A 144,179-nucleotide genomic window follows, 5' to 3' on the forward strand; every position below is an offset into this window, starting at 1 on the left:
AAAACATTCTGTGTCTTCCCTCTAAATTCCAGCCACCTTACAAGGATGTAAGTGAAAATATCTTAAAGCATGAAGGACAGGGTGAGTGTTATTAAAAGATATGGGTGGGTTGCCCAACAAAGTAAAGCTTGTGATTCAATGGAATTGAATAATTAAACAATTATTAATCGAAAGAACAATGTATTTAATAAAACATGGTAAAAACTAGGGGTCTAACGGTACACGTATTCATACCGAACCGTTTCGGTAGGGCTTTCGGTTCGGTGCACGCGTGTTTCCGAATGCAATCTTAACAGTCAGCTTGTTTTAAGCGCGGAACACACTTCAATCCGAGTTCCCACACGAACATATTAAGTATTCAGTCCATTTTATAACTAAATTCGAACGATTTAATGTGGCGTGATCACTGATCACAGTTCAAGCGGCCAACGTGCGCACGTAAACGCGATCATCTGTGAGCGCGATCGATCATCTCTTCCTAAAGAATAAACATGAATGAACATCTGAAGGTATGTTGAGGAAACATTACTGTCACATATCATATGTGGTGTAATCGCTCAATCATTGTTTCAATGGCGGAAAGACCTCAATACAACTGCTTGTAAACTAAAAAATGTCGTAGCATCACATTTACCTCAGGCAGTCATTCAGTGTCCAAAGAATTTTATTCACTAGAGAAATCAACTCTTTCACTAAATATATGCACGATATTAGCATATTCATTATATTCTACTTAACCTTAGTGATTATTTAATGTACTAGCCTTTGTTTAAATAAACCTCCCTGTCATGAAAATGATTGACACTGTATTATATTTCAACAACGAATTGGGAGAAAAAAATATTTTATAATTAGATTTAGAAGTTATTGCAAAAACCGCCTTATGTGAAGTTTACATGTTTGCGTACTATGTTATTTGAGTGTTGATTATTATACCTAAAAATAAATAGCAACTGAATTTAGGCTAATAGTTTGGGCTCTGTTGTTAACCTTTAATATTAATGTGCAAGTAAGGGCTCCCTATATAGTTTACAGCAATATCTTCAATAAACTTTTAAAATTTAATTCATTTAAGGACAGACACTTTTTTTTCAGTAAACCACTGTTTAATAAAAACAAATAAAAAGCAATTTTGTAAAACTGCTGAACCCGTACCAAAACGTGACTTCAAAACCGAGGTACGTACTAAAACTGTCAGTTTTGTGTACCGTTACACCCCTAGTGAAAACAGTTGAATAATTTTGTACTCAGTATGCACTGTAAAAATAGTTGGTTAAAAAGCAAACATGGTGCATTGAGATTTTTGAATAATCTCAGAAATTGTGTAAAAAACATTTTCAACTAGGTTTGTTTTTTTGTTTTGATAGAACTGTTTAAAAAACAGCATATGTTTGTTAGGTATGTTTTGAAGCATGGAAGCTGGTTTGAGCTGGTCAAATGCTGGTCTTAAGAAACCGGTTGCATAAACCGTTAAGACTAGCCTTAAAAGTTAGACATACATTTTTTTCTTTAAGACTGTTCATAACTTTTTAAAATCAGTTACATAAAAACATAGACTGGTCTTATTTGATACGAAAAGTAAGACTGAATGCCACTTGCCTAACTGCTAGTGGCTCATACTAGATCTTAAGACACTGTCTTAACATAATGGCTTAGTTTATGCAACTGGCACCAGCTCAGGACCAGCTTAAACCAACTCATGACTAACTAAGGACTAGCTTAAACCAGCTCAAACCAGCTACCATGCTTCAAAACATACCTAACCAGCATATGTTGTTTTTTTTCAACAGGGATTGTAAACCTAGACAGAGGGAGAGAGACAAAACCTAGTAGCCTATCTAATATACAGATACTGTAAATAGATTTTTACTATGAAAGGAGTAATTAATAAATAAACTAGTAACTTTTTTGCGTTTTAAAGGAAAAAAAAAACTTTTATTTTAGCTTTAATAACAATTCTAACAGCATCTTTGCAGAGCTGCCAACTCTCATGCATTGGCCGTGAGACACGCATTTGCCACACCCCCGATTACCAGCTACACGTTATCGACTACGGTAGGCCTAGTTATGGTTTCAGTGAGGGGGTTCAAGATAAATGTGCAAATAAATACGGCGTAGTGCGACCAAAAGCTACATTCCGTTTTGGGTTCTGATGAGAACGAGTCTGTAATGAGCGAAGCGGTGCGGTGTGATGCTCAGCTCAGCTCAATCTGACGGCCCAAGCAAATGCTCCACTCATGGACTGCGCGCTCACCAGTAAAACAAGTTCCCTCAAATCCAGTTCTGACAGGAAATTTGCCTGTACTTATTGTAGCTAGTAAATGTAGCTATTTTGTTTAATATTTATGTTTAAAAATTATAGTGCTATTTTAAATTTCATAGGCTATTATGAAAAGTGCATAGAAGTCAAATAGCCTACGGTCAGAAATTCTTTAAAGTGACTTCTTTAAATCTTAATTTTAATCAGTGTTTCAATTGTCTGGATTTAATAAAGTAGGCTATAGCAATAATCGTGACATGGAGGCTGGAGCGATCACACTTTTCACATGAACTAGAGCGCGTCTCAAATAAACCCAAACTCAGCAGCTACTTGCCTCACAGACATGATAAATATGTATATAGAAAGCTTGAAATGTTCATTTTTAAACTAAACAATTTGTCAAGCAAAACCACGCGGTCATTCTCGAGATTGATATCCGAATAGCGGAGCAGAATGAGCTGATGCAGGGAAATTGCATGATACAATTTGTCCTAAACATGACACATGTTTTATTGGTGGCTTCAAAATAACTGGTAAGATATAGTTAACATCATGTATAGTTTAAAACAGCTTGCCCTTTCAGATGTTCTGAGAGATAGGCTGACAGATATATTTAGCTACAACAAATAGCTACTTGCTGTGTTTAAAGGTCCCATGGCATGGCATTTTTCTATTATTTTATAATGTTTCCTGAGGTGTACTTATATTGTTAGTATGACTTTTACATCATAAAATGTCATAATTTAGAAATAAAAGGCATTTTTTTCTATACTGTTGTTTGCCCTGTGGCTGAATGTCCTGTTTCAAGAGGCGTGTCTGCTGTGAGACTTCAGTAAAAACGCCCACTGTTGTGATTGGCTGACATCTTTGCATTTGATATGAGCGGAGGGGGCGTGGTTTAACGAGGTCTACGAGGCAGGAGCTGCTGCCAGAGAGACGGATGGACCTGAGTTCACTTCACATCGGTTCTGTCAGTCTCAGTTCAGTGAACTGTTTTAGTTACAGCATATACTTCAGGTTATTAGTCTATTTCTAGTCGGAGGGGCTGTCACTCATGTCAGAAAGTTAGTAACTTTAGTAAATTATGGATCAGCGCTGACTGGAGACGCGAACCGTTTAGAACGATTCAGTCCGATTTGGTGAACTGATTCGGTTCACTAAAAAGAACCAGTTCAAAAGAAATATCACTAATGTACCAGAGACTGAGCTCAGCGATTGCTAACAAAGTTATTTCTACCAGAAAGACTCGGGAGAATAAATACTGTGACAATTATCCATTTATTAACAACCCAGCAAGCAATAAAGTACTTTGGCATAGGCCCCGTCCATAGCTCGCAATCTGAGGGTCCGGACTCTGCATATCCTGCCTGAAGACGAAGGCAGAGGCGCAGCCGACCCCCCCTTGAGGTATGGAAGGGACCATCCTGGTGGTGGTGGGGTGGATGTAGGGAAGGATTTGACTTGGAGGTGGTGGGGAGGATGGCGGTGGATTGGAGCGTCAGCATCTGCGAACTCAGACATGAGTAATTACCGATCTTTTATACCCAAGTATTAGAATGTGATTGGACAGATAAAAAGTTTAAGTGATGTGACAATTAAGTCTTCCTGGCAGAACTTATGCTAAAGCTTTCATTTATAGTAACTACTGAGTTATGAGAGCGCTGTCAGTCAGCGCGAGTTTATTGTGTTTGTATTTGAGAGTTCTGAATAAATACGAGTCCCAGTCACGCAGAGTCCGTCTTCATCATTATTACCAACTTTGTAACACATGCAAAGTACCATTACAGCTGTCGAGATGAACGAGTTACGAGTAAGTGTTGATAATAGCATTATTTTTAGATATGTTCCAATCATATGGAAAGCGTCAGTGACGCGCATTGAGTACACAGCGCAAACAAAGACACAACAGCAGTAATCGAATGTAATCCAGTTTATTGTGGGAATAGCTGGCTAGCCTAGCCCAGATACCCTCACGCTTACCCCCCTTCTGCTTAATCTCGCGCCGCGTTTGGTGCCTCCGCTGTGGGCCAGATGCAGTACTGGGGGTCGGGGATGTTGAAGGCCGACCGGTCAGTGCAGCCCGAGCCTCGGCGTGTGTAAGGTTTATCTCTAAAGATGTGAGTCTGCTGATGTTGAGCCGAAAAGACTGTATGCACATTGTAGAACAGATAGATGCGACGAGGACGTACAAAAACACTGACTCACAAGATAGAAAACACGAAAACACCGCTCTGTCGGGAGAGAGAGAAGCCGCTGCGTGTGCACGGATAATAAATAATTAGCTACACATCAGAAATCACTGATCACAGATCAGAAGGAACTGAAAAAATACTTCTGTTTTCATTTGTACATCCAAACACTGAGAAACTGCCAGCGTTCACTCGTTCACAAGCAATGATCTCTCGAGCGCTTGCATGGGCGTGCCAGATTCTCTGGGTGGAGGAAAGGGAGGTAACCGTTCCTGCTTGGACGTCAAACCAGGAGACTTCAGGATTGGCTTGTCTGGCCTGTCATTTTCTCAAAGGCAGAGAAAGACAGCCAGAACTCGGGTTTACATCGATCAACATTTCTATCCACTTGGGGACAATATTCAGGCTAAGGGAACTCATATTAATGTTGAAAAACCTCTTAAAATGAAAATTTCATGCCATGGGACCTTTAATGCGTTTGAGATGTGGCGCTTTCCACAGTGCATAACGTACATTTCACAGGTATATTCTTCATCTGTAAATGTTAGAAAGTCATGCAAATATGTCCATTTTTGCGGTCTGGAGAGGACGAGCTTCTGCAAGTGAATCTCCGCTAAAATTCAGGCTTCCGTGATCGAGCGCCGCCGCGTGCAGCCATGCGCCAAAGCAAACAGAACACGATAGAATAGTAACGCAATAATTATGGCTAAAATATACATATTTCTAAAATATTTGTTGTTAGACAGTAAATGTGCCATATGTGGAATTTTAAACCTACAAGTAAGTATATTTTTTTGAAAGTGACCATTATGGGGTAATATTCTAATATGCTTTTGTTTCTATTTTAATTTTGAGTTTAGTGAACAAAAAAACAAAATAGCCTACATTACATTCACTGTATTCCAATTAGACATGTGCCGGTAAACGGTAATGCGATATACCGCAATAATGAACATGCACAATATTGTTATCGTGGGCACTTCAAAATACCGTGAATAATTATTTATTACGAATTATTCAGATTTTTTGAATGTATTTTAAGAATACTTTACCCATCAACCGTTTAAAATGAACAACGCCTCAAAGAGGAACGCACACTGATGTAAACAGACGTTCATGAGCCGAGCACATGGCGGAAGGCGAAGACACACTGAAGTGCACATTCACTTTCAGACAGCAGAGGGCGCCGATGGAACAGCAGAAATACAGCCGTTTCCCCAGTAACCACAATCCGTGCTCGTCATCACATAACCTAATACTTAAAGACTTAAAGTCATTTTCAAACTTAATTTTTTTTTTTAAGTTTTAAATTACATGCCCTAGATATTGTTTGAATATGTTCTGACTGTTGTTCAATCACACACTTTACAATATGGCTCCATTATTTAACATTAGTTCATTCATTAACAAACTGACAATGAAAAATACTTCTAAAGCATGTATTAATCTTAGTTAAATGTACATTTCAGCATTTAATAACACATTATTAAAATCAAAAGTTGTAACTGTATTATTTAATGGACCTGAGCTTACACTAACAGTTGCTTTTTTAAACTAACATTATCAAAGAAGAATAACTTCTGTAAAAATGTAGCTATTCGCTCTTTGTTAATGTTAATGCATTAACTGGCGAGACATTATTGTAAAGTGTTACCTATTGTTCTTTATAATTCTTTAGCACTTTAATCTGTTTCAAATATTTGTTTACTTTATACATTTTTGTGTATTGCTTTATTGTATTTAAATGTTTGGTTCTTTTGTTATAAGAAAGTTTTTAAACCTGTTATAGTATGACAACACTTTTTTTGCAACTTTTTTAAAAATATCGTGATAATACCGTATACCGTGATAAAAGCTTCAGCAATTAATCGCAACATGAAAATTTGATACCGGCACATGCCTAATTTCAATATCAACATTGCTTTTAGGACATCAGTGGGCAGGATGTGAAATAAAATTATTATTAAAATAAGTACAGATTAATTTTTTCGAAATAGAAAACCGGGATATATACCGTTTATCACCATTCAACCAAAAAAGTATTGGGTTTACAAAATCAAATGATTCTGACAGTTTTTGCCATTGAAATGACAGGGAAAAAAGTGTCCCAATAACCCTGAATTCACCCCATATTCTTTGAAATCATAATTACATTGCATTATGTTGCTTGAAACCCCAAATATTATAACATTCTTCATTAACAATTGTTCAGTTATTTGTAACAATGCCATTGTAAAAATGCTTTTTGATAGTTTTTTCAAAAGGGTAGCTTGAATGAAACTTAACTAGTTTAACTTACAAGTAGCTTGAAAGTTAAAGTAGTTCTATTTAGACAAAATCATGCCTCTACATAGTGCTTTAAAATTGTGTCTTATAGATGCATTTTGTCTTAATAGACAAAGAAATCAACAAGAATGTTTTATGTGGTGAACCACTGAAGTGTGTGTGTATATATATATATATATATATATATATATATATATATATATATATATATATATATATATATATATATATATATATATATATATATAGAGAGAGAGAGAGAGAGAGAGAGAGAGAGAGAGAGAGAGAGGAGAGAGAGAGAGAGAGAGAGAGAGAGAGAGAGAATGTTCTCTGTGGTGAACCACTGAAGTGTGTAATATATATATATATGCTGAATGAGGCAAAAAAAAAAATTGCAATGTACGGCAACAATTTTGGTTGGCCCCACCAAATCTCACTCCAAGATTTTTCGAAAAGTTGGCAGCTCTGTCTTTGTCATGTTGTTGATTACCACAGAAAAAAATACAGTATTTCAATTTAACCCCCAGGTTCTGAGTAAAGAAAATGTATGAATGACTCTTTTTTTATTAAGATTTCTTCTTGGTTTTTGGCAGTGAATTGGAAATCATTCAAGTACTTGATCAGCATCAAAATAAATTCTTCAAGGGAAATGGTACAGGATCGCTTGAGGACACTTCTTCAAGGATACTCATTTCCATATAGGAGCAGCCAAAATGTCATCATAACCAGTATGAATCTCAGTACAGGTAAGACTCTTTAGTAATATTGTTCTTCATAAATCAGAATGCTAAATTATTAGAAGACTAACTACAATTACTCTTAAAACGACAAAAAGTATACCGTATACAGTATACCAGAAGGAAACAAACAGACATTAAATGTGTGCATTCCATCAGGAAGCATTACATAATACTGGATATTAAAGTCTGATCTATATTTCACAGCTCAACCTTTAAAACTGTTCAAATACACAACTGACATAAAAATCAATGCTTCAAGAGAAGCAGTCATAGAACAATTGAGGGACCTGATGCGTGAACAGAAATTCCCAATGTGCGTCAAGAAAGGCATGAAAATCTCCAGTGTAAACATCACTACAGGTAAGAGAAGTAGAAGCGGAGTAATGCTGTCGTGTTCATTCATGTGCAAGTTTTTGACAGCTTGATCTTTTTTTGTCTTTCTTAATGTTTGCAGCTCCACTAAACACGTTCAAATACACCATTGACATAAAAATCAATGCTTCAAGAGACACTGTGATAAAGCGCTTGAGGGCGTTGATTCGTGGACAGAAATTCCCCATGTGCGTCAAGAAAGGCATGAAAATCTCCAGTGCAAACATCACTACAGGTAAGAGAAGTAGAAGCGGAGTAATGCTGTCGTGTTCATTCATCAGAAACATTATTGCTATGTGTTTCCTCCGAAATTGTAATTATTTGTTTTAATTTTCAGTGTGTCACTCAAATTCGAGCAAAACCGAATGCAAGTGTGAGAATCAATACGCTTGGCCCTCTGAACAATGCTCTGAACATGGCGTTTATGGCCACAGTCAAAATGGTACGTGTGGAAGCTTTGCTTCTCTTCCAACTGATGGGGTTTTCTGCCGGCCACCACCTGGTAAGGAGTCTCTCTTTATTTCAAATCCAAGTTGACAATAGGCATGATCGTGAAATCTGAAGCAGTTTTTGACAGCTTGATTTTTTTTGTCTTTCTTAATGTTTGCAGCTCCACTAAAGATGTTCAAATACACCATTGACATAAAAATCAATGCTTCAAGAGAAACTGTGATAAAGCGCTTGAGGGCGTTGATTCGTGGACAGAAATTCCCAATGTGTGTCAAGAAAGGCATGAAAATCTCCAGTGCAAACATCACTACAGGTAAGAGAAGTATAAGCTGAATAATACCGCTCTGACCACATTAATCTGATTCTGATCAATTATTTCTATTTGTGTTCCCTTTAAAAAAAAAAATGTTTGTTTAATTTTCAGTGTGTCGTTCAAATTCGAAGAAAACCGAATGCAAGTGTGAGAATCAATACGCTTGGCCCTCTGAACAATGCTCTGGACATGGCGTTTGTGGCCACAGTCAAAATGGTACGTGTGGATGCTTTGCTTTTCTTCCAACTGATGGGGTTTTCTGCCGGCCACCACCTGGTAAGGAGTCTCTCTTTATTTCAAATCCAATTTGACATTTGGGGTGATCGTGAAATCTGATGCAGGTTTTGACTGCTCGATTATTTTTGTTTTTACCTTATTTTTGCAGCTCCACTAAAGACGTTCAAATACACCATTGACATAAAAATCAATGCTTCAAGAGAAACTGTGATAAATCGCTTGAGGGCGTTGATTCATGGACAGAAATTCCCTATGTGTGTCAAGAAAGGCATGAAAATCTCCAGTGCAAATATCACTACAGGTAAGAGAAGTAGAAGCGGAGAAATGCTGTTCTGTCCACATTCACCAGAAAAAAAAATGTTTTATGTGTCCTCTAAAAATTGTATTATTACATTTTCAGTGTGTCGCTCAAATTTGAGCAAAACCGAATGCAAGTGTGAGAATCAATATGCTTGGCCCTCTGAACATGGCGTTTGTGGCCACAGTCAAAATGGTACGTGTGGAAGCTTTGCTTCTCTTCCAACTGATGGAGTGTTTTGCCGGCCACCACCTGGTAAGGAGTCTCTCTTTATTTCAAATTCAAGTTGACAATAGGCATAATCGTAAAGTCTGAAGCAGTTTTTGACAGCTTGATTTGTTTTTGTCTTTCTTAATGTTTGCAGCTCCACTAAAGATGTTCAAATACACCATTGACATAAAAATCAATGCTTCAAGAGAAACTGTGATAAAGCGCTTGAGGGCGTTGATTCGTGGACAGAAATTCCCAATGTGTGTCAAGAAAGGCATGAAAATCTCCAGTGCAAACATCACTACAGGTATGAGAAGTATAAGCTGAGTAATACTGCTCTGACCACATTAATCTGATTCTGATCAATTATTTCTATTTGTGTTCCCTTTAAAAAAATTATTATTTGTTTAATTTTCAGTGTGTCGTTCAAATTCGAAGAAAACCGAATGCAAGTGTGAGAATCAATACGCTTGGCCCTCTGAACAATGCTCTGGACATGGCGTTTGTGGCCACAGTCAAAATGGTACGTGTGGATGCTTTGCTTCTCTTCCAACTGATGGGGTTTTCTGCCGGCCACCACCTGGTAAGGAGTCTCTCTTTATTTCAAATCCAAGTTGACAATAGGCATAATCGTAAAGTCTGAAGCAGTTTTTGACAGCTTTATTTTTTTTTGTCTTTCTTAATGTTTGCAGCTCCACTAAAGATGTTCAAATACACCATTGACATAAAAATCAATGCTTCAAGAGAAACTGTGATAAAGCGCTTGAGGGCGTTGATTCGTGGACAGAAATTCCCCATGTGCGTCAAGAAAGGCATGAAAATCTCCAGTGCAAACATCACTACAGGTAAGAGAACTAGAAGCGGAGAAATGCTGTTCTGTCCACATTCACCAGAAAAAAAAAATGTTTTAAGTGTCCTCTAAAAATTGTATTATTACATTTTCAGTGTGTCGCTCAAATTTGAGCAAAACCGAATGCAAGTGTGAGAATCAATATGCTTGGCCCTCTGAACAATGCTCTGGACATGGCTTTTGTGGCCACAGTCAAAATGGTACGTGTGGATGCTTTGCTTCTCTTCCAACTGATGGAGTGTTTTGCCGGCCACCACCTGGTAAGGAGTCTCTCTTTATTTCAAATCCAAGCTGACATTTGGGGTGATCGTGAAATCTGATGCAGGTTTTGACTGCTCGATTATTTTTGTTTTTACCTCATTTTTGCAGCTCCGCTAAAGACGTTCAAATACACCATTGACATAAAAATCAATGCTTCAAGAGAAACTGTGATAAATCGTTTGAGGGCGTTGATTCATGGGCAGAAATTCCCAATGTGTGTCAAGAAAGGCATGAAAATCTCCAGTGCAAACATCACTACAGGTAAGAGAAGTATAAGCGGAATAATACTTGTTCTGTCCACATTCACCAGAAACCTTTTTTTGTATGTCCTCTAAAATTGTAATTATTTAATTTTCAGTGTGTCACTCAAATTCGAGCAAAACCGAATGCAAGTGTGAGAATCAATATGCTTGGCCCTCTGAACAATGCTCTGGACATGGCGTTTGTGGCCACAGTCAAAATGGTACGTGTGGATGCTTTGCTTCTCTTCCAACTGATGGGGTTTTCTGCCGGCCACCACCTGGTAAGGAGTCTCTCTTTATTTCAAATCCAAGTTGACAATAGGCATGATCGTGAAATCTGAAGCAGTTTTTGACAGCTTGATTTTTTTTGTCTTTCTTAATGTTTGCAGCTCCACTAAAGATGTTCAAATACACCATTGACATAAAAATCAATGCTTCAAGAGAAACTGTGATAAAGCGCTTGAGGGCGTTGATTCGTGGACAGAAATTCCCAATGTGTGTCAAGAAAGGCATGAAAATCTCCAGTGCAAACATCACTACAGGTAAGAGAAGTATAAGCTGAGTAATACCGCTCTGACCACATTAATCTGATTCTGATCAATTATTTCTATTTGTGTTCCCTTTAAAAAAAATATTATTTGTTTAATTTTCAGTGTGTCGTTCAAATTCGAAGAAAACCGAATGCAAGTGTGAGAATCAATACACTTGGCCCTCTGAACAATGCTCTAAACATGGCGTTTGTGGCCACAGTCAAAATGGTACATGTGGAAGCTTTGCTTCTCTTCCAACTGATGGGGTTTTCTGCCGGTCACCACCTGGTAAGGAGTCTCTCTTTATTTCAAATCCAAGTTGACAATAGGCATGATCGTGAAATCTGAAGCAGTTTTTGACAGCTTGATTTTTTTTGTCTTTCTTAATGTTTGCAGCTCCACTAAAGATGTTCAAATACACCATTGACATAAAAATCAATGCTTCAAGAGAAACTGTGATAAAGCGCTTGAGGGCGTTGATTCGTGGACAGAAATTCCCCATGTGTGTCAAGAAAGGCATGAAAATCTCCAGTGCAAACATCACTACAGGTAAGAGAAGTATAAGCTGAATAATACTGCTCTGACCACATTAATCTGATTCTGATAAATTATTTCTATTTGTGTTCCCTTTAAAAACATTTTTATTTGTTTAATTTTCAGTGTGTCGTTCAAATTCGAAGAAAACCGAATGCAAGTGTGAGAATCAATACGCTTGGCCCTCTGAACAATGCTCTGGACATGGCGTTTGTGGCCACAGTCAAAATGGTACGTGTGGATGCGATGGTTCTCTTCCAACTGATGGAGTGTTTTGCCGGTCACCACCTGGTAAGGAGTCTCTCTTTTTTTCAAATCCAAGTTGACAATAGGCATAATCGTAAAGTCTGAAGCAGTTTTTGACAGCTTGATTTTTTTTTGTCTTTCTTAATGTTTGCAGCTCCACTAAAGATGTTCAAATACACCATTGACATAAAAATCAATGCTTCAAGAGAGACTGTGATAAAGCGCTTGAGGGCGTTGATTCGTGGACAGAAATTCCCTATGTGTGTCAAGAAAGGCATGAAAATCTCCAGTGCAAACATCACTACAGGTAAGAGAAGTATAAGCTGAATACTGCTCTGACCACATTAATCTGATTGTGATCAATTATTTCTATTTGTGTTCCCTTTAAAAAAAAAATGTTTGTTTAATTTTCAGTGTGTCGTTCAAATTCGAAGAAAACCGAATGCAAGTGTGAGAATCAATACGCTTGGCCCTCTGAACAATGCTCTGGACATGGCGTTTGTGGCCACAGTCAAAATGGTACGTGTGGATGCGATGGTTCTCTTCCAACTGATGGAGTGTTTTGCCGGCCACCACCTGGTAAGGAGTCTCTCTTTATTTCAAATCCAAGTTGACAATAGGCATGATCGTAAAGTCTGAAGCAGTTTTTGACAGCTTGATTTTTTTTTGTCTTTCTTAATGTTTGCAGCTCCACTAAAGATGTTCAAATACACCATTGACATAAAAATCAATGCTTCAAGAGAAACTGTGATAAAGCGCTTGAGGGCGTTGATTCGTGGACAGAAATTCCCAATGTGTGTCAAGAAAGGCATGAAAATCTCCAGTGCAAACATCACTACAGGTAAGAGAAGTATAAGCTGAATAATACCGCTCTGACCACATTAATCTGATTCTGATCAATTATTTCTATTTGTGTTCCCTTTAAAAAAAAAATGTTTGTTTAATTTTCAGTATGTCGTTCAAATTCGAAGAAAACCGAATGCAAGTGTGAGAATCAATACGCTTGGCCCTCTGAACAATGCTCTGAACATGGCGTTTGTGGCCACAGTCAAAATGGTACGTGTGGATGCTTTGCTTCTCTTCCAACTGATGGGGTTTTCTGCCGGCCACCATCTGGTAAGGAGTCTCTCTTTATTTCAAATCCAAGCTGACATTTGGGGTGATCGTGAAATCTGATGCAGGTTTTGACTGCTCGATTATTTTTGTTTTTACCTCATTTTTGCAGCTCCGCTAAAGACGTTCAAATACACCATTGACATAAAAATCAATGCTTCAAGAGAAACTGTGATAAATCGCTTGAGGGCGTTGATTCATGGGCAGAAATTCCCAATGTGTGTCAAGAAAGGCATGCAAATCTCCAGTGCAAACATCACTACAGGTAAGAGAAGTATAAGCGGAATAATACTTGTTCTGTCCACATTCACCAGAAACCTTTTTTTGTATGTCCTCTAAAATTGTAATTATTTAATTTTCAGTGTGTCGCTCAAATTCGAGCAAAACCGAATGCAAGTGTGAGAATCAATATGCTTGGCCCTCTGAACAATGCTCTGGACATGGCGTTTGTGGCCACTGTCAAAATGGTACGTGTGGATGCGATGGTTCTCTTCCAACTGATGGAGTGTTTTGCCGGTCACCACCTGGTAAGGAGTCTCTCTTTTTTTCAAATCCAAGTTGACAATAGGCATAATCGTAAAGTCTGAAGCAGTTTTTGACAGCTTGATTTTTTTTTGTCTTTCTTAATGTTTGCAGCTCCACTAAAGATGTTCAAATACACCATTGACATAAAAATCAATGCTTCAAGAGAGACTGTGATAAAGCGCTTGAGGGCGTTGATTCGTGGACAGAAATTCCCAATGTGCGTCAAGAAAGGCATGAAAATCTCCAGTGCAAACATCACTACAGGTAAGAGAACTAGAAGCGGAGAAATGCTGTTCTGTCCACATTCACCAGAATTTTTTTTTTTTTATGTGTCCTCTAAAAATTGTATTATTACATTTTCAGTGTGTCGCTCAAATTTGAGCAAAACCGAATGCAAATGTGAGAATCAATACGCTTGGCCCTCTGAACAATGCTCTAAACATGGCGTTTGTGGCCACAGTCAAAATGGTACATGTGGAAGCTTTGCTTCTCTTCCAACTGATGGGGTTTTCTGCCGGTCACCACCTGGTAAGGAGTCTCTCTTTTTTTCAAATCCAAGTTGACAATAGGCATGATCGTGAAATCTGAAGCAGTTTTTGACAGCTTGATTTTTTTTGTCTTTCTTAATGTTTGCAGCTCCACTAAAGATGTTCAAATACACCATTGACATAAAAATCAATGCTTCAAGAGAAACTGTGATAAAGCGCTTGAGGGCGTTGATTCGTGGACAGAAATTCCCAATGTGTGTCAAGAAAGGCATGAAAATCTCTAGTGCAAACATCACTACAGGTAAGAGAAGTATAAGCTGAGTAATACCGCTCTGACCACATTAATCTGATTCTGATCAATTATTTCTATTTGTGTTCCCTTTAAAAAAAAATGTTTGTTTAATTTTCAGTGTGTCGTTCAAATTCGAAGAAAACCGAATGCAAGTGTGAGAATCAATACGCTTGGCCCTCTGAACAATGCTCTAAACATGGCGTTTGTGGCCACAGTCAAAATGGTACATGTGGAAGCTTTGCTTATCTTCCAACTGATGGGGTTTTCTGCCGGCCACCACCTGGTAAGGAGTCTCTCTTTATTTCAAATCCAAGTTGACAATAGGCATAATCGTAAAGTCTGAAGCAGTTTTTGACAGCTTGATTTTTTTTTGTCTTTCTTAATGTTTGCAGCTCCACTAAAGATGTTCAAATACACCATTGACATAAAAATCAATGCTTCAAGAGAAACTGTGATAAAGCGCTTGAGGGCGTTGATTCGTGGACAGAAATTCCCCATGTGCGTCAAGAAAGGCATGAAAATCTCCAGTGCAAACATCACTACAGGTAAGAGAAGTAGAAGCGGAGAAATGCTGTTCTGTCCACATTCACCAGAAAAAAAAAAGTTTTATGTGTCCTCTAAAAATTGTATTATTACATTTTCAGTGTGTCGCTCAAATTTGAGCAAAACCGAATGCAAGTGTGAGAATCAATACGCTTGGCCCTCTGAACAATGCTCTGGACATGGCGTTTGTGGCCACAGTCAAAATGGTACGTGTGGATGCTTTGCTTCTCTTCCAACTGATGGAGTGTTTTGCCGGCCACCATCTGGTAAGGAGTCTCTCTTTATTTCAAATCCAAGCTGACATTTGGGGTGATCGTGAAATCTGATGCAGGTTTTGACTGCTCGATTATTTTTGTTTTTACCTCATTTTTGCAGCTCCGCTAAAGACGTTCAAATACACCATTGACATAAAAATCAATGCTTCAAGAGAAACTGTGATAAATCGCTTGAGGGCATTGATTCATGGGCAGAAATTCCCAATGTGTGTCAAGAAAGGCATGAAAATCTCCAGTGCAAACATCACTACAGGTAAGAGAAGTATAAGCGGAATAATACTTGTTCTGTCCACATTCACCAGAAACCTTTTTTTGTATGTACTCTAAAATTGTAATTATTTAATTTTCAGTGTGTCACTCAAATTCGAGCAAAACCGAATGCAAGTGTGAGAATCAATACGCTTGGCCCTCTGAACAGTGCTCTGGACATGGCGTTTGTGGCCACAGTCAAAATGGTACGTGTGGATGCTTTGCTTCTCTTCCAACTGATGGGGTTTTCTGCCGGCCACCACCTGGTAAGGAGTCTCTCTTTATTTCAAATCCAAGTTGACAATAGGCATGATCGTGAAATCTGAAGCAGTTTTTGACAGCTTGATTTTTTTTGTCTTTCTTATTGTTTGCAGCTCCACTAAAGATGTTCAAATACACCATTGACATAAAAATCAATGCTTCAAGAGAAACTGTGATAAAGCGCTTGAGGGCGTTGATTCGTGGACAGAAATTCCCCATGTGTGTCAAGAAAGGCATGAAAATCTCCAGTGCAAACATCACTACAGGTAAGATAAGTAGAAGCTGAATAAAACTGCTCTGACCACATTAATCTGATTCTGATGAATTATTTCTATTTGTGTTCCCTTTAAAATATATATATTTTTTGTTTAATTTTCAGTGTGTCGTTCAAATTCGAAGAAAACCGAATGCAAGTGTGAGAATCAATACGCTTGGCCCTCTGAACAATGCTCTGGACATGGCGTTTGTGGCCACAGTCAAAATGGTACGTGTGGATGCGATGGTTCTCTTCCAACTGATGGAGTGTTTTGCCGGTCACCACCTGGTAAAGAGTCTCTCTTTATTTCAAATCCAAGTTGACAATAGGCATGATCGTGAAATCTGAAGCAGTTTTTGACAGCTTGATTTTTTTTGTCTTTCTTAATGTTTGCAGCTCCACTAAAGATGTTCAAATACACCATTGACATAAAAATCAATGCTTCAAGAGAAACTGTGATAAAGCGCTTGAGGGCGTTGATTCGTGGACAGAAATTCCCAATGTGCGTCAAGAAAGGCATGAAAATCTCCAGTGCAAACATCACTACAGGTAAGAGAACTAGAAGCGGAGAAATGCTGTTCTGTCCACATTCACCAGAAAAAAAAATGTTTTATGTGTCCTCTAAAAATTGTATTATTACATTTTCAGTGTGTCGCTCAAATTTGAGCAAAACTGAATGCAAGTGTGAGAATCAATACGCTTGGCCCTCTGAACAATGCTCTAAACATGGCGTTTGTGGCCACAGTCAAAATGGTACGTGTGGATGCTTTGCTTCTCTTCCAACTGATGGAGTGTTTTGCCGGCCACCACCTGGTAAGGAGTCTCTCTTTATTTCAAATCCAAGTTGACAATAGGCATAATCGTAAAGTCTGAAGCAGTTTTTGACAGCTTGATTTTTTTTTGTCTTTCTTAATGTTTGCAGCTCCACTAAAGATGTTCAAATACACCATTGACATAAAAATCAATGCTTCAAGAGAAACTGTGATAAAGCGCTTGAGGGCGTTGATTCGTGGACAGAAATTCCCAATGTGTGTCAAGAAAGGCATGAAAATCTCCAGTGCAAACATCACTACAGGTAAGAGAAGTATAAGCTGAGTAATACCGCTCTGACCACATTAATCTGATTCTGATCAATTATTTCTATTTGTGTTCCCTTTAAAAAAAAAATGTTTGTTTAATTTTCAGTGTGTCGTTCAAATTCGAAGAAAACCGAATGCAAGTGTGAGAATCAATACGCTTGGCCCTCTGAACAATGCTCTGGACATGGCGTTTGTGGCCACAGTCAAAATGGTACATGTGGAAGCTTTGCTTCTCTTCCAACTGATGGGGTTTTCTGCCGGCCACCACCTGGTAAGGAGTCTCTCTTTATTTCAAATCCAAGTTGACAATAGGCATAATCGTAAAGTCTGAAGCAGTTTTTGACAGCTTGATTTTTTTTTGTCTTTCTTAATGTTTGCAGCTCCACTAAAGATGTTCAAATACACCATTGACATAAAAATCAATGCTTCAAAAGAAACTGTGATAAAGCGCTTGAGGACGTTGATTCGTGGACAGAAATTCCCCATGTGCGTCAAGAAAGGCATGAAAATCTCCAGTGTAAACATCACTACAGGTAAGAGAACTAGAAGCGGAGAAATGCTGTTCTGTCCACATTCACCAGAAAAAAAAAAGTTTTATGTGTCCTCTAAAAATTGTATTATTACATTTTCAGTGTGTCGCTCAAATTTGAGCAAAACCGAATGCAAGTGTGAGAATCAATACGCTTGGCCCTCTGAACAATGCTCTGGACATGGCGTTTGTGGCCACAGTCAAAATGGTACGTGTGGATGCTTTGCTTCTCTTCCAACTGATGGAGTGTTTTGCCGGCCACCACCTGGTAAGGAGTCTCTCTTTTTTTCAAATCCAAGCTGACATTTGGGGTGATCGTGAAATCTGATGCAGGTTTTGACTGCTCGATTATTTTTTTTTTACCTCATTTTTGCAGCTCCGCTAAAGACGTTCAAATACACCATTGACATAAAAATCAATGCTTCAAGAGAAACTGTGATAAATCGCTTGAGGGCATTGATTCATGGGCAGAAATTCCCAATGTGTGTCAAGAAAGGCATGAAAATCTCCAGTGCAAACATCACTACAGGTAAGAGAAGTATAAGCGGAATAATACTTGTTCTGTCCACATTCACCAGAAACCTTTTTTTGTATGTCCTCTAAAATTGTAATTATTTAATTTTCAGTGTGTCACTCAAATTCGAGCAAAACCGAATGCAAGTGTGAGAATCAATATGCTTGGCCCTCTGAACAGTGCTCTGGACATGGCGTTTGTGGCCACAGTCAAAATGGTACGTGTGGATGCGATGCTTCTCTTCCAACTGATGGGGTTTTCTGCCGGCCACCACCTGGTAAGGAGTCTCTCTTTATTTCAAATCCAAGTTGACAATAGGCATGATCGTGAAATCTGAAGCAGTTTTTGACAGCTTGATTTTTTTTGTCTTTCTTATTGTTTGCAGCTCCACTAAAGATGTTCAAATACACCATTGACATAAAAATCAATGCTTCAAGAGAAACTGTGATAAAGCGCTTGAGGGCGTTGATTCGTGGACAGAAATTCCCAATGTGTGTCAAGAAAGGCATGAAAATCTCCAGTGCAAACATCACTACAGGTAAGAGAAGTATAAGCTGAATAATACCGCTCTGACCACATTAATCTGATTCTGATCAATTATTTCTATTTGTGTTCCCTTTAAAAAAAAAATGTTTGTTTAATTTTCAGTATGTCGTTCAAATTCGAAGAAAACCGAATGCAAGTGTGAGAATCAATACGCTTGGCCCTCTGAACAATGCTCTAAACATGGCGTTTGTGGCCACAGTCAAAATGGTACATGTGGAAGCTTTGCTTCTCTTCCAACTGATGGGGTTTTCTGCCGGTCACCACCTGGTAAGGAGTCTCTCTTTATTTCAAATCCAAGTTGACAATAGGCATGATCGTGAAATCTGAAGCCGTTTTTGACAGCTTGATTTTTTTTGTCTTTCTTAATGTTTGCAGCTCCACTAAAGATGTTCAAATACACCATTGACATAAAAATCAATGCTTCAAGAGAAACTGTGATAAAGCGCTTGAGGGCGTTGATTCATGGACAGAAATTCCCAATGTGTGTCAAGAAAGGCATGAAAATCTCCAGTGCAAACATCACTACAGGTAAGAGAACTAGAAGCGGAGAAATGCTGTTCTGTCCACATTCACCAGAAAAAAAAATGTTTTATGTGTCCTCTAAAAATTGTATTATTACATTTTCAGTGTGTCGCTCAAATTTGAGCAAAACCGAATGCAAGTGTGAGAATCAATACGCTTGGCCCTCTGAACAATGCTCTAAACATGGCGTTTGTGGCCACAGTCAAAATGGTACGTGTGGATGCTTTGCTTCTCTTCCAACTGATGGAGTGTTTTGCCGGCCACCACCTGGTAAGGAGTCTCTCTTTATTTCAAATCCAAGTTGACAATAGGCATAATCGTAAAGTCTGAAGCAGTTTTTGACAGCTTGATTTTTTTTTGTCTTTCTTAATGTTTGCAGCTCCACTAAAGATGTTCAAATACACCATTGACATAAAAATCAATGCTTCAAGAGAAACTGTGATAAAGCGCTTGAGGGCGTTGATTCGTGGACAGAAATTCCCAATGTGTGTCAAGAAAGGCATGAAAATCTCCAGTGCAAACATCACTACAGGTAAGAGAAGTATAAGCTGAGTAATACCGCTCTGACCACATTAATCTGATTATGATCAATTATTTCTATTTGTGTTCCCTTTAAAAAAAAAATGTTTGTTTAATTTTCAGTGTGTCGTTCAAATTCGAAGAAAACCGAATGCAAGTGTGAGAATCAATACGCTTGGCCCTCTGAACAATGCTCTGGACATGGCGTTTGTGGCCACAGTCAAAATGGTACATGTGGAAGCTTTGCTTCTCTTCCAACTGATGGGGTTTTCTGCCGGCCACCACCTGGTAAGGAGTCTCTCTTTATTTCAAATCCAAGTTGACAATAGGCATAATCGTAAAGTCTGAAGCAGTTTTTGACAGCTTGATTTTTTTTTGTCTTTCTTAATGTTTGCAGCTCCACTAAAGATGTTCAAATACACCATTGACATAAAAATCAATGCTTCAAAAGAAACTGTGATAAAGCGCTTGAGGGCGTTGATTCGTGGACAGAAATTCCCCATGTGCGTCAAGAAAGGCATGAAAATCTCCAGTGCAAACATCACTACAGGTAAGAGAACTAGAAGCGGAGAAATGCTGTTCTGTCCACATTCACCAGAAAAAAAAAAGTTTTATGTGTCCTCTAAAAATTGTATTATTACATTTTCAGTGTGTCGCTCAAATTTGAGCAAAACCGAATGCAAGTGTGAGAATCAATACGCTTGGCCCTCTGAACAATGCTCTGGACATGGCGTTTGTGGCCACAGTCAAAATGGTACGTGTGGATGCTTTGCTTCTCTTCCAACTGATGGAGTGTTTTGCCGGCCACCACCTGGTAAGGAGTCTCTCTTTTTTTCAAATCCAAGCTGACATTTGGGGTGATCGTGAAATCTGATGCAGGTTTTGACTGCTCGATTATTTTTTTTTTACCTCATTTTTGCAGCTCCGCTAAAGACGTTCAAATACACCATTGACATAAAAATCAATGCTTCAAGAGAAACTGTGATAAATCGCTTGAGGGCATTGATTCATGGGCAGAAATTCCCAATGTGTGTCAAGAAAGGCATGAAAATCTCCAGTGCAAACATCACTACAGGTAAGAGAAGTATAAGCGGAATAATACTTGTTCTGTCCACATTCACCAGAAACCTTTTTTTGTATGTCCTCTAAAATTGTAATTATTTAATTTTCAGTGTGTCACTCAAATTCGAGCAAAACCGAATGCAAGTGTGAGAATCAATATGCTTGGCCCTCTGAACAATGCTCTGGACATGGCGTTTGTGGCCACAGTCAAAATGGTACGTGTGGATGCGATGCTTCTCTTCCAACTGATGGGGTTTTCTGCCGGCCACCACCTGGTAAGGAGTCTCTCTTTATTTCAAATCCAAGTTGACAATAGGCATGATCGTGAAATCTGAAGCAGTTTTTGACAGCTTGATTTTTTTTGTCTTTCTTATTGTTTGCAGCTCCACTAAAGATGTTCAAATACACCATTGACATAAAAATCAATGCTTCAAGAGAAACTGTGATAAAGCGCTTGAGGGCGTTGATTCGTGGACAGAAATTCCCAATGTGTGTCAAGAAAGGCATGAAAATCTCCAGTGCAAACATCACTACAGGTAAGAGAAGTATAAGCTGAATAATACCGCTCTGACCACATTAATCTGATTCTGATCAATTATTTCTATTTGTGTTCCCTTTAAAAAAAAAATGTTTGTTTAATTTTCAGTATGTCGTTCAAATTCGAAGAAAACCGAATGCAAGTGTGAGAATCAATACGCTTGGCCCTCTGAACAATGCTCTAAACATGGCGTTTGTGGCCACAGTCAAAATGGTACATGTGGAAGCTTTGCTTCTCTTCCAACTGATGGGGTTTTCTGCCGGTCACCACCTGGTAAGGAGTCTCTCTTTATTTCAAATCCAAGTTGACAATAGGCATGATCGTGAAATCTGAAGCCGTTTTTGACAGCTTGATTTTTTTTGTCTTTCTTAATGTTTGCAGCTCCACTAAAGATGTTCAAATACACCATTGACATAAAAATCAATGCTTCAAGAGAAACTGTGATAAAGCGCTTGAGGGCGTTGATTCGTGGACAGAAATTCCCCATGTGTGTCAAGAAAGGCATGAAAATCTCCAGTGCAAACATCACTACAGGTAAGAGAAGTATAAGCTGAATAATACCGCTCTGACCACATTAATCTGATTCTGATAAATTATTTCTATTTGTGTTCCCTTTAAAAACATTTTTATTTGTTTAATTTTCAGTGTGTCGTTCAAATTCGAAGAAAACCGAATGCAAGTGTGAGAATCAATACGCTTGGCCCTCTGAACAGTGCTCTGGACATGGCGTTTGTGGCCACAGTCAAAATGGTACGTGTGGATGCGATGGTTCTCTTCCAGCTGATGGAGTGTTTTGCCGGCCACCACCTGGTAAGGAGTCTCTCTTTTTTTCAAATCCAAGTTGACAATAGGCATAATCGTAAAGTCTGAAGCAGTTTTTGACAGCTTGATTTTTTTTTGTCTTTCTTAATGTTTGCAGCTCCACTAAAGATGTTCAAATACACCATTGACATAAAAATCAATGCTTCAAGAGAGACTGTGATAAAGCGCTTGAGGGCGTTGATTCGTGGACAGAAATTCCCAATGTGCGTCAAGAAAGGCATGAAAATCTCCAGTGCAAACATCACTACAGGTAAGAGAACTAGAAGCGGAGAAATGCTGTTCTGTCCACATTCACCAGAAAAAAAAATGTTTTATGTGTCCTCTAAAAATTGTATTATTAAATTTTCAGTGTGTCGCTCAAATTTGAGCAAAACCGAATGCAAGTGTGAGAATCAATACGCTTGGCCCTCTGAACAATGCTCTAAACATGGCGTTTGTGGCCACAGTCAAAATGGTACGTGTGGATGCTTTGCTTCTCTTCCAACTGATGGGGTTTTCTGCCGGTCACCACCTGGTAAGGAGTCTCTCTTTTTTTCAAATCCAAGTTGACAATAGGCATGATCGTGAAATCTGAAGCAGTTTTTGACAGCTTGATTTTTTTTGTCTTTCTTAATGTTTGCAGCTCCACTAAAGATGTTCAAATACACCATTGACATAAAAATCAATGCTTCAAGAGAGACGGTGATAAAGCGCTTGAGGGCGTTGATTCGTGGACAGAAATTCCCCATGTGTGTCAAGAAAGGCATGAAAATCTCCAGTGCAAACATCACTACAGGTAAGAGAAGTATAAGCTGAATAATACTGCTCTGACCACATTAATCTGATTCTGATCAATTATTTCTATTTGTGTTCCCTTTAAAAAAAAATTTTGTTTAATTTTCAGTGTGTCGTTCAAATTCGAAGAAAACCGAATGCAAGTGTGAGAATCAATATGCTTGGCCCTCTGAACAATGCTCTGGACATGGCGTTTGTGGCCACAGTCAAAATGGTACGTGTGGATGCGATGGTTCTCTTCCAACTGATGGAGTGTTTTGCCGGTCACCACCTGGTAAGGAGTCTCTCTTTTTTTCAAATCCAAGTTGACAATAGGCATAATCGTAAAGTCTGAAGCAGTTTTTGACAGCTTGATTTTTTTTTGTCTTTCTTAATGTTTGCAGCTCCACTAAAGATGTTCAAATACACCATTGACATAAAAATCAATGCTTCAAGAGAGACTGTGATAAAGCGCTTGAGGGCGTTGATTCGTGGACAGAAATTCCCAATGTGCGTCAAGAAAGGCATGAAAATCTCCAGTGCAAACATCACTACAGGTAAGAGAACTAGAAGCGGAGAAATGCTGTTCTGTCCACATTCACCAGAAAATTTTTTTTTTTATGTGTCCTCTAAAAATTGTATTATTACATTTTCAGTGTGTCGCTCAAATTTGAGCAAAACCGAATGCAAGTGTGAGAATCAATACGCTTGGCCCTCTGAACAATGCTCTAAACATGGCGTTTGTGGCCACAGTCAAAATGGTACATGTGGAAGCTTTGCTTCTCTTCCAACTGATGGGGTTTTCTGCCGGTCACCACCTGGTAAGGAGTCTCTCTTTTTTTCAAATCCAAGTTGACAATAGGCATGATCGTGAAATCTGAAGCAGTTTTTGACAGCTTGATTTTTTTTGTCTTTCTTAATGTTTGCAGCTCCACTAAAGATGTTCAAATACACCATTGACATAAAAATCAATGCTTCAAGAGAAACTGTGATAAAGCGCTTGAGGGCGTTGATTCGTGGACAGAAATTCCCCATGTGTGTCAAGAAAGGCATGAAAATCTCTAGTGCAAACATCACTACAGGTAAGAGAAGTATAAGCTGAGTAATACCGCTCTGACCACATTAATCTGATTCTGATCAATTATTTCTATTTGTGTTCCCTTTAAAAAAAAATTGTATTATTACATTTTCAGTGTGTCGCTCAAATTTGAGCAAAACCGAATGCAAGTGTGAGAATCAATATGCTTGGCCCTCTGAACAATGCTCTGGACATGGCGTTTGTGGCCACAGTCAAAATGGTACGTGTGGATGCTTTGCTTCTCTTCCAACTGATGGAGTGTTTTGCCGGCCACCATCTGGTAAGGAGTCTCTCTTTATTTCAAATCCAAGCTGACATTTGGGGTGATCGTGAAATCTGATGCAGGTTTTGACTGCTCGATTATTTTTGTTTTTACCTCATTTTTGCAGCTCCGCTAAAGACGTTCAAATACACCATTGACATAAAAATCAATGCTTCAAGAGAAACTGTGATAAATCGCTTGAGGGCATTGATTCATGGGCAGAAATTCCCAATGTGTGTCAAGAAAGGCATGAAAATCTCCAGTGCAAACATCACTACAGGTAAGAGAAGTATAAGCGGAATAATACTGCTCTGACCACATTAATCTGATTCTGATGAATTATTTCTATTTGTGTTCCCTTTAAAATATATATATTTTTTGTTTAATTTTCAGTGTGTCGTTCAAATTCGAAGAAAACCGAATGCAAGTGTGAGAATCAATACGCTTGGCCCTCTGAACAATGCTCTGGACATGGCGTTTGTGGCCACAGTCAAAATGGTACGTGTGGATGCTTTGCTTCTCTTCCAACTGATGGAGTGTTTTGCCGGCCACCACCTGGTAAAGAGTCTCTCTTTATTTCAAATCCAAGTTGACAATAGGCATGATCGTGAAATCTGAAGCAGTTTTTGACAGCTTGATTTTTTTTGTCTTTCTTAATGTTTGCAGCTCCACTAAAGATGTTCAAATACACCATTGACATAAAAATCAATGCTTCAAGAGAGACTGTGATAAAGCGCTTGAGGGCGTTGATTCGTGGACAGAAATTCCCAATGTGCGTCAAGAAAGGCATGAAAATCTCCAGTGCAAACATCACTACAGGTAAGAGAACTAGAAGCGGAGAAATGCTGTTCTGTCCACATTCACCAGAAAAAAAAATGTTTTATGTGTCCTCTAAAAATTGTATTATTACATTTTCAGTGTGTCGCTCAAATTTGAGCAAAACCGAATGCAAGTGTGAGAATCAATACGCTTGGCCCTCTGAACAATGCTCTAAACATGGCGTTTGTGGCCACAGTCAAAATGGTACGTGTGGATGCTTTGCTTCTCTTCCAACTGATGGAGTGTTTTGCCGGCCACCACCTGGTAAGGAGTCTCTCTTTATTTCAAATCCAAGTTGACAATAGGCATAATCGTAAAGTCTGAAGCAGTTTTTGACAGCTTGATTTTTTTTTGTCTTTCTTAATGTTTGCAGCTCCACTAAAGATGTTCAAATACACCATTGACATAAAAATCAATGCTTCAAGAGAAACTGTGATAAAGCGCTTGAGGGCGTTGATTCGTGGACAGAAATTCCCCATGTGCGTCAAGAAAGGCATGAAAATCTCCAGTGCAAACATCACTACAGGTAAGAGAAGTATAAGCTGAGTAATACCGCTCTGACCACATTAATCTGATTCTGATCAATTATTTCTATTTGTGTTCCCTTTAAAAAAAAAATGTTTGTTTAATTTTCAGTGTGTCGTTCAAATTCGAAGAAAACCGAATGCAAGTGTGAGAATCAATACGCTTGGCCCTCTGAACAATGCTCTAAACATGGCGTTTGTGGCCACAGTCAAGATGGTACATGTGGAAGCTTTGCTTCTCTTCCAACTGATGGGGTTTTCTGCCGGCCACCACCTGGTAAGGAGTCTCTCTTTATTTCAAATCCAAGTTGACAATAGGCATAATCGTAAAGTCTGAAGCAGTTTTTGACAGCTTGATTTTTTTTTGTCTTTCTTAATGTTTGCAGCTCCACTAAAGATGTTCAAATACACCATTGACATAAAAATCAATGCTTCAAAAGAAACTGTGATAAAGCGCTTGAGGGCGTTGATTCGTGGACAGAAATTCCCCATGTGCGTCAAGAAAGGCATGAAAATCTCCAGTGCAAACATCACTACAGGTAAGAGAACTAGAAGCGGAGAAATGCTGTTCTGTCCACATTCACCAGAAAAAAAAATGTTTTATGTGTCCTCTAAAAATTGTATTATTACATTTTCAGTGTGTCGCTCAAATTTGAGCAAAACCGAATGCAAGTGTGAGAATCAATATGCTTGGCCCTCTGAACAATGCTCTGGACATGGCGTTTGTGGCCACAGTCAAAATGGTACGTGTGGATGCTTTGCTTCTCTTCCAACTGATGGAGTGTTTTGCCGGCCACCACCTGGTAAGGAGTCTCTCTTTTTTTCAAATCCAAGCTGACATTTGGGGTGATCGTGAAATCTGATGCAGGTTTTGACTGCTCGATTATTTTTGTTTTTACCTCATTTTTGCAGCTCCGCTAAAGACGTTCAAATACACCATTGACATAAAAATCAATGCTTCAAGAGAAACTGTGATAAATCGCTTGAGGGCATTGATTCATGGGCAGAAATTCCCAATGTGTGTCAAGAAAGGCATGAAAATCTCCAGTGCAAACATCACTACAGGTAAGAGAAGTATAAGCGGAATAATACTTGTTCTGTCCACATTCACCAGAAACCTTTTTTTGTATGTCCTCTAAAATTGTAATTATTTAATTTTCAGTGTGTCACTCAAATTCGAGCAAAACCGAATGCAAGTGTGAGAATCAATATGCTTGGCCCTCTGAACAATGCTCTGGACATGGCGTTTGTGGCCACAGTCAAAATGGTACGTGTGGATGCTTTGCTTCTCTTCCAACTGATGGGGTTTTCTGCCGGCCACCACCTGGTAAGGAGTCTCTCTTTATTTCAAATCCAAGTTGACAATAGGCATGATCCTGAAATCTGAAGCAGTTTTTGACAGCTTGATTTTTTTTGTCTTTCTTATTGTTTGCAGCTCCACTAAAGATGTTCAAATACACCATTGACATAAAAATCAATGCTTCAAGAGAAACTGTGATAAAGCGCTTGAGGGCGTTGATTCGTGGACAGAAATTCCCAATGTGTGTCAAGAAAGGCATGAAAATCTCCAGTGCAAACATCACTACAGGTAAGAGAAGTAGAAGCTGAATAAAACTGCTCTGACCACATTAATCTGATTCTGATGAATTATTTCTATTTGTGTTCCCTTTAAAATATATATATTATTTGTTTAATTTTCAGTGTGTCGTTCAAATTCGAAGAAAACCGAATGCAAGTGTGAGAATCAATACGCTTGGCCCTCTGAACAATGCTCTGGACATGGCGTTTGTGGCCACAGTCAAAATGGTACGTGTGGATGCTTTGCTTCTCTTCCAACTGATGGAGTGTTTTGCCGGCCACCACCTGGTAAGGAGTCTCTCTTTATTTCAAATCCAATTTGACATTTTGGGTGATCGTGAAATCTGATGCAGGTTTTGACTGCTCGATTATTTTTGTTTTTACCTTATTTTTGCAGCTCCACTAAAGACGTTCAAATACACCATTGACATAAAAATCAATGCTTCAAGAGAAACTGTGATAAAGCGCTTGAGGGCGTTGATTCATGGACAGAAATTCCCTTTGTGTGTCAAGAAAGGCATGAAAATCTCCAGTGCAAACATCACTACAGGTAAGAGAAGTATAAGCGGCGTATTGCTGTTGTGTTCATTCATCAGAAACATTATTGCCATGTGTTTCCTCCGAAATTGTAATTATTTGTGTAATTTTCAGTGTGTAGCTCAAATTCGAGCAAAACCGAATGCAAGTGTGAGAATCAATACGCTTGGCCCTCTGAACAATGCTCTGGACATGGCGTTTGTGGCCACAGTCAAAATGGTACGTGTGGATGCTTTGCTTCTCTTCCAACTGATGGGGTTTTCTGCCGGCCACCACCTGGTAAGGAGTCTCTCTTTATTTCAAATCCAAGTTGACAATAGGCATAATCGTAAAGTCTGAAGCAGTTTTTGACAGCTTGATTTTTTTTTGTCTTTCTTAATGTTTGCAGCTCCACTAAAGATGTTCAAATACACCATTGACATAAAAATCAATGCTTCAGGAGAAACTGTGATAAAGCGCTTGAGGGCGTTGATTCGTGGACAGAAATTCCCAATGTGCGTCAAGAAAGGCATGAAAATCTCCAGTGCAAACATCACTACAGGTAAGAGAACTAGAAGCGGAGTAATGCTGTTCTGTCCACATTCACCAGAAAAAAAAATGTTTTATGTGTGTCCTCTAAAAATTGTATTATTACATTTTCAGTGTGTCGCTCAAATTTGAGCAAAACCGAATGCAAGTGTGAGAATCAATATGCTTGGCCCTCTGAACAATGCTCTGGACATGGCGTTTGTGGCCACAGTCAAAATGGTACGTGTGGATGCTTTGCTTCTCTTCCAACTGATGGGGTTTTCTGCCGGCCACCACCTGGTAAGGAGTCTCTCTTTATTTCAAATCCAAGTTGACAATAGGCATGATCGTAAAGTCTGAAGCAGTTTTTGACAGCTTGATTTTTTTTCCGTCTTTCGTAATGTTTGCAGCTCCACTAAAGATGTTCAAATACACCATTGACATAAAAATCATTGCTTCAGGAGAAGCGGTGATAGAGCGCTTGAGGGCGTTGATTCGTGGGCAGAAATTCCCAATGTGTGTCAAGAAAGGCATGAAAATATCCAGTGCAAACATCACTACAGGTAAAAGAAGTATAAACAAAATAAAGCTTTTCCACATAAGTGAGTTATTTCTACATTTGTGCTCCAAAATCTTAATTATTTGTTTAATTTTCAGTGTCTCTAAAATTCAAGCAAAACTAAAGAAAGGCTTGTAACACTTTAGTTTGGGTTCAAATTCTCACTTTTAAATAGTTGCTTATTAGTATGCATATCACTAGGATATTGTCTGTTTATTATTATTTATTAAGCACATATTTATGCCTTATTCTGAATGACCATATTCTATATTCCTTAATCCTGCACAATTCCTACATAATACCTACATTTAAAAACTACCTTACTAACTGTTGATAAGCAGTAATTATGAGTTTATTGAGGCAAAAGTCATAGTTAATAGTTCAGAGTGAGAAATGGATCCTAATCTAAAGCGTGACTGAAAGTCTGTTAAAAAAAATCCATACTGACAATTAGTGTGAACGTAGAGGCACATGCAGTTTTTGACCAGTCGATTATTTTTGTCACACCCTTAAGCCTCTCCATATTACAAGTCGAAACTGACAATTAATGTGACATTTTTTTTTTTAGTTTCAATTACATGAAAGCCATCTGGTATTTTTTCACCTGGTTCCCATCAGAAGGCGTGTCTTTCTTTTCTTGGTTATATTTTTCTCTGTTGAGTGGAACACTAAATCAGCCTTTATTATTAATAATTACTTGTATTTATTTTGATAGAAAGCAGTGTGTACATTTCTCGTGAATAAAGGTAATGTAATCAGATTAATGTATGTCTTTACTTATCATAGGCTGTCCCATAACTTCAACCACAATCCCAAACACAAGTGTATCTACATCTACACCATCAGTGACAACAGCAACAAATACAGGTATTACTTTTTGTAGTGAGCTTAGCAGCAAATGTGTCAATTCTCACAATGGTTACTTTATTTCCTAGTTGTCACATTCATTTTCAAATTGTGTTTCTCAGACAACTGATATTTCTAAAGAATTGAAAATGGTCTGCTAGTACATGAAATATAAAAACTTCACATTATATTTAAATGTAAAGTTCTCATCAGAACTTAAACACTCTATTATCAACTTTTTCTATTACAACTTTAGATATCGTTCTTAGACATTGGTGTATTTAATAAATAAATTACAGTTAAAATAAACTGAATCTGATTAATCAGTCCAAATGTTACCACCCTTACAACGCCGATCCCAAACAAAACTCATGAAGTAACAAAAATGACAAGTCCTCCATCATCCACTCCAGTAGCAGAAACGACAAGTGATTATCCGATTCTATTTACATGATATATTCACCAACAACTAAAACCTTTAGAGATGTTAGCACTTTAGCACTTGCCATGTTAACGCTGTCAGGGTTGGCTGCAGTGTAAGAATCACAGGAATGAAGGAGTCATAAATAACAGAATTTAATTTAAAAAAAGCTCAGGAGAATCAGGAACAACCACCAACACAAACGAGAATGAACAGAGAAAGAGGGAGAACACAGGGTAAAAATACACATGGACTAACGAATTAACTAATGAGATGACAAGTGAAGTAAATTACTAATCAGACACACTGGGAAAATGGATCACAGGGAAACAGGGGGAAAAACACAATGAAACATAACTTTGACATATGTATTGTTTAGTAGTTTCCAGACAATATGAATAACTTCTTATTCCGGTTGGAATTTGATTTCTGATTTTGTAGATGTTACAAGCCTTTCAACCCTGATCCCAAACACAAATGACAGTTCAACAATAACAAGTGCTCCAGCATCTACTCCAACAGTAGAAACAACAAGTAAGTGATCATATCATTTTATTTAAATAGCATTATCACCAACAACCACAGCCCTTAAGAGATGTTTAGCACATACCATGTTTACGTATTGTTCAGCCAGATAATATGAATTACTTCCAATGTCTGTTTGAATTTGATTTTATAGATCTTAAAACATACAAGCTATTCATTACCTCTTTTTGATTTTGTAGATATTACAAGCCTTTCAACCCTGATCCCAAACACAGCTGACAGTACAACAATAACAAGTGCTCCAGTATCTACTCCAAAAGAACAAACACCAAGTAAGTGATCATATCATTTTATTTACATGGCATCATCACCAACAACTAAAACCTTCAGAGATGCATTTATCACTTACCATGCGTACTTATTGTTCAGTAGAAATTGCCAGAAGATATTCATTACCTCTTTTTGATTTTGTAGATGTTACAAACCATTCAACCCTGATCCCAAACACAAATGACAGTTCAACAATAACAAGTGCTCCAGTATCTACTCCAACAGTAGAAACAACAAGTAAGTGATCATATAGTTTTATTTACATGGCATCATCACCAACAACTAAAATCTTCAGAGATGTGTTTAGCACATACCATGTTTAATGTTTGTTCAATAGTTGCCAGAAGATATTCATTACCTCTTTTGATTTAGTAGATGTTACAAGCCGTTCAACCCTGATCCCAAACACTGCTGACCGTACAACAATAACAAGTGCTCCAGTATCTACTCCAACAGTAGAAACAAAAAGTAAGTGATAATATAATTTTATTTACATGGCATCATCACCAACAACTAAAACCTTCAGAGATGCATTTATCACTTACCATGCGTACTTATTGTTCAGTAGAAATTGCCAGGAGAAATTCATTGCCTCTTTTTGTTTTTGTAGATGTTACAAGCCATTCAACCCTGATCCCAAACACAAATGACAGTTCAACAATAACAAGTGCTCCAGCATCTACTCCAACAGTAGAAACAAAAAGTAAGTGGTCATATAATTTGAATTACATGGTAAGTCACCAACAAACTAAAATCTTCAGAGATGTGTTTAGCACATACCATGTTTAATGTTTGTTCAATAGTTGCCAGAAGATATTCATTACCCCTTTTGATTTAGTAGATGTTACAAACCGTTCAACCCTGATCCCAAACACTGCTGACCGTACAACAATAACAAGTGCTCCAGCATCTACTCCAACAGTAGAAACAACAAGTAAGTGATCATATAATTTTATTTAAATAGCATCATCCCCAACAATCACAGCCCTTTAGAGATGTTTAGCACATACCATGTTCACTAATTGTTCAGCCAGATAATATGAATTACTTCCAATTTCTGTTTGAATTTGATTTTATAGATCTTAAAACATACAAGATATTCATTACCTCTTTTTGATTTTGTAGATGTTACAAGCCATTCAACCCTGATCCCAAACACAGCCAACAGTACAGCAATACCAAGTGCTCCAGCATCTACTCCAAAAGAACAAACACCAAGTAAGTGATAATATAATTTTTATTTACATGGCATCATCACCAACAACTAAAACCTTCAGAGATGCATTTATCACTTACCATGCGTACTTATTGTTCAGTAGAAATTGCCAGGAGAAATTCATTACCTCTTTTTGGTTTTGTAGATGTTACAAGCCATTCAACCCTGATCCCAAACACAAATGACAGTTCAACAATAACAATTGCTCCAGTATCTACTCCAACAGTAGAAACAAAAAGTAAGTGGTCATATAATTTTAATTACATGGTACGTGACCAACAACTAAAATCTTCAGAGATGTGTTTAGCACATACCATGTTTACTTATTGTACAGTAGTTGCCAGAAGATATTCATTACCCCTTTTTGATTTTGTAGATGTTACAAGGCTTTCAACCCTGATCCCAAACACAGCCAACAGTACAACAATAACAAGTAATCCAGTATCTACTCCAACAGTAGAAACAAAAAGTAAGTGGTCATATAATTTGAATTACATGGTAAGTCACCAACAAACTAAAATCTTCAGAGATGTGTTTAGCACATACCATGTTTAATGTTTGTTCAGTAGTTGCCAGAAGATATTCGTTACCTCTTTTTGATTTTGTAGATGTTACAAGCCGTTCAACCCTGATCCCAAACACAGCCAACAGTACAACAATAACAAGTGCTCCAGTATCTACTCCAACAGTAGAAACAACAAGTAAGTGATCATATAATTGTATTTAAATAGCATAATCACCAACAATCACAGCCCTTTAGAGATGTTTAGCACATACCATGTTCACTTATTGTTCAGCCAGATAATATTAATTACTTCCAATGTCTGTTTGAATTTGATTTTATAGATCTTAAAACATACAAGATATTCATTACCTCTTTTTGATTTTGTAGATGTTACAAACAGTTCAACCCTGATCCCAAACACAGCCAACAGTACAGCAATACCAAGTGCTCCAGCATCTACTCCAAAAGAACAAACACCAAGTAAGTGATAATATAATTTTATTTACATGGCATCATCACCAACAACTAAAACCTTCAGAGATGCATTTATCACTTACCATGCGTACTTATTGTTCAGTAGAAATTGCCAGGAGAAATTCTTTACCTCTTTTTGGTTTTGTAGATGTTACAAGCCATTCAACCCTGATCCCAAGCACAGCTGACCGTACAACAATAACAAAAGCTCCAGTATCTACTCCAACAGTAGAAACAAAAAGTAAGTGGTCATATAATTTTAATTACATGGTAAGTCACCAACAAACTAAAATCTTCAGAGATGTCTTTAGCACATACCATGTTTAATGTTTGTTCAATAGTTGCCAGAAGATATTCATTACCTCTTTTTGATTTTGTAGATGTTACAAGCCTTTCAACCCTGATCCCAAACACAAATGACAGTTCAACAATAACAAGTGCTCCAGTATCTACTCCAACCGTAGAAACAACAAGTAAGTGATCATATAATTGTATTTAAATAGCATCATCACCAACAATCACAGCCCTTTAGAGATGTTTAGCACATACCATGTTCACTTATTGTTCAGCCAGATAATATTAATTACTTCCAATGTCTGTTTGAATTTGATTTTATAGATCTTAAAACATACAAGATGTTCATTACCTCTTTTTGATTTTGTAGATGTTACAAGGCTTTCAACCCTGATCCCAAACACAGCCAACAGTACAACAATAACAAGTAATCCAGTATCTACTCCAACAGTAGAAACAAAAAGTAAGTGGTCATATAATTTGAATTACATGGTAAGTCACCAACAAACTAAAATCTTCAGAGATGTGTTTAGCACATACCATGTTTAATGTTTGTTCAGTAGTTGCCAGAAGATATTCGTTACCTCTTTTTGATTTTGTAGATGTTACAAGCCGTTCAACCCTGATCCCAAACACAGCCAACAGTACAACAATAACAAGTGCTCCAGCATCTACTCCAACAGTAGAAACAACAAGTAAGTGATCATATAATTGTATTTAAATAGCATCATCACCAACAATCACAGCCCTTTAGAGATGTTTAGCACATACCATGTTCACTTATTGTTCAGCCAGATAATATTAATTACTTCCAATGTCTGTTTGAATTTGATTTTATAGATCTTAAAACATACAAGATGTTCATTACCTCTTTTTGATTTTGTAGATGTTACAAGCCATTCAACCCTGATCCCAAACACAGCCAACAGTACAGCAATACCAAGTGCTCCAGCATCTACTCCAAAAGAACAAACACCAAGTAAGTGATAATATAATTTTATTTACATGGCATCATCACCAACAACTAAAACCTTCAGAGATGCATTTATCACTTACCATGCGTACTTATTGTTCAGTAGAAATTGCCAGGAGAAATTCATTACCTCTTTTTGGTTTTGTAGATGTTACAAGCCATTCAACCCTGATCCCAAGCACAGCTGACCGTACAACAATAACAAAAGCTCCAGTATCTACTCCAACAGTAGAAACAAAAAGTAAGTGGTCATATAATTTTAATTACATGGTAAGTCACCAACAAACTAAAATCTTCAGAGATGTCTTTAGCACATACCATGTTTAATGTTTGTTCAATAGTTGCCAGAATATATTCATTACCTCTTTTTGATTTTGTAGATGTTACAAGCCTTTCAACCCTGATCCCAAACACAAATGACAGTTCAACAATAACAAGTGCTCCAGTATCTACTCCAACCGTAGAAACAAAAAGTAAGTGGTCATATAATTTTAATTACATGGTAAGTCACCAACAAACTAAAATCTTCAGAAGTGTGTTTAGCACATACCATGTTTAATGTTTGTTCAGTAGTTGCCAGAAGATATTCGTTACCTCTTTTTGATTTTGTAGATGTTACAAGCCGTTCAACCCTGATCCCAAACACAGCTGACCGTACAACAATAACAAGTGCTCCAGCATCTACTCCAACAGTAGAAACAAAAAGTAAGTGATCATATCATTTTATTTAAATAGCATCATCACCAACAATCACAGCCCTTTAGAGATGTTTAGCACATACCATGTTCACTTATTGTTCAGCCAGATAATATTAATTACTTCCAATGTCTGTTTGAATTTGATTTTATAGATCTTAAAACATACAAGATATTCATTACCTCTTTTTGATTTTGTAGATGTTACAAGCAGTTCAACCCTGATCCCAAACACAGCCAACAGTACAGCAATACCAAGTGCTCCAGCATCTACTCCAAAAGAACAAACACCAAGTAAGTGATAATATAATTTTATTTACATGGCATCATCACCAACAACTAAAACTGCTCGGGTTATGTATATAACACTTGTTCCCTGAGAAGGGGAACGAGCACTGCATCGAGACGACACTTTGGGGATACTCCCTTAGCACTAGCAAATCTGAAGTCAGAATGACAACTAGGCCAATCCGATTGGCGTGCGTGATGACGTAACTGTGACGGCATACCCAGAAGTATAAAAGGGGAGCTTAAATGTAATGTCGGCAGTAATTGCTCTGAAGCATGCGCTCCAGGCGCGCCGAGGTGTGGCGTCGGGATGCAGTGCTCGTTCCCCTTCTCAGGGAACAAGGGTTATATACATAACCCGAGCAGTTCCCTTTCGAGGGAACTCGCACTGCATCGAGACGACATTTTGGGGAACGAGTCCCAACTAGGCCACACCGAGGGTAGCGCCTGCCCTAGTGTGAAGCCGGAGACCGGGCACAGCTAGGACTGGAGCACCCTAGCACCAGGCGTTGTAGAGAGATCCAGGCTATAGAACGTGATAAATGTGTGTGGGGTAGCCCAACCGGCCGCCTCGCAGATATCCTGCAAGGGGACCCCAGAAAGAAGGGCCACATGCCTCTGGTGGAATGAGCCCTCACGGCCACAGGTGAAGGCAAACTGCGCACCTGGTAGGCCATGGTAATTGCCTGGACAATCCAATTACTGATTGTCTGAGTAGACGCAGGCAATCCCTTCTTAGGTGAGCCAAAACACACCAACAGTTGTTGCGATCTCCTCCACTGTGCAGACTTCGCCAAATAAGCTCTAAGAGCCCTAACCGGGCAGAGTAGGTGAAGCCTCCCCTCTTCCACCGTTACGTGAGGCGGAGGATGGAATGCCTGCAGAACCAATGACCTGACCACCCTTGATGGCACCTTAGGCACGTAGCCCGGCCTAGGGTGTAAGATGGCCTTTACTCCTCCCGGGGCAAACTCCAGGCAGGTTGGCGTTACCGCCAAGGCCTGGAGATCTCCCACTCTCCTGAGAGAGGTAATGGCGAGGAGAAAAGCCACCTTAAGGGTCAGGTTCTTTGGTTCAGCTGACTCCAATGGCTCGAAGGGGGCCTCAGCCAAGCCTTCGAGAACCACTGCCAGGTCCCAGGTTGGAACTCTGCCAGGCCTCATCCTCCGAGCCCCACGGAGGAATTGTACAACCAACTGGTGCCTACCCAGAGGCCCATCACCCATAGGAGTGTGGAAAGCCGCAATGGCAGCCACGTACACCTTGAGTGTGGACGGGGTAAGCCCTGCAGAAAACCGATCTTGGAGGAACTCCAGCACTGAAGCCACTGGGCAGTTAACTGGGTCCACCTCACGCTCCCTGCACCAAGTGGAAAATACATTCCACTTGAGGCTGTACAGTCTCCTCGTAGACGGAGCCCTGGAACTGAGTAAGGTCTCTATCACCTCTGCCGATAGACCAGCCTCTAGGTACCTGGTCCCCTCAGGGGCCAGACCCACAGGTTCCAAATCTCCGGGCGGGGGTAAAATATCGTACCCGCCGCCTGAGATAGGAGATCCCTCCTCAGAGGAATCTCCCACGGCTGACCTGCTAGCAGAGCTATGATATCCGAGAACCAAACTCGAGTCGGCCAACGGGGTGCTACCAGAAGTAGGCTGACCCCCTGTCGCCGGACCCTCTCCAGGACTCCCGGGAGCAGAGCAATCGGGGGAAATGCGTACAGACGCAGCCTCGACCACGTCTGAACCATGGCATCTAAGCCCAGCGGGGCTGGATGCGTGAGGGAAAACCACAGTGGGCAGTGGGACGTCTCTCGAGACGCAAACAAATCCACTTCCACTGGGCCGAACCTCTTGCATATGGCCTCCACCACCTCTGGGTGGAGTCGCCACTCCCCGGGCCTCAGCACCTGCCTCGACAGGATGTCTGCTCCCTGATTTTGGACCCCCGGGACATACATTGCCCTGATGGACAACAGTTTCCCTTGGGACCACAGGAGGATGTGATGCGGCAGTCTGCAAAGAGGGCGCAACCTCAAACCCCCTTGGCGGTTGATGTACGCTACGACAGACGTATTGTCTGTCCGTACCAGGACATGTTGGCCGCGGAGGTCCGGGAAAAAGCTCCTGAGAGCTTTGTAGACCGCCATCATCTCCAGGCAATTTATGTGCCAGGAGGAATGACGGCCCTCCCACGGGCCCCTCGCAAAGCAGCAGTCCATGACCGCGCCCCAACCAGTGAGGGAGGCGTCTGTTGAAACGGATTTCCGGCAACAGGACGCTCCCAACACTGGCCCCTGGGACAGTAACCAAGGTTTCTTCCATATGACTAGGGAACGAAGGTATCTGCGCGTTACCCTCATCATACGGAACGGATTCCCTCTGGGGAAAAACCCCTTGGTTTTCAGCCACCACTGGAGGGGTCTCATGTACAGCAGGCCAAAAGGTATTACGTTGGACGCTGCTGCCATGTGCCCCAGCACTTTTTGAAAGTGCCTCACAGTGATGCTGTGGCCTAGCCTTATTCCTGAGACCATCGCCAGTATGGTCTCGACTCGCGCGGGAGACAATTGTGCCCGCATCGTCGTCGAGTCCCATACGACCCCGAGGAACATTGTCCTCTGGGACAGCGTCAACACGCTCTTTTTAGTGTTGAGTCTCAGCCCCAAGCACTTTATGTGGCCCAGAACGACATCTCGATGCCTGACCGCCATCTCGTACGACTGGGCCAATATGAGCCAGTCGTCGATATAATTCAGCACACGGATACCCTGAAGTCTCAGTGGAGCCAGAGCTGCATCCGTGCACTGAGATCTATCTGACTCACGATCATGGGAATGGTGAGCATTTTGAATCTGAAGCTCCTCAGAGACAGATTCAAAAATCTCAGATCTATAATCGGACGCAACCCTCCATCCTTTTTGGGAACTATAAAGTACCGGCTGTAGAACCCGGACTCCCTTTCCAGCGGAGGAACGCGCTCTATGGCTTCCTTCGCTAACAAGGTATTTACTTCTAGTTCCATTTCCCGAACCCGCTCGGGTACCACTGTAGTCCAGTACAACCCCCTGAATCTTGGAGGAGGATGACCGAACTGCAGTCTGTAACCCTTTTCTACAGTACGCAGGACCCATGTAGAAATACTCGGAAGGCATTTCCATGCTTTCGAGGCTGGCGTCGGGTGTTACACGGTTCCCGTTGGGAACGGTTCTCCGTGTGCAGACGCGCGAGCTGCACAGCCGCAGGTCTTTCCAGAGGCGGCTGGTGCAGCATGCGTTCGCGAGAAATCGATGCGGCCCGAAGCGTCATAGACGGCGGGATTACCACATCGATTTCCCCAGAGCGCTGCGGAGGAAACAACCTCGGTTGTTCCTTCGCGGGGGGGGACCGCTCTTAGAAGCCCTGCCGCAGCTAGGACTTCTTCCCAGCAGCCTTCCGCGCCTGAAGAACGTTCCTTAGATCGCCTTTAGGAGCGGAAGACTGCTGCTGAGAGCGCCGCCTCTGTTGCCAGGCTCCCGGGGGAGGGGCTCTAGATGCGACGCTCTCCTTTTGCACCTTTCGGTGCGAGGAGCTGGATGACGGCTGAGGCTGCCCACTAGGGCCAGGGCGAGGGAGGTACTGGTGGAAGGCTGCTGACTGTCTCTTCACCTCCTGGTGTCTGGAAACGACGGCATTAACCGCGTCTCCAAACAGACCAGAAGGCGAGATCAGGGAGTCCAGGAGGAAGGTTTTATCCTTCTCCTTTATCCCCGACAGATTCAGCCAGAGGTGTCTCTCCACTGTCACCATGGAAGCCATGGAGCGGCCAATAGCGCGGGCCGTCTCCCTGGTGACGCGGAGAGACAAATCTGCAGCCTTCCTGAGCTCCAGCACATCCTCCGGAGAGGGACCCTCGCCCTCTTCTAGCTCTTTCAGGATATCAGCCTGGTAGGCCTGCAGGATGGATAGTGTGTGCAGGGAACTACCAGCCCGTCCAGCCGCCATATAAGCCTTGCCCACCAAAGATGAGGTGTCCCGACAGGGTTTGGTGGGCAAAACCGGAGCTTTGAGGGACGATGCAGCGTCGGGTGAAAGGTAGCTCGCGAGAGCCTCCTCCACCCGAGGCATCGTCCCATAGCCTGCCTCGCGTGTCCCCTCAGAACATTGGAATAATCCAAAACTGGAGGATTTGACACACGCGAGGAATAGGGCTTCCTCCAGGATCTGCACACCTCGGTGTGCAGATCCGGGAAGAAAGGCAAGCCCCGGCGAGGTGTTTGGACCCGGTGCGAGAGGAACCGGTCATCCAGCCTACAGGGTGGCTGAATTTCCGGAGCCTCTTGTGGCCAATCGATCTTTAATTTAGCCACCGCCCGGGTCAACACCTCAACCAGCTCCTCTTGGGCGGGTGAATGAAGCGATGAAACATTTCCTGCTTCATCCCCCGCCTCGATGCCCACTTCCTCCGGCTCCTCGGAACCGGAGAGAATGAGCACCGGACCTCCCACCCCGGGGGAAGAAGCTGCAGAGTGGGCATCCACACGGAGAGGAAGATCCTCGGAACTGTCAGAGGAGGATCGGGAAAGTGCTGCAGCAGTCCCGAAACCCTCTGACAAGTCCCGCTGTGAACCCCATGATCTGCGACGCAGAGCCACCTCAGCGACCGCGGGTCCAGAACCATGGGGCTCACGAGGCTGGCCGGCCTCATCAAACACGGCCAGCTGAGAGCGGAGCACCCTGAGCGTCAGCTTCTCGCAATGATCGCAAGCGGCTCCCTCGAGAGCCACTCGAGCATGCTGAACGCCCAGGCAGTGCACACACAGCAGGTGTGTATCCGAGCCCGACATGTAGCGAGGGCAAGGATGCACACACTGCTTAAACTCTCTCATTTTCTCTTCCATTCTCACACACTTTCACTCTGACAATACAACAATAAATAGCCAGACAGTTTTGTAACACAGAGCACTATGCTGAAGAGCATTAACTGCCGACATTACGTTCCAGCTCCCCTTTTATACTTCCGGGTATGCCGTCACAGTTACGTCATCACGCACGCCAATCGGATTGGCCTAGTTGTCATTCTGACTTCAGATTCGCTAGTGCTAAGGGAGTATCCCCAAAGTGTCGTCTCGATGCAGTGCGAGTTCCCTCGAAAGGGAACCTTCAGAGATGCATTTATCACTTACCATGCGTACTTATTGTTCAGTAGAAATTGCCAGGAGAAATTCATTACCTCTTTTTGGTTTTGTAGATGTTACAAGCCATTCAACCCTGATCCCAAGCACAGCTGACCGTACAACAATAACAAGTGCTCCAGTATCTACTCCAACAGTGGAAACAAAAAGTAAGTGGTCATATAATTTTAATTACATGGTAAGTCACCAACAAACTAAAATCTTCAGAGATGTGTTTAGCACATACCATTTTTAATGTTTGTTCAATAGTTGCCAGAAGATATTCATTAACTCTTTTTGATTTTGTAGATGTTACAAGCCTTTCAACCCTGATCCCAAACACAGCCAACAGTACAACAATAACAAGTAATCCAGTATCTACTCCAACAGTAGAAACAAAAAGTAAGTGGTCCTATAATTTTAATTACATGGTACGTGACCAGCAACTAAAATCTTCAGAGATGTGTTTAGCACACACCATGTTTAATGTTTGTTCAGTAGTTGCCAGAAGATATTCGTTACCTCTTTTTGATTTTGTAGATGTTACAAGCCGTTCAACCCTGATCCCAAACACAGCCAACAGTACAACAATAACAAGTGCTCCAGCATCTACTCCAACAGTAGAAACAAAAAGTAAGTGAACATATAATTTTAATTACATGGTACGTGACCAACAACTAAAATCTTCAGAGATGTGTTTAGCACATACCATGTTTAATGTTTGTTCAGTAGTTGCCAGAAGATATTCGTTTCCTCTTTTTGATTTTGTAGATGTTACAAGCCGTTCAACCCTGATCCCAAACACAGCCAACAGTACAACAATAACAAGTGCTCCAGCATCTACTCCAACAGTAGAAACAAAAAGTAAGTGAACATATAATTTTAATTACATGGTACGTGACCAACAACTAAAATCTTCAGAGATGTGTTTAGCACATACCATGTTTACTTATTGTTCAGTAGTTGCCAGAGGATATTCATTACCCCTTTTTGATTTTGTAGATGTTACAAGGCTTTCAACCCTGATCCCAAACACAGCCAACAGTACAGCAATACCAAGTGCTCCAGCATCTACTCCAAAAGAACAAACACCAAGTAAGTGATAATATAATTTTATTTACATGGCATCATCACCAACAACTAAAACCTTCAGAGATGCATTTATCACTTACCATGCGTACTTATTGTTCAGTAGAAATTGCCAGGAGAAATTCATTACCTCTTTTTGATTTTGTAGATGTTACAAGCCATTCAACCCTGATCCCAAGCACAGCTGACCGTACAACAATAACAAGTGCTCCAGTATCTACTCCAACAGTAGAAACAAAAAGTAAGTGGTCATATAATTTGAATTACATGGTACGTGACCAACAACTAAAATCTTCAGAGATGTGTTTAGCACATACCATGTTTACTTATTGTTCAGTAGTTGCCAGAAGATATTCATTAACCCTTTTTGATTTTGTAGATGTTACAAGGCTTTCAACCCTGATCCCAAACACAGCCAACAGTACAGCAATACCAAGTGCTCCAGCATCTACTCCAAAAGAACAAACACCAAGTAAGTGATAATATAATTTTATTTACATGGCATCATCACCAACAACTAAAACCTTCAGAGATGCATTTATCACTTACCATGCGTACTTATTGTTCAGTAGAAATTGCCAGGAGAAATTCATTACCTCTTTTTGATTTTGTAGATGTTACAAGCCATTCAACCCTGATCCCAAACACAAATGACAGTTCAACAATAACAAGTGCTCCAGTATCTACTCCAACAGTAGAAACAAAAAGTAAGTGGTCATATAATTTGAATTACATGGTAAGTCACCAACAAACTAAAATCTTCAGAGATGTGTTTAGCACATACCATGTTTAATGTTTGTTCAGTAGTTGCCAGAAGATATTCGTTTCCTCTTTTTGATTTAGTAGATGTTACAAGCCGTTCAACCCTGATCCCAAACACAGCCAACAGTACAACAATAACAAGTGCTCCAGCATCTACTCCAACAGTAGAAACAAAAAGTAAGTGATCATATAATTTTAATTACATGGTACGTGACCAACAACTAAAATCTTCAGAGATGTGTTTAGCACATACCATGTTTACTTATTGTTCAGTAGTTGCCAGAAGATATTCATTACCCCTTTTTGATTTTGTAGATGTTACAAGCCTTTCAACCCTGATCCCAAGCACAGCTGACCGTACAACAATAACAAGTGCTCCAGCATCTACTCCAACAGTAGAAACAACAAGTATGTGATTGTATCATTTTGTTCACATGGCGAGATTTTAGCCTTTCCACGGGGTCAATCCCGACAGACCTCCCATTTGTTGTTACTGACGTTGTGCCCTGTCAAGTTCTCAGATGAGTTAGGTGGTTCATCTCAGGCAAGTTTCTCATTTGAGGCTAGAGAAGAGGATGAACTGTCGATTGCAACATCGGGTGGCCTTATGCCTTCCCACTCTGAAGACACAAATCTTCCAATTCTAATTGGAATCTCACGTTTGGGTGTGGAGTCTGATGCAGAGTTTGCAGACATGCTTGTCCAAGCTGCTGCGAACATCGGGCTGGAGTGGAATCCTCCACCCTGTCCCAAGTGTTTATGGCTGGATTATTTGTATCTGCGTTCGGAGCGTGACTCAGTGCCCTTCCTCCCATAAATGCATGAAGAACTTGCAAAGTCGTGGAAGGCACCTTTTACTGCCAGGGCCCGCTTTATGACCTTCCACCCTCACTACCCTCGACGGAGGGGAGGCCAGGGGGTATACGAAGGGTTTCCCAGGTGGACCGTGCCATTGCGGTGCATTTATGCCGGCAAAGGCTTACAGTGCTGCTGCCATGACTATCCTGCAGGTCCATCAGACCACAGTTCTAAAAGAGCTGCACGAGGGTAGTTTTGAGTCTGGATTAATGCTGGAACTGCGCTCGGTGACTGACTTTGCTCTCAGAGCAACAAAAGTCACGGCATGGGCTCTCGGTCGGTGTGATGCCCAGGAACGCCATCTCTTGTGGAGATGGAGGTCGACAAAGTTCACTTTCTTGACGCTCCCATCTCACAGTGTGATAAAGACAAGCGATAAGAGCCCCAAGAAGTCTTCAAATCATCCCTGAGATGGGTGATCCAGGGATGGCGGCTGCTGCTCTTCCTCAGGAGACGGTGAGCGCACTTCTCCTTCCCCCGGTGGTGGGACGGATGGAGAATCTTTTTTTCCCCTTTAATTTTTGTTCCTTTGCTCATCCAAGTGGCAAGGGGACTCAAGTTTTCAAAGAAAATCCCTGGGTCCCTGGGTCACATCTCCATCACCTCCTCATCTCCATCCATGACTCATACAAAGCCCCAGTTTGTCAAGCACCCACCCAGGTTCAACAGCATCCTTTTTACGTCAGTGGCAGGCAAAGACGCCTCTTGGTCCTCTTGGTAAAGAACGCAATAGAGCCTGTCCCTCCAGCCGAGATGAAGAAGAAATTTTAAAGCTTTGACTTCATCATACCAAAGAAAGGCGATGGATTATGATCTATGATCTTAAACCTGCGAGTTTTGAATCAGTCCCTGCACAGGCTCCTGTTCAAGATGTTGACGAGAGACACAGAGGCGCTTTGACAAGCGTTCACATTCTCAATTATCTCAACGACTGGCTGATTCTAGTTCATTCTCGAGATCTATTGTGTGGACACAGGGACCTGGTGCTCAACTCAGCCAAATGGGGCTTCAGGTCAACGGGGAAAAGTGCATGCTCTCCCCAGTGCAGAACATCTCTTTTCTCAGAATGGAGTTAAAATCATCACTATAACGGGACATCTTACAAACGAACATGCCCAGTTAGTGCTGAATTTGCAGAATTTTCAGTGATTTCAAAAACAATTTCAGAGGCTGCGGGATACGTCGTCCTCTGCTGCCTAATGTCTCTCAGGTTGATGCATATGAGACTGGTTGTAAACTGTCTTCAGACTTGGTCCCAAGATGGGCATGACGCCGCAGTACACTTCCCGCTGATCTGTCGCAGTACTTTCAGCCCTTGGACATACCTTGCATTTCTATGGGCAGGGGTTCCCCATAAAACAAGTGTCCAGGCATGTTGTCAGAACAGATGCGTCAGAAGTTGAGCTGGGGCTCTGTTTAAAACGGACACGCAGCCTCAGGATAGGAGCTTGACTGCTTTGGCTTATCAATTGCTTTGAGTTGCTAGCAGTATTGCTGGCTCAGAGGTTTCGGCCATTGATCCAGGGCAAGCGCGTGTTGGTCCGGATGGACAACAAAGCAACTGAAGTAGCTGCATTCCAGGTAAGCTTAACCATGCAGTGGACACACTGTCATGACAAGTGATGCTTCAGAGAGTGTGGAGTCTCCACCCCCAGGTGGTCCAGCTGATCTGGAGTTGATTCGGCAAAGCAGAGTTAGACCTGTTCCCTTCCCAAGAATCTTTCCATTGCTCGCTGTGGTATTCCCTGACCAAGGCCCCCCTTGGCACAGACGCGTTAGCACACAGCTAGCCCCGGGATATACACAAATATGTGTTTTCCCCCAGTAAGCCTGATTGCACTGACATTGTGCAAAGTCAGGGAGGACAAAAAACAGGTCCTATTGGTTGCGTTATATTGGCCCACCCAGACTTGGTTCTTGGAGCTCATGCTCCTTGCAACAACCCCTCCCTGGCGTATCCCCCTGAGGAAGGTTCTGTCATACTCTCACGTGATTCTGAGACCCCGGCCGGGCTATGTGCCCTAAGCTACCACTACCCCTTTTAGGGATCAAGTGGCAAACTTGCAAGTGCTGCCTCGAGATGAGGCAAACCCAGCCTTATTGTTTCTGTGACCAGTACACACCATGCGCACAGAGCAGCTTTTTGTTTGTTTTGGGGGACAGCAGAAGGGGAAGAGGTTTGCCCATTGGATTGTGGATGCCATTGCTCAGGCTGTGCCATGCCCTTTTGGAGTACGAGCACATTCCACAAGGAGTGTTGCATCCTCCTAGGCTTTAGCCAATGGCAACTCTATAACAGAGATGTGCAGAGTGGCAGGCTGAGCGACACAAAATATCTTTGCGAGATTTTACAAGCCTGTATCTCCCTGTATGTTGTCAGGTGCGAGCACGTAAACTGCAGGCAAGTGGCCGGGTGTACCGCTTGCACACAGTGCCCTGAGGTGAATTCAGATCGGTTGGATGCATTTTGTCATCTGCACCAACTCGTGCTGGACCAAAGCACAATATGTGCGTGCTGTAGAGGTATGTGACACTGACGCAAAAACTAGACTTAATTCCGTGCTAATGAAAATTAAAAAAAACTGAATCACTCCCTGGTCCCTTTATAGCGCACTATGTGTCATTCACCATAAATAACATAAACGTGTGAACAAGCTACCGATTTCAGCCACAGCTTTAGTATCTTTTGTGAGAAAATCTGATGATGAATTGAAGGGACTTGAGGAATTGAGGATTGATCCCTATTGGTGGTATATAGAGACTATACATTTTGAATGCATAATAATGAATCTTTTTCAATTTTTGTCATTGTTTTGGAGCACACTAGCTTTTCTAACTTTATATCAAGAATATTCATACTAACACCCAGAATTTCAGCAGGACTTTAAAAATGTATATTGTTTCAAAATTTACCTTAAGTTTGTGATTACATATTTCATCTATTGAATGTGCAGTTATTTTAATGGAAAAATAAACCCTTTATTCTTAGGTCAATCTACCACAACAAAACCACCAACAACAACTGTACTAACAACAAAGCCACCAACAGCTCCACCACTAACACCAACAGAGCCACCAACAACAATGCCAACAACAGCTCCAACACTACCATCAACAGAGCCACCAACAACAAAGCCAACAACAGCTCCGCCACAACCACCAACAGAGCCACCAAAAACAATGCCAACAACAGCTCCGCCACTACCACCAACAGAGCCTCCAACAATAAAGCAAACAACAGCAAGACCGGTAAACACAATACCAACAACAATACCAAAGTTTGGTAAGTACCGATTACAATACTTTATTGTAAACTCTAGAAGAGCAGCAACTAAAATAAATCTAAAGACAAAAAAGTTTTCTCCATTATGCATGTTATAAGCATATATAATGCTTGAAATTAAACAGATTTCTGAAATTAAAATTGGGTGCTTATAGTGGTTGGTTGGTGCACATTTTTTGTTATTGAATATTGATTAATTTGATATCCGTTTTCACACTCAGTTGTCTGACTGTGAATCTTAACATAGTTGAGGTAAATCTGGCAGTCACAGGAAATATCATAATCTAAGACAACCTTTTTTGTGTCAATTTTGAAGTTTTGCCTTTGAGCAACATACAGAAGCATCATATAAGCCATATTCTCTAGCAAAAGTGTTAAAAACTTACTTCAACGACTGGACTGAAATGTTGTATGTAACATTTTTGACCATAATCCTGAGTGGGTATAAGGACATGATATTGGGGAAAAAAACATATTCAATCAGTTTCAACAGCTATATCTATGAGATCAATATGGCTACCCCAGGCCAATAAGGGCATTTTCACACCTTGATTATTTGGAGTGGTTGTGTTGGAATCTGGCAGGGTTTTTTTCTCCAAAGAGCCCCTCTTCATCTTAAAATATCAATTAATTGCGAGAATGCTGTGCTAATATATTGTGGCGGGAGGAGCAAATGACAGACACAGTGGGTGTGGCGTTAAGCATCAGAAACATAAAAATGTCCAAAAAGGAAAGGAAGTGTCCAGGGTGGGTTGTCAGAATAAACAGGGGATCTGATGTCCCTGTGCTGGGGAATCGTGAAGGAGGGGCAGTGTTCAGTGAGGATGAGTCCAGGTAAGGGGATGGGGCCTGGCAGCCACACACACTCCCACTCTGGTCCGGGATGCGAGGGGTGGTAGCTTGAGATCTCTAAAATGGGGCATGAACTCCAAAAGTGGGCAGAACCTACAAAATGGGGTGGGGTCTCCACGCGCAAAGACTTTTACCATTGGCTCTGGCTTCAGTCAATCCCCCGTTAGCTTTCCCGCGAGCCGTCCCAGCAGTTTTAAGCAACAATGGTTGTTTGCAAATCCTAGTTATAACTTATGGACTAATGTGGTTATGGTCTTTTCATGCTTTTAAAATCTGCTTGTATCAATATTTTGTTATTGTTTTTTCTTTCACTCCAGTAAAACGCCAGATATCACTTTCAATAGACGAGACTTTTGATGCAAGCCTGATTAACAAGGAGAGTGACAAATACAAGAAATACAAATCAGATATCGAGAAAGCAGTAAGTGTTAAATAAAAACATCTTGTACTAAATGCAATTTGAATGAAATATAATCAATGTTCTTGTGTTAGGGTATTAATTCAGTCATATAGTAAAATTCCCATGTATATTTAAGAGACTGTAGATGTAGATGAATGTAAAGAGAAAAGTTCTTGAAATTTTAACACTTAAAAACAAAAACTGTAAAAATTGTATTTTAATAACACAATATTAAAAGAAATAGATTTTAACAATTCTGACACGGCTTTGTCTCATGTAGATCCATAACAGCTACAAGGATGTAAAAGGTTTCATTTCTGCTACTGTCACTGGCTTTAGGTATGATATTTTTCCAAATTTGACATGGTCATTATACTTTTGTTAGTTTAAATGTATAATAGACCGTTTATCATGTTTTTGTGTTTGAGCAGGTCTGGAAGTGTGATTGTAGACTTCTCTATTATATCAGCTGAGGTGATACCGATTTCTGGGGATATAAACCAAGCAATTTCAACCAACATGGATAAGCTCAGTTTCAAAGTTTATCTAACTTCATTCGCTGAAACTGGTAAAAGATTATGCTGTACCTTTCTTTAAAAAAAATATGCTAAATAATGTCAGATATGCAAGATGCAAAAGACATGTTATTCAATAACATTTCAAAATCTGTATTTTTTTAAACATATATTTGTAATGTATGCTTCTTGAAACTGTAACATGTACATATCTATCCATGCGTTCCAGATAACACAAACCTGCGATCAAGAGATCCTGTTTTTCCTGAACAAAATATAACACTCTCCTGCCCTGCTACCAACCGTCTTGGAAATGTAGACTGGAAATTTCAAGGAGATAACATACAGCCAAGCAGTCATTATGTGTTCTCTTTAGATCATCTCTCCCTCACAGTTAATAGTGTTACCATCAGTGATAATGGTGAGTCTTTGCACCCATGGCAGATCAAAGCTACTGAAATATATTTTAAATGATCTAATTTGTGCTGGGTAAACATCTGTATCCAGATTTCAACAGAACAATAGCATAAAATATAAACTCAGTGGCACCTCCATAAAGATCATTATCAATTAGCATTTCTGCAAATCCATTAAATAAATGCATATAGTTGTGCCAGTATATTTATTTTAAAATGTATTCTCCAAAACGAAAAAAAAATTGGATGCTGGTTAAGAAGTCAAAATAAATGTAAATATTTTTGTTAAAAAAAATGATCCTGTCCTAAACAGGAGAATGCTTGTATATACTGCTCCGGGTGTGTGTTGACGGTGTGTGTCTGTTCAATACTCACTGCTGCATGTGTGCACTTGGATGGGTGAAATGCAGAGCACAAATTCCAAGTATGAGACACCATACTTAGCTACACGTCACTTATACTTTTGTTTTCTTATATATATTTTCTTATATATACACTTCAAAGGATTTTGACACAGCTTGCCCTGTTTTTAAAGTGCATAACTTGCACTGTACGGTTGTATCATTATCTGTACATGTTAGACAGTCATGCAATTATTTCCATTTTGCATAAAGGTCCTTGTCTTGATAACAAGCATGTCTCCATTAAACAGAACATCAAACAGAGAGAGCACAACAGAATAGAAGCGCAAAATACACATTCTGCTAAAATATTTATTGTTAGACATTAGATTTAGGTTTAAAATTTGACTGTCGATGCACAGCCATTTTCAGATCTCTCCAGAGATCTTCAATCGGGTTCAAGTTTGGGCTCTGGCTGGGCCACTCAAGGACATTCACAGAGTTGTCCCGTAGCCACTCCTTTGCTATCTTGGCTGTGGGCTTAGGGTCGTTGTCCTGTTGGAAGAGGAACCTTTGCCCCAGTCTGAGGCCCAGAGCACTCTGGAGCAGGTTTTCTCTCAAGGATGTCTCTGTACATTTCTGAATTCATCTTTCCCTTGATCCTGACTAGTCTCCCAGTTCCTGCCGCTGAAAAACATCCCCACAGCATGATGCTGCCACCACCATGCTTCACTGTAGGGATGGTATTGGCCAGGTGATATGCGGTGATATGAGGCCTGGTTTCCTCCAGACATGACGCTTGCCATTCAGGCCAAAGAGTTCTATTTTTGTTTCATCAGACCAGATAATTTTTTTTCTCGTGGTCTGAGAGTGCTTCAGGTGCCTTTTGGCAAACTCCAGGCGGCCTTTTACTGAGGAATGGCTTCCATCTGGCCACTCTACCATACAGGCCTGATTGGTCAAGTGCTGCAAAGATGGTTGTTCCTCTGGAAGGTTCTCCTCTCTCCACAGAGAAACGCTGAAGCTCTGTCAGAGTAATCATCGGGTTCTTAGTCACCTCAGTTTGGCCGGGTAGCCAGCTCTAGGAAGAGTCCTGGTGGTTCCAAACTTCTTCCATTTATGGATGATGGAAGCCATTGTGCTCATTGGGACCTTAAAAAAAATAATTCTGTACCCTTCCCCAATACAACCCTGTCTCGGAGGTCTACAGACAATTCCTTTGACTTCATGGCTTGGTTTGTGCTCTGACATGCACTGTTAACTGTGGGACAGATAGACAGGTGTGTGCCTTTCCAAATCATGCCCAATCAACTGAATTTACCACAGGTGGACTCCAATATTGGCCATTTTGGGCGTCAGCCAATCTGTTTTAACCATTCTCATGTCTTTGAAACTGTTTTTGTAGGTCGTTACGAATGTTTGTACAATACAAGCACAGGGCCACATATTACTTGGGACAGGATTGACTACATTAAGCCATATCCTAGCATGCAAGTACCTACTGATAAGACATACAAATGTGAAGATAAGCAGGTTGACCTCGTCTGCTGTGTGAATGCTGAGTACTCCATACAGTGGGTGCAGGACAAAAAAATGCTGAGCAGCAGTAAGTATTTATCAGAAATGGAAACAGAAATTGGATTTTTTTTTTTAAGTAGTAGCCACATCTGTGATGTCTTTCATCTGCATCTTGTATTTCCAGAAATTGATTCACTGAAATGTATTACACAACAGTTTAATATCTCGAGTGCAAGTTCATGCGGAACAAAACACATATTAACCTGCAAACTGGACAATAAAGATCTACTTGGATTCTCCTACAGCACAAGGGCTGTGGAACTGGTTGTTTATGAACCTCTAACCCCAAACAGCCGTAAGTTCAAATTCTGTTTCCACCAATTCCGTCGCTTAAATTTACAGGGTCCAGAGTACCATAGATGTGGTGCCTTAGTGGTGTACATTAGTGGTACACGCTTCCATTCCCCTACAATGATGACTCTTGACCAACAAGCTATCATATAAACTTAAAAATATTACGTTTTATTTTTTGAAATCAGTTAGTACTATATACATTATTTTCTGTCTCTGTTCATAGCTGTCATGTGCTTTGATGAAACGTTTGGTTTTGGGAAATTTGGTGACCCGCCTAAGGTGGGAGACTGTGAGAAAAATCAAGTTGGCTTCAAAAAAGGAGTGTGTCAATCCGATGGCTTTTGGAAAACTGTAAAGAACAACTGTGTTCTTCGTGTCATTGATGCACTGGAACAGGAATCAAAGGTTTGCTTTTTAGTTTTACTACCTTCCTTGTAGCTTTTAATGCACAATATGTCTATTGCCCGTGCATCAAAATACCAGTTATTTGGTGTAAAATTTTAGAGAAACACAGCTTCACATGTGGTGTAGAAAGTTTTTTTTCCACTCAGAAATTGCTAGTGAATTTCACAAATGATTGTAAAAGTAACATGTTGCATTAAATGTGAAATTCTGAAATAGAAAGACAATAGTATTTTCTTGTAAAACTCCAATAATCACTGTTTTATTTATAATTTCGAAAAAGTATTTTTTAAGTGTATCCATTTTTGTAAATATTTGTAAGTTGAGTAGATCTGAAAGACGAAATCGGGAAAGTGATATTTGTTAATGACAATTATCGAGTCCAATTTGATACCCAATTTTCACCAAAAAAAAAGCCATTTTGGGCATCGGCCATTTCGAATTTTATCGTGCTTTCATGCTATATTTTACAAACACATCAAAGTATCGTTATGAAACTTGGTATGTGTCTTCAGCACCATGCCTTGAAGGTACTGAAACTATTTTGGGGCAGCGCCACCTTGTGGTCAAAAGTTATAATAACATTTCCAAAAATGCTAATAACTTTTGATTAAATTAGCCTATTATTTGTTAATGGCATTGCTCAATCCAGGAATTCAGACTTCAATTGCAAAATACAGCAAACACCTTGTTTGCTTAAACATTGTTTTTGTTTTGTTTTTCAAAAGGTTGTAGATCCTGAAACTTTATCAGATTTTGTGATTAAAGTGAACAATGTCACCACAGTCAATAGAGGAGACATAGTTCGATCTCAAGCTACAGTTTCGACAATTGTGGGAATACTAAACAATATTGCAGATGCCTCTCAAAATATTACGCTGGATGAAGTTGTGGTAACGGTAAGCTAAAATGTACTGCTGTCATAGTTTTCCTCTTGCATGACTGTATTGCTGTAGTACTATTTAGGCCACAAACTAGTTGACATGAGCTATGAATCTAGTACTTTTACATTTTATTTAGGTGTCTTTTTTTAAGAAGAGAAAATGCTCAAAATGAGCCTCTAATATGTATTTTTAGGTCATCTAAATGTGATGCCTTTTAACATTTTCCAATCTTACATCATTTATCTTACAGAATTTCCTCAATGTAGTGGATGCCATTTCATCAGAGACATCGAAACCTGTATGGGTAGAGTTAAATTCAAATGGCGCAAGCCAAGGCAGCAGCTCTCAACTCCTGAATGCCATTGAAAATGTTATAAAAGCAACAGCATTAGACAGCAATTTCAACATAACGAGTCCATCCAACTCATTCCTGTTCAAAAAAGTAACAACATCCATAGACTTTAGGGATGTATTAAGGCTCAACTCAACAGCTGAAATATTTGTCCCAGATATTACATCCACTCATAAAAATGTTACAATCACAACAGTGGCCTTTTCTACCTTGGGCAATGTTATGCCTGCAAGAAATAGTACAGATAACCTAAATAAGACTGAAAATGTCATCAATGGACTCATTGTTATAGTGAATACAAGCACACCTATCAACAAAATCGAGCTGAGCTTTGAAAAACGTAGTAATTCGGTAGCTCGAAACAATAATTTGGTAAACTTAGGGAACCCTCAATGTGTTTTCTGGAAATTTAACCTTTTTAATAGCAGTGGAGGATGGGACTCAACAGGATGTGAGGTCATACGGATAGACGGCACTGTCACTTGTCACTGTAATCACACCACTTCATTTTCATTATTGATGTCCCCTTATGCTCCTGAAGATCTTGCCTTGTCTGTCATTACGTATGTTGGTGTTGCTATTTCGATAGCCAGCTTGGTTGTGTGCCTGATCATCGAAGCGATCACCTGGAAGGCCGTATCCAGAAACCCTACGTCATATGTTCGTCATGTAGCCTTAGTCAATATTGCTCTTTCTCTCCTGATCGCTGACATATGCTTCATTATCGCAGCTTCTATTGCAAAGCCCGGAGAGAACTATATGAACTCGTGTAGTGCTGCAGTGTTTTTCACCCACTTCTTCTACCTGGCCCTCTTCTTCTGGATGATGGTCTCAGCCCTTCTGCTCCTCTACTGCACCACTGTGGTCTTCTCTCAGATGTCCAAATCGGTAATGATGGCGGTTGCCTTCATAGTGGGCTATGGCGCACCTCTCCTCATCTCGGTTATTACCGTCGCCTCCACCGCCGGAAGTAATAAATACGTCACACAGAATGGAACATGCTGGCTCAACTGGGACCTTTCCAGGGCCCTTCTGGCTTTTGTCATACCAGCTCTGGTCATCGTGGTTGTCAATATTATTGTTGTGATAATAGTTATAATGAAACTGCTCAGGAGGGGAGTGGGAGAGAGCAACAGAGATGAAAAGAACGTCTTGATGGTCATTCTCAGATGTGTGGCCATTTTGACACCTCTCTTCGGCATCACATGGGGTCTCGGATTGGGCATTATGATCCAGCCTAGAGCTTTGGCCATCCACTACTTGTTTGCAATCTTCAACTCCTTCCAGGTATAAATGTTCTCTAAGATTTCAATTTTCGACATCGATTCATTTAAAGATGTATTCATGGTTAAGTAGTGAAGCTCAATGATCTGGTGTTGATTACCACAAAAATGACACATTATTACAGTTTATCAGAAATAAACATCAACTAACTCGTATGGCCTGTTCACTAATTTCAGGGCTTCTTAATATTGGTCCTTGGAACACTGATGGAAAAGAAGGTAAGAGCTAAGCTTCTTGCTTTATGGGCTGTGCTTGACGTTACGTTCTAAGTATTTGTTGTCTGAGATACTTGTTTATTTATTCCCACCAGGTTCGGGAGACACTTGCAGCGAAATTGAGAATCACTAGACTCACTGGAGCCCGTGGCGCATACGTAAACACATTTCTCTCATTTGTTTCCCTCAAGTTTTTCATGCAAAAACGTTTATTTGAAACACAATGCCATCTTTCCTACTATAGAATTTCAACTCTGGAGGCCATCCCTACAGTTCTTCCAACCGAACGACTCTTACAGATGTTTTCAACACCATTTTGAGAAGAGGGAGGAGTAAGTCGAATGTCAATGCACTGTATGTTGATTTTCTGGAGCATTTTGCCTGACATTTTAATGTAATAAACTTGTGTTTTACAGATGCTGGGGCAAACTCCTCCCAGAACTCTGGTGTAGCATCAGACGATTTTCTGAATGCTTAGCTGAACAGATGGCTTAATTTCCTGTTCCAATGCTTCTCTAATGCAGTCTACAACTTTTATTGAGTGTTTGATTTCTGTCTTGACTTCTTTAAGTACAATTATTTTCCGAATGATACACCTTGAATATTCAAATTAGATTTATTTTTTGTGTGTGTGTAGTGTACACACTGTTTTATGAAAACAGAAATTAAATTCTGGTTTCTGTTTGAACCCTGTTTAGTGTACCAACACTTTACTTTGTCCTTCCTCTCTAATAAATCCAACAATGAAAAACCTTGTTTCAAATGTCATTTTTAGGGGTTAGGGGTCATCAAGCGTCTTGATTATTTTGGGGGAAAACATGGTTTGAAAAGTTTTTCTTTTTAGAAGAGAGAAAAACGTGGAGCTTTTATTTTGCTGCTGATTACCGCTTCCACTTCTTCAGGTCATGCGTATGTGTGGTAACGCAATGCTGTTTTATCATATACATTATTTGAGTGTGTTGAAAGTTATGTTATAATGCTACTCTGTACGTTCGCTTGGCGGCTATTAGACACTTGTTCACACTGCAGTAAGCTAGATCGATATTAGGCTTGGTACTCGCAGTATATCAAGAAAACTTGATTTAAACAATATCACTAACTGTGTTGAGATATATAACAATCATTAGTTTTCTGTCGACGAATGTATCCAATCTAATAAAATAATATATTTAAGTGTTGCTGGTGTTTCCATGGTTTCTACAAAATAAACCCATTTAAGCCCACCAGCAACTATAGTTGCTGCAGTCTATAGTTGTCATTTATAGTAGTGTATAGAAAGTATTTTTCTAGATATTATCCATGTTTTATATCTCAATGACATGCAAGCACACAACCAAATAAAGGATTTCAAGAAAAAAAAAAAAGGTATTAACTTCCTTCCTGTCACATGAGGCTGCCAACTTCCTACCCCTACATCCAGGAATCATAGCGAAGGCAAACCCCAAAGAAAGGTTATTTTCATGTTACTAATATGTATTTTTGTTGCCATATATATATATATATATATATATATATATATATATATATATATATATATATATATACACACACACACATAATCATGAAGGTCTCTAGAATCATCCATCATCATCTTACAACAGATCTATAGTTTTTTGTATACTTAGTCAAAAGTCCAAGAGGCAAGTTGCCGGTGGGCAAATGACTTGTATGGGGAAATGGGGTATACTACTGTAAGTTAAGGTTAATAAATCAAGGTTTTTGGTCTTGTTTAGTGCTTTTTGCTTTCATATCCCACCTAAAACATAACTTTAAATGACATACTGTACAGTAGACCTTAATTTGATAGGGAAAAATATCATATTTTAATATATTATGTCTTGTGAGGGGTAAAATATTGAGGACCTTTTATCCACTTTGGATGCGTTTCATTCTAATCGGTCAAGGACCCTAATTATTTTTTTGACTAGTAGCTTGATTCCATTATAATGTGGAAATTGAGACAAGTATTGAGTTTACATTATTATATGAAATCACCTACTACAGTCAGCCATTGAATACTATGGGACTATGTTATTTTTTTGTTATATAGATGTAATTTTTTCGTCATTCTATTTATTTACTTTCTTTTAACTTTTTGATACACAATCCCCTGTTGGGGCAACTTAATGGCAGCACTTTGTTTTGCACTATGTTCCACCACTTTAAGACAAATTTGTTTGTTGTGTTTTCATATTCAAAAGATTATAAGATAGATGCAGCTTTTTGGAGTTTGCATCGAATGTTCTTCGACATTTGTACATAATACATTTATTTATGAATAAAGATTGATCTGTTGAAAGCAGTTATTTTGAGTTAGATGCCAAATATTCTCCTCCTATTCAAATTTGACATTGAAGGGGTATACACATATGAACATATTTTCCCATGCGATTTTCAAGAAGAAGAAAAAAACCTGGGGAAAATAAATGCAGAACATGTTCACATCGGAAACTAACATGACTATGAAACCTTTCAGAAAAATGTAATGGGTTAAACCGGGTAGCACGGGTCATTGATAGGCGACACGGTTCGTGTTCTGGTTAAAATTGCTTATTTCTCTGGATTTAAACATTCTTTGAAACATTTGGGATAATGTAAGTAGCCTACACAAGTCAACAAAATATATAACACTGGTCTAGTGGTTTTGGGGTATTTTAATCCAAAAATCGTAGGCTACATTGTGCCTTTATGCAACAGTCATTTCAAACAAAATACATTTACATTTTTTTTTTTTTACAAATCTGTCAATAAATAAATATCTTATACAAATACATTACTACGGTTTAGGTATTATATTTAGCATTATCATATGCAATAAATACCTATGTGTGCTTACACAATATATTCATTATTGAGGCAGCGCATGACATAAATAGAAATTATTCTGATAAACAGAAATTCATCTGAGTAATAGTTCTACATGCAGTTTTTCCTTTTAAACATTTTAAATAAAAGTAAATGATAAACAATGTGCATGGTCACACTTTACAATACCCATGTTACAGTATAATTGCAATTAACACTGAGAAATATTACTTTGTTGAACAACCTGCATTTTCCAATTGGGATTGCTATTGTAATTTAACATTAATGTGTCATTCGCGGATCACGGAGAACGTAAAGTGTATTATTTGCCATTCTCGCTCTCTCCTCTAGAGGGTGTCGTGCCTCTACGTCATAGTCTGGCCTGTCTTGCTTGAAGAGTCTGACTTGATGTTTCGTCCTTCTTGATATATTGGTCCTAAATTTAGGAGCATTAATTATATCTCACTGAATAAATTAAACCGAGTTCACAGAGCCACAGTTCTTGTATGGTAGTGATGACTTTCGACACCTGTGAGGCACAAGAAAATAATATTTAATCATACAGTGAATGTTTCGATAATCTTTGATAGTTACGTAATAATATTGCAATTAAAGTATAAAATTGCATTAAACAATCAGTAAACAAAGCTTTGTTACTTGTATGATAAAAGACTCAATTTTACCTTTTCTGTAAGCAGATGTACATCAGTACAATGATGGCTCCCAGTAATAAAAGTACACCACAGCTGATTCCTATGACTTCTTCAGGACTTGAAAATATACGGGTGTATAAAAGTAAATGTTCACAGCGCATACCACTGTACGGCTTGTCGCACCTAAATACAGGGGAAATTATGTTTGTTAGGAAGGTCTCGGGATGCAGGAATCCGTCATTTTGAATACAATAAAAATGGCTTGTTGACTAGAATTATTGTCTTTACACTGAGTTACATTTTCACTCAGAAATTTCTCAAACAATCAAACAACAAATCACTGACATCTTCAAAGATCGATTCCTAGTAAAAAAAAAAAAAAAAAAATCAAATTTGGGTGGGACATTTCCAAAGGAACATCCCATTTTGTAAATATCTACAAGGCTTTATTTACATCACAGCCACAACCCAAGCTTAGCAACTTGCTAGTTTGCTAATCAAACAAACATGAACCAGAAAATCAAGGGTTCGTCAGGTTCAAATTATGTATCATTATAGAGGAACTGTTTTTTGGTGGCTGGTCTCACCGGCAAATGGGGGTGTCCAGTTCAGTCGAGTAGGAACACACACCGTTGAAACAGTATCCCTTATGTTCTGGACCGCAGGGACCTTGAATAGCCAATATTCGTGGTTGCTCTCCACTGCCTACTGATAGACACACACCCAGACAGTTTTACTGGATAAGCGTGAAGGAGTGTGAGTTTAACTGATAGGTATTCAGACTTGTGTCCACATGCCAAAGAACCTGCATTCTTAGCACAATGCAATTTTGAAATGACATGTTTGCATATTTCCTACACTACAAAGTTCTAATAACAGATTAAACAGTCTTTTGAACAATTTAGCACCTGAAATAATAAGACTACATAGGAATACATGTATAAAGCAGGTCTTTTAATAATATTTCACAATATTGTTTAAAAAAATTAAATGTTTATAATCTTTTTAGGGGTACTTACCAGTATGTGTTGTGTTGTATTGGAGCACATCATCTGAGTTCTCCGTAGTGTCTCCAAGTCCAGAGAAGAGGACTAACACCATCAATCCAAGTACTGATGGGAGTTTGAAGAACACATTGAAATAATGTCCCCTTTATTACAATTGTTTGTAAGCTCCTTGTGTTATATAAAGTATATTCTTACTCACCCTGGTAGTGCACACCCCTTTTATCCACTTGTGTCATGCTGTGGCCCGAGTACAGAGTGGATTTGACTGGAGATTCTGGGTCTGCTCGGCTTTCGTCAAACTTCTGCTGCTCTCCAGAAGTGGTTTTTCCTCAGTTTATATCATCCTTATCCTTTTGTGCGTCACTAATGGTAGCCAATCATTTAACAGGTTGCAGGAAGTGCAGTGATGCAGAGCCTTTTAACCATACCTGTATATTGCTCCGCATCACTTCCTGGTCCACAGGCAAGCAGCGTGCACAGACGTGTTTTTGCCCCCATGTGTTTTTTCTTTCATTGACCAAAGTATTTGCTGGCAGCTGCAAAACCACATTCTTGACAAGCTGCTTATTGTCACAAGAGATATTAAAGAAAATCTAATAACATATACAGTCAAAGTATCAGTCTTCTGACTGTCTATTACCCTCCTGTCCCATAATGAAAAGACAGGGGTATTTATAAAACAAAATTTAAAAAAAGCATCCCATTTTTCTGTTTTTCTGTTTCTGTTTTTCTTCTATTAATTACAAATAATTAATTAATTAATTTATATCTTTCTAAACACTGCAGTCTACATTATATTTGATTGTAACTAGTAATTAGACGTCATATTTAGCTGTTGGACAAACATACGGCTAGGTTACACATCATTTCCAAGACCCTTGGATCAATGAAAAAATATATATTTTTTAACTGAAAATCAGTCATTTATTATTTTAAAGCATTTATGTGGGAGGACGCAACGATGAAACAAATATTTTAATGATTTTGGAAGATCCATTTCAAGATCTCACCGGCAAATTGAATGTTAAGTATCACACAAGCCATGATTCTAAATTATTTGCATAGAGATGGTCTATGGTAGAAGCGATTTCCCAACTTCTAATTAAAAAAATATAATAATAAAAAAAAAAACTATAATCAGATGAGTATTTGATGTGTTCTTTCATTGATACCATTTGGTACATTATTCATTGCAAGGTTTTCAACAAAAAAAAGTTTTCACCCAAAAAAGAAAATTCTATCATCATTTACTCATCCTTATGTTGATCAAAACCTTTCTTCTGCAGAACACAACAGATATTTTGAAGGATGTTGGTAACAAAACCGTTTTTTTATTGGCTTCCATTTTATGGACTATATATACACTCACCTAAAGGATTATTAGGAACACCTGTTCAATTTCTCATTAATGCAATTATCTAATCAATCAACCAATCACATGGCAGTTGCTTCAATGCATTTAGGGGTGTGGTCCTGGTCAAGACAATCTCCTGAACTCCAAACTGAATGTCAGAATGGGAAAGTAAGGTGATTTAAGCAATTTTGAGCGTGGCATGGTTGTTGGTGCCAGACGGGCAGGTCTGGATATTTCACAATCTGCTCAGTTACTGGATTTTCACGCACAACCATTTCTAGGGTTTACAAAGAATGGTGTGAAAAGGGAAAAACCTCCAGTATGCGGCAGTCCTGTGGGCGAAAATGCCTTGTTGATGCTAGAGGTTAGAGGAGAATGGGCCGACTGATTCAAGCTGATAGAAGAGCAACTTTGACTGAAATAACCACTCGTTACAACCGAGGTATGCAGCAAAGCATTTGTGAAGCCACAACACGCACAACCTTGAGGCGGATGGGCTACAACAGCAGAAGACCCCACCGGGTACCACTCATCTCCACTACAAATAGGTAAAAGAGACTACAATTTGCACAAGCTCACCAAAATTGGACAGTTGAAGACTGGAAAAATGTTGCCTGGTCTGATGAGTCTCGATTTCTGTTGAGACATTCAGATGGTAGAGTCAGAATTTGGCGTAAACAGAATGAGAACATGGATCCATCATGCCTTGTTACCACTGTGCAGGCTGTATCATGCTGTGGCCCGAGTACAGAGTGGATTTGACTGGAGATTCTGGGTCTGCTTGGCTTTCGTCAAACTTCTGCTGCTTTCCAGAAGTGTTTTTTCCTCACAGTTTATATCATTCTTATCCTTTTGTGCATCACTAATGGTAGCCTGTATATTGCTCCATACCTGTATATTGCTCCGCATCACTTCCTGGTCCACAGGCAAGCAGCGTGCACAGACGTGTTTTTGCCCCCATGTGTTTTTTCTTTCATTGACCAAAGTATTTGCTGGCAGCTGCAAAACCACATTCTTGATAAGCTGCTTATTGGCACAGGATATATTAAAGAAAATCTAATAACATATACAGTCAAAGTATTATTTTAATTGTTAAATCTGTCTTCTGACTGTCTATTATGACACTGGTGGTGTAATGGTGTGGGGGATGTTTTCTTGGCACACTTTAGGCCCCTTAGTGCCAATTGGGCATCGTTTAAATGCCACAGCCTACCTGAGCATTGTTTCTGACCATGTCCATCCCTTTATGACCACCATGTACCCATCCTCTGATGGCTACTTCCAGCAGGATAATGCACCATGTCACAAAGCTCGAATCATTTCAAATTGGTTTCTTGAACATGACCATGAGTTCACTGTACTAAAATGGCCCCCACAGTCACCAGATCTCAACCCAATAGAGCAGCTTTGGGATGTGCTGGAACGGGAGCTTCGTGCCCTGGATGTGCATCCCACAAATCTCCATCAACTGCAAGATGCTATCCTATCAATATGGGCCAACGTTTCTAAAGAATGCTTTCAGCTCCTTGTTGAATCAATGCCACGTGGAATTAAGGCGGTTCTGAAGGCGAAAGGGGGTCAAACACAGTATTAGTATGGTGTTCCTAATAATCCTGAGTGTATATATATATACAGGTCTATCTCAATAAATTTGTGGAAAAGTTCATTTATTTCAGTAATTCAACATAAAAGCTGAAACTAATATATTATATAGACTCATTGCATGCAAAGCGATATATTTCATTTTATAATTTTAATGATTATGGCTTACAGCTTATGAAACCCCCAAAATCAAAATCTCAGAAAATTTAAATATTGTGAAAAGGTTCAGTACACTCTCAGAAAATAAAGCACATAATTGTACCTTTAGGGGTACAATGGCTTGTCACTGGGGCTGTACCCTTAAGGGTACATTTTTGTACCTCTAAGTCAGGGGTAGGCAAGTTCGGTCCTAGAGAGCTGATGTCCTGCAGAGTTTAGCTCCAACCCTACTAAGCCACTATAAAACTCATGGCTCCCAGCATGCATTGCAGCATTAATTATGTCACCATTGTTGAGATTCATATGCTGATTCTTGATATCTGTGTGCGTCAAAACCTGGTTTAATGACCAGGGATTACTGAGCTTGACTGGCCAGCAAACCCGCCTGACCTGAACCCCATAGAGAATCTATGGGGCATTGCCAAGAGAAAGATGAGAGACATGAGCCCGAACAATGCAGAAGGGCTGAAGGCCGCTAGTGAAGCATCCTAGTCTTCCATAACACCTCAGCAGTGCCACAGGCTGATAGCATCCATGCCACGCCGCATTGAGGCAGTAATTCATGAAAAAGGGGCCCAAAGTACTGAGTACATATGCATGATTATACTTTTCAGAGGGCCGACATTTCTGTATTTAAAATCCTATTTTTATTGATTTCATGTAATATTCAAATTTTCTGAGATTTTCATTTTTGGGGTTTCGTAAGCTGTAAGCCATAATCATCAAAATTAAAACAAATAAAGGCTTGAAATATCTCACTTTGCATGCAATAATATAATATATTAGTTTCACCTTTTAAGTTGAATTACTGAAATAAATGAACTTTTCCACAACATCCTTGAGATGCACCTGTATATATATTCTTAAAATATCTTATTTTTGGCCAGTTTCATAGACAAGGTTTAAGCTAGTCCCAGACTAAAATGCATGTTTGAGCTGTTTTAACTGAAAACAACTAGAACTGACATATTTAAAATATATCACTGCCTTGGTTTTGTCTCAAGATGCATATCAGTTTTTTTTCAAAGGCACATTTAAAAAAAGCAACTTAAATGTTTTAATTTATCTAAGGCCTAATCCTGGCCTAATCTTAACCCTGTCTGTGAAACCGGGCCTTTATGTTCTACAGATACAGGTTCTACAGATACAGATACAAGTCATACAGGTTTGAAACAACATGAGCGTGAGAATTGTAATTTTTGGGTGAACTATCCCTAAACTTTCTAAGCTACAAGAACAGTTTCAGTAACACGTTATTTCAATGGTCCACGCTAGACATTCTACTAACAATAAATAACTTTGCTACTACATTTCAACTACAAGTCATTAAAGTATTAGTAGACTGTCTGCTTAATTTTTGCTAACACTTTATTTTGATGGTCTCCCAACAGACATCTTTGCAACTGTCAACTTATTCTACTAACCCTAACAATAGTCTAATGAGAGTTGACAGGTAGTTGAAGAGTTGGCACAAACTACTTTGACATAACTTTAAATTAAGTGGTAACGGTTTACAATAAGGTTTCATTTGTTAACATTAGTTAACTACATTAGTTCACATGAACTAACTATGAAAAATATTTCTAAAGCATTTATTAATCTCAGTAAATGTTAATCTCAACAAATGTGATTAAAATCAAAAGTTGTATCTGTTAACACTAGTTGATAAACCTGAACATGAACTAACAATTGTATTTTTATTAATTAATCTTAACAAAGATGAATAATTACTGTAACAAATGTGTTGCTCATTGTTAGTTAATATTAGTTAACGCATTAACTAACCCTAACTAATGGAACCTTATTATAGTGTTACCAATTAATTTTTATGTTTCACAGCTCAAAATACACAGATCAGGCATAATATTATCTAATATTGTGTTGGTCCTCCTGACCCGTTGAGGCATGGGCTCCACTAGACCCCTGAAGGTGTGCTGTGGTATCTGGCACCAAGATCTTAGCAAGTTGCGAGGTGGGGCCTCCATGGATTGGACTTGTTTGTTCAGCACATCCCACAGATGCTCGATTGGATTGAGATCTGGGGAATTTGGAGGCCAAGTCAACACCTCAAACTCGTTGTTGTGCTCCTCAAACCATTCCTGAAACATTTTTGCTTTGTGACAGGGCTCATTATCCTGCTGAAAGAGGCCACAGCCACCAGGGAATACCGTTTCCATGAAAGGGTGTACAAGGTCTGCAACAATGCTTAGGCAGGTGGTACGTGTCAAAGTAACATCCACATGGATGGCAGGACCCAAGGTTTCCCAGCAGAACATTGCCCAAAGCATCACACTGCCTCCGCCGGCATGCCTTCTTCCCATAGTGCATCCTGGTGTCATGTGTTCCACGGGTAAGCGACACACACGCACCCGGACTTTTGGTGGTGGACAGGGGTCAGCATGGGCACCCTGACTGGTCTGAGGCTATGCAGCCCCATACGCAACAAACTGCGATGCACTGTGTATTCTGACACCTTTCTAACAGAACCAGCATCAAAGGGGTCATGTTGGGTTTAATTTTTTTATACTGTTGTCTGAGGTCAATTTATGACGTTAATGTGGTTTTTACATTCAAAAACATCATAATGAATAAGTAATAGGCTATTTTCTGCCTTGGTTTTGAGGCTCTCTGAAGACACGCTCGGTTTTGATGGGCGTGCCGCACTGAAGACTTGGAAGTAAACGCCCACGGCTAGGATTGGATAAGATTTGCATATTTATTGAGCTTCAGCTCCCCTCAGTACATGTGGGAATTGTTTTGAAAGCGTCTGGAGAAACGCTCACAGGACTCGCAAAATATCTTTATCAAACAAATACAATGATTCATCTCTCATCCACCCGCGATTGATTGGAATGTTATTTTTTTTTTACTTGGCCGGCCCGATCAGTGAATATAACCGCGAACCGTACACACACACGCGCAAGAAAGGAATGTTACTTCACTATTTAAGATAGCCCGTCGGCAGGCCGGTGGTACGTTTTGGTAGCCAGTAGGGCTGAACGATATGGACAACATTTCATATCTCAATTTTCATGCCAGATATCTCGATATCGATACAATACGATATGACTACGTGTTCGGTGAAAACCAGAATCTGAATTAAAATGTGTTTGATTTAAGCCTACATTTCAAAAATTTGTGTCATAAAATGTATTGTTTTTAAGCCTTTCGCACGTACGATCACACAGGTGTAATCAGTCTAGGCTGGTCCCTGGAGCGTATGATCAAGTGCATCACATGATCAACTGCTAAATTCAAATGTTGAATTTAGCCAGAGACAGGTGCGCTCAGAGCGGTCATATATCACAACTTTTCAGTGTTTTCAACCACATACTGTTTATTTTAGGTTTCAAACATATAAATTCACATAAGTACTAAAAAAACAATACATTTAGAGTTTGTAAAATACACATTGTGTAAGTAACTTCAATTTTTACTCTATTCTATTCCCAGTTCACCAGCCACTTACTTTTAAGTATTTCGGGATAAGTGGATGAATTCATGTGTTGTAAACATGGAGGTTTCTAAATCCAACAGATCCGATTCTCTGAACTGCGTCTGCGGCACAAACTAACACAGCGGCGCCCATCGCGCATACAGCTCAACTAACGCGATTGTTATAAAGGTGTTTAAACAAAAATATACTTCCACTTGCATGTATTTGACAATCGGAATATCAGATATTTCATGCCATAGCTAACACATTTGTGAATATTCTGAATAAAAAAGGAAAAAATGACATAAAAGCAGATCATCATTCATTCAGCGCTGTTGCGGTGTGTCACGTGACAAGCAATGACGCGTCACCATGGAAACGCCGCCCCCCCTCTCACAATATAGTTCCCACGTCCCTGGTAGTGTGTGCGCTGGCTTTAGCGGTGCATTCAAGGGCACTCATAAAACTGATGTTTGTTTTGACTGCCAGAGTTGTATGCAGGGCGAGCGCGGAGAGGGGAAATCTATATCGTCTATATCGTTGCTTTTTTCGATAGTAATATCTTGAAAGTTCATATCTAGATATAGATACGATAACAATATATCGTTCAGCCCTAATAGCCAGTCTGAAAAACACATAGCCCCAGGACGTTGGGCTTTGCGAGTCCTGGCCCATAACGTTACAAGCCCGAGTCTGATCACGAATGAACCAATAACACCTCAAATAAAGGAGCCTGTGACAGCGTGCTAAGGTATGTAATCAATAGACATCAAATAATCTGTAACAATGCAATACTATCACATATAAAAAACATGTTTTACTCACATAAGTGTGTTGCACCGTTCCTGTCGGATCCAATATAGAAGGCACAGCATTGTGTTTTAAACTCAAAGTCTGCAAATCCAGTCTTGACCTGTGTCTTGTTTACAATCGATTCTGCACGGAAATGAAGCGAACAAACGCACAATGTCTTATGCACATGTGCTGGAACTGGCATGTTTATTGCTCGGTAGCACGATCCGTTTAGCTTCAGGAGTCGGTGAGCGAGATTGAGCATTTTCTGGGCCTGGTGTCTAAAAAAGCTTTTCTTTGACTAACAAGGAAGTTTTCAGCTCCAAAACTTACAGGATATTCTTATATCACAATGAACTTTTATATATCAAAGGAAAGTTGATTTCTCAATTCATCACCCCTTTAACTTCTTGAGCAATTTGAGCTACAGTAGCTTGTCTGTTTGATCGGACCACACGGGACCCACGTGCATCAAGCCTTTGCCGCCCATGACCCTGTCACCGGTTCACCACTGTTCCTTCCTTGCACCACTTTTGATAGATACTGACCACTGCAGACCGAGGACACCCCACAAGAGCTGCAGTTTTGGAGATGCTCTGAACCAGTCGTCTAGCCATCACAATTTAGCCCTTGTCAAACTCGCTCAAATCCTTACGCTTGCCCACTTTTCCAGCTTCTAACACATAAACTTTGAGGACAAAATGTTCACTTGCTGCCTAATATATCCCATCCACTAACGTCATGAAGAGATAATCAGTGTTATTCACTTCACCGGTCATAACGCTATGCCTGATCGGTGTATGTTGTCCACCTTATAAAATGTTATATGGAAGCATCAGATATATTTAATTCAATGTTTTTTATTGGCAGTTTGGATGTAAAGGACCCCAAAAAATTATATAGAAACTGTTGGATGACAAGAACATGCCATAAATCACACTAATAAAATAAATAAATAAATAATATCAAATATTTTATGGCGATAAAAATTATAACTATATATACAAAAACACCCATTTCTGCATAATAAACCATATGTATACATAATACCTTGAATAGGTAGATGAATAAATAAATACATATTAAATACAGCAGCATCCTTGTGTTATTTTTTGCTTTTTTTTTGTTCTGAATTCAAACAAAATTTTTGTAATAATTTCCTGAGAAATGTGTTAATGTCCTTTAATCCCTCGCGTCTCCCTCAGTGTTAACAGACTCATCTGTCGGATATATGAGAACCATCTATTAACCTGCCATGAGGCCACCTGTGGAGCAGCCAATCAAGTGCTACCGAAACTCTCCTGTCAGTAAAAGACTTCCGTCTCCACTGATGCATTGTGAGGGAGGTAATATTACACTAGCACAATAAACCCATTTTTTCTCGTCAAAATAATAACACTGTCGCAAAGGCAACAGCGAGGAGGCATCTCTCTAATCTTTCCAGAGGTAAGAAAGAATTAGGGTGTAGTCACTGTCATAGACATGCATGGCTGCCGAGCCAGCTAGAAGAGCCTGTTACAGCTTGCTGATGGGCAGGGAAGGAAGTTGTAGGGGAAGCTTGCAGGGGCTTGCGTTTATAATCAAGATACCGATAAATAGTGCCAATTAAAATATCCAGACTGTGAAGTGTTTGCATCTTGTCCACCTATAATGGCAGGTTTTGTGTTCAGTATGTTGGAGCATTTTTGGCAGCAGTGACTGTGTTTTTCATCACCATGGCTATGGTCATTGGGCCGACTCCTCCAGGCACAGGAGTGATGAATCCAGCCTTCTCCTTCACAGCTGATTAAAGAGACAAAAAACAAACCATGTCTTAAATAACACTCTGAGAACTCTGTCTGAGCCAAGTATTTCTTTTATACTTCTAAGAGAAAGAGTATAAATCGTGTTGCTAAGCGGATACTGTAGCCAACGAACACACAATGAGCTAAAAGCAGAGCTTAGAGGGATTGAGAAATGATATTAGATACATTGACTGACGTTCATGCAGGATTATTCTTAATTTTAACGGAATAAATCACTCAAAAAGAATCGAAATCCTGTCATTCCAAACCCATTTGACTTTCTCCTCCTTTTGAAGTCATATGACAGCTTTGTGTGAGGAAAAGTCTGAATCTTGACATCCACCATAAGTCCAATTTATGAACAAATCCTTTTAAATCAGATCTTTTCAATAAATCAGCTGAATTTCAATGACTCAGTTCTCAATTTCAAATCACCCATTTCCTTAACTTCAGGTGAAGACGTGTACTATTTCACATCAGCTTGATGATTTGTTCATTCTGAACACAGCCGCATATTATAAAAGGGTGTGCACAGTTATGCAGTTAGGTTATTTGATGTTTTTTTTTTTTTACTCTGAAATAGGTCACTTTAGTTTTCAGTGGCATTGCATAGATCAGGGGTCTCCAAACTCGGTCCTGAGGGCCACTGTCCTGCAGAGTTTAGCTCCAACCCCAAATGAACACACCTGAACCAGCTCATCAGTGGCTGAATCTGAAATCGCCCACTAAACCCTCAAATAGGGCATTATTTTAGGGGACAGCCATTTGTACTGGTGTCCGAAACCATAGGGGACGCTATTCCAATCCCACATTGCACCGAAATAATGAGTGTACAGCCGATGTACACTCAAAGGCTGTCCGACTTCACACACTCCTTTTCATTCACTCCTTCAAGTGAACTATATTAGTGGATAACGTAGGGAATAGTGATTAAGGGTTCAGGGGGCGATTTCGGATTCAGCCAGTGTCTTACAAGGCCCTAGTAAGACACTTATTAGCTGGTTCAGGTGTGTTTAATTGGGGTTGGAGCTAAACTCTACAGGACAGCGGCCCTCCAGGACTGAGTTTTGGAGACCCCTGGCATAGATTGTCATTTTTACATTAAAGGGGTCATGAACTGATTTTTTATTTTATAATGTTCTCTGAGGTCCACTTATAATGTTATCAAGATTTTCTACATCATAATTTAGAATAAGCTCTCTTCTAATCTGTTTTTGACCCTGTCTTTCAAATGATCTGTTTTGATGGGCGTGCCACATTGAAGACTTGGAAGTAAATGCCTGCTGCTATGATTGGGTAATAGTTAGGAATATTAAAATGATTTTCAACATCCCCGCCATTACATGTATAGAATTGTTTTGAAAACTTACGATGTTGAAAAATATCTTGTTACATAGTTGATTTGCCAACAATGTGAAACATTTATCTGTAGTACATATTATGGGTAGTACATATGCTTTATTACAGAGATGACATGCAAGAATTTTTTTTTTTTCTATCAATTTTTTCAATCAATTTTTTGCAAATTTGTTCCCTCGATTTATAAATCATGTGCACAATGTACTATTTTGTTCCCTCATTTGCTAAATCGTCCACACAAATCACAAATTTTTTAAAAATCGATTTATAAATTGTGAGCACGATTTAGCAAATCAAGGGCACAAATTAGTAAACCATGCACATGATTTAGCCTACTATTTTTTTCCTGCATGTCATGTGCGGTCAAGTCTTGGTTGTGGCAAATCAATTTTAAATACTTGGAGTTAACACAGCTATAGTTGACAAATGATAACTTGCTGTGTTTGGTGTAAACGGAATTAAGAATGATTGCACCATTATTTGTCACCCTGTCGTTCTTATAGGCTATTCATAGTTCATCATTTTCAATAAAGTGAAAGAGGCGTTCTTTCGTCGCACTATGAGGTCATAAATAATAAATAATGTGACAAAATCCGAAACGAGCCCTTTAAAGTTCCGATGATTTATATAAAAAAAATTACATCACAAAACAGCTGTTTTAACAGGGGTGTGTAGATATTTTATATCCACTGTAACTAAAATAAGGAAATAAATAAATTGAAGTGCTAAAATGACAAACTGAAATAAGAATAAATATTAAATTAAAATGGCAAAAGCACAAAATACCTCAAATATTAATGCTATAATAGTACACTCTAAAAAAATCTTAAGACTTTTTAAAAAAATTTAATTAATAGTGAAATTCCTCAAATTGAATTGATTAATCCTTACTTATTTCAATTGAATAACTGAACAATCCTTAAAGCTGCAGTCCCTAAGTTTTACCTCTTTGTCGCCATCTCTTTTTGAACCCTGAAATTGCAGTTATTTGTGGAGTTATCTTCTTTACGTGGGTTGTGCATCGTTTTGAACTTTCTGGATTACAAGCTGCCATCAAAATGACAAGTTTAATTACATTCCAGCTGCTGTAAGAAGAGGCCACAAACGCTCCGCCACCTGCAGCATCCACGTACGTGATATAGCCTACTAGCTCGGACTCCTTTATGTATACAGATGTGACGTAATGACGCAAAGACGAATGGCGGAAGCTCGTATTTCCCACGGAAAGCTACCAGTACCACTCAAATTAGAACACATTATTACAAGCTTACCGTTGTGAATCAGGCTAAAGTAAGGAGAATGTTTTGAACACTGGCTGGTTATGTACTTGCTCAAAAAACTGCAGCTTTAAACAATTATTCAATTAAAGTACAATACGTAAGGATTATTCAATTAAATTTGATGGAATTTTACGGTTAATTAAATTACGTAAATCTTAGAAAAATGCTTAAAAGAAATTTGAGAGCTTATAATAAAAATAGTGAACCAAAATCTAAAGCCGTCATGTGTCATATACCTTCAAAATCCACATCTCCAACAAGTCGAAGTTTACCAGTGACAGGGTCCTGCATGCGGTTGATGCCGACATCAATAACTGCAGCTCCCTCTTTTACCATATCTGCCGTTATTAAGTGAGGCACACCTGTTACAAATTTAGATAGGCTGTTCAGAAAGACACATTCTCTAAAGAACACAATATTGTCTTATTAATACGTATACAGTCTACATTTTGGAGTAAAATACAGATCATGTTCAAACTCATTCCAACCTCATTAGTTTTGTATTTCTGTTAAAATAAGTGCACATCTGACTTAATATGTTGCATAACCAAAGACTAAGTAAGGGATAATATAGTCAGCTAGTCATTATTACAAAATGAACGCCAGCAAAGTACAGTTCTTATCTTATCCTGAAGGCGTTTATTTTGAGATAATGATCGGCTTACTGTACATTATCCCACTTATTGCACGGCTACTTACCAAATAAATGATAAATACATGGACGTAATAATAAACGAATAAATTAAACAGTTTGGCAGTCATTACACACAAATATTTGACCGCAGAATGCAGCTATTGGCCAATAAGTATCAAGTATTCTAGACAGCCGTGTAATAATATTACAGAAATCCTGACCTGCAGCCGCAATCACGATGTCAGCCAGACTGGCAAGTTCCTTCAGTTGTGGTAGAGGAGTGAATCTATGAGCCATGATAACTGTGGCATCACCTGGGAGATATAATACACATCAGGATTATTTCAGCAGGGGAGTCTCAAGAGAAGCCCGGTTATCCCGGTATATTTTTCTGTCGATATGAAAAATCGGGTACTTTTAGCAACATAGTGGGTGAATTATGCCTTTCTCCACTGACGTTCTATGGTGTTAAAAATGTTTCAAAGGATGAGATGGCGAAGGGGAACATGGTTTGTGTAACATTAGCAACACATTATTAGCTGTTTGATAACATAGTCAAGCAAAAGGCTAATCATATTAATTACTGTTATGTGTCTGACGTTGTAAAGAGTGATACTATTGTGCAGCATTTACTACAGTAACCTGAGTAAAAGTTGACTGAGTGGATCTCTGAGCTGGAGTGAGTGAGTGGAGGTGGGAATCATTTGGATATTCATGGATCCGCATACTAAATAAAGCAAGGGTGAAGAGTTACATTCAAGCTACTTTAAGGCAGGAAAAAAAAACGTTTAAATATCTCATATTGGTGATCAAAGAGGAGTTTTTAGGGTCCATTTTTTTCCACATTAAAGTGCCCCTATTATGCTATTAATATTTTAAATGAACACTCCACTAGCTAGCATGTCCCGAGTTAAAGTGATCCAAAAAAAAAAAAACCCACCTAATTACTTCTTGTGGCTTGCGTATTCAAATAGCGTACAAATAGCGATGCAGATTAAGACTAGGCGATTTCCTAGGCAGATATTGACTTGAGACTATATTATGGGGAAGCACAGGCGAAGCACTGCTACTTGGGCGCAGAGATTCATGTGTTGCGTGACACAGTGCTTCGCCTGTGCTTCACCCTAATATAGTACCAAGTCAATATCTACCTAGGAAATCGCCTAGTCTTAATCTGCATCGCTATTTGTACTCGTTGTGAATACACAGGCCACAAGAAGTAATTAGGTGGGGGGGTTTTTTTGGATCACTTTTACTCGGGACATGCTAGCTGGCAACATAGAATTCCATTCATTATTCTAAGCTAAGCTAGCGGCGACCCTGCCAAACTAAAACAATGCATGCACTGAGACAAAAATGCATTTGCCCACATATCTAAATGTAGGAAAGATGTTGAATAAGCCCTATTTCTAAAAACGGTGGAGTGTTCCTTTAAAGGTTCCTAATTTTGTTTTGAAGGTCTCTTACAATAGATTTACATGCATCAAGACTCAAATAAAAAAAAAACTTTACTTTTCTCATAATATAAATTGCACATCACCTCATTTCTCTTATTTCTGTCTGAAAACGGTTCGTTCGAAGATTCAGTCCTCTCTAAAACGCTCCTTTCCGCGAGCCTACTCTGCTCTGATTGGTCAAGATGGCCCAGTTGTGACTGGTCTTAAAGTGCATGTCAGAAATGAAACACCCATTACCATATATGAATTTCGTTTTTTTACGTATCCATTCCAGCGCGATTCTGTCCTCATCCTTTTGAAGTGCATGCAAAAGTAGTAGATACGCACTGCTGAGTCTTCTCAACATGTCAACAACACAAACCAAAGCTACAACTACAGTGTTTGAGGGCGGGTCAAAGTAGACATTGTTCGCGGGCAGCCAACGAAGACAATAGACTTGGTCAGTGTCGTGCGTGGGGGAAAACAATCCATTCCCCCTCACTGGAAAAGCACGGTGTTAACCCAGTATAGCCTATGCAGAATCACTTCTCACTGAGCCGTGTTGGGTCGGATTGTCCGTACAGTATCTGTGACTGGACAAACAATCCAACGGAATTGCCAGAGGTGTAATTTTCTCGTCAAAATGCATGCTGCTCCCCCAAATAGGCATGACATGCCTACTTCATAAATCACCCAGTCTTCTGATGGAAGACGTTTATTAAGTGTTCCTGAATTTAATGGATTTAAAGTATGTATCACATACATTTAACGTTTTAAAATGATCATAAAATTTGTATTGTGATCATTTTATGAAATGAAATGGATATTTTTCTGAATTTGCTGTGTGCATTCATTGCAAAGGGTGTTTGTTTATGTATAAGTTTGTTTGGGCTAGAATAAAAACATGAAATGTGCAGAGACTAATGTCAAAGGTTAATTTACCACAGTACCACGTTTAACAAACATTTAAAAATCTGTTAGTTTTCTGTTGTCTTGCATGCATGTAGCTTTATCTGTTTCTTTATTCGTTTTTTTCATGTTAGTACAGCAAATTTGGAGCTGACATGTCAGTGTCACAATATTATTAAAATTACTGACAATAGCAACATTTTTGATAGTAATGATGTGACTGCTTGCATCACCAGCGGCTACATCCAGGGTTCATTCTGTGAATTTGTAATTCGCAAAGATCTCACTCCCCTTCAACAAGCAATGTGACTGGGTTGTTGGTTTATTGATCAAAGTTCTGAAAATGTGCCTTTTGAAATCATGTCACAAGGAAAAACAGCTAAATAAAAACAGACCATTTTGCTTTTCACAGGATGATCAGTTTGCAGAACTACTTGTACTTTCGAACCATATTTGCTTTTTTATAGCAACCGTATTCTTCAATAGACTGGGTGATTTATGAAGTAGGTTATTATGTTGTGTAATATTTGGGGGAGTAGCATGCATTTTGACGAGAACATGTCATTCAACTGTCATACCCTCCAGGGACCCAGAAAATATATATATTTTTTTGAATTTAGTATTTTTTCATATCATTACATTGTTTAGAGCATAAGAAACAAATGGGGGAAAAAAAAGTTTTTGAAAAAATATACGTTATTTAAATGTTATGATATGTCCTCTGTAGTTGACACCAGGACTCAGTTGTTTAAAAAATAAAATGACATGAAATGAAAAAACAATGGGATTTATTTTTCATTCACCAATCAATTTTTAGGTTTCATGGTTTGTTTTAAACAAACTTTGTTTAAAGATGATTCTGAACTATGTTATGAAATTTATAATGAAATGCATTGATATACCATTTTACTTTATTAAATATGTGGTTAAAATGTCCATATGTATCTTTACATTGCATCTAATTTGCATATTAATGTGTTCTTGGTGCAAAATGTAATGAAAAAAGAAGTGTAATAATGGGATTAATAATTGGCAACATTTTCATTATAATATCTAATATTTCATAGGAATATCGATATGTAATTTCTTTCCCTATTCACTTGTTATGTCTCCAAAATGCCTGATAAACATGACTTAACTCCTGGCGTCCACTACAGTGAAATAAATGCCCTGTTTTGTAACAAAAAGTCATATTTGATTAGAAACCCCATTACATTTTCCTGAGATGTTGATTTATAACAACAAATTTGAAAATTAATCTGATTTAAATTATAATTAAAAAATATTATCATATTTCCATAAGAGTGCTAAACCTTAATGCCAACCGTTTTTAAAGACCAAGAAGAAGTTGTTGTCCTGATGAAACCTCCAAACATTTGGTATCTCTGCAAAGCCCCGAATGTGCTCTTTACAGGACATCCAGACTGTGACATGTGGCATGTATGATGTCAGAGAAATTCACTAAAATATAATGTCCACTACAGTGGACAAAAGTCTATTCCTGGGTCCCAGGAGGATACATGTAATGTGGCTATATCAGTTTGTAAGCTTGTGATTGTGCCCATCCCATAGTTAAATAAAGAAGACTTTTTAATGTTTTGTACATCAATAAACTCACACATTCTTTCGCTATTTAATAGCTCATTTTGAAAAACTTAACGATAAGTTGACTGCTTTTTGATGCAGTTCGAGTCCCGTGACAAGAGTTTATATACATATTGTTACAACAAGTATGACTATATTGGCGTTTTTGTTAAACAAACTTTTGCCATTGCCATTAATCTCTTATTCGTTCATCTTTTCAATAATACCAGCATCATGTAGTGCAAATGTTTAATTGTAATGGACGTATTGCACCGGCTTTTGGAATTGACGAATGGCTCCGTCTGTTTATTCGGCAGTATAAAACTTCAGATCAGGGTTTTTTAACTTATTAGAGCAACTTTTCGGCATTTCACCAAGCAAAAATCCATCGTAATCATTACAAAGAGTAAAGATCAAGCGCCTAACAAGGTCTACGCACGTTCATTCGAATAGCTTGTTTTCCCCCTTGTTTACTGGGCGTTCCCAGTAATGCCGACCAAGTCTATAGGCTGTCATTATGCAATTTGTTACATTGCTATGTAGGTATGTAACAGGAAGAGAGACTGGGATTGCTGATGACTCGTTTCGGCAGTTGAGAGACGATTCTTCTTTTTGGGAGACAATAACTTTATTTGTCACGCACTTTGATCTTTAAAACTTTGCAGACCTTTTACATTCACAAACAGCTATATTACACACTGCATGAAAGGGAATATTCGAAAAAGCATAAGAGGGACACTTAAAAATATTCCTAATAAATGCTGTTTTATTTAACATGAAGCGGGTCATGGCGTGACCAGTATCAGACTATTCACTTTATCTCAGTATTTTTCCAGTATATCTAAAATCAATGTTCTAAACACTTCATTCACATTTAATTATGTGCAGGCACCAGGAAATTCATACCACTTCACATTTTTTTCATGCCACGTTCTCTTAAAAAATGTAAATGGTGGGTGGTTTCTGTCCACCAGCAAGATTGTGAAATTCCTAAGCAGAAATTCCCAGAAAGTGTCACTTCATCCCTACATAAACCAAAAGCTTTTGAATTTGGCTAATTACGGCTTTCATTCTGTGGAATTGACTACTACTCTATGCAAATAAGCTTATACTGTATGATAGGAATGTTCACTTTTAATGCAATGATCATCACTGTCAGATTCTTCAGGTAATATCAAGTTCATTTTTATTACTGTAAGGTTATGAGTCATAAAAAAATGGAAGCGGATTTTATTCAGGGCTGCTTTTTTCATTGTGCAAGGAATTTCTTACATGTTAGAGCACAAACCTACTATCAAAATGATTGATTTCACAATTTATGTCTTGCATTTCACCCATTGAAATCATCTTGCACATACCTAATCTTAATCTTTGATATCTAAATTATTCTCGTCTAGCAATTATAAAGTTCCAGAAAGAAAAAAAAAACATCCGGTCTCTCCTTTTCCTTTATTCCTAGAAGCATTATTTAATAATGCCAATACTTTAAACGTCACTTGAGTTTAAACCTGAACTGACCATGTTTTTGGAGATATGCCAGTGCAAGTGATGATGCAATATCCAACTTTTTCAATGTAAAAACTACTCGAAACTATTTAAGTATAAATATGTATAATATTAAAAAAAAAAAAAAATTAATTACTTTTAATCATTGTTTAGTACAATGCAAAATAATAGACATTTTCTATTTTTCACATGAAGTATAAATGGGTTTTGAAACATAGAAATATACTACAACCTATTATATATTTGGTAAAACCTTTTTACAATAAGGTCTCATTAGTTAATATCAACTTTCTGATAAATATATTTTTACAGCATTTAATAACCTTTAATGTTAGTTAATGAAAATACAATTCTTCAATGTTTGTTCATGTTAGTTCACGGTGCATTAACTATTAACAGATACAACTGTCAATAGATACTAATGTCAACAAATTGAAAGTGTTACAATATATATTTTATATATATATATATATATATATATATATATTATATAAGTAGACGGTTAAGTATTAAAGATGGTTATCAGTAGTTTTCATGAGAAGGTTATTATAGGTTACTGTTAAAATGTCAACATTTATTTTTTTGATAGTAATGATGTGACTGCTTGCATCACCAGCGGCTACTTCCAAGGTTCATTCTGTGAATTTGTAATTCGCAAAGATCTCACTCCCCTTTAACAAGCAATGTGACTGGGTTGTTGGTTTATTGATCAAAGTTCTGAAAATGTGCCTTTTGAAATCATGTCACAAGGAAAAACAGCTAAATAAAAACAGACCATTTTGCTTTTCACAGAATGATCAGTTTGCAGAACTACTTGTACTTTTGAACCAAACATGGTTGATAAATAACAATGATACAGTCATCATAAAATCTAGCTTTGAAAATAAAAACTCCTCTGAAGCCGGCACAGTTTCCTTATATTTGGGAAATGTAATTATAGGTGTAATTTCTTCAACTTAAAAGTTCATGAACCTTGTAAGAAGAAAAATTATTGTGTATTGGGTTAACTGTAAAAATTTGCATGAAATGAAAGTTGGTATAGTTTTTTCTTTTCTATTGTGAAATGGCTTCTCGAACAGGAAAAACTGTGGGGCAGGACTTGCTTTTGTCCATCTGGAATTGATTGGATCCTTGGATTATTGTAGTTTGCTATAGCTGTGATCTCATGTGAGTGACAGGTTGTCTCGCCCTTGCACCGGTAAACGTGTCATCAGAGAAGAGATGTCATTGCAAGAGGTAGGGGATTATTTTGATTAAAGCTACACTGTGTAACTTTTTTGTTTATTCTTAGCTAAAAACACTTAGTTTTTTCAAAAATATATGTGCTCATTAATGTATATTTACTTCTTTCAAGTAATAAAGTATTCTCGTAAGTTTATAATATGCCATTGAAAATACATACGGGTAAGGGGTTCGAATGCGGGTCGCCATGTTGCTCCTCCATCTTGAAAGTACATTAGCCAAGGAGGGACATACCCGTAAATTCAAGCTTCGCCTTTCGCGTTTTAACACTCGATGGCACCGTGTCGAATGTGGACGAGGTCGAACTGGAAGCCATGTTAATCTTGGACTAAATCGGCCACCGTAGGAGTTAAAACGAAATCGGAATTGAGAGGAACAGAAACTAAAATTCACTGGATGGTCATATACCTTTTCACCACTAGATGGGGGAAAATATCACACAGTGTAGCTTTAAAGATAATAAGGGCGCACAATAATAAAAAAAAAGGAATATTCCATAAAAAGCTTGAATTTAGATTTTAAGGAATAATATTGCAGGATGCTACTTGGCACGCAAAACTCAAAATAAGTACAACTTAAGTGTGTATCCACTGCACATGTATTTATACTCATAGGAAAATAAGAATAAAAAACCTGTTTATCTGCAGGCAACAACAAAATACAAGTATGGAAATGATATCTCACCTCCCGGCCGTTCATGGTTTCTATCCGAATGCAGAAGCATTGCAATAGGCATTCCTACATTCTTGGAGCGTCCAACAACAAGCACATTTCTTCCAACTGTTTCAATGCCTGAACAAAAAAAGGGACATAGAATTTGAGTAAACATTAATAACTCGCATTCACAAATGCCCACGGCATGGAAAAAAACATCAAAAATACAGATACAATTGCAAAACAATGTTTTCAAACGTTTAAGTAATAAAAACTGACATCAGATACTGTTGTTACACCTGCTGCTAACTAATGTAATCATATACAACCCGATGACATCTCTGCTGGAGATGCAATATGAGAGCGCTGAGAAACTGACTGTATTTACATCTTGAAGACAATTTGAATCTCAATTCTCTGAAAGCTGACCCGTTCTCCTGATGATTTCCCACACTGCCGCTGCTGTGGCTGGCACCATGCACCTCTGGTCCAAGCAGAGTTTTCCAATGTTTACTATGTGGAATCCATCCACATCTTTTTCTGGGGCGACAGCATTGCATATGGCTCTCTCGTTGATGTGCTCTGACAAGAGATACGTTTAGAACATTAATCACAATAAATAAATTCAGCATGCTGTGTTTTATTACACCAAATGAAATAACTACAGCACTTTTACCATTAGCTTTTGTTTGTTTCAATGAATACAGTACAGATTCTATTCATATTCGAAATAATTAACAATCAGCCAAAAAGCATCAAATAATTACAGAAAAACTATTTACCATTAGCAGTTTCACATAATACCTGGAAGAGGGAGTTGGACCAGCAACCCACTGATGCGTTTGTCTCTGTTGAATTTGTCGATCAATTCCAATATCTCTTCCTGAGATACTGATGATGGCCTGAAGATTGTACTGCTTGACATGCCTTTTAAACAAGTACCATTTGAAAAAGACATTAGTGAAATTATGCGTCATATTGTAATTGTAAAATCACAGCGAGTTCATGTAAAATTCTATTTTCACATCTCCAAATGTGAAATGTGGCTCCAAGAGGGAGGGGACGTTATTTTAAATGAATTTTTAAAAATAATTATGTGCATGGATGAATCATTTATAATAAATACTGCAATATTACGTTAAAAAAATATATATTTCATGGTGACTTTAAGACTTATGGGGGGCCCATAGTTGCCCCTAGTTGAGAACCACCGCTTTAAAATGCTGAAGTTTATATTGACTTTGTGTTTTGCTCACCAAGCTGCGAAGCCGTTCGGGTTTTGTTTCTCACATAAGTGTGGCTGGCATGATCATCTCCAACCAGGACAACACTCAGATGAGGTCTCCTGTTGCCTTGGGCCACTAGTTTTGCTATATCACTCTGGATTTCTTTATGGATCTGCCGAGCAAGTTCTGTCCCTGAGACCACAGTGGCAACATATCTATGCGACAAACATAACATATAATGTATGTAACAATATACCGCGCTAGACATAATTACAATGCACCTACAATATATTTAAAAACCTGCTTGACTATCCCATTGACAGTGTCTATGACACCCACATGGTGGCGGAATATTCAAACGCAAAAATTTGATGAATGAATCGACCTTCTGAAACAATGGCTATATGCCCTGTATGTCCTGTTTATATGGATACAGGCTCAAAAAACATGATTATGTGCGGCTCGGTAAGATAACACGCGTGCTTTGCTTATAAACGCATGCAACCTTTAACTTATCTGAACCAAGGGGGGGGGGATACAGTTCTAACCTTTTCAGTGACTGACAAAAAGGGCTTCTCCGGTTGACTGTTTTCAGGTTAATCCATTTTTGATAGCCGACAATGCTGAAAATATGATGTTAATGTCTGTATTCTAATATAATTTACTGTTAATGCAGTGGAAGCTGCCATAGTAACTGATCACCTGCTCCTCACAGCTCGCGCGTCACGTTAACAACAAAACGATTTCCGGTTCTGTGTTAAACACGTAACACGTCTGCAAAACACAATTTATGCGTGTTTCACTATGTGATATAAAACTATAACATCAAAATAATAATTTAATGAATACACGTCTATAAATACACCGGGAAAATCGAATATAAAAGCCAGCACAGTTCTTTGCAATGAGGTTTACACAGACAGAGCCGTCAGAATGCCATCAGGCATATGATATAAAGATCTGATAAAAGTCGTGAACATAAAATATTCTTAAAATATATAATTTTTTAAAGATTATATTATATTCTGAATATATTAGAATATTTTCTGAATATATTCTAACCCAAAGTGATAAAGTCAAGTCAAGTTTTAAAGTGAAGCTTTGTTTTGTAGTTAAATTAGTCCTAAATTAGATTATTTAGCTTATTTATTTATACTTAATATAAACTTAATTTATAATTATATATATTTAAAGATATATATGGGTTTTAAAGATTCTAATAATTTGGAAACCACCCATATTTACTGTGGGAAATCTATCGTTTTACCTAAACTTTAACTCTTTTCTTTTGCTGTCTTGTATGCACTAGTTTTTCCTTCAGGAAATGCAAATCTGGATTGTATTATGTGTTGAAACTCAATAGGCCTTCAGAGAGCACCTTCTAGACCATTTACCAAAGTGTAACACACCTTGCTTGGAACAGGCTTAGTAACTTTTAAACTGCTTGTTGCTCTAGTCTAAAATGAGTCAGTCAGTGTTAAATACACAAGGGGGGAAATGGAACGATCCAGTTTTTTAAATGTGTTTGACCTATAACTTTAACCCAAATATATTCTTACATAACATGGCAGATTGCAATTTTAGTTATTTTAGTAGCTACATTAATTTTAACTAAATTAAAATGAGAAATGTTACTTTGGTTTATCCGGTCCTCCTCGACCTGCTCCCAGTGGGATTCGAACCGGCCAGATTCGAAAGGACGCTATAAAGACCGGAGTTGAGCGTGCTTCTTGAGTCCAGGGGATTGAGGTTTACTTACTGTCCTATGCCTATTACACTCACCCCTATACACCACTCCATCCGGATCACGGCACCAAATGTAACCGGTCCTACTCAACCCGCTCCCAGCGGGATTCGAACCGGGGTCTCTGGTGTGGGAGGTGGGCGCGCTAACATGGGCGCTAAGGACCGCAGTCTGATCGTGCTTCTTGAGTCCAGGGGAGTGAGGTTTACACACACAGCTCTTACTGGCCTACATTCGTTACACTCACCCCTCTAAACCTCACTCCCATCCGGGTCATGGCACCAAATGTAACAGGTCCGACTCGACCCAGTCCCAACTGGAGTCGAACTGGGGTCTCTGGCGTGGGAGGTGCTGGCAGGCCCGCTAACAAGGATGCTAAAGACCGCAACATAGTGTCAGTCACTAGGGTGCCTCTTGAGGCCAGGGGGAGTGTGATTTACCTTCATAGCTCTTACTGGTCTATGTCCGTTACATTGGCAACGCTAAAATAAATGTACATTTTTTAGTATTTTAATTCAGTTAACGTTTATTTTATTTCAAGTAATACAAAAATAAATGTTATGGTTTTCAGTTTTAGTTAACTATATGACCCTGATGCACAGATTCGTAGCTGTCGCATTCTGTAAGCTTGCATGAGGTACAATAAAGCCCACTGCATTACTGTTGCAGGAAATGCTACATTTGTTAGTCTTTTTTTTTTTTTTTATCTTAGAATTAATGTCCTGTTCATTTGATGAAACACTAAGTTACTAGGTCAATGTTTTAATGTCCAAACACCCAACTTCTACGCCACAGACAGAATGTGGCTGATGAATAATGTGTTTTTGTTAAGCTCTATAGCTCTTTAGTATGCAGCCCTTGTCTTCTATGCACAGGCTTCATCGGGGGGCTTTCTAAAAGAGAAAGCACTATAAATGGAGAGAAGGGGCCAAGCTTTTTCTATATGACCCACTTGGATTTCACCAACATCCAGTAGTCTGTTCTAATTTTATGTTTGCCAAAATCATCAGACAAAGTTTGTAATCTTGTCATTTCTGGCCAACAGTTGCCCTTTTATTTTTCATCACATAAGACATTTGTTGTCCTCTGATGAAGAAATTAGTCTTTTAGCCTAAACAACTTGTGAATGTATTTTTGGAAATGTCAAGAAATATCTCATGGGACTACTGAATATTTATCAGAGAAGGTTTGTTTTTGAATAGCATTGAAATGTTGACAACATGGGCCTAAACCTAGTGAACATTTCCAACATTACTGCCTAAGAAAAAAAGAGGCAGTTCCTTGAATTGACCTCATTGACCTCATAGTCTCATTAAGGGAATACTGTTTATTTGAAAAGATAAATAATTACCAGTGTAGTTAATGTGGAAGAGTTTTTTGAGTGAAAGTGGAGTGAAATCTTCTCATATAATAAACATTATTCTCAAAAGGGGGATTCACATAATTTTTTATATTTACATATCATTTTGGGGGGTAAAAACTCAATAAAACTCCACTTCCATACAAATCTGTTTATAAAAATGATATTGTAATTTTAGCTTGAACAACGTTTTTGAAATAACAGCAACTGCCAGGCAAAACAACCATTTATGCGCAACATATTATACTCCCCTACATTAAAAACTCAACAACAATGACCCCAAAAGACTTTAACACATAAGCATCCCATGTTTGTATAGGCAATATTTGTAAACAAGCACAGTCATGTGCAGGGCTGATGATGGCTTGTTAACCTTGGGTATGCTCCGTACGTCATCATTGTGCACGAGCCCGGGGAGCATAGGGTTAACAGTAGCGTGAGAATTCAATGCCAGTCTACAACTCATTCAAACGCATATGCCACGCCCTCGAACGTAGATACAGGGGCTTGACCAATTAGAAGGAAAGAATTTTGTCGTAGAGATCTGCCGATGGTCAGATGACTGAAAAAAAACTATTTAAAACTCTAATGAGCAACCTGATACAGGTTCATACACTTTCCTGGCACCTCTTGTGAAGGATTAATTCGTAAAACTTCCTCAGTTACTAAAGCTTGACAATAGAATAACGAAAGTATTTTACAGCTCTGAACATTATCATGGTAGAAACACCTATAAGAATTGCAATTTGCTTTTGTTTTATCCTGTGCCATTCATTCAGTGCCATAGCCGCTGCACCCGGCGAGCACGCGCCATTAAAAGGTAACTTTACTTTTAAGTAATTGCTATTAACTGATTTTAAATACTAAGTGATTACTTTAGTATGTAAATTCCTCCTTGATTTATATTTTTTAACCTTTCTGTTTACAATCATTCTATTCACGGACGGTGGCTAACGTTACAGTCACTCCGATTTCATGCAAACTGTTGAGATGTAGCTAAAGTCTCCCATTCTCAAAATGACTAACTTAACTGTTACATGAATGAAACTGTCAATGAAAAACACAAACAAAAAAATGAATGACTTGAAAGTTAAATATCCGCTTTCTTTGACGTGTCGGCGACCCACAAAGGTAAAATCCGGACAATCCACTTTGTGTTGAATGTGCCTTTTAAACAAACGCCCAAAAGTCCAAGTTTTATCAACTGTCTGTCTGCCGCGTTGTCGACCGCAGTGACTTTGTGCTGGCAACTGCATGACTTTTAAACGACTTTCTTGCATGAGCGGTGGATTTAAATAAACAAAGCAATTATTACTTTAACGTTTTGTGAAAAAAATAAACGTTTGGAATACCGGAGAGTGACGTAACATATTGCTATAACGTCTTTTACTCGGTGTTTTTGCTCGATTTTATATAATATTCCCATATTTTATAAACGTAAAGATAACATTAAGTTTTAAATATTAACTTCATTGTTTGTGTGTATGTAATAGGATATAATATATAGGATATATACACAAACTAACATTTAGGGTGAATTCAGGGTGCTTGGGACAAGCAGTGTCAGAAAAAAAGTGTCAGAATCAACCTGAATTCACCCTATGCACATGTATGTGACCCTGGACCACAAAACCAGTCATAAGGCTAAATCTTTTTGAAATTGAGATTTGTACATCATCTGAAAGCTGAATAAATAAGATTTCCATTGATGTTTGGTTTGTTAGGATATGACAATATTTGGCTGAAATGCAACTATTTGAAATTCTGGATTCCGAGGGTGCAAAAAAAAAAAAATCATCGCCTTTTAAAGTTGTCCAAATGAAGTCTACCTCTACTACTAATAATAATACATTTTTTATATTTTTACAATAGGAAATTTACTAAATATCTTCATGGAACATGATCATTACTTAATATCCTTAATGATTTTTTGGCATAAAAGACAAATTGATCATTTTGCCCCATACGATGTATTGTTGGCTATTGCCACAAATATACACGTGCGACTTGAATTCTCATTTCTAATTGGTTAAACTTATGCCGTTTCAGTATTCCGGCAACTTTTCAGCCCAAGTAAGGAAAAACCGGGGTGTCATCCTCTTGAAACGGCGGCGTGGACTGTTTATAAACTTGTAAACTTACTTCCCAAATCGAGACTATATTTGGCATTCTTACAATGTCCAACTGCTTCATAGAAAACAAGTTCTGCTCTCGCTACAGTAGCTCAATTGTTCCAGCTAGTCATTAAAACGAGATGTTGTCACAAGACTTGCCATGAATGAGCTCGAGCTCAACACCTTATGAAACAATTAAGCTCTTTGAAATGCCTTAAGTACTTGGTCTTTCCAGTATTATTGTTTTGAGATTTTACATAAACTCATTCATTATTTTACTGATCTTTCTAGATGATGCCAAAGATCATGTCTCTATGGATCCAGCGCTACTTCATGACCGAATCAAGTACAACATGCGAAAGTCTTTGGATCTTGAAGACTACGGCTGTGACCTCCAACCTGGGAAAAAGGAAAGCATTGAAGAGTGTGGCTTCAATGCCACAGTCAAGACCATTCTGATCATCCATGGCTGGACGGTGAGACATTCCAGATGGTCATTTTAATATTGGATTCGACCATAAGTCCCCATAGCCTTAATCTTCAGAAAGTTTCAAATTTATCTTTGAAGCAATGATGGAGGTTATCCAGAATCGCTCTTTAGTATAGCAATACATTCACTTCTCAGGTGTAAAGAAAATATTGGAATTTCACACGTGATTGCTGGTTTGGTAAAGGGTGTGGTATCTTTCGCAGATGAGTGGGATGTTTGAGAGCTGGATGCACAAGCTGGTGGCTGCTGTTCGGCGACGCGAGTCTGAGGCTAATGTGATGGTGGTCAATTGGCTGGACCTGGCCCACCAACTTTACCCTGATGCCGTCAACCATACCCGACGGGTTGGGCAGAGCATCGCTACCGTTTTGGACTGGCTCCAGGTATGTCTATATTATACATCCAGCTGGGTGTGTTTGTTTCTCTTTGTGTGCATTTGAGAGAACTGGCAACCGTGAAAACTCTGCTTGTGGCCTTGTGCATTGGTTCTTTGTTGGTGTTATTCATCTTTTCTCAGGACAGCAGATGTCCTGGTGAAGTACAATTTGTCTTTTCCAGATGGATCAGTTTTGTTTTTTTGTTGTGAGATGTTGGGAATTAGCCCAACACATTATGGGTATTCTCATGGAACAATACATATTCATGCATCAAAGCTGTGTTCCTTAGACACTTTACACAGGAAAAATGCAAGCAGTGTAACGGAGCAGCTGAGCATATTAACCCCCCACACACGCGCACTGATGCCCCAGCTGGCATTGAGCATGGTACAGCAATGATGTGCAAAAGACATAATGACTTTTTTACATCTCAAAGCTGCTCTCATCAGCCTTGTGGCATCTAACAAAAAGCTAGAGCTTTTCCCCTCAGATAAACAAAAAAAGTATTTTTCTTTTTCTTTTATAGAACATTTCACATTTTCAAGTTGGTTTGCTGAAGCAAACAAATAAATACGTTTTATATTGAGCAATACTGTATGTATTATTATTATTAGGTTTTGCAGGATTTAAAAATACGTTTATAACTTTTCCATATTGGATCGGAAAAGCCAACCTTCTGAATTTAGATATAGACGAAGCAAGCAAATAAACATTTTGCCTATTTAATTTTTATTATTGGCTGATAATAATTTGCAGAATTTCAGCTTTTAAATTTAGTTTGAAACAACAAATAAATATATGTAAATAAGCAAATAATTAATACAATTATTAAATTAATACGCTACATTTTTCAACTAAATGTCCATATAAATATAATTATTAAACTAAATTAACCATATAAACTAAATTACTGATCTAAAGCCAGCACTGTCACTGTATGATAAATGAAATGAACTGATGACATCACCGTTTGCTCCGGAATGGCTAGACGGCTGAATAAAATTCTGTTGCATTGTTTTACACTGTAAAGCTGCTTTGAAACAATCTGCATTGTTAAAAGCGCTATATAAATAAAGCTGACTTGTCTTGACTTGATTATTCTATTTCATATTTATTAACATAGCAGTAGTAGTAAAATTATAATTGTTGTTTATTCTTAGGAATCTGTAAATACTGATCATCCCATAATGATGAAAATAAATTTCTATTAAACATATTTTACTGTACTGCAAAGTTTTTCATGTAAATAGACAATGGTTTTATTCAGAGATGTTTAACTGATGTATCACCTGAAATTTCTTGTTTAGTTTTGTTAATTGTATGAATTATGTTGTTTGTTCTGTTTTTGCCATGAAAATAGCCTTGTTGCTGACACGGTGTAAATAAATTAAATAATTAATTCTTAATATATGTCTATTTTTGATAGGAAGAAGAGAAGCTTCAACTTGAGGACGTGCACATGATTGGATACAGTCTTGGGGCTCATGTTGCTGGATATGCTGGAACGTTTGTAAAAGGAAGTATTGGACGTATAACTGGTGAGTTTTTCTTTGTTGGACATCGTGACTGAAACAAAGCTTTGGAATTGCTCCGTCTTTTTGCACACAATGAGGCCTACATATCTAAATATCTGCCCTTTTTGAATAGGTTTAGACCCAGCTGGCCCCATGTTCGAGGGGACCGAGTCCCACAAGAGGCTTTCTCCTGATGATGCAGACTTTGTCGACGTCCTCCACACATACACACGAGGAGCTTTGGGAGTCAGTATTGGGATCCAGGAGCCTATTGGGGACATAGATATATATCCCAATGGTGGGGATGTACAGCCAGGCTGTTCTTTAGGAGATGTGCTGTCCACTGCTGCTGCGGGAAGTGAGTACTTCAGTTTTGTTGCTGTTTTGGAAATTCCCAACTCTCTTTTCGAGGTTGCCAACCGTCATTTGACCACATCTGTCTTGTCACCACACAGACTTTGTGGAAGTAATGAAGTGTGAGCACGAGCGGGCAGTGCATCTTTTTGTGGACTCCCTCATGAGCAAGGACCACGTGAGCTACGCCTTTCAATGCACCGGCCCTGATCGCTTCAAGAAGGGCATTTGTCTCAGCTGCAGGAAGAACCGCTGCAACAGCATTGGTTACAACGCCAAGAAAATGCGTAAGAGGAGAAACAGCAAGATGTACCTGAAGACTCGGGCGGACACGCCTTTTGGCGGTAAGTGATTCTAGTGTCCTTTTGTTTAGAAGTCACATGTTGTAATGATGAGTCACTGAAATGTTCTATTTGCTTGTTGCGATGTTAAACTGTTTATTTTCTCTAAAGGTTACCACTACCAGATGAAGATGCATGTGTTCGACAGGAAGAATGCAGATGAGTCCGATCCCACTTTCTATGTCAAACTACACGGATCCCATAATGATACCAATAACCTCAGTGTCGACATGTAAGCACCTCATGATTAAGATTATATTGCAAAAATGTCTTGCTCCAATTAACTGGTAAACCTCATTAATATGGGTTCTTTTGAATATGAATGCAACTTCAGTAAGGTTAAAATCTTTTTTTTTGACCTGGCTTTTCTCTTCACACAGTGCTGAGGGAGTTGGTCTAAACCTCACAAACACATTTCTTGTCTTCACGGAAGAGGACATCGGTGACCTGCTAAAAATTTCACTCCGCTGGGAAGGTCCTTCCGATTCCTGGACGTCCGTATTGAAACACATCAAGTATTCATTCTGGTCCTGGTCGAGTACACAAGACAAAAAAGTTCTGGAGGTTCGGAGGATCCGAGTCAAAGCAGGAGAAACGCAGAAGAAGTAAGTCTTGGTACTTCTTGGTTGTGAATTTCCGGAATGGCTTTCTTTTTATTTTTGACTGTTTGTTAATGTTATATTGTTGCTTTCACAGGTTCACCTTCTGTGCTGAGGAGACTGAGATCTCGCCAGGGCAAGAGATTACATTTGTTAAATGTCGTGATGGGTGGGAAGTAAAACCTAGAAAACGGTATGCATGTCTACTATTGACATTTGTGCATTATATTATTATTATTATTATTATTGTTCACATTATATTAATATTTTATTTATTTTTGCAGATTGCACTACTGAGAGGAAGCACTGTTACCCAAGGACCCAAGGCGGCACAGGGCCTGAGCACTTTTGTTTGTTTTGATACACATTTGTTGGGAAAAGGCACCATATCTGTTTCGGTGGGTAGATCACAACTCGTGCTGCTCAAGTGGCCAGCTCAGATGGGGGATGGCTGGTTACTGGACTTGCTCAGGGCATTTTTTTTCTACCAGTGGGCAGTTTTGGATTGTTTGAGATTCTCGGTTTTCATCTTTTGGTACTATTTGTATGTTTTCTATTGCATTCAGATTATCCATTTTGCAGATCTCAGACTCTTCCTTAACAACGCAATGCTTGTTATATATATTTTTGTACGTTTTTAATTTATGAAGGAAAAAAAAGCACTGTAAAACCAAGCTTATTTATCAACCTAATGTACACCTTGTACCAAGGCATAAATTAATTCTCTCCCAAGTTATCTGGTGACCACTTTTACATGCGTCTGTGGATTTCAATAGAAGGCTTTTATGTGAATTCACAGTATTATTTAAGGTCAGAAGAATGGAGAGAGCCTGTCTGTCTTCGTAAAAACGTTGCACATTTCTGTGCCTTGTTCTGTACATGTTTTATGTATATAATGTTTATATAAAGAATTTGTAATAAAATTACTTCGAATTCATTTCTGTAATTTTATAGATGTTACTGGTATGATGCATTCTTTTAACAAATGTGTTTTGAAAGGATGAAGTATTATTAATACTGAGTTGAGCTGTATTTTGCATATTTATTTTGTATAACTTAAGTTGATTTGTATTTATGCAACTTGAGTAGGTTCTAAAATATGCTGCCATCCAGAATCTATTTACTTGCCTAAGGGACAGCCTCTGCCACGGAAATGATAGCGAACCGTGACTTGGCAACTTCAGCTTGTAAATCTCATGGCATTCCAAACCGGTATGACTGACTTTCTTCTGTGGAACACAAAGAATTGCTAGTTGCTCTTTGCTATTACAGTGAATGTAAAAGATTAAAAAGTGTCAAGAAAGTAGTTAAAATGTCAAATTCTTGTTATATATTCAAGTCTCCTGTGTCAGTGAGTTAAACCTGAGAACAAATCAGACCGGTTTTGCGAACTGGATCAGTCCTCAAAAGATCCAACTCAAAATTGAGTGATTGGTTCATAAATCAAACATTGCATTTATTATACTTGTATGGTTGCATTTATTTAGCATCCTTTTTGATACTTAACTTCAAATTCATTCATGAACTTCATGGAAAAGAAAAAAAGAACAGAGCGGTCATCCAAGTTTCTTCTAGTAAATTAAGTCATACAGGTTTGAAAACCCTTATAGGGCCTATGAGTAAATATCACGATTTTCCTTTTTTTTGGTGAACTTGATACTAATGGTATCCTCTTTTATTTTTTATTTTAAAAAGAAGCAATAAATAGACTAGAAATATTCTTGAAGTTTACTAGAAGTTTGCTTATCTTCAGAGGAGCCATGTGTGTGTGATCCGCCTGTGCATGCTTTTAGGAATGCCAAACCATACGTTTCTGGTGACACCCCTCTCAGAAATGTTGAATTATTAGTTGCTAATGTAAAAGGTAAGACACCAAAGAGATAGTTGTGAATGATATGATAAGAGACAGGAAATATCTGTTAAATGACACCGTGAATTCAGTGGATAATGCTGGTACGTTACAGTAGGAACATTCTCACTGCATCTCAAGCAAATTATGTAATTTATATCAGGGTAAAGACTTGCCTTTTTTCCCCCACTGACATCCGCTGTAAAAAGCAGCTCATCCTAGATTTATCCACAAATTTATTGGTAAGGTATTTTTGCAGTGTTTCGTCAGCAGAACAATCCAATGATGTAGGTAGGCCTATGTCTATCACTCAGTCACAGCCTTGCTTTCATTCGCATTAAAAATGATGGCGTCGAATAAAATCTAGACGCTTTTTCACCGTCGGGCCAAACTGTTCACTTTGCTTAACCATTCCGTGCCGATCAGGCCCACCTGCTACGGATATGGCTTCATTTTCCACTGTGGCTGATAACGGAGCTTTTTGGAAAGTACTAATACAAATGCGTCAGTCTTTTCCTTGGTAAGTAACGCAAGAGTTTACAGCTGATACGAAGTGACCGTGTTATGGAGGATGATCAGATATTTCTTTTAATTGTATTATTTTGTGCTTATGTCGTGGTGCTGGTTTGACGTCACTTTGTAGGCCAATAACCGTCAGTTAGCATCGCACTGGTTCCCTTAATAAAAACCTCATCAAGATAATTTTCACAGATGAACACAACTTTTATGAAATTTGAAACCTAAATGCAGTCACCAGAAGTAAAAAGCTAAAGGTAGGCTATAAACGAACAATGCCTACACCACAGTCGCTCGACTTCGGCATCACAATCATTAAGTTCCGACAACTATTTCAGTTTTTATAAAACATTTTCCCAGAGAGTCTGAGTTAGACTAGTTTATAAGAGCACAATTAATAGCATAGTAAGGTTGTAAAAGCGTAGTTGACCTTTTTTGGCGTGATGCCGTTTGATCTCCCCGACCGCCATGTATAGTGCCTATAGCCACTTGTTAGCAACCGCCTTTTCAAGACATATAACAGCTTCAAACAATTTGTGGGGTAATACTGATGTATTTTATGTTGTGGAATAAAATGTGAAAGTGACTCGAGCTTGTGTTTACCACAGACCTTTTTCAGCCATTTAACCAAAACCCCATTCAAAAAACCTATTGACTCTGGGACGAAGGAACCAGAAGTGCTAAAATGCACTTCCACGTTTTGGCCTACAAAGTGATGTCATACCTGCACCATTCTATAGAGGTGACCAATCCTGAGTTGCGACGTCACTATTTTCTTTCTCTTTATATTTTTACATCAATGTGGTATAAGATTATCCTATTCAAATCAATGTGATGAACAAGTTAGGTCAAAAGTAATTTAAAAGTAGTCTGATTATATTACCTAAAATGTGTAATGTAATTGATAACGTTACTAAATACATTTCTTTTTATGTAATTTGGAATCCGACTACAATTTGCAAGTAATCTACCAGCACTGGTACCTAACGACTGGCATATTACATTCCAAATAGCTTATCAGTCACACAGTGCAAAATGAAACCATATCCGTAGCCTACACCGGCTGGGCCAGATCATCAGCATGGAATGGAACGGTTACGCAATGAGAACGGTTTGTCCCAACGGTAGAAAAACGCTCATCAAGCACCGCATAGCCTATGTCACATATGTCACATATGTCAGCGGTCAGACAATTTCAAGCACCCTTAAAATAAAGCTTGAACTTCCTATTGTAATTGTTGGCAAAGCACGCAGTGCTCGTGTGATTATGTTTAGGTTATGAGCAGAACATGCTCCATGACTGTACCCTTTGGGGTGCAGAATTTTCCATTTAAGCTTCTCCGAATACCGTTGTGCAAACACAGCCAGAGGAGGTGTTTTCCAGCTGTGCTCAGCATGCGCCTATAACAGAACTGACCTGCCGAAAATTTCTGCCAAGTGGAAACACCTGTTCTCATTGCCATTTAAACCTGTTAATGTGTACACAACATAATTGATTGACTGGATGTAATGCTACTCAAGTCGGACACAATGCACGTGGCACGTTACTTAATGTATGTGGGTGATGAACAATGTGTGAAGGAGATAGTTGATCAACTTATGAATAATGATTCTTTGTGCTGTAGGCTATGTGTCACGCTCGGTGGCTGTAATTTAGCGCACGATGAAAGGAATATGGAAACAAACTGTCTTCTTATTAAATTTACACAGAACACTGAGGAGATACTGAGGAGATAGCAGGAGAAGAATGTAACTTAACCACATTGACAATGACGAGGACACAGAACTAAGGAAATTCAGGGCTTAAATACATGCCGAACGTAATCAAGGTGAACAGAAACAGGTGTGGGGAAACTAACTGAAAAACTTTTTTTTGTTATATTTTTCAATTAACAGAAATGTTTTTAATAGTTTTACTTTTAGTTGATGTTAATCCTGCAGTATCAAGTAATTAAACTTACATGTACAGTGGCCCCCAAATTGTGTTTGGATGCTTTTGGAATTTCTTTAAACATTTAAATGATTCAGTTACATTATGGCCTTATAGAAAGCAGAATAAAGACACAAAGATTATTGTCAATCTATGAAGAATTGTGAAGATATCTCCCAGATACTACAGTGCCAAAATGAAGTAGTAAATACAAATACGCAATACAGTAGCAAAAAAATTAAGTGACCCTGAAGTGGCTTTTATCACCTCTTATCATCATTAAGTTGTAAATGTGATGATAAGAGAAAGGAAATAGCTGACAGTGGTTTCACCTTTCTGATAAGACTGATACATTACATCCTTTACCCTATTGTATATGTGATTTATATACCACAAACTATGTAATACTATAACTTTTGCCATGTTTTGGTTAATTAATAATATTTTATAATTCATTTTAGGGACATTTTTATTGAAAAAATTCCATCAAAACCATTTTCCATTTGTATCAATACTTTAAATTAAATCAATGAATTGAAATGTATTTATTGCCGTGTCTAAGCCATCATTAGACTAGCCTAGAATAAAATATTATCAAATAGATAAAATGATATAACATTAAGAATTCAACCCATTGTTGAACTTTGGAGCTCTTTGTTGAAACTGGCAAAATGCAAATTAAAGACTTTTATTTCCTGTAAGAACTTTTACTTTTACTCTTTCATCATGTTTTTGTAGGCTGTCATTTCATTTTCTTTTTTTTTTAAATATGTGATTTGTTATTTCTCTTTAACCTTTTTTAACTGATAAACATATAAAGGAAAAAATGCAGATGTTTTCACTGGCAAAATGTATTGTATTTGTAAATATAAACTGATTTTGATGGTTGCAACACACAGTTGTGAGAGAGGCTAAATAAAAGCGAAAAGACTATAGAATATACATGACTCAATTTTAAAGAGCCTAAGGAGAAATGTATTAAATGGTTAGAGACCGCACCAAAGGGCATCCGGTCACGAAGCAGAGACTATCCCACTGGATAGTGGACGCTAGATTGCGCTGTTTTGAAACATATTAGCAAGTGAACTGGTAATAGGTGAGGGTACACTCTAAAAAATGCTGGGTTAAAAATAACCCAAGTTGGGTTGAAAATGAACTAACCCAGCAAATTGGGTTGTTTTAACCCAGTGATTGGGTTGTTATAACCCAGCAATTGGGTTGTTTAAGCAAACATTTAACCCAACCGCTGGGTTAAAACAACCCAATAGCTGGGTTAGTCCATTTTCAACCCAACTTGGGTTATTTTTAACCCAGCATTTTTTAGAGTGTAATGTGATTGGGGATAAAATTGGGCATTCTATTCATTGTGATTGGGCATTCTATTCATTGTCTGTCTGTCTAATTTATTAAAAAAAAAATAATAATAATAATAATTCTGTTCTGTGCTAGATTAACTGAGACTTGTTACAGCACTTGCATATTGTTGCCCTTGACTGCTCTAGTTGCTTCTATTGCCCTCATTTGTAAGTCGCTTTGGATAAAAGCGTCTGCTAAATGACTAAATGTAAATGTAAATAAAAGGAGTATCCACCAAAGACGGTCTTTGCAAGCTGAGATGGGTCATGGGACATCACTTTGTGCCAAATTTCATGCGAGAATTGTCAAACAATTCAAAAATCACATTTCTCAATGCAAGATTACAAAGTTATTAGGTTATAAAGTTATAAGGTCTTTCACCAACTAATATTGTGAAAAGATTCAGGTTATCCAGAGAAATCTCAATCCGTGTAGGGGAAGGCAGGAGACCTCTGTTGAATGTGCGTTACCTTTGAGCCCCCAGACGGCATTGCATGAGATGCAATTAACTCTGTTAAATGCCGCCACATGGGCTCGGGAGTTCTTTGGAAAACCGTTGTCTCTTAACACAGTCTGCTCTGCGTCAAGGAATTCCACATCATGTTACGCAAGGAGAAATACATCAGTTCAATGCAGAGATGCCGCCAAGTTCTCAAGGCCCGAGCTCATCTCAGACGATCCAAAACACGGTGGAAATGTGTGCTGCGGTCAGATGAGTTCATGTTTCAAACGGACAATGAGTTCTCAGTTCTAAAGACTTTCATCAGTGACACAGGTGCAAAAGCAAACACATGTCATGGTATGAGGGTGCGTCAGTGCAAACGGCATGGGTGACTTGCATGTGTGTGAAGGTACCATGTGGAGGTGTATATTGGGCATGTACAGAGACATTTAAAGGCATCAAGATGGAATCTTTCCTGGGAAGCAGACCTCATGCTGCACGTGCTAAAACAGAGGGGTTTCTAGACACTCTACACATAGAGTGGATGTGCTTGACTGCCTGCAGTCCAGATCTGTCTCTTATTGAAAATGTATGGCCCATCATGCAAAGGAGATTCAGACAATGACGACCACAGACTGTTGAGCAGTATCTGTCTTGTATCCGGCGAGATTGGACAAAATTCCACTGGCAAAACTTCAACAGTTAGTATCCTCAATTCCCAAACTATTAAAAAGTTAAATTAAAAGGAAAGTTGATGTGACAGTAGTGCCTCTCTCCCTGCTTTTTGGAGTGTGTTGCAGCCAACAAAATTAAAATAGTTTCACGAGTTTGTGTGCCCATATAATCTTAGTGAAAGTGGTAAACAGATTTGGCTTGCTGTCTGCTATAGAGGGCTGCAATAGTGGATATTCTACCCGAGCTCCGATTTCCCCCCTTTAACAGGCAAAATTGTACAAAAGGAGGAGCAGGAGAGGAGGAGGGATGCTGCAGGAACTAAAAATGGGAAGAGGTAAGCCGCTGGTTTTATACCTTGGTATTAATTGGAAGATTAGATGGGCGTAATCCTCCCAAAATTACGTTTAATAACTTCACTTATATTTACAAAATACACTTAAGTTGATCAGTGAAAAAAACAAAAGACATACTTTATCTACTTTCATCAGTTAATGAAAGTTGAAAGATAATTAACAAATCACAGATTCTTGATTTTATTGCATTTTACAAAATATCCCAAAATATCAAAATATTTGAGGTTGTAAAAAATGTGCATGTCAAAGTATGCCAATGACGTCCTTTGTTACACAGATTGTTCACAAGAATAGAAAATTTGATTTTGGAATGTGGGTGTGTGAAAAAGAACATGAATGTCAGTATGGGTGTGAGAATTACATATGCATTCTTGCACAAATTATTTTTATCCTTTGTGCCTTTATAATGTTTCAAACACTTTTTATTTACTAAAGAAATAACAACAAAAACAGTTCATCATTTTAATGAAGTGGAAGTATGCCAAGGACTTTTCTTGTGAAATAGAAATTAATTTGAGCATATCTCCAGAGCTTCTTCAGTTCATTGAACCTGTCTGAGTGGTTCTCGAAACTGTGTAATGCATCATGCTTCTTTCAATAAGTCAAGTACAAACAAGCAAACATTTAATTCCTCTATAAACTTCTGGGAAGCTGCCCCTCCCCCCTCACTAGTGAGCTTTTTTTTTCTCGGACTTTCTTACCTATGAGCACAGCCTTAGATCTTTCCGATGGTGAAGTTTGATTATATTTTCCAGCAAAGTGTTAATTTCGAAAGTTTATCTATAAGAATATTTGGTGAATTTTTCATGTTTTGGCCACCTGTATCTAAAGCCTATCTTCCTGTTAACACTCCTTTCGGTCAGGTCAGATCGATGCTTCATTCTTTCACTTGGCTCTACTAATTTATTTTCTGCTTAGAGCTAAATTCATCACTAAATGCATTCTAAACAAAGTCAAGTGTAAAGAGATGGCTAGCATTGCTAAGAAGCCATATACACTGAAAAACATGGTGTAGAAACAAATTTCACTCAGGCCCTATTTACACCTGGTATTTAGATGCACTTTCGTTTCTGCTCTGACGGCTGCAAGACCACGCAGAACGCTGTGTGTGTGAGTAAATAATCAGAAATTATTTAAACAAAGTTTAAATCCCGTCTGGCTAGCGCGCTTCCCATAATTTTGATGCATTAGGTCAGTAAGCAGAGAGTAGGTGGTCTTTTGTGGCTGTTCGAAGTGCGCATCTACACTACAAAAGCAATCCAGTTTAAAGGGATAGTTCACCCAAAAATGAAAATTCTGTCATCATTTACTCACCCTCAAGTTGTTCCAAACCTGTATGAGTTTCTTTGTTCTGCTGAACACAATAGAAGATATTTTGAAGAAAGCAGAGAGAGCAACCATTGACTACCATAGTATTTTTTTTCCCTACTATGGTAGTCAATGGTTGCTCTCTCTGCTTGGTTACAAACATTCTTCAAAATACATTCTTTTGTGTTCAGCAGAACAAAGAAACTCATACAGGTTTGGAACAACTTGAGGGTGAGTAAATGATGACAGAATTTTCATTTTTGGATGAACTATCCCCTTAATGCATTTTCGAGTAGCGTCTAGAAATGGTCGAAAGTGGACAAGCTCAACACGAATATTCTGTCCACTTGTGCTCAATCGACCAGGCATCTTAATAGCAGGTGTAAACAGAGCCAATTGCAAGTAAACTTCACAAACAAAGAAATGGAAAGTTAGCCTGACAAGCACTAAGATGTTGGGTCTGGGAACACACCATTGGCAGGGCTCAATCCGAGGGGCGGGATAAATGGTTGTCTTTCAGATTCCCTCTGCTCACAATAGGATAGCGCTACAAACAACCAGAGCAACGAAGAAGGTGAAGCGGAGCTAGTTGATAGATTAAACTTTCGCCGTATCCGGTCGGAAAAACTCAGAACACATCTTCCTTTCTTAAAGGTCCTGTTCTTCGTGATCCCATTTTTCAAACTTTAGTTAGTGTGTAATGTTGCTGTTAGAGCATAAATAATACCTGTAAAATGATAAAGCTCAAAGTTCAATGCCAAGTGAGATATTTTATTTAACAGAAGTTCCCTTTCAAAGCCTACAGCGAACGGCCGGTTTGGACTACATCCCTGTACTCCCTGCTTTAATGACGTCAGTAGAACAGTTTGATGACTAACCTCCGCCCACAAGAATACGCAAAAAAGGGGGCGTGGTCTTGTTGCTCTCCCACGTGGAGAAGAGGAAGTGTTGCGTTCGTAGAGTGTGTTTGTGGCCATGTCGTCGAGACGCTGTTATTTTCATCCCGGAGTCAAATCACCTTTATTTGGCCTTCAGGGACGCTGTACTTTGAGCGCATGCATCTCATATTGACACATGCATCTCCCCATTATGGTAAGAGGCGTGACCTTTCCGGGCAACGTGCGCTAAGCTGCTGTCGAATCACAACACGGGAACCGTTGGCACAATCAGAACTCGTTACGTATTTTAGGGACTTCATAGAACAGCGAAATCCTCTCGCCGTTTTTAGGACAGTGAAAACAGCGGTATACAGATAAGTAAATTGTGTGAAAAATACTGTGTTTTTTTACACGCGAAACATGAACACATGTTATATTGCACACTGTAAACACAATCAAAGCTTAAAAAAACAGGAAAAAACGGGACCTTTAAGAATGACTTCAGTGCTGTTCTTTGTTCTTTTCTCAAAGAAAAGCTTAACTCCAAGTCATCCAGAGTCGTGGCCAAAGCCGATTCGAAAGACCGCTGTTCGCCAGCTTCTTTGTTTACAAGTTGCATGCGGAACCGCTGCCATTATTATGTTAAGCCCGCCCACCGACTCTATACACGATGTGATTGACCTGACCAGAGTTTAGTTTTTCCAGCTTGCAAGCCAACAGTTGCTAGACAACCCTGGCTGCAAATTACATTTGCTGCCGCTAGGGTGCGTCTAGATTTCCAGGCTAATGGCAAATTGTATTAAATATGACATTTTAAGAAAGACTGAAATAGCATTCTTGTAAAACATACTCCAACAATAATTTTTTTTAGAGTGTACTAGTGTTTAAGATTCTAAAGTAACATTTTTAAGATTTTACAAGATGAAAAGCATGATTGGACAAGCTGCACTTATAAACTGCTATAAACGTACTCGTTTACTAACGCTGAGATAACAGGAGCGAGTATTGCGTCATAAAAGACGCTAACTCCCTTTTCCCTGAAATACTGAAGCCTGATTGAATCACGCAGTGAAACTGCACGAACCTATGGCGCTGCAGCCCATGCAGGGTTACCCGTCTAAATAAGTGGGCAAATCCCACTGTTAGCAATTGATGTAATTTTTACAATACATTTTACAACAACGTATTGTATTCACGGTTTTCCTGTAAATGCAAATGCATGACGGGAAATTTTTGGTCAGTCCTGTAATATTACTGTAACTACATTGTAGAAGCGTTCTTTTACAGCCACCGCATAGCATTGTGGGATCGCTGCTGTATGAATTTTAAAATTTACACGGCCAGCCGGCCAACGGTCGGTACCAGAAGACTTCAACCATTTTTGGAAGAAGGAACATCTCAGGTATGTAACATGACATTTATTTTATAAGACTATGGATGTATTAATACCGGTGATCTGAGTGAGTGCTGTTTGTTTCGTTTGGTATATTTCCGTGTGACATTAGCATTAGGTCCCGTTACTAACATTAGCTCGCCTCGACTCACTCGCTCCCTTGACTATAAAAAGCTAAAATATACCTGATTTAACTTTGGCCACTATCCCATTTGAAGTAGTCTCGTTGTCCAGTGATACACAGCTCCCAGTGCTTCTGCCTCAGTTTAAACCCTCTCTGGAACATGCATTATTTAAGAGTATCAAAGCGTATACAGCATGCTCCAACATAACAACACACACGCTCACAGCATTTTTTTCAAAAATGAAAACTGTCACCATTTTGACACAGTAGAGGAGATCTAAAACACATCTCAGACGGTGCTGGATAGGCTTAAATAGCGAGGCTTCCAGGGAGCGTTCCAACCGAGCCATGAGCACTGAGAACTGTATATCGCTGCACAAGGAGACTACTTTGAAGGGAGTAGCAGCCAAATTTAAATCGGGTAAATTTTTTGCTCATCATGCCAACATCGCCACTTGTGTGTGTTTATGTCGTGCAGCTTTCTAGTTCTCTTTTAGTTATCATAATATTGTAATGCATTTCAGGAGAGACACTATGCGGACAAGTGGATGATGTCCATGGAACGACATCAACTTGCAGTATCCTAAAGAGGACTCAAGCACTCTTGAATTTGTCCAAAGGTATGTTTAAACTGTTTACACACTAATAAAGAAAATAGATCCATCATTCTCATACGGAAAGTCCCACTAATCACTTCCTTTTTGTCCAGTATTATTAGGCTCTATGATATACTCTATGCATTGATGTCAATAGACAGGTTTCCATCCAACTCATTTGCTCACTAAGTGCATTCATACAAATTTGGCACACAAAAAAAAACATTCTAATTGGAGAGCGTTTCCATCAGCTTTGTTATGCAAATTAGAAATGGACAGACACTAGGAAGGAATCCTTTTGTCCAAAGCGACATACAATATACTGTAGATGCATACATAAAATGACATATATTGAAGAAAAACAATGCAAAAGCCAAAGTAATTCTAAATGTTAAGTTGTTAAAGGGTTAGTTCACCCAAAAATGTAAATCCTATCATTAATTTTTCATATCGTTCCAAACCTGTCAGACCGTTCATCTTCAGAACACAAATGAAGATATTTCTGATGAAATCCGAGAGCTCTCTGACCCCTGCATAGACAGCAGTTTAATGAACACTTTCAAGGGCCAGAAAGGTAATAAAGACATCGTTAAAATAGTCCATGTGACTCCAGTGGTTTAAACTTAATGTTATTAAGCCACGAGAATACTTTTTGTGCGCAATAAAACAAAACAAAAAATACTTTATTCAACAATTTCTTCTAGAGCTGGTCATTGTGCACCATGGCTCATCATTACTCTAGACTTTAGAGTCACATAATCCTTCAGAAATATTTTTTTTACTTTCTATTTCAAATAAATGCTGTTCTTTAGAACTTTCTATCCATCAAAGAATCCTAAAAAAAAAATTTTTTTTTACACAACTGTGATAAATTCAGCTTTGATCACAGGAATACATTACAGTTTACTATATATATACATAGAGAACAGTCACAACAGAACTGTCACACTATTACAGCTTTTTTGTATTTTTAATAACATAAATGCAGCCTTGGTGAGCAGAAGAGACTTCTGTAAAAACATTATAAAATCTGACCGTTCTCAAATTTTTGACCGGTAGTGTGTTTGTATATTAATCCTGGTGGGATTGAGCTATGAGGAAGTGCAAGTTTACTAATACTTTGTTCAATTTTAATCAATTAATTTGCTTTGCAAGTAATTTTGTGATTCTGTATTTCCTTTTGCAAGTTTTTTTTTTTTTTAATTGCATGATATAGGTCTTAAATTTAATTCATAATGGTCTTGAAAAGGTCTTAAAAAGTCTTACATTTGACTTGGTGAAACCTGCAGATACCCTGATATCAGTCTTAAATGTTACCTGACAAGTGTGTTTTTTCCCCCTGTTTTCAGAGCCTTTTGCGGCATAAATACCCAGACGGGCAGCAAGGCAAAGAAAAAACGAGGGCTGAACGCACCAGTTTGCACACTTTTGAGAAAACTGCTGGATTTTGAATTGGTGGGTAAGGGACATTAGTGGGAAGGGGACATTAGAGGACATTAGTGGGCAGGGGACACTACAGGACATTAGGAGACATGTCAATAAACTTAATCACAATATTGGATTGATGTGTTTGAAATTGCTGAATATTTCTATTTTGTTAGATTACTCATGTATAGCAATAACAGATGGAAAGCATCTCTTTTTGTATTGCAATGTACAGGGTACAGGGACAGTGCTTTTACATGTTAAAGATTGTTGTTGTAAACAAATGAGAATGATTGATTGTTTGTGCATTGTGCACTCTGTTTTCTCTTCAATTTTAAGAGAAAATAAAAAAAATCAAACAATACTAAGTGTTTTGTTTTTCTTTGCAGAAGTTTGAAAGAGGACATTTATCCAAGTTACAACATTTAATTGTAATATTTACAATATTCTCTCCTGTGAAATTACAGGAAATCCTTAAAATTACTGGAAATTCATGGCTACTGAGTTGCCGTAAATATAACAATTTGCTGTAATATTTACAGTATTTTATCCTGTGAAAATACTGGAAATTCTTGGAAAGTACCAGTAAATTTACATGATTGTGTTGTATTAAATACAGTACCTTGTTGTGGTCATTTTACAATAACAGTCCTGTATACTGTTTACAGTCAGTTTACGGCAACTATTAGCCAGGAATTTCCTGTAAAATTACAAGAAATTTCTAACAGTGTAGGTCAGAATCTTTAGGCTGAAAATGGCGAGTCGTGCAGCGTGGTAGCAGCTATGCAATACTTGTGCCCGTTATCTCAGGGAAGCAAGGTTATGTTAGTAACCAAGTATGTTCCTTATCGATACGGTTCACTTGCTTTGTAAAAGACACTATTTGAACGCAATCCAATAGCTCCGTGCTATAATCGCAGAACAATTATTGTACTGTAGGCCCTGGCCTAAGGCTCTTGAGGATAAGGACCCTGAAGGCAGCTAGGCTAAACAAGGGCGAGAGCATGCCATTCGCCCAAGACTAAGGGGCTCAGACCACGAGATCGTAGCCTTGAGGGATGATGTTTTGGCGGGTTGAGCTCACGTAGAGATCAAGGCCCAGCTAAACAGACCTGTGCATCCAGGACAGGAACGTCCAAGTTGTAAAATCTGGCGATGGTGGACAACGAGAACCATGACAACGACAGATGTCGCCAATGAATATTCCCTGGACCATGCCCAGAAGGAGGCTATGCCTCTGGTGGAGTGGGCCCTCACTCTGGCACTGGAGGCCCATATAACGTAAGCTATAGCGCAATCTAGCGTCCACTATCCAGTGGGATAGTCTCTGCTTCGTGACCGGATGCCCTTTGGTGCGGCCTCTAACCATTTAATACATTTCTCCTCAGGCTCTTTAAAATTGAGTCATGGTTCTATGTAGAATCCCAACAGAACCTTTTTTTCTGTGCTGTTGTCTCCATTTTATAAAAAGCGTTCACAATGCAAAACCTCTTACCCGTTTTATAATCTTCGGAATGAACAGCCTCTTTTGGCTTATCGCTTTAGTTATGTAAGTATGTCAGTATGTCTGTAAAGGCTATTATGTCAGTGCATTTCCCATGATTCTTTAACTGTGTCCCAATTCAGGGGCTGCGTCCTTTGAAGGCCTTTGAAGGTCCTTTGTTAAAGTGTAAGGTGTAGCCGGTTGCATCAACACGGCACATCGAAGTCTCCTTCAAATGTAGCCTGCAAATGTGCCATTTTTTCCCGTGAAATGAAGGATGCATCAGATCAGCGTTGTCCTTCGCAGCCATGCCTACCCCAGAATTCATTGCGCGCTGGAGATTACAGATTTTTAAAGAGAAACTTTTAAATGAAAGTATTGTATTTTTTTTATTTACTTATTTAATTTATCTAATGATACAAATGAAAAAGGTTCAAATGTTGACTTGTATGTTACCAAAATGCGATTTTATATAGTTTATACTCTTTATTACATAAATGGACCGGGTTTTCAGCTCCGTTTGGTTTTTAGGAAGTTGAATATAACTTTAAAGCAGCACTAGGTAACTTTTCAACCTTCATAATATATTTTCAAGACTCTTGTGATGATACATCGACTTACAATAGGTTGAATGACACGTCTGCCATAGCCTGAAGGGGTCTGTATCGTTTTTAATCGTACTTTTAAACTTCAGGTTTCGGGTAGTAACCCGTGAACAAAAAGAACTACAAAATTCGACTGCTTCATGGCATATACGTCACTTCCACCACCAGTGGAAGAATTCGGACGTGCGAGCCCAACTATCGTTTGTTTGCCGGATGTTATAGTCATGGCCGAAGCAGCACAGAAAAATAAGAAAGCAAAGGTTTTGTCGGAGGAAAGCAAAAAGAGGAAACGAGAAAGTGATCGGATTAAAGGCAGGACGAGGATCAACATTGGGCCAGCGTTTGCTCGTTGGCGTGAGCTGAGGAGGGGGTACATTCTTGCAAGTAAATACATAAGACGTACAAAATCATATTTTAGGATACCTAACATGTCTGTGATATTTGTTTATTTGTCTTGCCTCAAGCTATAATGCAAATCGATTTTTCAAATTTGCAGATTCATCTATGGTAGCTTGATATTATAATATTGACGATATATGGTTATTACCTACCACTCAAACATTGAATTGAAGTATCATATAGATTCCGTAAAACGGTAACCAATAGACTAGGCTACTATAATGACGCTGGCTTGTAAACATGAGCATCGCGATCATTTGGCGTTTGAAAAAAATAAAACCCATGAAATTATATTCATATGACATGCTGAAACATATGCCACTGTACCTGGGATGAAGACATTTCACACGCGACGCAAGCAGAACACCTGCATGTGAACTCCAGTGTTCAGGGCTATCATGGTTGTCATGTCAACAAATGCACGTGCGATGCATCCCCTGATGTAGGATGACAGAGTTTACGATAGTAGTAGAGAACAATACTGTTTCCCAACTGTAGGGGTACCCCGAGAGCAAAACCTACCTAGTGCTGCTTTAAAAAGTCCAGTATAAATGTTACTGTCGCTCATCAAAGGCAGCTGTCACATTTGCTATCAGCCTGAACCGGGAAAACTTCCTATAACACTCAATGTACTCGTTACAGCATAAGAATGGCATCTACGCTACTATTAGTCTCTCTGTTTATCCCAAGGTTTACTGTAGTCAGCCGGATTCAAGCCATATACAGATCAGATGGTGGACCTGCACCTAATCAAGACCACAATGCATCCCTGATGTGTCTGCAGAGATTTGTGTCAACTAGACTCTTCACTATGAAGGCCTCATCGACACGCAGCAAGTGGCACTGATCCTCAAAAGGCCAGTCTCCGGCGTAATGACTCCAATCTTCAACCAGATGGAGCTGGAGAAATATTCTGAATGTTCTGATCCAATCTGACTTCTGACCTGAAATGTTGCCTGAATTCATAATCACAGTTAATGCAGCCTAAACAGTCATTTAACTGATTTGAATAATAGAAATTGATAATGTTCTATGTGTATGCCATCGTAAAGAGATGTGTTTTTAGTCTAGATTTTAACTGACAGTGTGTCTGCTTCCCAAACAATGCTAGGAAGACTAAAGTTTAAAGTTCTAAAGTTTAGGTGCTAAATAGGAAAAGGATCAACCTCCAGCAGTTAAATTTCATATTCTAGGTATTATCAACTGGCTAGAGTTTTGAGACAGAAAAACAAAGGAAGAAATGTGAACGTCTAACGGAAATGTATAGAAATATGCTTGACATATTATGACAACTTGTTCAACCATTTTGCATGTAAAGACTTATGCTATGAACTAATGGCTTAAATGTTGTGGGGGTGAGACTATTCAACAGAGACCCATTATAATACATTTTGATCAACATGACGTAAGCAACTGATAATGTAGGAAACAGCAGATAATTGTAATCATGTGCATGGATGTACACAAGCATTTGCAACTTATTCAAAGAAATGAGAAACTGCTTTTTTGATGTGCACAAGTGACACAATGATGTGAAGATTGAACAGGTAGTTTTGAGAATTTCAATTCTGATCTGAGAAATGTACCAAAGCGACTGAGAAAAACTGCAATAGGGAGCCAGAGCAGTGTTGACAGAACTGGGCAAATATGATCGTACTTCCTGGTTCTAACTCTAGCTGTTGCGTTTTGGACCAGCTGAAGTTTGTTTATTAAAGTGAAAGTTCATCCAAAAATGAAAGTTCTGATATGAATTACTCACCCTTCTGTCATTCCAAACATGTAAGACCTTCGTTCATCTTCAGAACACAAATGAAGATATTTTTTATGAAATCCGAGAGCTCTCAGGCCCCTCCATTGTCAGCTATAATTAACACTTTCAAGGCCCAAAAGGTAAAGGTAGTAAAACATTGTTAAAATAGTCAATGTGACTCCAATCATTCAACCTTAATTTTATGAAGCGTTGAGAATACTTTTTCTGCGCAAAAACAAACAGTTTCCGTTGTAAATTGTCGTGATCTACGGCAGCCGATGCTTTTCACGTGAGCACCATGATGCATGCGCGTGAGCTGCACTGTATTTACAACGTAAACAGCGTAGGAGACTGGCATTATGTTCTGATTCCTGCCTCCTGTGTGTGATTATCTCGTTCATGTTTGCCTATTTAAAGCTGCTGTCCGTAACTTTTTTTGTGTTCAAGATTTACAAAAATTATAGAATGAGAATGTACAACATGAATCCATTTTCCAAATCGTGTTTTTGTCTTACCCTGAATCATTATGGTACACTTATAATAAGTGTTTATATTGGGGCTATTTCAGACCAGACTGGTAGGAACCGCTGCGGAGGAGCACAGTCCTGGTGTGACTCACCATAGACATAAACAGAGAGAAGTAGCTCTGGCTGCAATGTTTTTCGCGAGACGCATGCATATCTCTTTATTAACCGCTAGAGCGCAAAAAGTTACGGACTGCAGCTTTAAGCCCTGTGTGTTTTTTCAGACTTAGTGAAGTCTTACTGAATGTTAGTGTTTCACTGCATTTTGGGACATCCTCTATGGTCGTTGTCATCGTCTTGATTCTCTGCCTGTCTCTTTAGGTTTGCCTGTGCCTTGGACCTTTGTCATTATCTGGATTGTTTACCCTGTGACCGTATGCATGTTAAATGGATTACGATTATGGATTGCATTTGGTTCAAGTCTCCGAGCAGTACACTTAACAGTCGGCAATGCATCTCTCAAAATTTCTTCATTCAGGTCTCCTGCATTTCTTCATGCCTTAAAGGGGCTATATGCAACTTTTTCCCCAAAATAAACGTAACAATAGCCTTTTTATTTTACCATTTATGACTCAAACATCTCCTGATGAGCATACTGACACCTTGTCCGCTCACAGTGGGTGCACCTATAAGCCTGTATCCTATTTTTCCTATTTTCTGGCGGGTCGTCTTTTCCAATCATCCAGATTTTATGCGTGAAACCTCTTGCAGTCAACTCCTACGGTGTTACAGAGATCTATCTGTGAGTCGGAACAATACCAGATTCAAAACCATCTCTTTGTTCATTCAAACGAATGGAGTCTCCCAGGCTTCATAAAGCTACATTAAACTTTGTCCCATTTGTGCTGTGAGACTTTCTCATGGGAAACAAGTGGAGGACATTAAGAATGTTAAAAGAAAGCCTTTTGAACAGAATACGTCTTGGCATTATTTAGATTAACAGGCCTATACTATAACTACAAAAAAATCCTTCACCATTTTAATCCTTTTAAATATGGTTGAAATTAGGTAAAACTGCAAAGATCCTTTGGCTGTTTACTTAAAATTTGACTTAAAATGAACTCTGATTAACGCATTTTCATATTCAACATTTAATGGTGAAATTGCTTGCCAGAAAAAAAAATGCATAGGCCCTACACTGTACAAGCACAGATCAAATGTCTAAAGATGAATTAGAGAACAGGAAAGTTTCAGTTCCAGGTAGGGGGTGGCAAAGGAAGTATTTAGTACTGATAAAGAAAACCCTGCTCAGTCACTTCCAGTAAGGCATTTAACCCATGAATACATGAAAACAGGGGCAGGTCTGTGTACTGAGTGTACTAAAATTGATGTCGCTGCACGTTCAAAATCATACCTAACAGAAACAAAACATGTCAGGAATTTCTCAGGTCTCTGTGGAATGCCTGAAAGCATCATGCGTAAAAAGAAGTCCTAGTGATGACACAAGTAACTGGAACCAGAAGTTATAGTTTATTTACAATTGCTAATGCACCTTTCTCAATATACTGTAGATCATTTTTTCATTATATTTCTTTTTTATTATATATTGTTGGGGTAACAGTTTAGGACCCAGGACCAGTAGTGAAAAATGAAGACCAAGAGTCAGGATTGCAATTAACCCTTTATGGTACGGTGTTGCCTCCAGGCAACATAGTCTATTTTAGTTTATTTTGAATAAAATTAAAAAGCAATTTATTGGTCAAACCTATCTCTGGGAAGAAGAACTCAAATACTAATCAATGAAAGTGCAAAAAATTTGTCACATGACCCACAGGGCTCCATTTTGTGTCCTGTTTCAGCACATGTGCACAGGTCACATGGCTCCATATTTTCTCCAATGAAAAGTGCATTTTTCACTAATTTCTGGCCAGTTAATCACCCACAAAAAATATCACATTCACTGGTAAGTAAAGAAGTATTTTCAAGAACTTTACATTATATATCATCAAATGTTTTAGAGTAAATTACAAAAAACTGTGTGTTGCCTCAAGCCAGGCAATATTGTACCATAATGGAATCGCATAAGGCCATAACAGACACACTAGGGTGGATACAAATATAGTATATTTGTAAGGAAAAGAGCTATAGAATTCTCTAAATTTGTTTGCATTTTTGCATGATTTTGTAATGCACATATACGATTAGTAATTCACATACTATAACTGCACATATTGTTGATCTGTACATTTTCTATAGCATTTAAAAAGATTATATAACACAACTGTTGAGGGTGAGGATGAGGTGTCATGTGATGAGGAAGATGAGGTCATAGTGACAATCCGGCAGGGAGAGATCGAAGATGGAGATGAGGATGAAGATGGATATGATAACTTGATATGATAACTTGACATGATAACTTGATATGATAACTTGACATGATAACTTGATGTGATGGTTTGGTAATACTTGTGTTCCACGATGGTACAATGTTGCCTGAGAGCAACAGCTGAATTTGAAATGTTACTTTTTATTAAATATGACATTTGTAATACATTATAAACTGGACAAATGTGTTTGTTCAGGTGTCTGGTTAAAGAAATTGATGTTTTAAATAAATATATTTCTTTTTTCTACATGAAAATGTCAAATGTTTAAATTTGTCCGTTGTGGTACAATGTTGCCTTGAGGCAACAAACTTAAAAAAATAATAATAAAAAAAAACGTTATGAAAATTTTTATTGTTATTGTTATAGTGTCCTATTTTAAGCAGGAAATACACCACAAATATTTTTTTTCTCATTGAAATCATATTGCGTACCATAAATTTACTGAAGAATAGTTTGCAGTTTCATCAGCAGAAGCCATCTTCAAGTCTCACAAGGAGTAGGTAGGCCGCACTCCCTCTACCAGCCTATCGTACATACAATATCTCAACAGTTATACTGTTTTCAAGGTCTAGCCACGTCATTACTCCCAGGTGGATGATTCTGATTGGCTCAGAGAAAATGAACAGTCATGGTAAATTTCCACACATTGTCAGTTAATCAGATTCACGTGTATCACTTGTTGACTCTTTCACCCCGGAATTAGGCACGCAGTGACCTTCCAGATTCTGGAACAGGTGCCAGCTTGCCACGTCCACCCATCTCTTAGGATGCCCGTGATCCACCTCCAATACTGATCTGTAACACAGAATACAGCGCACATACAGATGGTTGTTTCCCAAAACATACTGATAACATGTGCTTTCTCTCAGTGAGAGGTACAGACAATAGTGCAGGCCATATTCATACAAATCTTTTAGGGTTTCAGGAAAAGGAAATATGAAATGAAATAAAATATAACATAAAATGAAAGACAAATCCATATGTCATATCTGGAAGCCGGGCTAAGTGAGTAAACACTGTTACTGCACTCCCGTCAGGTTAGGGGTGTGTGATGCCTCCAAAATCCAAACACAAGCGTTTAGCGACACATCACACATCCCTAGGACAGACCCTCAGTCACCACTCAGAGACCAAACACACACTTTAGAAAATATAAAGGAAGAAACAACAATCATTGGCCCTATTGGTTTAGTAATATCATAACTGAAAAGAATCATTAAAAATCATTATAATACTATAGAAAGATAAATATTGATTAAGGCTTTGATTATGAATTTAAATTGGATATATTGAAGCGGCAGTGGATTTCAGAATCCAAGTTTTATACAAGTTTATGCAAGTTTTTTTTAATGAAGTCTCTTCTCACAGAGGCACAAATGTTGTGAAATTGTTTTCTATTTTAATAAATTAAAAAATGTAATTTATTTCTGTGATGACAAAGTTAAAATTTCAACATCATTAACCCAGCTTTCAGTGTCACATTAACAATTGTAAGCGAGAGAGTGAGAGAGACAAAAAAAAAAAAAAAAAACATTGTTATGGAACAAAATAAGTTTTGGTTGTCAGACTTGTGGTTCATGCCCACGGTTGATGAGTGTGTAGGAGTATCCAGTAGATGATGTGAATAACACCTTTGGTTAATTCAAGATACCCGTGTCTACTCAAGGCATACTGATGTTACATCCACCTACGAATGACCTTTTAACAAGTTGGTGGTAAAAGAAAGTTCCCTTTTTCTGAATGATTTTGCCAGTCCTGCAACCTTTTGCAGATGCCACCAGGTTTGATACTGTATCTAATGCAATAACACTGTGTCCATATCTATATGTTTACATGTGAACATTGTGTGGATAATTGGATATGTATATACATTTGCTTTCTTCAACACTATAAGAGGGTGTTGGACTTCCTAAAAAATCAAGTACATGGTTTTTGAAGAACTTTACAAAATGTGGGATTAGCCTCTTGCATGATTGCGGATTTTGAGATGTGAAATGTTTCTGTGGGTTTAGTGCATGCTGGGAGAGTGTGTCAAGCTGCGAGCTGGAAACAACAATTGTGTGAAGAATTTGGGAACAGTGTACAGTATTTATAAATACATGTATAAATTGTGAAAAGGAAACAATTAAAAACCACCGTAGCTGTCAGAGTCAGCATGGTAAGAAAAAAAACAGAGTTCATACTTTACTCGGAGTCCCTTCTGTGGAAGCGCATCAATTGCCACATCACCAAAATCAACAGAAACGGGATGCACTGATACTAGGGGAAATCATGAATCACGCTCAAAGCAAACTCTACTAAATGAGTGATGTTTGGGGGTCAAATCGTTGTCTTATGACTCCTCTTTTTTTTTTACTGTAAATCACAAGGACCTAAATCCCACTGAAGATAGTTTTTCCCACAGACATCAAAGTGAGACTGCCCCTTATGTGCCGGGACAGTGAAATACTACGGGGTTACAGCAAGCTCTCTCATCTGAAAACTGGCATGGAAACAGACTTCTCAAGACAGCTCTCAAGGGAACCGTTTTGCACTTGTTGGAATGCATGACTACATACAAATGTTTTATTGTTTTAGGAGATTTCATTGTGAAACAGTGTACAATGCAGCCTATTCTGAAGTTCTCTAGAAGTGTTTCACAAAGATGGACACAAGCAGACAGACAGACAGACAGACAGACAGACAGACAGACAGACAGACAGACAGACAGACAGACAGATATATATATAGATAGATAGATAGATAGATAGATAGATAGATAGATAGATAGATAGATAGATAGATAGATAGATAGATAGATAGATAGATAGATAGATAGATAGATAGATAGATAGATAGATAGATAGATAGATAGATAGATAGATAGATAGATAGATAGATAGATAGATAGATAGATAGATAGATAGATAGATAGATAGATAGATAGATAGATAGATAGATAGATAGATAAAATCTGCTAAACGTATGATTAATTGCATAGGTTGCTTTGTTTAGTCCATATGGGCACTCCATGAGTAGGCTAAAAGAAGGAAAAAATGAAAGAATAAAAGAAAAAAATGAAGCAATGAAAAAAAAAAAAGAAACGTGAAGTGAACTACTAAAATAGTATTTACAAAGATAATGTGAGATAGAAGAAAATAAATGCAGGGCGTTGATTGGTCCACAGGAGCGGCATGATTCTGCCTTGGTTCTGATTGGCTGAGAGTGTGATGGTCTCACCTTGAACTGGGTTACTTGAGTTCAGTGACATTCAACAATGTGGTGTGCGTGGCTTTACTTTACGAGCCGCTCTGTTTATGGAAGGATTTTCTGCGGAGAAACAAGCTTCTCCTGTCACTAGAGGCGGGCGCCTAATAGAGTTAGATTATTGCTGAGCAGAATTTGATCTCATCAGTTCTTAGTCTGTTGGCCAGCATTGGCCTTCTCATAGTAAATTCTGCTGAACTTGGACATTCTCGCGCAGTTGCCATGGGTCTGTCCTCAGACCGGACACCACTGGCGAGCTCACCGCTGACCACTAACGAATGAAAAACTCACATACCTGCTCATAAAACAGCACGCTGGCACATGTGTAGCACATCTGGGCAACGCGAGGAACAGCTGAGTCTCTGAAATTAAATGTTAAATTAACGACAGCATTCAGGTGTCATAAACGTTTTGTCTGAGCAGAAACCTTGCGCGCTCTTTATGACAATAGCCTATATAATTTTGGTAACGCCTTAGGTTCCAGTTCTCACTAGTTGCTTATTAGCATGAATATTACTAGGATATTTGCAGTTTATCCAGTTATAAAGCACATATTAATGCCTTATTCTGCATGACCATATTCTACATCCCTTAACAATAGCCTACCTAAATGTAGCAATGAACTTATTAAGCAGTAGGCCTATTTAGGAGTTTATTGTGTGACCATAATTTTTTAAATTATCAACTTTATGTAACATAGAGTATGATAGATATGTAACATCAAGCTGAACAATAAGCCTATTGTATTTTCAGCACAGAACCCAGATTCAGCCAGAAAATATTTTCTGACTTATGTTGTGATTTTTCAACTGAACAAACGCAACTTTCGGACGCCATTTTTTTTTGTCACACGCACAGAGAAATATGCTATTGCAAGTTACTGCATAACACATTTTTAACAAGCAGAATAATAAAGCATTACGATAAACATTTTTTGCTATGTTTTTTAACTATTCACTATTTTGAAGGACAAAAACATGAACTTTAACTATTGGCTTTACATCATCAAGTCAGCTTTCACTTTACTTTTGCGCGAGGCCTTGTGCGGTCGCCCACTTGGCACAGCCCTTGCTTCCTACTGTACCCACACACGTCCTGTGAGAATGGGACTTTCCAATTACATTTCTGTTAAAAACAAGCTGTGGTTTATCACATAGTAATTGTTTTAATTTCATCCAATGAGTAGGGCAACCCCCTGTAGTGACAATATTATTTCAAAACAATATCAAAATGTAGGCTACTACTAATAATAGTAATAATAGGCTAATACATTTAACATAATAATTATATATAGCTATATATATTCTTATTTCAAATAATTTTGTATTGATTTGATATGATGGGAAATAGATGTAGGCCTAATCAGATTGATAGTTTACTTCAAGCTAATTGATGAAAATCAAGGCCTATATTTTACAAATGTACAAACTGCAGTGTGAGAAGCAAAACTATGCCACCATAAAAGTCCATTCTATGGTGTAAATATCGCCCCTTCATACCAAGTTTCATTGTTTGGACGACCCTGTATAGTAGGGATAATTGGGAAGCGGTAACACAGAAGGATCTTTCAGCTGGCCTGTCTTTGAGCCAAGCACATCCTCAGACCACCCACGGTCTGTTAGTCAATCGTCTGACTATGCAAGACAACTCAAACCCTCAAACCCCTATTTTGAGTCAGTGCCTTTGGTTGGTGTGCATGATTAACCACTTTACCCTGGCATGCAATTAACTGCAGGGTGACCTATTGCGGTAGTTGTGCGCCATCTGCTGGACAAAAAAACTACAATTGTGCAACTACAATCATGTGGGATCTAATATTCTCAATTTATTGTAATGTAACAAAATGCAGAAATGGTGTCATTCATAATAAATATTTGTTTGTACAAAGAACAATTTGTTTAAAAATTTACGGAATTCAAAACATAAAAAAAACCATAAAAGGCTTTTGTACATAGAATTACAACATGCGTAACATTGCGAGGAAACAACGTTTTAGCCTACACAATTGCAATCCCATAGGCTCATGTATAAAATATGAGGGTTTTTTTTGTTGCAATTTGCCAATTTGTGTATGGTATGTAACCAAAATAATTGATAACTGTCTATATATATGGCTATTTAAAAAAAAAAAAAACATGTCATCATCAAATTTATTACATAACTTTTCCCCTTATAATTCATATCTGTTTATTATATCCTATGTAACTTCATAATCACCTTTTTTTAATTAAGAAAAACAAAAACAATAGAACAAAATGGTATTCAAATTACAATTAGACACAAAATGAAAATCGGATGGAGAGAATAATAGGCTAAACAAATAAACTTAAATAAAAACAAAAGAATAAATAATAACATAAACACTTTTTAATTAGTTTTTAAAAACTACAAAGTGGGAGACTTAAAAAAAAAATCTACATTTGTAGATAAAATGTTTAGCCACGCTGTAAAAAAAAATTCTGCCAGGACATTCTCCAGTAGCTAATTTTACGGAAATTTCCGTTAACCCTAAATTGTATACAGTAGCCTAAATTGCCCTATTTTTACGTACTTTTTATACAGTGCAGTTATAAAACATAGATAAAAAAAACTTATATGCCATCGTCGTAGTTCCTCTATTTAATATCTGCAAAAGGCAAGTTCAAAACAGCAACCTTTTTCTCAGAGAACCAATAATCACTTTATTTTGTTATTATAGGCTATAATATTTTATTAATTAAACCTAAATATTTCAAACAAGATGGCATTCAAATTACAATCCACTTAGTCAACATTATAACGGGCTTAGACAAAATTAAATAATTATTTCAAATGAACGTGTGGACATGCGTTACGTCATTTTTGTGCGACAGCAGCCAGTGTGGATGGCGCCATCCTTCTCACAACGTGAGCGCTGTGTTTAGAGGCGACTGCGAACTGTTTTGATCACACTCGGCATTGACATATTTGCGGAAGGTACGTCAACAAGAACTTGGGCTTTAGGGGATGTTTTGGTGTCTCATAACTCTTCCAGATAAAGTAATTCGTGAAGATAAATTCTTCACATTGCTCCGTAGGCCGACATGCTTTACAGTAGAGTATATTAGCCACCGAGCTACATACTAGACGTTTCTTTGCTTTTGTTCGTGTGTGGATATTTCATATCACTGGGACGAAATCATATTCTAAGAGACTATGCAAATGGGTTATTTTAGCAAATGACAGTTGACGGATTTGCCAACATGATTATAAGAATGATTGACATGTTAACATAAAGCCTGATCATATGCTGTTATTTTGTTACCGTAACGATGTATACACACTTGTTTTAACTATTCTTTATTTCACATATCAGGTGTAATGTTTACAGTTTAAGGGTTTCATACATCAACAGGCCGAGAAGAAGCTCTAAGACGTTAATTATGCTGCTACAGAATTCATAATACAGATACATCCACATGCACGTGGACATGCATCATTCCAGATCTGTTGTGTTATTGACCTGCTCTTGGTGGTTCAAGGATGATGAATGATAGCTGTGTATAATGTAATATGATTTGGTTTTGGGAAAGGCAGATACATATACAGATACATCCACATGCACGTGGACATGCATCATTCCAGATCTGTTGTGTTATTGACCTGCTCTTGGTGGTTAAAGGATGATGAATGATGATGATGATGTCTGTTTCATGTTTACATCAGTCCATGTGTAATCTGTCAGTCATTTAAATCTTTAAATCAGTGTTTAGACTCAGTTTTTGTGGGTTTGTTTTGTATGTACATCGTCAGACATTTTCACTGAGAATTATAGATAGCTAAATCAGCCACACTTTTAATAATTTGATTTATCACAATTTGGAGATAATCAGCATTGGATGATATTGATAACCATGTCCATTTGGTCACTGAACAGTAGTTCCGTTTCTGTCAGTTCCAAAATCGCCTTTTGAATGGTACAAACATTTTTTTTTTGTTATGTATTATAGAATATTGTGCTTATAATTTGCTAAATAAGTACATTTAATATCAGCAATTTTTGTGAATCTTATCTATACTACATTTCAAACATTTGGGGTCGGTAAGATATTGTTACATACTTTTGAAAGAAGTGTCTTATGCTCATCAAGGCTGCATTTATTTGAAAACAAAAAAACAGTAATATTGTGAAATATTTTTACAATTTAAAATAACTGTTTTATATTTTAATATATTTTAAAATGTAATTTATTCCTGTGACGGAAAGTGGAATTTCAGCCGCCATTACTCCAGTCTTCAGTATCACATGATCCTTAAGAAATCTTATTCTTCATTTTATTATTACAGTTTTTCTCAGTCGCTTTGGTACATTTCTCGAACCATCCTCGACAAATTTGCAAAATAGTAAGTGCATTTCTCAAAACAATTCGTACAAATAGCAAACCACCATGGATTACCTGCAAAAGCCAGTCTCTTGCTCAAACTCCTTAGTTCATCTCTCAAAAGTAAATATCTGTGTCAATGAACATGTCAGTGCCATCAGAATGACAAGTCCTTGTATCATTGTGTACGGATAAGACGGTCAAATTGCTTAGTCATGTTGTCAATATAACCGTGTACACTAGAGGGATGTTCTGATGTAAATATGGCTAAAGTTTTGATGACAATTATTGTAAATTGTAGGTTACACCTTAGTGTATGTGGGAGTTTGATTGCAAGAGACTGGACAAGATTCACATTTACACTTTTACTGTTTGTACTGTAATTTGTTGACAGACCATGTCATTGCGATACAGAAAGGAAAAGACAGCACTGCATAGCACAAAGAAAAAAAAAACAAAAAAAAGAAAAGTAGAAATGTGAACGTCTAATGGAAATGTATAGAAATATGCTTGACATATTATGACAACTTGTTCAACCATTTTGCATGTAAAGACTTATTCTATGAACTAATGGCTAAATGTTGTGGGGGGTGAGACTATTCAACAGAGACCCATTATAATACATTTTGATCAACATGACGTAAGCAATAGATAATGTAGGAAACAGCAGAGAATTGTACATAATCATTTGCATGGATGCACACAAGCATTTGCAACTTGTTCAAAGAAATGAGAAACTGCTTTTTTGATGTGCACAAGTGACACAATGATGTGAAGATTGAACAGGTAGTTTTGAGAATTTCAATTCTGATCTGAGAAATGTACCAAAGCGACTGAGAAAAACTGTAATGTTGAAACAGTTGTGCTGCCTAATATTTTTTTGTGGAAACTTATGTTTTTCTGGATTTTTTGATTAACAGAAAGTCAAAAGAATGGCATTTATGTAAAATAGAAATGTTTTATTCTAAATGTTACTGTCACACTTGATCAATTTAATGAATTTTTTTCAAAGCTGTATGTATTATGCATATGGTTTGATTAAATTTGTGTTTCATATATACCTTGCAAAGCATTTTATTTATTCAGAACACATGTCCTTTAATGGCCGTCAATGGAGAAACATTTTGTGGCGTCTGCCAGTAATTGAGCCTTGACTTCGTGTGAGATTTGTCTCTTGTGGCTTTGTAATGTTTGACATGTATAGGCTACTTCTGATCACAGCTTAAAGGATTAGTTCACTTCAAAATGAAAATGTCCTGATATTTTACTCATCCCCATCTCATCCAAGATGTTAATGGCTTTATTTCTTCAGTCGAAAAGAAATTAAGTTTTATTTGAGGAAAACATTACAGGATTTTTCTTCACATAATGGTTTTCAGTTGCAACCAACTGGTTGAAGATCCAAATCAATGCAGATTCGAAGGGCTTCAGAGGCTCTGCCCGATCCCAAACGAGGAATAGGGTCTTATCTAGCTAAACGATCGGTCCTTTTCAAAAAAGATTAATACCTTTTAACCTAAATTGCTCATCTTGCGCTGCTTTGAGTGCCAGTGATTGTGCAATCACGTCGAAAAAGTGTGTTCACAAAGTGCACATGCGAAGACTAATACAAACACCCTTTAACAAAAAGAAAAAAAAAAGGTAAAACTATGATGTCAGATGAATTCAAAGTCGAAGATGGAGTGTTTTTTGGTAAAGGCCGTTTGTATTCGTCCTCAGACGTTCGTTTGGGGCGGTACTTCTGCCTACGTCTAGTGTGACGTTTCGACATGATTGCGCAATCACTGGCACTCGCAAAGCAGCGCAAGATGAGCAATTTAGGCTAAAAGGTATATACATTTTTAATAAAAAATAAAAAAAAAGACTGAACGTTTCGCTAGATAAGACCCTATTCCTCAGCTGGGATCATGCAGAGCCTCTGAAGCCCTTTGAAACTGCATTGATTTGGACCTTCAACCAGTTGGTTGCATTTGAAAACCATTATGTGAAGAAAAATCCTGGAATGTTTTCCTCAAAAAACCTAATTTCTTTTCGACTTAAGAAAGAAAGACATGAACATCTTGGATGAGATGGGGGGTGAGTAAAATATCAGGAAATTTTCATTTTGAAGTGAACCAATCCTTTAAATGTCATGTCTTAAAGGCCAGTCAAATATGTCACTATACCTCAAATCCATATGACATTCTGCTCAAGTGTCTGAACCCAGATTATTAGATTTTTTTGTTGTTGTTGGAGTAAACAATCATTTCCTGAGCTCTTCACAGATCTGAACCTGCATGTTTATTACCCGATCTAACTATACAGGGAAGTGGACAGGTTAATAAATTGGCAGTTTTCTTTTCGTTTTTTTGAAGATGTAGTTGAGTCCTTACACACAAGATTGCCTGGAACGAACACATGGCAGCTGCCACTTTCCGCTTGAAACACCTTTGAACAAGCCTGCAGTGTAGTTGCACTTATCGCTCTAATAACTATGAGATTGTACTTCAAGCATTGATGCAACTATGTAGTCTGTCTGCAGCACAAATGCTTTCATAATTGAAAATACACAGCATCTGTGCTATATTTACCAGTAATTAAAAATAAAAACGGGACTCGGTTAATTTCTATCACAGCATGGATGTCATTTGATCGGCTACTTTCTGTTTGTCCATGAGATTGGAAAGCTTTAAATCCATCTGCTGTACTTTGGCATTATTTAGGTAGGACATGTCTCTGAAAAAAACAGTCGTTTTTTGGTTTGCACCAATAGGGGGCAGAGTTGCACAGCAAAGTTTTTCCAACTTGATGTTATTTTTGCTAGAATAAACTAAAACAATCCTGGTTTCATTATACAGACTTCACTATAGCAATAAGAATGGCTCAAGGTCAAGATTTTAGAAACAGCTGACATTTCTGTCACTTACCCATCAGGCCAGTGTGCCGTTGTGTTCACATGCTGCTTTTTATGTCTTTCAAACCTAAACATTTGTTTGTGTGTGACACTGAACATTGTGATTGTGAACTCTGCTTATTTAAGTAAGTCACAAAATTAATGTTATTTAGCTGGCTAAGGATTTTGTGAGAATGCAAGAATTACTTGTGATTAGTAGTGAAGCATTGAACAAAATCGGTAATATTTTGCAATGTTTTTAATCATTTTCCTACAAAAAAACATGTATGAATTTATAATTTAATACAACTTGCACTCATAAAAAAAACCCCTGTTGAACGAACTTAAATTAAGAAAAACTTTTCCACGAAATTGAATTACATTTTTCCAACAAAATCTATTTGTTTGAAATGATTTATTGTATGAACGTAAGACTACTAAAAAAATTGTCATTCCATCTAGATGAAGCTTTGCCATGCCTAATAGAGTTTTTGGTTACGAAGAGGTGAGCTTGTGCCTAGTTTTTGAGTAGCAGTCGTACACACACACACGTTTCAAGATTGTTTGAGAAGGGTATGACTGATGACTATATGTAGACTGCTGGAACTGAATCAAACTAATTTATTTTATTTTGTTCTATAAAAACAAATAACCAACACAACGCTTGTTCATATTCTAAGAGAACTGTACTTTTGTAGCATGCATGTAATGATCAAGTAAAACACTTGTCCTGTGGCATTAGCTCAGTTACAGCTCATTGAGAACACTTATTTCACACAGCCTAACCACAAGGTCTACACTTCACGACAATGGTAACTTCAAAAATCGACATAACATAAACTCTTTTAAATGTTAAATGTAACTGAACACCAACCGTTAACTGGTCTTTCCCTTTACAAAAAAACACATTAAACAGCACTCAATTTCAACATGCTCTCCTTCTCTATCCCTGTGCAAAGCATGCTGGTAACTAGAAATACACTGCCCAGTTCAGTCAGCGCAACATAAATGATTCATGTAGTCCTAACACAAATGGTTTAGGTTAACTTAACATTTTACACATTTCATTTAACATAATACAATTGAGTGCAAATGGCAATTAAGTAAAAAAACTAAAGCTTTGTGTTTCAGCTTATTTTATTTTAATAAACTGAGCAAATAGCTAGAATCCTTTTTTTTTGTACATTTATATTATTATATTACAGCTATAATTGCAAATTATAATACATAACAATTGTAGTAAATGAATCGTTATTTTATTATATATAGCACTGCTTTTCAAATGTTTTGGGTCAGTAGGATTGTGGTTCTTTTAAACTTTCTATTCAATAAAGAATTCTGAAAAAAAGGCTTCCACAAAAAACTAATAGCACAACTTTTTGCTGTAATAATAATAAGAAGAAGAAATTAGCATAAATGTATACTGTCTTTTTTGGTAGTACTGTAGTATGTTAAGTGCTAAGCATTAAACTCTCCTTGAGCAAAGTATGTAGCAATGATATGCGCTGTACTCCAAAACTTATATAGTTTACTTTCATTTCCTCACAGGAATTCCCGACATTCTAAAACATCATATGGAAGAAATAAATACTACATTAAGGCAATTCTAAGACAACATTCTATGCTTGAATAACGGAAAGACGTTAGACCACAAAAAAAATATTAAGTAGCACAACTTTTTGTTTCTTTTTTAATTTTATTATAATAATAATAATAAGAAATTAGCATATATATATATATGTATGTCTTTACTGTCTTTTTTGATCAATTGAATGTGCCTTTGCTAAATAAGTTTTTTTGTTGCTTTTTTTTGTTTGTTTAAATCTTACTTACCCAAAACTTTTGAATGGCAGTGTATCAGGATTTCCGACAGACAGACAGACAGACAGACAGATAGGTAATAATAAGAATGATTTTTGAAGGATTATGTGACACTGAAGACTGAAGTAATGGCTTCTAAAAGTTCAGCTTTGTCATCACAGGAATAAATGTTCAAATATATTACAGCAGAAACATATGGAAGCTTGTTTCCACAACAGAACAAAAAAAAAAGTAACTGACTTTTTATCTTAAAATAACTCCATTGCGAAATATAAAGTTGCAATTGCGAGGAAAATAAATCAAAATGACTTTAAATCTCGCAATACTGAGAAAAAAAGTCAGAATTGCGAGATGTAAACACAATTGTGAGATTAAAAAGTCACAATTATATTTTAAAATGTTTTATTCTTTGGTGGAAACCAGCTTCCATAGAAACCAGTTAATTTCAATTGTAATATCATAGTATTACTGTTTTTACTGGATTTTTGATCAAATAAATGCAGCCTTGGTGAGATTAAGAGACTACGCTCAAAAACATTAAAAAAAACCTTAATGTTTCCGAATTTTTGCCTGGTAGTGCATTTGTATCATACTAAATGTAGCTTTATTTTACAGGCTGTAGTTAATGTGTGGTAGATAGTAAACTCGATTTATTTAGTCTGCGATTTATTTTAAGTATTTCATAAAAGCAAACGACTCTGGTGGGTAGCATTGTTAACTTTGATTTTTCAAGAATCCAGTCTTATAAGATGATAAATGAGCCATATTGCTCTGTTTGTGTCTACAGCTTTACCTAATGGACATCCAGAGCGCCAGCTCAGTGGTGCTGCAGGCTTTGACCCAGGCCACCAGTCAGGACACAGCTGTGCTCAAGCCTGCAGAGGAGCAGCTTCGCCAATGGGAGACCCAGCCTGGCTTCTACTCAGTGCTGCTGGTGAGAATCTGCTCCATTAAGGGCCACGATAGAACAAAATAACTGTCGGAATGTACACTGGAAAAAAACGTGTGTTGGATTTACTACATCCAACATGAATCAATTAAGTTAAACATGATTTGTTAGCGTAATTTCAACATCACGGAATGATGTCATTTTAAATAACTCAAAGTAGTATCAAACAGATTTTTATATGGTTCCCTGACAGGATTTATTCATTCAATATCATTTTTTTGTTGAATGATGATTTATAAGATTGTACTCGCTAGCTAACAATAGCACATTACCCGTATTGTTCAGAATATAAGACAATGTTTTTTTTTCTTTTTGGAAATGCATCTGAAAAAATGGGGTTGCCTTATATTTGGGGTCAAAAATTTTAAATGTTAATACACCCACAACAATAGGTAGCGCCAAATACGTGTAAAACGAGTGTTTCCCCCAGGACTGATAAACACAGCGGAGTCATCAAACAACTTTCATTAAGCAGCCAAGAAATATGTTATATTAACGGTCGTCTTATATGTGACCCTGGACCACAAAACCAGTCATAAGGGTTAGGGTTGTGACGATGGACGATATCTTCGTCCATCGTGATGGCTGACCAACATCACGATGGAGCGCCACCATCGTGATGCCAAGCATTCACTATTGTGAGTGTGTGACACACACCAATCCTCTTCTATAGTATTAGTTAAACTAAAAACTTAGCAGGGATTGCTCTGTAAATTAAATTGAGAATGTAACTAAGGCATATATATGCTATTTTTGAATACTGTAGTCTATGCCAGATATATAGCCTACATTTTAAAATAATTTGAGGCTGAAACATCCAGTTTGTTTATTTTAGCACTTCCGTCAGTGAAACAACACACTACAGCCTATAAAACTTTTAAATGATTTTCAGTAAATAATGGTAATAATGGTGACCTAAAGAATATAAGAAAATTAAATATTAGTTAGAAAAATATTTGATTCATACCATTTCCCCGCAATGATGTGTCATATACCGCTCTGCGCTTTGAGAGGAATGTGGATATAAGCTGGATATACACCTTTTCAAATATCTTCGTCTTTATGTTTTCTCCTGATGTTGCAAGGCAACACTTGTTGTAAAAGGTCTGAAAAGCGGATTTTATCTCCCACAGGGTCAAGACATTTAGGCAATGTTTGATTATTCACTGCCAGAGAAAACGAAACTAAAATCACCGGTGCGTGTGTGAAATGTGCTATTCAAATAAACCAAACTTGACGCGCCATACCAAGACAACAAACAATAAAATTTGAGGTAAAAAGTTATTCGTCCTACAGTGTTTTTTATACTTTAACACAGTAAAGGATGTGAAAAGTTATAATAGACTTTATTATAAGCAAATGAAAGGAAGAAACGTTTATAATCCCCTGCGAAAATGGGTGCGACGTGAGTGAAGATTTGGGAAAAGAAACGAGATGTCCATGTCCATTGGGATGAAATGGACAAGGCCTATTGTTAAAATTCACGGAAAATCGAGTGACCAGATCTCAAAACAGAAAGAAAAAGTGCTATCTGACCTTTATTTCCTTTCTAGGCTAAACCTTTGTGCTTCACTCCAGTGGTTATATTCACGTGAAAAAGCATTCACATACAAAACACTGGGTTAGTAAAATAACGAAATTATTTTTTTAAAGTAGAAAATAGTATTTATGTAAAGAGATATATTAAAATAAAAAGAGCTCAACTCTTAAGTGGAAGGAAGCTATTTTTTCCCCCTCACATGCAACCTAGCGGATGAGTCCTTATTTGGGTTAATAAAAATAACAAAATTATAGTTTTAAGTAGAAAATAGTATTTATGTACGGAATTTACGTAATAATAATTATTTACGAAAATATTCATCCAAAACATAAACTGAACTTGAATAGTTTACTTTCTTTTTCTCACAGGAATTCCTGAAATTCTAAAACAACATTCGGATTAATAATACATTAAGGCAATACTTAAACAACATTCTATGCGTTCTATGCCTGAATAACGAAAAGACGTCAGACCTCTGCAAAAAGTGTGTTCAGCGATTAGAAATAGAATATAAAGCTTACAAAATGTTTATCATAAACTAGTGCTAAGACCCAGAATCTGACCTACCTAAATTTATTGTCAAGAGCCACGACGGGTCCACAACCTAAGCAAATGCTACACTCTTCTCCACAATGGTAACCCAGTGTAATATAAACGGTTCTAATTCCAACATAATTGAACATAGACACTATAAAGTCTCCCTTTTTTCTCATCTTGCTCAAAAACACATAAAATAGCACCTAATTTCAATATTTTACTCTCCTTATTAAGTCCCAAGCAAAGCATGCTTGCAACTACAGTTTCAGCTAAAATTATTTTCAAGTATTTGATTGGTTCACATACGCCCTAAATAATTTAAAGGGATAGTTCACCCAAAGATGAAAATTAGCCCATGATTTACTCACCCTCAAGCCATCCTAGGTGTATGACTATCTTCTTTCAGACAAACACAATCAGAGATGTATTTAAAAATATCCTGGCTCTTCCAATATTTATAATGGATTTTGAAGCCCCAAAAAATGCATCCATCCATCATAAAATAATCTAATACAACTCAATGGGGTTAATAAAGACCTTCTGAAGCGAAGGATTTTCGTAAGAAAAATATCTATATTTAAAACATATAATAAACTAAAATAACTGCTTCTGGCAGATGACTGTATGCATACTGCTCAAGTTGACTTTAGCCACTAGATTAACACCTGACCCAAATAGGGCTGAGCAACAAACTCAAGCTCTTCTCTTATATCGGAAACCATATACTGGTTTCCGATATAAACTCCAACATTTCTCTACATTTTTGGGTGAACTAACTATCCCTTTAATCTAGTAGATTGCACATTTTAGAGAATAACATTAATCGAAACTAAAGATATCAAGTTTAGAAGAGAAACACAATTTTGTTGCATAGATCGCAAATTTTGATTGAGTAAATTTTTATGATTTATTATTTTTGTGATGCATTTCAACTGGGGCTGGTGGTATATCTAAAATCGAATTTCTTGGTCATTTTATATCAAGCAAAGATACTTTGCACATTAATTCAGAATTCAGTGGATGTGCTGCTACAGATCTATATATATATTGACTGTTTGACATTGATTTCAAATGTGGCTTATCCAGTCAGATTTATAATGATTTACTTTCTTTAATCTTTTATTAAATTCAAGTGTTGCATGGTGTGAAGATGTTTTTGTACTGATGTTTGTTTTGAATAACCTTACCTGTTGGTTTTTCAAATTCCAAATTATAATTGATACTACTTACTGATGTTTGTTGTTTTCCTGCCAAAATGATGTTATTAGTGTACTAGATGTTTTTAATTAAATTAGTATATTGACAAATATTAGAAAAATATTAAAATAAATGATTACAGTAAAGAATAAAGTAACGTGATATTTCTTAATAAATTATTTTATTATTAAAAGTAAACATTTACTCTTATTTTTACGTTAATATGAAAAGAAAACTACCTTAAAGTATTAAACTTTAATTTATATTTATCCAATATAAGACACAGACATAAATTGCGTTGTAGAAAAAAAATGACTCTTGTGGGTTTTTCTTTCTTTTTTTTAAAGTCGCCAAGACATTGAGGGAGATTTTGTTGAAGGCTGTACCGTGCTTTGCACTGAGGGGTGATCCACCTGAGCTATGGGCCGACATCCTCACCAGATGGCCATTAGCTGTCATGACTCATTTTGCAATTCATGCCATGCCACTGTTTTATTTATGAGCACTTTTATTACAAAATAAGAAATGAAGCTTTTCAAAGCAATGGAGTATTAACAGTTCTTAAGGGACGTGAAGGGCTGCCAGTGATGACGAACTAAACAACACTGGTTTAAGTGGTCCAAGAGGGCATTGATTCTGTGTACTGAATCCAAATAATTTTCATAATAATATGCAATTCATGCAATTTATTTTTTTCACCCTCTGCACTGGCACATGGGCTAATTTATTTAAAATGTGAAATTAATATTTTACATTTCATACTGGATGTAGATGAATAAGTAATGACCTTTGAGCTGCACAGAGGTTAAATGCTTCTGAACTCATGGGGTATAATTCTGTTACATGCCATGGCCTATCTACTTACAAACAGCCTGAGTTGTTGTTTTTATCTTTAGAGGTGAACATTTCCATGGCCACCTTTCAGATGCTGAACAAAGGCAGATGGGAGGACATTTAAACCATTTAGTTGTGTTGACAGTGGAGACCGTGCTGTTCCCCAGCATGACATTTTTTTTTTTTTTTTGGTTTGAGTTGAGCTTGAGCATTCTTTGGCTGGTGGAGCAGAAGAGTGATTCAGCAGGGTCTATACCAGTAAATGAAATGTCACAATTCTTGATATCGTTTCTCATTTAAAGGGTTAGTTCACCCCAAAATAAAAATTGTCATTAATTACTCACCCTCATACCATTCCAAAACTGTAAGACCTTTGTTCATCTTCAGAACACAAATTGAGGTATTTTTAATTAAATCTGAGAGCTCTCTGATCCCTCCATAGACAGCAATTTAATTAAAGGGGTGGTCGCATGCGATTTCACTTTTTTAACTTTAGTTAGTGTGTAATGTTGCTGCTTGAGCATAAACAGTATCTGCAAAGTTACAGCGCTGAAAGTTCAATGCAAACAGAGATATTGTCTTTTAAAGTTATGGCAGTTTATTGCCTACAAAAACGTCCTGTTTGGACTACAACAAGCTTCTTCCCGGGTTGGTGACATCATAAACCCTTGCTATTAACATAAACACTGCCAACGCGAACACGCAACAAAGTGGGCGAGGCCATGTCGCAGTCATTACGAAAGAGAGAGAGCTGTTGTAGAACTACAAACTACATTTGACCATCTAACCAATCTAAGACCATTGCATGGGCTTCATAGAAGCTGGAAGCAAACGAGCCGTTCAAAGGACAGTGGAGACAGCGGTGTGGAATAAAGGTAAAATATAAGAAAAATACGGCGTTTTTAAAAAAAAGAACTATTAAGACATGTTATACTGCGCCCCATAAACACAACCAAGCCTAGAAAAAAACCACAGAACCACCCCTTTAACACTTTCAAGGCCCAGAAAGGTAATAAAAACATGCAGTTTCCGTTATAAATAGTGCAGTGCTCTCGACTTCTACGGCAGCTGATGCTGTTCACGTGAGCACCACGACACATGCGTGTGCTGTATTTATTTACAATGGAAACTGCGTAGGAGACTGGCACAGGCTAGAACGAAATTCAGTCACACAGACTATTTTAACGATTTATTTACTACCTGTCTGGACCCTGAAAGTGTTAATTAAATCGCTGTCTATGGAGGGTTCAGAGAGTTCTCGGATTTCATAAAAAATATCTTAATTTGTGTTGCAAAGATGAACGAAGGTCTTGCGGGTTTTACTCACCCGCACACTCATACTTACTTATGAGTGTGCGTTACGTGTGTTCGCGAAGCGCTCGCATTGTACGAGTGTGTGTTACATGTTAGTGGACTCGACTGTGGTGAGTTTATACTTCAAAATGTGCGTTCAGCACCACCGTTCCCTTTTCCCAGAGTACGCACGATCACGAAACTCAAAGTGAAAGTAAACGCGAGCGCGCATTCAAACACAATTTCAATACATTATCGCTGTTTGAAAGCGCCTCCCTGAGGCAAGCAAATATCTCCCAATATCGCCCAATATAAAAGCTATCTCGTTGTAACCTTCTCTTAGCTCTGTATCATGCTTGAAGATACATTTGGTCTCTTTTTGCACTTTGAATATTGAGTACTTTGATTATGGTTATTGTTTGCACTTAATATCTATGATCAATTTGTGGGAAGTAGTTCAGTTAGGAGGTCAAAAGAAGCTCATGTGCAGTTCTAAGGTCTGAAGAGACAATCATACTGGAAAGAAGCCAGTTGAGTTTTTGCCAAAAACTTTACAGTGCTTTAGTATTGTTGTCTTTTACTTCATATGATAATTCATACTCAGAAAGTAGAACTGAAATGACTTTCATTACAAGATGATGAGTTAAATCATTTCAAATACACTTGCAAACAATTTTTCTAGTCATGTATTCAATCATTGAGGATTTCTTAAAAATACTATGTAAAAATCTTGTCTCGTCTCGTTCTCGTGAACCCAATCTCGTATCTTGTCTCGTCTTGTGAGATAAGTCTCTCGTCACACCCTTAATAATAATCCATTGAATAATCCAAACGGGTAGCATAAACACATTAAACTCAAATGAGACCGGACAAACACTGAGTGAAGGTGAGAAACTTAAATACTTAACTAAATAATGGACAGCTGTGATAATGTCCATGGTAAATAAATGAGTGACGGGAAACAAAGACAAAGAAACGTGACTGACTGAAAACAATATGAAAAGTCCATGAGAGTAAAACTAAAGATGAATGAGTACAGATAACCGTGACATAAATGTGAAAAAAAACGTATGCGCTCAATTGAAGTGGATCCATTTTTTTAAAATCCGAAATGAAGACATGCTGATAAACTATGATGGAAACGCATTTGCAGAATAAATCCCTCAATGCGCAACTTTGCCGATGTGATTGCATGACTGGACTAACCAGCGGACCAGTTTCATTGCACAGCATCTCAAATGTTGGTTTGATCATTCTGAAATGCCTGAGCCAAAGTCTGTCATCAGAATTATTTGGTATAATGACCTCCCAGAAGCGTCACACACGATTACGTTCCCAAATACCAGGCACCCGCCTCAGAGCACAAGATAACAAGCATGTGTTGCATTTCGTCTGCATGCTTTGAGACGCAAGTCATTTATGATGTAGGGGGGAAAAAGCCACAGTAGCTTCCCTGATTGCAGCAACTTCCATTTTTTATTACAGATATTTTCACAAAGTGGAGTTTTTGTTCTCTTGAACACATGGGATGGAAACGCTGCTTTATTTGCAAATGTTTTATGCGATATTCCAATTTTGTGCATAAGCTAAATTTCTAACTTTGTATTGAAACGACATCGCTATTGACAGTTCTTATTTTTTATGGAATATTTCAGTATTTATTATAAATGGTTTATCCATGTACATAATTTTTTTTTTTTTTAAATTAATGTCCTCTTAATCTTTAATCAAAATAACTTCCCCTGTCTCTTGCATGCTCGTCTTGTCCCTTCTCGTCTCGTCTCACCACAAATATCCAACGAAACAATAAATTCCTGATGGACAAAGTCAAGTCCTGCCCTACAGTTTTTCTTTTGTTCGAGAAGCCGTTTCACTCAGATATACGTCACAATAGGGAAAAAATAATATTGCAACTCATGGTTCAAATGTCTGTTGAAAAGGTTATTGAAAAAAAAGAATAGGATGGGGATTTAGTTGTAGTGTTGTCACAATACTGAAATTTCCAACTTTGATATCGATATTCAATCCCACGGGGAAAACTGCCATATATACAGCCATACAGATAATTTTTTATTATCTCCTAATTTTTTAGTAATTTAGTTGTAATAGCTTACACATGGCACAGGGAGGCTTTATTTGAATCGTTGAACTACATTTCCAAAAAAAGTAAACAGTCCATAATAAAAAAAAATTGTTCTGGGATCACTTTAAGAGCTTATGCACAGATCCAATATACTGTTACACAACATGCAATTTAAACTGACTGTATTTTCGTGAATGCACAGCAAGTATGGGCTTTTTTTTGGTGTTTTTTTTTTTTAGTTTTTAACATTTACCATTACAAGCAGCATATGAAATGGGGATATAGAAAGAAGGGGAGATTGCAGTAGGTTACTCTATTTTAAAGGCAGCGGAGCTCTTCAAAATATCTCATAAAGGAGGAAGATGGGCTTTCTGACATGATTGTGTATGTATTTGACCGTTTAAGTGCAATAAGCCACAAAAAAGTCAATTTGGTCCTCGTGAGCTGTTTGAGAGATGGCTGTATGAGAGCGCCACCTATAGATCAGTGATTTGTGTGTGCAAGACCTGCAGGAATGAGTAAAGGTATGTGCAATGGCATGCTAACACTATTCAACCATAGCGAATGAGACGAGTCAGTGTCAGGATGTAGGTTGTGTCAATTCGCTTTCGGAGAGAAGAGCGAGTGAGAACACGCAGTTTGGCATTGGTCGATACTGCTGAAAAGGAGTATTATACCCGTTTCAGATATTGATACATATTAAAATATCAATATTTTTGACAACACTACTTGGTTGTATGAGTCGCTTGTTGATTGGATTTCGAGATGTGGGTCAGTCTGTGTTGTGCTTTAAAAATAGAGGTAGGTGAATGCGAGCTTGCAGGAGTAGGTTTAAGACTAAATGATTGGAGAAGTCTTGAATGTGAATGTTGTAATTGTTATATTTGTTTAGAATTGTTCTCAGTATGATCAGAAACATGTATTTAGAAGATAAATAAATGGTTTAATTTCCTGCCAACTTTAAAACCGTGACAAATAGACCGCTCTCATTACCGAATTGAGTCGCTACTCAAATTTTTCTCTAATATTATAGATAATGTAAAAACATAGACACATGTAAAGTGATTTTATATCATTGAGCACTGAATCAAGTATAAATAAAACTGTACCCATAAAAACAATCCAAAGGGAATAGGATCTTGCACAACATGGTTTTGTTACTAACACTTACTTTTTTATGCGATGACCAAAGGAATGAATGAAGACAAGCCTTGAGAAAATAGGTCAACCAGAACAAAAGATACATTTTGTTTCTTGGATTACGATTCAAAACTTATTAGAGTAAACATCAGTGCATCCTTGACCCATTGGTGGTGCTAGAGGGTTTGAAAGACCAACTCTAAAATTGTAATAATTCATCATTAGCCCTTCTCAGTGGCCTGAAATTTTTAAATTGAGCATGCAGTTTTGAATCTAAATGCAAACTGAGAATACAGATTACAAAATAGTGGGCACAGTTTATCAGACTTAAAAAAAAAAAAAATACACAGCCTTAGGGCAACATCATACTTTTGACGTCCCTATTCGGGACAAAAAAAAATCTTCAGGATTTGCAGAAATGCCAGTTTCTGCTCTTGTGTTGTGTATGACTAAATCGTCTCTCGCTCTTTCAGAGAATGAGGTGTCTGTGGGCCCTCAGGCCTGGCCAGTACATCCCCTCTCGTCCCCTGAGGGGGGCTCACTGTTGTCAGACAGCACTGGCTATGGTGGTGTAGATGTCCTCTCAAATCCTTTAAGCCCTCAAACTTGGCACAGACTCCTTCGTCATTGAGGTTTAGCATGAAATAGGATTGCAAAGGAATGGAACACAGTCCTACGTACATGTATTAGTTTTTCCTTCAACGATTTCTGCAGGCGTCAATTTCGACTGCAGCACCTATAAGAATGTCTGTCACGTCCCATCAGTCTCTCTTATCTGTTTGTATTTGAGCCAACCTGCTGTCACTTGGTCTGTCACCGAAAGAAATCAGCCTGATTTGTATGGACTCGCGTTTAGTTTATTTGTCTACCCAAATGGTGCTTTCAGTGACCTTGAGGTGAATTACACGGAGGCGGCGAGTCGATTTTTCAGAGTCATGTTTATTTGTCAGCTGTCTATTGATATGATGTTCACCTGTCACATTTTGAGAGCAATAAGCATCCTTTTGCGTCACGGTGTCATGTAATGCGGTGCTTGTTTTTTTTTTTTTTTTTTTTTTGCATGCAACAGACTTCTACGGTTATCCTCTGTAATTTATTGCCCTGTGTAGGAAATGGCTCTCTGTATGGACTCTTATCTGGCAGAGTGGAATGAGCCCTGGTCTTTGAGCAGCCGAGCGTGGGGGCATTTGGGTATGGTGTCCCTGCGTCAGAGCCTGCCGTAGCTGCTCCCTCTTGAACGCAGCTGCTACTACATATTTATCAATGAGAATTATCTCTCCGTGGTCTGCCCCTTGCTCCTCGCACTCTTATTCCGGACATGGCATGCTGGATTAAACCCCGAAACTCACTCCGCCGTGGAATAGCCTTATTATTCAGTGTTGAACTTTTAGCCTTGCTAACTTAACTTGCCCCACCTCACCTCAGGAAATGCATAAATCCTCTGTTTTTTCACATTGTCATGTATTTTTAAAGTTAAAGTGTGTAGTTTATGCGTCACTACTGGCACCAAATAAAAAAGTGCAAAAAATTTACTTTTAAAAAACTAACACTCCTAATCCAGTGTTGTGGCAAAATATGTTCATATATTGACATATAATGTTCACATGTAATCATATTATATTTATATATTGTGCATCTTTTACTCACGATAATCTGTTGATAATTGGATATTTGTGCTTGCACTGCCAACATATTTGTACCAACATTTTTATATTTACTTTAAATATTATATATATTTTCGGAGTGTCTATTTTCTACCAAGTGCAAATAGCGTGCCTTGTTGGCAAGTGCTATTCGCTTTAGCTCCGCCTAAACAAGATTAACAAAAATAATGTCTGTATTTCAACGTTTTCAGTGGCGTAGTCAGTAAAGCATAAGGCTTAAAGATCTAGGTTTTGACGTGATTGACCCGATTGAAAGGTGGTTTGAATCTGCCTTTTGCAGAGCTCACTCTTCTCTCTTTTCCTATCACATATCGCATCGGAAAGGCATTTACTTTCAATAAACATTAAGAAAATGTTCTAAAAATGGAAAGTGCCTAACAAAATTTTGAATACTAATAATAAAAGCATTTATTGGGTAGGGTTAGGGATAGGTGTAGGGAGGGCTTTTATTGTCCCATTAAGGTGGCATCCATTTAAATTTTTTTATAAATATAATCATTTACACAGTTATTATTGCATTTTTTTTTTTTTTTTACAAAAAAAAAACAGAGCAGCACAACTGTTTTCAAAACTGATAATAAGAAATGTGACTTGAGCAGCAAGTCAGCATATTAGAATGATTTCTGAATGTTCATGTGACACTGAAGATGGGAGTAATGAAGCTGACAATTCAGCTTTGCCGTCAGGAATATATAACATTTTAAAATATTTTATTATATAAATTGTAAAATTGTGCACAATATTACTGTTTTTACTGTATTTTGATCAAATAAATGCAGCCTTGTTGAGCACTTTCAAAAACGTTTAAACACACTGCCCCAAATATTTGAATGATATGTGTGTGTGTATGTATGTTGCAAGATGCTTGTTGCAATCAATATGTTCACCTGTTGTCATTTACAGAATAAAGCACAGCAATTCAAACTTTTCACTTCACCCCAAAGTTTGTTTGATTGTTTTTGGGTTTATAGGTTAATTTCTCACCCTTTCTCTTTGGTCTTGCTCAGAACATCTTCAATAATCACATGCTGGACGTCAATGTGAGATGGCTAGCTGTCCTTTATTTCAAGAACGGTATTGATCGCTACTGGAGAAGAGTCGCACCCCAGTAAGTACATCTGATTCTTCATCACCATTTCTAGACTTTTCTATCAAGGCTGTTACTTTAACTGAGAGATGAGCATGATGTTCTTTTCAGAGATGTCTTCATCGCCCACATTGAACCATTATCACATTTATGTAAAAGCAGCCCAGCAACATGTAAACTAATAAAAGCCCATTAAGAAACATCACTGTCTAATGTAAAATTACATTGAGGATGTACATTGTTTTTGTTACAATGATTTCTGTCATAACTAATTTAGTGATAGCTGGAAAGGCACTGATTAAAATCAAGGTTCTATTCAAAATTATTGATTTGAAAAGCATTTTGTTGTGTATTTGAATAACTAGTGGTGACTAAGCCTTCATAATAGTCATATTTATTTAGCAGTACAGCATTTTGTCCTGATGTCGTAGGCTCCCAATTGCATATGCAATGCAGTGGGATTTATAATTTCTGCTGGTTTTATAAAGTTTCAATGAGATTTAATCAAGCTGGTGTTTCATTGTTGAATATGAAACTAAAAATGGATGTTAATTTTATGGATTCCCTAAGTATTTAAGCAGCACCAGACGGAATTGCAAACATAATGACTTTTCAAAATGGGGTTTCAAACATTCCTCTGTCTACAATTGTTCCCACAATCAGTTATTCTAGCCCAGGGGTCCAGAACCTTTTTTGACCAATTTAATAGCCTTTTTAAAAAAACAAATCTTTTTGGTTATGCATATTTCCAAAAGGACCACAGCAAAAAATAATATAACATTTTAATAATAGTAACTTTATTGGGTCCATATGTAATTAATTGTGCAGGGCTTTCACTAAGATTGAATTACTACCTGAGGTATCTTGTGTGTGTGTGTGTGTGTGTGTGTGTGTGTGTGTGTGTGTGTGTGTGTGTGTGTGTGGAGTGAGTGAAGAACAATTCACAGTACTTACATCATCTGTTTTTATGTGAATACTCACCAAGGTGGGCATTTTGACACATTTCTGTGTGCATTTGACCATTAAGGCAACAATATCTATTATTCTTTTCTGTGGAGCACGTGCACAGAACGCATCTTGTCAGTAGTGGATTCAGTTCTCTTTCGCGCCTTATTGTGCTTTTTCTTTTTAATGTCAAGCACATCCTGCTGACCTGCTCTTTACTTTACGTTTATAGGACATAAAATGTCTCTGCATAAAAATGAAATTACCCAGTGAAATGTCTGGAAATGTCTCTTGGTACAGCAGAGCACTCGTTTCAATAAAAGGATATGTTTCTGTCCAGTCACATTTTTTTTTTATTCTTTGGAATTTTTGCTGCTGTCCTAATAATCTTTCTTTTCACTATTTCCACAAACAAGCAGCTTGTAACTGAGTGCAGGATCTCTAGGTTGCCATAGATATTAAAGCTACACAATTAATCATCAAAAGATTGCAATCTCGATTTAAACACCCAATCGATCTTATTCTTAAATGACAACGATTCCGCCATGTCTATTATGCCTGGTTCACATTGCAAGCGTCAGCGTCAGCTGATTGTGTATTTTGTCACTGCCCATGTTAATTTATGAGAGGTTCGGCGTCACACTTCCAATGTGAACACTGCCAGGGACAAAACATGTGCTGCTCATGCTCCGCTGACGTTTGCAATGTGAAACTGTTTAAAACAAAGACTTTAGGGACTTTGGTTAACCTTTGAAAGTATGATCATCATACTCATACATCATGCATTCGTGCTGCCACTGATCCAGAGAGAGCAGCTATCATATTAATGTACAGTATAAAGCAGCTTCACACACATTATCATTATTTATGTGTTGCAAACATTTAAATGACGGGTAAAAGTGTACTGGGATAAAAGTTTATAGTTTGGGTATAAACAGTAATGTCTACGGTAGAGATCAAAATAAGAGTCAATCATTTTTTTAAAGTATTTTGACTCTTGTATGTGTTGTATTGCTTATCGTAACACCAGGAGACAAGTGAGTGTTTAAAAAAAAGTGTTTGTCATTGATTCATTCATTTTAAAAGTAGTGCTGTGAATCGATTAAAAAAAATAACTAATCACATTTTTTCTGTAATTAATCATGATTAATCGCAATTAAAAAAAACATTGGAGTTTTTAATATTTCGATATTGTAATAATTTCAGTTACTCTCCAAATGAATGAAGAAACTATTTAAAGACAGCATATTTTAAATACGTGTTGTATTGGCATCTTTTTATGAATGAAGGCCAGTATCACTGATACTAATGTCTCTATGAAACATTAAAGGGTTAGTTCACCCAAGTGTAATTATAAAAAAATAATTACTCACCCTCATGTTGTTCCAACCATGTAAGACCTTCGTTCATCTTCGGAACATAATTTAGTATATTTTTGATGAAATCTGAGAGCTGTCTCACTCCTCCATAGGCTTTCAGAGGTAATGAAACTTGATGGCCCGGAATAGTAAGTAAAAACGTCATTTAAGGAGTCCAAATGACTACAGTGGCTCTGTATTAAGTCTATCATGCGACGAAAATACTTTTTGAGCGGAAAAAACAACAAAAATAACGACTTTATACCACTATTATTGTTGTTCAATTTGAGCCTCTGACGAGAGTTCGCGGGAGTGCCACGACGCATGCGCGGGAACTGAGATTAACCCTACTCCGAAAGAGTGAGCAGCCAGTAACAAGTAGTAGTAGAAGAAGAACGCCGTAATCTCAGTTCTCGCGCATGCGTCGTGGCACTCCCGCGATGAACGAAGGTCTTACATGGTTGGAACAACATGAGGGTGAGTAATTACTGACAGAATTTTCATTTTTGGGTGAACTAACCCTTTAATGACGGTACATTACAGTATAACTGAAAGCTAACAATTTCAACATTTATTAGGCTTTAAAAAATAACAACTTTTAATTCAATTAAACTTAAAACAATCTTTACATAAACCCATTATAATAAATGTTATATTTACCCATGGCCTTCCGTTAGACATAGTCTACGCAGAAATTTGACACTGAACGTGTCTTTTCAATAAAGTGTGAGTGAGCCGAACGAAAGTCACGGCACACACGCAGCAGTGTCAGATTTCATTCGAACTGAGCAGAGCTGAGGTAACATTAAGCGCCAGTCTGGCACGTTTTCAGATCGCATATGGAAGCTAAACTATCACAGGAATTCAATGAAAAGTTGAAACACTCACTTTACTCTGCACTTCTCCGTTATGATTGTCCGTGCGGCCGTCTGTGTCTTACATCCTGTGCGTGAGATCTCTCCCCTGTGGGCGGGTTGATAACATGCGGAACAGCTCCATCTAGTGGCTGTAGTCTTTAGCATCTGGCCCAAAAATCCTCCGATGACGCAAAATGACGATATTTGCATCATCTGAGGATTTTTTCCAGAAATAAAATGCATAATTATCTCGTCTCATGGGGATATGAGGGGGGAAAGTAACATAATTTGAATATACTACCGGGTTTCTACTAATACAAAGCCTAATGATAAATCACTGAAGTTACCCTTTAAAGTACCGGTACTAATAAAATTCCATATGGTCATGGGCGGGCTTTCCCTACTCTTACCTAGGAGTAGGGGGAAATGTGAAACAGCGCACTGAGAGATTGATAATGATTGATGCGGATTATAAAAAAAAATTATTGGGTGGATTTTTTACCATTTTAGGCTGGTTGTTTACACGCACTGTGGATACACATCTGTGCTCAAAAAATGAGTGAAAATTTGCATTATAGGTCCTTTAATTTCGGTAGGCTGTACAACAAAGGAGTTGTAATTGTTTGCTTTTTCTGCAGAGGGCTGATCTCTAGTGATGTCAAATTTTTAATCGATCATTTGTTGGTAAAGAGTGAGAGAGCCATAGGTTCCCAACCTGCTGTTCTAGCCTATAACTTGAGCTGTTGACAGAGGACCGCATTCAAAATTTCTGATGGGCCAACATCCGTGGGCAGTGTTCGGAGGGGTGTGTGTTTACAGAGCCTGGGGCGATGTGCTGTGGAATGTGTTGTTTCTTAGGACACCTATTTCAGTGATTTCTGTCAGATAGTAGGAACATTGTGTATGTTCATGGTCCTACAGCATTTTTAAAAGTTAAATTTGCAAGTGTTCTGTATTAAGTAGGGCTCGGTATTGCCAACTACCTTTCGATATTATAGATGTCATGAAACGACAATCTTATTGCGAGTATTATACACAAAAACATAACGAGCGATGATCACAATTGAAACGTGAGAGAGCTTAAATGTGAGGTAAGGATTTCAGTCTCTCATACTATTCGTTCCAATCGTTTGAAATGATATGCATGAATGCATAAAAACACCAATAAAAGGGCCTGGGGCCTGTACCATGATGGTAGTTTAACAAACTCAGGGTTACAGAATTAGTTTAGAGTTGACAAAACCAAACCAATCTATTCAGGCTTTGTTGGTCCCATGATGCTGATCATCAGCTTTCTCTGTCAACCCAGGCTTTGATCTTGAGTTTAAGAGTTTAGCTGTGACATCAGTAGTGAACAGCCAATCACACGCTGAATCAGTAAAACTGAGATTCACTTCTCGTGAGAGAAGCAGCGAGATTAATTTCTCTCTTCTGTAGAATATTACATGATTGAAAAATATTAAGAATTTAAACAAATTTACACAGCAAGAAGAAAAGAGATGTCTATAAAAGAGTACAACTTAAAGAAAATATTCACTACGTCAATGCAAGTAAAAGTTATGAAGTTAGTTTAGTTGATATATAGAGAATTGAGTAATGTATTAATTTTTGTAGCTTTATTTATTGATTTTAAAGCTTATTTGTTTGATCTTTGTATATAGGCTATTTATATTAATTTTAACAAAGTGCCTATTAATGATTGATTAACTAAAATGATACATGTGTAATTGAATACGGGTATAATAATTACATAAATTATATCTAAATCATTCAAAATTATTATTATTATAAATAAGCATTGTTAAAAGCCAGACGCTTTATTCTTTAATAGCCATTTGCTATGTAGTGACCTTTAATTTGGAGTAGAAACAGGGGGAGTGACTTTATTGCATCATCGATGTGTCACTTTGCTCACAGCTGATTGGTCCAATTTCAGTTTGATCTCTTATCCAGAACATAACCTGCCCTGGAGCAGGTTAGCCGTGGAGCATAAGTTACTATGGAGATGAACACGGCCAAACCACTTTAATGGTACCTAAAACCCAGGATTAGCACAAACTAAGCTTAAACATATCTGGTTATCCAGCTAAACCGGCTTCATGGTATAGGCCCCTGAAGTGCCAGGGCAGTATTGTGAGAAATAGAATTACAATATAATAATGTATCAGACAGCACAGTCCCAGGATCAAGTGTCCAGCGTAACTGCAGCTCTTTAAAACCTCTCTGTGCGGTTGCTCTATCGTTTTGTCCTCCTGCCTTCAGAGGTGACAGACCAGCTGATTCAGATAGACTCTTACTTTAGTGCTTCTGTCACCTGTGGCCTCCAGTGAACATCTAATTCATTTGAGGCTGTTGCCCTACTGTAATTCTCAGAAACTCTTTGGTCAGATTCTGGTTAGTGAGTGAACCGCTGGAGATTTCCACTTAGATTAACAAAAGTGCTCAGTCCTCAAAGGTGTAGTAGTTTTAAAGGGTGGGATTTCTTTTTAGAACATCTTAGAACAGTCTGTACTGGTGTTTTAATGCTACAGGGAGTGCAGAATTATTAGGCACGTTGATTTTCTGATCATATTTTTTTTCCAGGCACATTTGACCAATTCCAAACCACAGTAATCCTAATAACTACTATTGATTTAGTATTTAATAATGTATAAGTGATATATAATTGTTCATGAAGGCTGGAAATGAAAAACACCTTATATTCAGGTGTGCAGAATTATAAGGCATGTTTTCTTTTACAGATAAATTGAGCCAAAAAAGAGATTTAACTCAGACTGAAAAGTCAAAAAGTATTAAATGCCCATGAGAAGGATGCAATACTAATGCAATACTAGACATTGCAGTTAAGGCATGACCATTGGACAGTGAAATGCTCGTTGGGTCAGCAGGGTCAGACAAAAACATGTGGCGGAGAAATGACACCTGTTAACTGCAAAATAATTAAGAATTAAGGTGAAGAATTAAGGGTGAAACCATCAGGAACCCTTTAGTCTCCAGCGCCACCATTTTCCAAAGCTGCAACCTACCTGGAGCCTCCAGAAGTGCAAGGTGTCAGGATCTCAGAGACTTCAGTTAGGTAAAGAATCCTAAAAAATGACCCCCACTAGATAAGAATCACAAGCTGAAGTGTTGTAAAATACATGAAGAAGGTTTTTTTATAGACTTTATGGACAGATAGGTTGAGAGTGACTCTTGAAGAACCAGCACCACATCCTCTAGTACCACTGTTTGAAGAATTCATCTTCCAGAATCTGGCAGTACGTTTTGGGAGTTTATTTTTAGTCCATCTCTGCAAAACGGACTTCAGGATGGACTTCAGGATGGACTAAAATGAACTCCCAAAACGTACTGCCAGATTCTGGAAGATGAATTCTTCAAACAGTGGTACTAGAGGATGTGGTGCTGGTCCTTCAAGAGTCACTCTCAACCTATCTGTCCATAAAGTCTATAAAAAAACCTTCTTCATGTATTTTACAACACTTCAGCTTGTGATTCTTATCTAGTGGGGGTCATTTTTTAGGATTCTTTACCTAACTGAAGTCTCTGAGATCCTGACACCTTGCACTTCTGGAGACTCCAGGTAGGTTGCAGCTCTGGAAAATGGTGGCGCTGGAGACTAAAGGGTTCCTGATGGTTTCACACTTAATTCTTCACCTTAATTCTTATTTCTTTTGCGGTTAACAGGTGTCTTTTCTTCACCACCTGTTTTTGTCAGATCCTGCTGACCCAACGAGCATTTCACTGTCCAATGGTCACGCCTTAACTGCAATGTCTAGTATTGCATTAGTATTGCATCCTTCTCATGGGCATTTAATACTTTTTGACTTTTCAGTCTGAGTTAAATCTCTTTTTTTGGCTCAATTTATCTGTAAAAGAAAAAATGCCTAATAATTCTGCACACCTGAATATAAGGTGTTTTTCATTTCCAGCCTTCATGAACAATTATATATCACTTACACATTATTAAATACTAAATTAATAGTAGTTATTAGGATTACTGTGGCTTGGAATTGGTCAAATGTGCCTGGAAAAAAAATATGATCAGAAAATCAACGTACCTAATAATTCTGCACTCCCTGTATTGTGACTGCATTGAATACCCCAAACTTTTGAATGGTTCCATTATAGTAACACTTTATTTTAGTTTTTGAGTCTCATGCTCAAAAATACAGTAAAAACGTATTAATATATTATTATTAATATTATTATTAAATATTAATAATAATATTATTAAAAATTATTATTAAAAATTAAAATAACTGTTTTCTACTTTAATATTTTTTTCCCCTGATGGCAATTATTACAGCATTATTACTCCAGTCTTCAGTGTCAAATGATTTGGTGCTTTTTATTATTATTTTTTATTATTGTCAATATTGAAAACAGTTGTGCTGCTAATATTTTTGTGGAAACCGTGATACATGTTTGTTTGATGAAGAGAGAGTACAAAAGAACAGCATTTCATTGAAATGGAAATCTTTTGTAACATTACAAATGTCTTTACTGTAACTTTTGAACAATTTAATGAACCCTTGATGAGTAAATTATTAATTTCTTCCAATATAATAATACTACAATTTAGCAATTTCTAGAATTGCATTAGTATTGCGCCCTTCTCATAAACATTTAATAATTTTAGACTTTTCAGTGCAAGTTAAATCTCTTTTTTAGCCCTTTTTACCTGTAAAAGAGAACCTGCTTAATAATTATGCACTAAATCATTGAATACAAAACTAATAGTTAAGATTGATGTGCTTTGGAATTGGTAAAATGTGCTTTAAAAAATATGATCAGAATATCAACTTGCATAATAAATATGTATGCACAATAATAATAATAATAATAATAATAATAATAATGTAAATTATTATTATTGTTATTTGTTTATTAAATTATTGTATAGTTGGACAAACCTGTTTAATTCAGATTTTTTTTTTTATTGAGTTGGATATCAGTTCTATTACTTATTTTTGTGAAACATTTACTTTGAAAAGCCTGCTTGGGCTATATTTATTAGAAATAAATGTCGCTTGTATTGATATTTTGTAACTAATGCAATAACATTCATAAATTTTAAAATGTGCCTTAAGCGTCCAAATTCTTTCTGGGATCACTGTTTTGCTCTGTTTCAGAGACACTATATTCAGTATTGACAACCTCCTTTCTAAATCACACTCTGTACTTCTCTCTTTCTCCTCAGCGCTCTCTCAGAAGAAGAGAAGTCATCTCTCCGTGCAGGTCTCATCACTAATTTTAACGAGCCGGTCAACCAGGTTAGTGTGCACATACGGTTATACACACACACACACACACACACACACGCGCACACACTTGCCACATGAAGAGAAATTCAGTTAATTCCCTGACCATATGCTCTACCTGTCCTGTTTATGATCAGTCGTCCATTAAAATAAAGTACCAGACATGATTGAGTACCATTAAACTCTTCTGTTTAGTAGGTGAGAGTCTGATCTGTGATTCTAGTGAAAGATCAATGGACCCTGGAGTCGAAACGCACTTAAAGTCTGTGCTGTAATGTGTTGTTGAGCAATGCTGGAGACATTGATTTTTTTTGGGGGGGCAGTTTTATATATTGCATTATTCAACCCTTGAGTTTGAATAAAGCCTGAATTATATTATTATAATAAAGAGGAGTGACATCAATGGATAATCTCATAATAACTTTGCCCATTTTGTTTTTAGATGCAGTTTTAACTAGTAACTCGTAAGTTAAGGAGAATGTAACGTTTTGATTATTGGTTGGTTGATTTTGAGGGAATGTGGAGTATAACGCAGGCAATTATATTGACAACGTGTCTTTTAAACAATCATTTATCATAATGTTTCTCTTTTGTAACTGCTTTTTCCACTACATTTGTTTCTGTGTTGTGGATGGGATGGTATTGCACACTATTTAGTTTATTACTGGCTAATGACTGTGCTCAATTCACGTTGTGGAGCAACGTCACATGCACATTAAAATTAATTGTTGGCTTAAAAGTACTTTCTTATTATAGACCATGGCTGACACTGCACAAATATCTAGAGACTTAAGTGAATGAAGAAGATGTACACAAACAGTGCCCTGTCATTTCCATATTGGATGAAGACGTGGAAACAACATTTGAAAATAAATACAAATGTAGAGACATTTATAGAAGCATGTTTCTGCCAGGGAATAAAAAATAAAAAGGTAATTGTGACCTTTTATCTAATCTTACAATTCTGAGAAAGTAAGTCGCAATTCTGAATAATTTCCTTTATTGCGTTATTGCGAGTTTATATCCCTCAATTCTGACTTTACAACTTGCAATTGCAAGTGTATATCTCACTATTCTGAAAATTGTGGGAAAAAAACTGCAATTATGTTTTTTCTCATACATAATTTATTTGATCTGGGTTTTAATCGGTAGCTCAACTGGTAGGGGTACATCGTTATATTGAGATATATAGAGTTAGTTTTATCCAAGGCTCAGCTTACTGCCTATTTATAAGGTATAATTCACCCAAAAATGTAAATTCTGTCATCATGTACACACCCTCATGTTATTTTTAAACCCATAAGATTTTTGTTCAAGTTCCAAACACAAATGAAGATTTTTTAATGTATCCTTGGAGATTTCTGTCCCTCCATTATATGTTAATAAAACATAATATTTTTAAAATTAGATTCATTTTAAATGTTCAATATGTGGCTGTAATGGCAATTTAGGACATGGGTAGATAGAGTTGCACCCCTTCAGTGGATGATGAATGCCTGATTTCCCCCATTAGTATCGAATACCGTATTTGGTTATGTTGTAAGAAAAAAGAAAATGAAATATGCTAAATGTTAAGTTGTCTCCTTCATTACAGCCACAAAGTCAAATACATTTGATTGCTTAAATTGCTGCTTTAATGGTGGTAACACTTCTGCATTTATGGATATTGGATTAATTAATTTAATTAAAATGGTTCATTTAAATCTCATAACCATTTAAGACTTGTTTGAAAGGGCTAAATGCCCACAGGAAGTGAGGACTGTTACTTCAATAGTCATTCATTTCACATTTAAAAGAAGATTGATATATTCACACAGGCAGCTGTGATCGAAATCTACTGCTGGATGTGTCCTTGAGTTGAAATCCCTTTTAAAGTTGCTTTTGCATTGCAGATTGCCACCCAGATAGCAGTGCTGATCGCTAAAGTGGCACGTCTAGACTGTCCTCGGCAGTGGCCAGAGCTGATCCCTATTCTTCTGGAGTCCGTGAAGGTTCAGGACAGTCTTCAGCAGCACCGAGCCCTGCTCACCTTCTACCACGTCACCAAGACTCTGGCCTCCAAACGCCTCGCCACCGATAGGAGACTCTTCCAGGATGTGAGTAGAGTCGTCATGCTCCTTACTTTCATCTCTGTCATTTTCTGCTCAACCTTTTCCTTAGAATTATCCCTGCTGGTCAAGGTTGTTAAATGTCACATTTTGCTTTTCTTTGTGTTAGGTAGGGGTGGACGATTTGATCAAATTCTTATTTTACAGTATGAGAATTTTTATTTGACGATAACTATACATCTATATACAGCTATTTTTATTTAAAATAAGAACAAAGAAGCAAATTGAAAACAGAACAAATACAATAATGCAAAGATACAAATTAAATAGGGGTGTGACAAGATCACGTTTTAAAATGTGACGAGATTTCTCATTGAGTGAAAAGCTGTCTTGCGATAATGTAATGACGGAGCGTGAGGGTGAAATTATATAGACTGTAGACTCGAAAGCGAGCCAAGACCACTCCATTTACGATCACTAAACGCTGTTGCTATGTCAGTTCATCGCGATCTCACAAAGTACAAAGTTCAATGACGCTGCTAACTAATGCACAATAAATATCTTACTTGTGTCGATTCGTGTCTACACTTTGTTTGTTTGTTCACGAGAGGTTTTGCTGCAGAAACACGTTGTAAATGGATTAGTGGTGGGCATAGATACATTTTTTTCAATCTAGATTAATCTCACTGTAATCTTGGAATTAATCTAGATTAAAATGGCTCATTTGAATTCTGCCGAAGGCATTCAGAATATGTGCTCGTAATTGATCGTTTGTCTTTTTGTAGTTGGAATAATAAATAACTTCTTTCCCTTTAAGACCTGACGCACGCATGGATCCCAAACACTGTTCCTGTGAGCTGGTTACGAATGTGTTTACGTTAAAACT

General features: G+C 38.0%; 5 protein-coding genes across 6 annotated transcripts in view; 3 read left to right on the forward strand and 2 right to left on the reverse strand.

The window, feature by feature from the left end:
- The first annotated feature begins 25,483 nt into the window (after positions 1-25,483).
- On the forward strand, positions 25,484-55,322 carry LOC307132659 (uncharacterized protein). Its single transcript, XM_079827122.1, has 36 exons — positions 25,484-25,589; positions 25,700-25,864; positions 25,974-26,126; positions 26,226-26,390; positions 26,500-26,652; positions 26,750-26,914; positions 27,023-27,175; positions 27,289-27,453; positions 27,563-27,715; positions 27,817-27,981; positions 28,091-28,243; positions 28,345-28,509; positions 28,620-28,772; positions 29,555-29,635; positions 30,477-30,569; positions 34,926-35,018; positions 35,210-35,302; positions 41,220-41,312; positions 41,917-42,009; positions 42,152-42,244; positions 42,384-42,476; positions 42,615-42,707; positions 46,147-46,440; positions 47,610-47,713; positions 47,973-48,031; positions 48,124-48,260; positions 48,437-48,628; positions 50,370-50,570; positions 50,667-50,837; positions 51,060-51,241; positions 51,967-52,137; positions 52,373-53,761; positions 53,935-53,976; positions 54,069-54,131; positions 54,218-54,305; positions 54,390-55,322. The coding sequence occupies exons 1-36, from the start codon at positions 25,541-25,543 to the stop codon at positions 54,449-54,451; spliced, it is 5,937 nt and encodes a 1,978-aa protein (XP_079683248.1). The 5' UTR covers positions 25,484-25,540; the 3' UTR covers positions 54,452-55,322.
- Positions 55,323-56,198: 876 nt separating this feature from the next.
- On the reverse strand, positions 56,199-58,899 carry epgn (epithelial mitogen homolog (mouse)). The gene is made up of 5 exons (XM_079826603.1): positions 58,638-58,899; positions 58,451-58,543; positions 58,019-58,139; positions 57,462-57,614; positions 56,199-57,307 (listed from the first exon to the last, which is right to left on the reverse strand). Exons 1-5 carry the CDS (start codon positions 58,672-58,674, stop codon positions 57,253-57,255), a joined length of 459 nt encoding a protein of 152 aa, XP_079682729.1. The 5' UTR covers positions 58,675-58,899; the 3' UTR covers positions 56,199-57,252.
- A 7,729-nt stretch (positions 58,900-66,628) lies between these two features.
- On the reverse strand, positions 66,629-80,084 carry mthfd2l (methylenetetrahydrofolate dehydrogenase (NADP+ dependent) 2 like; the record flags this gene model as incomplete). The annotated part of the gene is given in 9 exon segments (XM_079826842.1): positions 66,629-67,563; positions 70,441-70,566; positions 71,060-71,152; positions 78,200-78,307; positions 78,599-78,751; positions 78,974-79,096; positions 79,426-79,610; positions 79,944-80,000; positions 80,002-80,084. Coding segments are annotated over 9 exon segments (1,044 nt in total). The 3' UTR covers positions 66,629-67,447.
- On the forward strand, positions 77,411-89,593 carry lipg (lipase, endothelial). Of its 2 annotated transcripts, none has more exons than XM_079826840.1 (10): positions 77,411-77,509; positions 84,905-85,089; positions 85,307-85,486; positions 86,907-87,018; positions 87,128-87,352; positions 87,450-87,692; positions 87,801-87,921; positions 88,070-88,294; positions 88,386-88,481; positions 88,573-89,593. In XM_079826840.1, the coding sequence occupies exons 2-10, from the start codon at positions 84,928-84,930 to the stop codon at positions 88,583-88,585; spliced, it is 1,377 nt and encodes a 458-aa protein (XP_079682966.1). In that variant the 5' UTR covers positions 77,411-77,509; positions 84,905-84,927; the 3' UTR covers positions 88,586-89,593. The 2 variants fall into 2 exon arrangements, with proteins under 2 accessions (XP_079682966.1, XP_079682965.1); XM_079826839.1 differs by lacking the exon at positions 77,411-77,509 and adding an exon at positions 83,002-83,319.
- Positions 89,594-114,299: 24,706 nt separating this feature from the next.
- ipo11 (importin 11) overlaps positions 114,300-144,179 on the forward strand; it is a 232,764-nt gene continuing 202,884 nt past the window's right edge. Inside the window, exons 1-5 of the mRNA XM_079826503.1 lie at positions 114,300-114,422; positions 121,288-121,434; positions 132,745-132,845; positions 141,185-141,257; positions 143,138-143,341. Coding sequence (XP_079682629.1) covers positions 121,297-121,434; positions 132,745-132,845; positions 141,185-141,257; positions 143,138-143,341 — 516 coding nt within the window. The 5' untranslated portion in view covers positions 114,300-114,422; positions 121,288-121,296. The remainder of the gene's footprint in view (positions 114,423-121,287; positions 121,435-132,744; positions 132,846-141,184; positions 141,258-143,137; positions 143,342-144,179) is intronic.

Source organism: Gobio gobio, assembly GCF_949357685.1.
Source record: "Gobio gobio genome assembly, chromosome: 10".
NCBI classification, from domain to species: domain Eukaryota; kingdom Metazoa; phylum Chordata; class Actinopteri; order Cypriniformes; family Gobionidae; genus Gobio; species Gobio gobio.

Coding starts and splice junctions, on each gene's coding strand:
- LOC307132659 (XM_079827122.1), top strand. CDS start 25,541: ATGTGCGTCAAGAAAGGCATGAAAATCTCCAGTGCAAACATCACTACA. Junction 28,244..28,344: donor CAGTGCAAACATCACTACAG/GTAAGAGAACTA, acceptor TTACATTTTCAG/TGTGTCGCTCAAATTTGAGC. Junction 30,570..34,925: donor TCCAACAGTAGAAACAACAA/GTAAGTGATCAT, acceptor TTGATTTTGTAG/ATGTTACAAGCCGTTCAACC.
- lipg (XM_079826839.1), top strand. CDS start 83,217: ATGGTAGAAACACCTATAAGAATTGCAATTTGCTTTTGTTTTATCCTG. Junction 83,320..84,904: donor CGAGCACGCGCCATTAAAAG/GTAACTTTACTT, acceptor TGATCTTTCTAG/ATGATGCCAAAGATCATGTC. Junction 87,693..87,800: donor GGCGGACACGCCTTTTGGCG/GTAAGTGATTCT, acceptor TTTTCTCTAAAG/GTTACCACTACCAGATGAAG.
- epgn (XM_079826603.1), bottom strand. CDS start 58,674: ATGACACAAGTGGATAAAAGGGGTGTGCACTACCAGG. Junction 57,615..58,018: donor CTGGACACCCCCATTTGCCG/GTGAGACCAGCC, acceptor CCCTGTATTTAG/GTGCGACAAGCCGTACAGTG. Junction 57,308..57,461: donor TACATCTGCTTACAGAAAAG/GTAAAATTGAGT, acceptor TGTGCCTCACAG/GTGTCGAAAGTCATCACTAC.